The sequence below is a fragment of the Taudactylus pleione genome, unplaced genomic scaffold, assembly GCF_031769625.1.
Source record: "Taudactylus pleione unplaced genomic scaffold, aTauple2 ptg000089l, whole genome shotgun sequence".
Taxonomy (NCBI): domain Eukaryota; kingdom Metazoa; phylum Chordata; class Amphibia; order Anura; family Myobatrachidae; genus Taudactylus; species Taudactylus pleione.
The window spans coordinates 2,848,527-2,992,705 of record NW_028284491.1 but is presented as its reverse complement, the minus strand read 5'-3'; the positions used below and the strand labels follow the sequence as shown (position 1 = coordinate 2,992,705).

General features: G+C 44.2%; 2 protein-coding genes across 3 annotated transcripts; both read right to left on the bottom strand.

Moving 5' to 3' along the window:
* Positions 1 to 25,126: 25,126 nt before the first annotated feature.
* Positions 25,127 to 35,495, bottom strand: EBPL (EBP like). Its single transcript, XM_088469242.1, has 4 exons — positions 35,144 to 35,495; positions 32,251 to 32,320; positions 30,033 to 30,171; positions 25,127 to 25,556 (listed from the first exon to the last, which is right to left on the bottom strand). The coding sequence occupies exons 1-4, from the start codon at positions 35,327 to 35,329 to the stop codon at positions 25,316 to 25,318; spliced, it is 636 nt and encodes a 211-aa protein (XP_088325368.1). The 5' UTR covers positions 35,330 to 35,495; the 3' UTR covers positions 25,127 to 25,315.
* A 25,902-nt stretch (positions 35,496 to 61,397) lies between these two features.
* KPNA3 (karyopherin subunit alpha 3) lies at positions 61,398 to 129,061 on the bottom strand. 2 transcript variants are annotated; one of them, XM_088469099.1, is made up of 17 exons: positions 128,679 to 129,061; positions 101,666 to 101,710; positions 91,083 to 91,172; positions 82,281 to 82,310; positions 81,161 to 81,213; positions 80,802 to 80,897; positions 78,195 to 78,280; positions 77,932 to 78,018; positions 77,446 to 77,615; positions 75,528 to 75,572; positions 74,964 to 75,095; positions 73,180 to 73,308; positions 72,887 to 72,991; positions 72,696 to 72,767; positions 71,800 to 71,962; positions 71,363 to 71,457; positions 61,398 to 64,683 (listed from the first exon to the last, which is right to left on the bottom strand). In XM_088469099.1, the coding sequence occupies exons 1-17, from the start codon at positions 128,745 to 128,747 to the stop codon at positions 64,585 to 64,587; spliced, it is 1,566 nt and encodes a 521-aa protein (XP_088325225.1). In that variant the 5' UTR covers positions 128,748 to 129,061; the 3' UTR covers positions 61,398 to 64,584. The 2 variants fall into 2 exon arrangements, with proteins under 2 accessions (XP_088325225.1, XP_088325226.1); XM_088469100.1 differs by lacking the exon at positions 128,679 to 129,061 and adding an exon at positions 128,541 to 128,621.
* Positions 129,062 to 144,179: the final 15,118 nt, after the last annotated feature.

Below are 144,179 nucleotides of genomic sequence, written 5' to 3'. Positions count from 1 at the left end.
TGTGAGTTTTTTAAACATCGATTAAGATTATAGCTGAAAACTGTTTTTTTGGGTTTTTTTATCAGAGGAAGGTCTAAATATTTGACCTCACTCTCCAATTGTATACTGCTAATGGCTGTGTGGAACTGGAGCCATAAATGGCTATATATTATAAGTATACAGTATGTAAGAGACACCTACTGCAGAGGTGATTCTCTCTTTTTTTCACAAGGGCCAATATTGCAATTGTATTCCAGTTGGTTTTTTATATGTGTGTCTATACCTTATATTTTATTTATTTATCTGTTTATATTTTAATTGTGTCATTAAATTGTTACATTTTTAGACTAAGCGCTTATTGTCTGATAAGTTGATAATTCATCTATTAACACTGGCCTATGAATGGCATGAGACTTATGTAAATTGACGGTATATTCAGGCTTCATATACAGTCAGGTGCATAAATATTGGGACATTGACAGAATTTTCATATTTTGGGCTCTATTCACCACCACAATGGCTTTGAAATGAAACAAACAAGATGTGCTTTAACTGCAGACTTTCAGATTTAATTTGAGGGGAATTACATCCAAATCAGGTGAACGGTGTAGGAATTACAACGGTTTCTATATGTGCCTCCCACTTTTTAAGGGGCCAAAAGTAATGGGACAAACTAAACCATCCTAAATCTATCTTTCACTTTTTAATACTTTGTTGCAAATCCTTTGCAGGCAATTACAGCCTGAAGTCTGGAATGCATAGACATCACCAGACGCTGGGTTTCATCCCTGGTGATGCTCTGCCAGGCCTCTACTGCAAATGTCTTCAGTTCCTGCTTGTTCTTGGGGCATTTTACCTTCAGTTTTGTCTTCACCAAGTGAAATGCATGCTCAATCGGATTCAGGTCAGGGGATTGACTTGGCCATTGCATAACATTCCATTTTTTAGCCTTAAAAAACTCTTTGGTTGCTTTTGCAGTATGCTTCGGGTCATTGTCCATCTGCACTGTGAAGCGCCGTCCACTGAGCTCTGAAGCATTTGACTGAATATGAGCATATAATATTGCCTGAAACACTTCAGAATTCATTCTGCTGCTTTTGTCAGCAGTCACATCATCAATAAATACAAGGGAACCAGTTCCATTGGCAGCCAAACATGCCCACGCCATGACACTAACACCACTATGCTTCACTGATGAGGTGATATGTTTTGGATCATGAGCAGTTCCTGTCCTTCTCCATACTCTTCTCTTTCCATCACTCTGGTACAAGTTGATCTTTATCTCCTGTCCATAGGATGTTGTTCCAGAACTGTAATGGCTTTTCTAGATGTTGTTTGGCAAACTCTAATCTGGTCTTCCTGTTTTTGTGGCTCACCAATGGTTTACATCTTGTGGTGAACCCTCTATATTCACTCTTGTGAAGTATTTTCTTGATTGTTGACTTTGACACATATACACCTACCTCCTGGAGAGTGTTCTTGATTTGGCCAACTGTTGTGAAGGGGTTTTTCTTCAACAATAATTCTTCTGTCATCCACCACAGTTGTTTTCCGTGGTTTTCTGGGTCTTTTGGTGTTGCTGAGCTCTCCGATGCGTTGTTTCTTTTTAAGAATGTTCCAAACAGTTGATTTGGCCACACCTAATGTTTTTGCTATCTCTCTGATGTTTTTTTTTTTGATTTTTCAGCAAAATGATGGCTTGCTTCACTGATAGTGACAGCTCTTTGGATCTCATATTGAGAGTCGACAGCAACTGATTCCAAATGCAAATGTAACACCTAGAATCAACTCCAGACCTTTTACCTGCTTAATTGATAATGAAATAACAAGGGAATAGCCCACATCTGTCCATGAAATAGCTTTTGAGTTGATAGTCCCATTACTTTTGGCCCCTTAAAAAGTGGGAGGCACATATAGAAACCATTGTAATTCCTACACCGTTCACCTGATTTGGATGTAATTCCCCTCAAATTAAATCTGGAAGTCTGCAGTTAAAGCACATCTTGTTTGTTTCATTTCAAAGCCATTGTGGTGGTGAATAGAGGCCAAAATATGAAAATTCTGTCAATGTCCCAATATTTATGCACCTGACTGTATCTTTATACCAGGTGGGAATTGCAGATCAATTCACTTTTAGGAGCAGCTTTTCCAATACAATTGCATTAGATACAAATATCATACTTTGAGCTCCTGAATTTATATAATTCTAAATTATATAGAATTATTTTGTGCAGAATAGGGTTAGTTATACTTACCTTTTTAGCTGTCGGGATCTTCACCCCTGCCGAGCTTCCGCTGTCGGGATTTGAACCATGTGGCCGCCGGTATTACATACTGATTCCATATGAACACCCTGTTGTAACCTGGTTCTACCACTTTGGTCATAAATTGAGATGTGATCAAAATATGTGCTACTCAGCACCCCCTGTACTTGCATGTGCCAATTCCCAGAGCATGCGCAGTGCTAAAACAAGCTTGATATGCTCTGCAAACTGGTACGTATTCAACGCTGCATCAGCCCCTTTATGTGTTGTTTATTTGTATATTTATCTTTATTTATATTTTCAGTATTGGCACACTCTATTAAAGGGACTAACCTAGACAATGTTCTTTATTTATTTGTGCATAACTGTACAGGTGACAGTTTATATCCACTTTATGTCCAGGCTGTGTCTGAGACCTACTGTATTTTTGCCTACTCGTTTCCAGATATCCAGCCCTTTGCGGTCCAGATAACACCCTCAGTGACTTTATAGCATACCTACCCTCCATGACTTTATCTGAATTATATGTCAATAAGACTGACAGAAGTTTGCTGGGAGGAGATAAAGGGATCAAGCGGAAGAGAATTAACAAAAAATGTACTGAATGGTGAGAAATTTACTAATTTATCACCATTGTCCTATGACAAGAATAATTGTATATAATTATCTGGGAATATTTCAATTAGACATATCAAAATGAGAACATTATATGGTAAGAGTCCCTTTAACAAATTCTCCAGGTACATAGCAGCACAGTGTGTAACAGAAGTATATGTGTAATGATTGATAGCAAAGAATATTTATAGGTGTTGTTTAAATTTACAGTATCTAATTCCATCAGTACATGTTGATGTCCTGTGTCTATGAGTCATCTACCTGCAGCTTGTGTAATCACAGCGTGACAAGTCCTAGTTATTGATTCTTGTATACATTAACTACTGTATGACTATTCAGTGTGATAAGAGCATGCACAATACAACTCAAATGCACCCAACACCTACACCACGTACTGTATATGCATTCATTTTGTGACCGGAACCCATATTAATGAGACAGCAGCCTAGACATCCATGAGGAACCAATAACATCACTGAATATTCACTTAGGTGATAGGTGCTTCGTAATTGTATTGTCTACTCTCAGCTATAATAAACTCATTTGCATTATACCTTTTAAAGAATCAATTAAACCTAAATAACTAGTTAATCGGTACCATAGAGTAACATCAGCCCGTCATGCACGCGGTGAGTACTCAAGCTGCAAAGCCAATCGCAGTGGCTAAGTTATGCACGCCCGTGCAACGGCGTTCCAACAGACAGGCACACCCCCGTCACCACCCTCAAACACTGTCTGTCACTCACTCTACAATGGATTCCTATGTGTGTCCTTAACCTACAGGTCACGCATGCGCACAAGAGTCCCGACGTCCATCGGAAGGAGCCGGACAGGAGCGGAGGGATCCAAAAGGATTCCTCTTCGCAACTTGGACCTCAGTTGCGATACACAAGTGGGAACGAACGCCATCTGAACACGGCAAAAGCTCCCGCAGTCAAGCTAGGAAAATATGGTATTATTTATTTTATTTCAGCAAATTAAAGGACATGTGCCATGAAGTGACAATTATAGTCCCATTAAGCAGGGTACAGTCCCATTAAGCTGGGTACACATCTATACAATTGTTGGGCCGATCACTCAATATCGGTGATCAGTCCATTGATTGTTTAGGTGTGTACACAGGAGCGTTAGCCGGTAAACAGATTTAACCCCTCCTTCAACTATGGGATTGAGAGGTCGCATCTTCTGACTTATTCAGGTGTGGACGGAGCTGCTGTGCATAACGCAAAGTACTGGTGCTTGGTACCTTGCGCATGCGCTGGTCACGTACTGCACATGCGCAGTACAGGTCTGCGATGTAGGACATAGTACAGCATCAGACTGTCAGTGAATGATATTCTGATGCTGTTTGGGGGAGGGACACAGCCAGGATCTCCATCGGAGGACAGAAATTTCCTGGCCTCTTTGTTGTATCTTTGGCGACATGCTTACGCGTCCCATGGGTCATGCATCTGTCCAATGGTGTTGCAGATGAGCTGATGCTGCATCCCAGGACGCAGCTGAGATCACCAATGCAAGCAGGGTGATGCCTCCTGCTGCATTACCATATTAGAGCTATCGCTGCTGCTTCCATGTAAACAGCAGCGATAGCAACTTCGTCCCTTATGTGCTGTTTAATATTTTAGATGACAACCTCCCGATCCTATAGAGGAACATACACACTGAGCTATTTCTAACTCAGAATGTACTGGGTCACAGTGGGTATATACTACTTGGCTGATTGGAAGCATTTAACCCCATCAGCCGAGTGATTGCAAAGGTGTGTACCCAGATTTAGTTTTCACTGTCCCAGTACAACTTCTCTGCTCCCAGGGTCACCCCATGAGTGTATCACTCCTATGCCAGCTTTAGGGGCATCTGTATGAACTAATAAGAGTTGGTCAATGTCTGGTCTCCTTTGCACAGGTTCCTGTGATAGACAGTTTTTCACATTATCAAAAGCCTTTTGGCACACATTTTACACTGCTGTGTTTGTGGGGTCCTCTCCTGTTTTCTCAAATATGTCAGAGGGGCAGTCACAGAGCATTAGTGAAGGATAAAGCAGAGATAATATACCTAGCCAAAGCCAAATGACCTCACCAGGATGTTAGTGTTTGGTAGAGGAATTTCTGTTGTAGCTTAGTATTTTGACTGTGCCATACAAAGAACACACTAGTTTATTAGGAGTTAGGCCTTCATTCACCAGAGACCTGGCAACAGCTTGTAAACAGATGAAATGAACCTGGGAGTACATACTTGGGAGTGTGTACTGTAAGTTATGTCTTCTAAATAAGCAGCTATGTGATGGACTTTGTCAAGAAGGCCTTGGAAGTATGCTGGTAGCCATGCAACCAAACAGGCAGTATGACAAACTAGTATAGAGCAATTGTTGTGGCAAATGCTGTTTAATGCTTAAGACATATCAGCAACTAGTGTTTTGTACATTGAGGGTTAATATATACCAGGTAACTCATTCATTTTTGATAACGACAGATTCTTTCAATGGGCTGCAATCAGGGCACATGCTGCATAAAGGATATGGCCAAATAAGTGGGCAAAGTGGGGAGGTTGTCGAAGCCGGATAATTGGCTGAGACAGGATCGGTTTAAAATTAAATCTGCACGACGCCATTTGCGAATGGCAATGAGACGCCATTTGTGAATGGCAATGAGACGCCATTTTGCGACTGGCCGCCCAGCGCCATTTTAGTGAATCTCGCCCATTATAAGTACGGCGAAGCTATTATTTAGCTTCATGCGATTCCCACGCAATAGAAAAAAGTTAAAAGTCCACACCGTATAAATACAGACAGTCACTAAAACATATAAAATGATCAACCCCGCAAAACACGTACCATGGTGTTCTCCACAAACACGTAGTCGCACAACACTAACTAGCATCTTTTCCCAAAACCCCATTACTTACACACTGCACACTTACATAAAAGGTTCCCTAGCATTAAAGTGTAATATTCAAGGTTGATTCAGTATTATTAATGTTGTGAAATAAATGTAATTTGATATCTAAGGTTTAGTACATGGTAAGCAGAAGATGTTTGGTGTTGTACTGATCCACTGTGTCTTTGCAGATTTCCGGTACCATCGGTGAGAGGATAGACATGTGTCTGCAAACTATGGACCATAGAGAGTTAAACATTAAAATGTACTCTGTAATGTAACCAGCTTAGATTTATTATGCAGCGGGAAAAAGGACACAAAGGGCTGTTGGAGGCTGGATTGTGTCCATACGAACTGAGCTATTAACTATACTGTAACAGAAGAACCAGGAAGAAGAACCAATGGAATTATGCCAAACTGTTCTATTGTATTGCCTATCTCTGTAAGAGTATATATGTGGGCTCTCTAAACCTGGATGCCAGTCTGCTTGCTTTGCTGTTGACGGAGGTTTCTACTTTGATGCCGGTATCTGGGTCCAGAGCGCGTGCGTATGTAACAACTGTACCTTGGGTCTGTATAATTTACTTGCGCTAATTGTATTTAAATCACAGCGTGTAACCATCTGTTTTTATATTGAATAATAACTTTTTGTGCTTTGGAACCACACTCAAAGTCTGAAAGCATTTATTTCTTATGCGAATCATAACGCTAAATAGTGACAATTTTTAGAAAGTATAGACAGGCAGGAATCAATAAGGTCCATGAGGAAGTGTGCAGAGAAGCAAGGAATAAGAGGGGCAAATAGGCATATGGATACCTGTTATCTGAGAGATGTGGTTGTGAACCTTTAATATTAGTACAAGTCCACCACACATCTTGCCTGCCTGGAGACAACCCCTCCAAAATTGTTTTGAAATACCCAGAAAAATCGCACAGATACCACTGATAAAAGAGCTTACAAGATTCTTCTTCAATCATTGTGCAGATCAGCAATTTTGAGGGACGCTTGCGAGCCTCTTCCCACTCCTCCGGATCAAGAGTATGCCCAATGTCCTCTTCCAACATGAGCTCATGTTTAGCCCTTAGGGTGTGTGATAACATGCCAAGCTAAGGCCTCAAGAGACGGTCCCACGAAGACACAGAGATACTAGTGTAAAAGGATGGGGCACTGAATGAAATGAGTTGAGATCTCTTCTCTGAACTCTTGTGGTGCATGAATTTCAGTACTCTCCCGTCTGGCCGATCCGCTGTCCTGTCTGATGATTGGTAAGTGCATACACACTTACCAATCATCGGCCCCATGTGTCCTGATTAACGTCACAACTGTGCGGGCATTTACAGTACATGTGCCCGCCCAGTTGTGATGTCGGCCACAAAGACCTCTGCAGCAAGTGTACGGATGTGCCGATATATCTGCCTATATATGATGTCATTTACAGACATATCGCTGGTACACAGCCGCTGACGCGCCCACAATATATCGGCCTGCGATGTACAGTGCTCTCGTCGACATCACCACATAAAATACAGTCATGTGTTTGTAAAGAATTGACATTTTCTCGTTGTTTACATGTGTATGTGGAATTGGGATTGTAATACTGTGCAATATAAACAAAAAATGTAACATGTCATTTGTTTGTCAAGCATGGTATTTGCTAATGCATTGTAGCAGGCGCCTTATATATAAATGCATATACCCATGGGCGAAACTACCATAGATGCAAGGGGTGCAGCTTCTAAGGGGCCCAGAGCTTAGGGGGGCCATCTTCCTTGTCAAAGTTACATGTGTTTGTCACCATTGGGTTGTACATAGAGCATACTTGCCTACTCTCCCAAAAGTTGCGGGAGACTCCTGATTTTTTCAGGTAGCCCCCTGCAGTCCCAGCAGAGTAGGCAGATCTCCTGCATCTCGGCTGTTCCCGGAGAGTATTTGTGAAAAGTAGGTATGACATAGGGATCCTTGCAAACTTTTGATATTGGGCCTTCAAATATGTAGTTACACCCCTGCTCAGAGAGTATCAGTGTAGGACAAAATGTCACCACAAAATGGCTGCCAGTAGCTGGGCATCCTTTATATAGGGCTGTGACCTGCATTGTGACATCACAATGCATGCAGGCAGCAGCTAGAGATGGCTGTAGCTTAGATCAGCTCTAGGCCCAGATGACCTGCTTCACCACTCCGGTGAGATAATAAATGCCGGGGCTCTGGAGATTTCACTGTGAGGGCCAGATTAATAATAGGGTGGATGTAGCTACAGCTCCGGGCCTACATATAAAAATAGACCCTTGATCATGACAGCATGATGATAACAAACCACCAGCTGGCCACACAAATGGCCATAAATCATATGTACAGCTCCACAGCTTCTCACAATAAGCCTTTGAACATTTTCAGTTCCAGGCCCATTTGGCCCTTAATCCGGCTCTGGGCAGTGTAAATCAGTGCAGGGATAGGTCCGGGTCCCAGAGGTGGCCTGGGCTCCGTTGCAGCCCCATTCTCTGCACCTACTGTAGCTATGCCCTTGCCAGTGAGTGGCAGCTTGTCTGACAAAAATTGGAAGTGTGTACGGTGACACAATCCTTCAATAGATTGTTTCAGCAGATGCAGATCTGACATCTGGTGCAAAATTGGACAGGTATGGAGGCATATATTGGGTGTTGAATCTGTGTCCAGGTCTCCAGTAGGAATTTATCAACTGTCTGGCCTGGAGCTGGATCCCCAGAGGAAAGGACAAGTGTGTACCCATCTTAAGCCATGCAGCGTCATATCAGATGAATAATTTGCTTTATCCATTGTTTTTTAAATTAAAAACTGCAGATAAAATGGAGGGAGGTGTCTAAAGGGGTAATGCTGACAGGTTAAAAACTGTAATATAATCCTTACCTGAAGATTTTATTCAGATTATTTTTCTGAGGATGTTGATGTTTAGGACCTTATTAGAAGATGTAATCCAAAATCCATATCATTAGTCGTTATCCAATGTCGTTTATAAAATCAGGAACTGCTCAGAGAGTATCTATGTAGGACAAAATGTAACCACATAATGGCTGCCAGTAGCTGGGCATCCTTTATATAGGGCTGTGACCTGCATTGTGACATCACAATGCATGCAGGAAGCAGCTAGAGATGGCTGTAGCTTAGATCAGCTCTGGGCCCAGATGCTATGCAGCAGCACTCTGCGGAGAATGAAAAAGCCGGGGCTCAGGAGGGGATGGGATTAATTTACCGCCATCCATAATGCCAGCCGTCGGAATCCCGACGCTGGAAGTCTGGCCTGGTACTAAAGATAGGCGTCTAAATCCCGACGCCTATCTTTACCCAAACCCGGAAATCCCTAGGCCCAGATGACCTGCAGCAGCACTTAGGTGAGAATAGAAAAGTCGGGGCTCAGGAGATCTCAGTGTGAGGGCCAGATTAATAATAGGGTGGATGGAGCTACAGCTCCCGGGCCTCCACAGAAAAATAGACCCTTTATCATAACAGCATGATGATAACAAGCCACCAGCTGGACACACAATTGACCATAAATCATATGTAAGTATTAAAATTTAATTTTTATTTTCCTCACAAAATTATGCAATTTATTTACTTTATATATCTAGGGAGACATTAGGGCTGATAGTGTATGAGGTGTACATACCATATGGCACTGGTCACAGCCACCTAGTCCTGGTCATAGCTTCACAGCTTCTCACAATAGATAGAAACATAAATATTGAAACAGAGAATTTGATGGTAGATAAGAACCACTTGGCCCATCTAGTCTGCCCTAGATCCTTGAACATTTTCAGTCCCAGGCCCATTTGGCCCTTAATCTGGCCCTGTGCAGTGTAATCGGTGCAGATGGATGGCTGGGTCTCAGAGGCGACCTGGGCCCCATAGCAGCCCCATTCTCTGCACCTACTGTAGCTATGCCCTTGCCTGTGAGTGGCAGTTGGCCTGCCAAAGATTGGAAGAGTGTGTACAGTGATAGAATCCTTTCAGTAGATTGTTTTAGCAGATGCAGATCTGAGATCTGCTACAAAATTGGACAGATGTGTAGGCATATATTGGGTGTTGAATCTGTGTCCAGGTCTCCAGTAGGATTGTGCCAACAGTCTGCACTGGAGTTGGATCCCCGGAGGATTGGACAAGTGTGTACCCATCTTGACTCATGCAGCGTCATATCAGATGAATAATTAGCTTGATCCATTGCTTCTAAATTAAAAACTGCAGATAAAATGAAAGGAGGTGTCTAAAGGGAAGAGGGTGACAGGTTATAAATTGTTATATAGTCCTTACCTGAAGATTTAATTCAGATTATTTTTCTGAAGATGTTGCTGTTTAGGACCTTATTGGAAGATGTAATCCAAAGTCCATATAAGTAGTCGTTATCCAAAGTTGCTTAAATAAAGCAGGGACTACTTAAGAGTCTCTGAAAATGAATCTGAATAACATTTCAGGTAAGGACTATGTAACAAAGTTTAACCTGTCAGCCTTACCCCTTTAGACACCTCCCTCCATTTTATCTGCAGTTTTTAATATACCCTCAACACCCCATGACTCTGTACACCTGTTTACAACCTGGAGTTGTACCACATTTCATGTATATTGTCTGGGCATTGCTCACATGCTTTTATCACCTATATACACAAAAAAAGTCAACTTTTTCTAATGTAGCCACCAGTCTCTGCTCTACAGAAATGGTTCTCCTAAAATAGGTGTCCTCCCTTTTTATGATGGAGGTGACCAGCTGGAGAAGCTCCTGCAAGGATGGGTCATCCATATGCAGGAAACTCCTGAAGTCATCAGGATTGTTCTCCTGTACTAATGTCATATGGCAATAGATATCTCGGCACTGCAGCCAAACTTTTGTCCAGCAACTACGGTTCTTGCTTTTCTTTATTTTCTAATTGCTTGTACTGCTGTCACCACAGCAACAATACATAAGCACAAGCTTTTTTCGGTAGAAAATGGTGATGCAATGCCTCCAGTTCTCTTCCTGTATCTTTGTTTATGTGCTGTTAATCACGTCCTTTTATAGCCTATTATGCTAATTGTGTTTATAGCTAGCACTAGCGCAGCTTTAACTCTGTAGAGTGTGAATGGTGTTACAATCTTTTCTTCCGAGAATTTAGACCACAGGTTCTCACACTCAGTCCTCAGGACCTAGGGCGGTAACTAGGGTGGTGCAACCTGAGCCATGGCACAGGCACCGCAGGGCAGGGGGCGCTGTTTGGGCTGTCAGTTTTTCTGTGTATTATCATTCTCACTTGTAGCTTCCTTCTTTTATCCCCAGCATCTCCTGGGCTCCCCTATCTCTTCCCTGGCCCTTCCCCATGAGGCCATGGCCCTTTTTCAGTTGCACTATCTTCTGTCCCTATTTTACAAAGGACGGAGGGGGCGCCAATGCTCTCTCTGACAAAGGGCACCAAAAAGTCTAGTTACGACTCTGTCAGGACCCCACACAGTGCATGTTTTTCAAGTCTCTTCACACATCCAAAAGTGAAATAATTATAACCACCTGTGGATTTTTTAAAATGTGTCAGTAAGTAATGAATACACCTGTGCACCTGCTGGGTGACGTGGAAAACGTGACCTGTGTGGGGTCCTGAGGACCGAGTTTGAGAACCAGTGATTTAGACAGATGAGTTTTGGAGATTGCATGTTAGATTGTATAGGTGTGTACATACAAATTGGCACTTTGATCAGGACTTCCGAACGTAAAGTAAATCAAAAGTAAAGTCGCATTCAAAGTATAATTTTACAAGTGTGTACCCAGCTTTACACAACAATCTATCAGACAGTAGACAGACCAACAAGCAAATCAACTGAACTGCTTTTTCTGTGACTGGGACATGCCGAACGAAATTCAGCAAGGCGGGACACCCTCCGTCCGAGATATACTTTATCCTGCACAGGAACAACTGTTTCAGTCTCAAAAACACACAGAACATCGCCATTTAATTTATAGGGCTCTATTGTGCACTCTATTGTGTAAGGTTACATCGCCATCTGGAGGTTAGCAGTGAAACTGCAATATAAAAAACGAAGTGTGTAACATAACATGATATTTGAAAACATAGAAGATACCTGCAATCCTATTGACACTTGGCAGTAAGGAATCTGCAACACTTTAACCTACTTACAAGATTTCATTAATGTTGTAAGGATGTAAAAATGTACTCCTTGGGAAGGAAATTTAATTTCTCTTTTTAATGTAATAGTCTAAAGTGTGTCACAATAACCAGTAATAAACTATTCTTATATTCTTCGTACACTATTGTACATGGACAGATGTCTTTCTAAACACAAATGACACAGAATTTGTCAATGGTTAAACCAGAGTCACAAGTAGGTAAAGTAGGAACCCAGCTACCTGCTGCCAGCCTCCTTCTTGCAGCGCACGTGACCTCATGGCACCAGGTGCACTTGGGTGGATTGGGAGGTGCGGTGGGGAACCTGCTTCTTTTCAAACTATGGGGTCAATCCTATTAGGTGCAAATTGCGAGGTGCAAGGTGTGAGTTGCTATTTTCACTTCAAATTCACATAGCGAATTCATTTTGCAATCCAGTTAGCAACTCGCACTGAATCAGTCAGACTGAATTCGCAACTTTACACTTGCACCTCCCCGAGGGTGAGAGATGGAAGGAAAATCTATATTTGAAGGTTAAAAAGGATACTGTGCTGAACCCCTTGGACACGCCCCCCCCCCTAATGACTAATTAGGCATTTGGAAGTCTCCAATTAGCTTAATTAGTCCAATAATTACCTGTCATTATTTGGGGTAAAAAAAATTCCTCAAATTACCCCAAAATCAACTTTTTTGTTAGTTTAGGCACCCCAAATGTAATTACAATATATGTATTTTTTAAAACTGTTTCTTTATTGAAGCACAATAATCGTAAACATAGCTACAACAGTATAAAGATCGCACAGACACCTTTAGATCATATAATAACAGTTAAATAACTATGTCATATACAGTCCATAAGTTTCATCATCAACATATTACTGATAATTATACATAAAACAGTGTAAATATAGATAATATGAGCATGTATACATTCTGTGAACCCAGGTCCTGGACATCGTCTCATAACTCCCAATAAATTGACCTTTTGTTTTAAAGCAAAATCGGGGGGTCTCCTACACATATACGTGTTTCATACCAGAGTTCATTCTTAAAACATTTCCCTATTTGTTCTTTTAATGATTGGGACAATATCTCGATATAACTTTCCCAAGTGGCAAAAAAGGTTTCCGTAAACTTTTCTTTTTGCAGCGAGGCTTCCAGCCACTCCATTCGGAAGATATGGAAGAGTTTTCCTTGAAGCATTGTTAACGTAGGTGCTGTAGCCTGTAGCCACACTTGCAAAATGCATTTCTATGCTACTGCTGATATAATATAACTAATCATTTTTTAACTCCACTTGGTACTCTAGTTTCTGTGGGTGTGATACCAAATATTGCCCACTCAGGTGTTAATGGAAGGCAATTCACCAAATATCTATTGACATAATTTCCAACCATAACCCAAAATCCCCATATTATTGGACAGCTCCCTAGACAATGCATCTGTTCAGCATCTTGTGTTCCACATCGAAGACATTTAGAAGTTTCTAGCAGTCCCATGGCATATCTGCGACTAGGGGTGAGATATGGTCTGTGTAGCACATTTAAGAAGAATTCTGTGTAAGATGTTGATGGCACCAACTTGACCGATTGCTCATATGAGCGTAAGAATTGGTCCATGGATAAAGATGGAAAATGTACTTTCTACTCTGCCAAACCTGTGTGTTGAGTACCATAACTGAAAGGGTTGTGAAAAAACAAGTAGTGTAGCGATATTGGTTTGTTTTGGGGGTTCTCTGATATAAGAAGATTATCTAATCTATTATTATAATCATTCAGTGTTAATGTTCTAGAGAGCTTAACTATATAATGTTGGGTTTGAAGGTAAGATAAGGGCGAAGTACGAACTATTGGATACTTGTCTCCTGCTTGGATCAATGTTAAGAGCTTTCCTGAGACACTGTCTATAAATGTCGGATTGAGGAGAGTCCTTGCCTATGCCACAAAGTAAAGGGGAGTCCAGAATTCCCATGTTGAAAATTTGGGTTGTGTATAAGTGGGAGATGCAAAGAGAAATATGGGTTTAATATATATCTATGACATAGAATGTACCATATTTTTCTGGTAGTCATCAACAAAGGATTGGCTTGAATCATTTCTGGAATTTCCTCATCGTGTAAATGTAGAAAAGATATGATATTAATGTTCCCCAGAAATGCTGCTTCTAATGTTGTGTTGGCATATTGATTCTTGCTATGATCCAATCTCTTAAGTAGTGAAGATGTACAGCCTGGCTATGGATAATAATATTCAGCATATTAATACCCCCATTTGATTTATATTGTTGAAGTCTCACCATACCAATTCTTGCCCTTCCATATAAATGTGCGTATCAGTTTTTCTATTTCAGATGTGTCTTTTTTTGTTAATAGGATGGGAAGGGACTGAAGTGGGTAGAGGAGTCTTGGGAATAGGATCATCTTTACTAAATTGGCTCGACCCAAATAAGAGATGTTGAGATGTTTCCATCTCTCTATATCATTCCTAATACTATGCACAATATGTTTCATGTTCATGGTGTACAAACTATTAATGTATTTAGGTAACTGAACTCCCAAATATGTAATAGAATTAGTTGTCCATTCGATAAGGATTTCTCTAAACCAAGCCGGCCTCGCGCAACCCCTCTTTAGATAAAGCGCCTTTGATTTTTCGAAATTTACCTCGAAACCGGAGACTGATCCAATTTCCACTAATTCGCCTCATTAACTTATTAAGTATTCTCCAGAGGTTCCGAAATGAATAAGAGGACATCATCTGCAAATACTGACATTTTAACAGTCTCTGCCAATAGTATGCCACTTAAATCGTGTCCAATTTTGCTAAATTCTTCACATAGGATCTAGAGCCAAATTGAAAAGCATGGGTGAGAGTGGGCAACCTTGACTGGTGCCCTGGTAATTGTTATTCTTTCTCCCATGTGTCCATTAATTAGCAGCGAGGTAGTTGGTTGTGTGTAAAAAAATGTAATGAGCGATTGAAATATAGGTCCAAAACCCCTTCTGTCAAGAATTGCATATAGACAGGGCCATGAGAAGATATCAAAGGCCTTGGTGGCATCAAGACTCAAAAATGGGGGGGAGGAAAGGGGGGCATAGATGAGGAATTAGGTTGTAAATTGCCATTACCGCTGCTATTGCAGTACGTATACCTTTTACAGAATGCCTTCCTTTTGTAAAACCTAATTGGTGTGATGTAAGAAAAGTGGCAAAAATTTTTTGGAGGCGATCTGCCAGTATTTTGGCCAATAATTTAAAGTAAATGTTCAGCAGTGAAATTGGGCAGTATGACGACATTAAGGTTAAGTCTTTATTAGGTTTTGGGATCAAAGATGTGTATGCTTGGTTACAATTTGGGTAATAAGAGGTATTTTCTCTGATTTAGCCATAAAGAGCACATAACGATGGGACGATCTCGTGTTGTAAGATTTTATAATATTCTGCCTGAGGTCCCTGAGATTTATTGAGATGCAAGGATGATATTGCAGTGGATATTTCCGTTTCCATAATGTCACTTTCTAATTCTTCATGTTGTAAAGGTGTTAAGCATGGCAGTGCTGTTTCATCTAGTATCTTAGTCAACAAGGCAGGATCATAGGTATCCGCCGTGTATAGTTTTGTACAGTATTCCTGAAATTTTTTAGTTATGTCTGCGTTTTTAGTAAGTAGTAACTGCGTGTGAGTGTCTTTGATGGTGGTAATATAATGTCATTTTTTAAAGCTTTTTGTCACGTTTGCCAATAATGTGCCTGTCTTATTACCCCAGCTAAAGTACTTCTGTTTTATGTGATCTAGTTTTCTTTGTGCCCGGAGTTTCCTGGTTGTTCAGAACGGGGACGGCGGTAGTGAGCTGCATGCGTTGATCTGATATAATGTGAAATTGCATATATTGAACCTTATGAAATTTTCTGTCAAATCTTGAAAAAGGTTCATATTAGAACCGAAACGTCAATAAATGTTAAATGACGACAAATGACAAATTATTTACATGGCAAATGTGAACAACTTTTCGAACCTTGATGATTCAATTAAGACTCTGTTGGATTAATTAAAGACATTTTTTTTGATGTTCTGGCGAGTGCTCCTATCCAGGAGACTGGATTAAGGGCCTCATTCAGAGGCAGTCGGAGGATGCAAGCGGTCGCTCAGAAACTGGGCGGCCGCTTGCATCCTGACCGCCCGCCTCTGTTGCAGTCGTTAGGCTGTGGGTTAACACCCACAGCTCTAACGACCGCTCCGGTGATGATCGCGATGGTCAGAGACCATCGCAACCATCGGGGCTTACGACGAGACCCTAGGGTAGGGTCTCACTTGTCGTAAGCCCCGGAGAGCTTCTGGCTCTGTTTGAGCCGGAAGCTCTCCACTGACATCACTAGTGATGTCAGTGGGGCCGCCCCCATGGGAACGCCTCCGTTTGGGCTTCCACCCCCCCGGCCCGCCTTCCAAACGGGGCGAGCTGTCAATCAACATCGACAGCTCGCCCCCTTTGGATCGAGACCCACTACGACCGGCGCTGTCGGTCGTAGCGGGCCTCAGTCATGCGCATGACGGCGACGGCGCCGTCGTGCGCATGCTCTGTGGGGGGCCATCGACCCGGTCCGAGCGCATTGGCGCTAACGACCGGGTCTGAATGACCACCTAAGTGTGGATATTGATTGGATCAAAGCAATACTGATCTTGGGTAGCACCCCACTGACGAGTGTTTTTTGTTGAGAGTGCAGGATTTGCAAAGGATATATATATATACAGGGCCAGATTAACAATGGGGCAGATGGAGCTACAGCTCCAGGCCTCCACATAAAAATAGGCCCATCAACATGATTACCAGCTGCCTAACTGGTCATAAATTTTAAGTATTTAAATAGTTTTTCTAGTTTTCCCTTTAAAAAAATTATGCAATTTTTCTATTTCTATGTAGTTAGGGAGACATTGTGTCTCATAGTGTAGGGGGTGTACACACCAAGGTGACTCTGACCACACCGCACCGATCACAGCTCTTCCCCTTCTCAGTATAGGCCCTTGAACATTTTCAGCTCCAAGCCAAAGTGGGCCTTAATCCGGCCCTGTATATATATACACACACACACACACATATATATATATATATATATATATATATATACATACAGTCAGGTGCATAAATATTGGGACATTGACAGAATTTTCATATTTTGGCCTCTATTCACCACCACAATGGCTTTGAAATGAAACAAACAAGATGTGCTTTAACTGCAGACTTTCAGATTTAATTTGAGGGTAATTACATCCAAATCAATCAGGTGAACGGTGTAGGAATTACAACGGTTTCTATATGTGTCTCCCACTTTTTAAGGGGTCAAAAGTAATGGGACTATCAACTCAAAAGCTATTTCATGGACAGGTGTGGGCTATTCCCTCGTTATTTCATTATCAATTAAGCAGGTAAAAGGTCTGGAGTTGATTCTAGGTGTGACATTTACATTTGAAATCAGTTGCTGTCGACTCTCAATATGAGATCCAAAGAGCTGTCACTATCAGTGAAGCAAGCCATCATTAGGCTGAAAAATCAAAACAAACCCATCAGAGAGATAGCATTTATGGACCTGACTGTATATATATATATACTGTATATATGACACACTCCAGACCCTCTCAGACTAGGTAGAAGCAGGGGCCAGCAATGCTCTTTGTCCCCTCAGTGCCCAGTGGATGTGAACCCCACAGCTGTCTCTAAGCTAGCCTGAGTTAGCTAAACTTACCGAGAGTAAGGAAGCCCTGGCTGGCTCCTTTTTTCTTTATGCCGCAAATGTTGCTGCTACACTGCGGATGCCCGGTCCGAGTGCTGGGTTCCGGTATCATCGGCTCATGCAGAGGCAGAGCGTAAGACGTCACTTACGGCTCCAGTGTTCTCCCCAGAAATTTTTTCCAGCCGGGTGGCATCAAAAAGTAGCCAGGTGGGGGCCTTCGCAATTATGCGCGCATCGGGAAAAGGGGTATCTCCCTTACCAATACAGCCTGATAGGTCTCAGGCTGCTCCCCCACTGTCTCTCAGTCAAAAGTGCCCACTATGCAGTACCCCCTGTATTTTCCCCTTTATGCATTGCCCCTTGTAGTTTAGCTTTGCCCTTATGCAGTGCCCCCAGGCTAAAGTAGTGCGCCTATGTAGTGCCTCCAGACTGGTCCCTTATGTAGTACCCTCTGGCTGGCCCCTTATGCAGTGCCCCCAGGTTGAAATAGTGTCCCTTATGCAGTGCCCCCAGGCTGGCCCCTTATGCAGTGTCCCCAGGTTGAAATAGTGTTCCTTATGCAGTGCCCCCAGGCTGGCCCCTTATGCAGTGCCCCTGGGTTTAAATAGTGCCCCCAGACTGGTCCTGGCCCTGGTCCCAGACCCGGTCCCAGCCCAGAACTTACCTTTACTTGCTGGCCGCTCACCGCTCGCGCTCCCACTCCCATTGCCTCACGCTGACTGGATCTAACTAGATCCAGCAGGCACGCGGGTAGGCTCCTCACGTCACGGGTGACATAATGACATCACCCGCGCAGTGCATCACTGGGAACGCTTGCCTCTGAAGCGATCGGAGGCTTCTTTAGCCTCCGGTCACTTCAGAGGCCAGCGTTCCACAGCGGGGGTCAGCGGAGGAAAGTGCCGAATGGTAGGCTGTTTCTGCAGGGCGATGCGCCCGCAGAAAACATCCTGGGGAGAACACTGGGCTCTGCTCCACAAAGGTCCATGGGAGGAGTGGCCACGGCTGGGAATGTGCGGCATGCCGTCCCGCGGCCATCTTTCCTCCTCCTGTAGCCAGAATGAGCTTCTGTGCAGAAGCTCATTCTGACCGGTCACAGTCACCTGTCCGGCTGACAGGTGCGCTGCCAGGTCGGAGTATAGCTCCGATTGCGGCAGCAGTGTATGGGAGGCAGCGGCAGAGCCTTGAATGCCCCTAGGCGTCCCAGTCACCCCTAGGCATTAGCTTATTATGCCTATGCCTAGGGCCGGTTCTGCACATGTGAGTCGTGCGAGTTTTGCTAAATATGTAATTGATCTTCCATATCGCTTGTTCTCTGTTCAACAGTATCCAATCTATTGGAATGCTCTGATATCTTAGATAAGACTGTATCTAGGGAAGACTGAATTTTGTCTAGCCTTTTATCTATTTTAGGAGCAAATTGATCGAGTTTGTCCTCCATTTGTGGCAGGAACTGCTGGAATTTATCATCAATTAAAGGTTTAAGTGATTAAATTTTTCATCTATTTTAGGCATGATAGCACTCAATAGAGTAGCAGCTATGTCTGGGTTTGTGTTTATAGATTCAGCTCCACTCGAGTCACTCTGCTCAGCAGGAGGGTTCTCTATATGAGAAGAATTACAATATTTTTTTAGTTGAAAAATAATTGTTTTTATAAATTTATTTTAACATTTATCAAGGTGCCCTCAAAGTACCCTAAAATCACCCTTTTTCCTACTTTTTTTTTCATTTTTCGTTTAATTCGTTTGACATTAAACAAAAAAAGTTGTTTTTTTTTAATCATTTTCTTGATTTAAAAAAAAACACCATTTAAAAACCTACAGTACCTTCCTAATGCCCACAAACTGCCTTTTATACGGCCCTGCTAACTAAATTACCCATTTTGGGGGGTCCAGGATGGTCTCCCCACATTTTCATGTATTTCTCGTAAATCTCTTTTGGCAGTCAATTCGCACCCCTCCGCTGCGAGTAGTGCGAATAGGCATTTTTAATTGTATTGGATAATTCTCGGAAGCTTCGCTGCGAAGTGTGCAAGTTTCAAGAAACAAACTCATTACTCGCCATTCGCAGCCCTAAGTGTCGTATTCAATTTGCGGCTAAAACGGCAGTTTTTTTTTCGCCATCGGCTAAAACATTTTTTTCGCCATTGGCGAAAACGGGGGTTTTCTTCGCCATTGTCTAAATGGCAGTTTTTTTGCAAAAAAAAATAAAAAAGATTTTTGCTTTTTTTTCACCCAAAATTAGCACAGTCGTTTTTCGCCAAAGTACGCAACTTACAATTTTATTTGGGGGTAATTTATCATTAGGAGGGGTGCCCAAAGGGTTCTGAAAGAAATCCCTACATTTTTAGCCAAAAGTAGGGATTTTGCTTTTTTTCTCCTGGTCTGAGATGGAGAAAACTTTTCACCTGTTGCCGTTTCTGCTCGTTTTTTGCCGTTTTCGCTGCTAATTGAAGGCGGCCTTAAGGGGTAAATGTATCAAGCGGTGCTAAACACTTTTTTCTGTGTTTTTGGTGAAAAAAAGGGGTAACTGTGACGTGTAATTTGTGCAACTTTTTACCTTCAAATGCGTCTTATGCGCAAATCGATGGTTGTGATACACCCGCTGTCGCACACAACATATAGGCATGACACATATCATTGTAATCAGCAGAAGCTGCTTGTGCGTCCTATTTGCATCGCTTGTGAATAAGACTCATTTGAAGGTAAAAAGTCACAAGAAACTACACTCGGTGCTACCAAGTCCACGGCATGGCGCTCAAGGAAGTAAGATGTATGTGGATGACCTCTATGAGACGACGGTAAATTTCACAGAGCTCTTAGCAGAGAACACAGAGCCCTCATTCCATTCAGGATGAAGAAACAACTTGTGCTGCCAGAGTGCATCCAGTTTCCAGGGCACATATATACCATCCCACCGAGGTATTGTGTGCTTGTGGACTGCTGTGTCAGACTGGGGCATGGAAGGACCACCAGGGGAATGCAGTGGCAGGGGCCCATACTGAAGGGGTATGGCCAGCCACCACAGGAGGTGTGACCAAAGACCATTAGAGAGGACATAACCTGCAGACAACATGGATACTACAATGTGTGATCTAGGCCCCTTTATAAATATATATAGTACATACTGTTAGTTCATGCAGTATAATCTACCTTGATGACCTGTAGTGAATACACCATAGTCCAGCACACACATAAATTTGCAGTATATTATTGTTAGCGCCGATAGCAAAAGTTTTTCTGTTTTGTATACATATATGGCATTAATATTGCCATGCTGCTGGTGCCATGTATGACATGGGTAAAACTGAGTGCGGGCATATTTCTTTTCTGTTTTGTTTCAAAATTTTGCCTTGTGCTATCATGGCAGCTTTCAATTAAGGCTATAAAAAACCTAGTTGGATGTGGCTAACAGCCAGCCCCTGTATAGATGTGTCCCTCTGTATCTAGGAGGTGAGTACATTTAACTGCAATGTAATGATGTGCTAGGCATATATGCTAGTGTTAGGGACCTGCAGAAAAATGGGGTCCCTTGATGCTGGGCTGCAGGCTTAAATGCTTTGATCAAATCATGACAAAATCCCCTTTGTTTTATTTGCTGCACACACATAAATTTGCAGTATATTATTGTTAGCGTCGATAGCAAAAGTTTTCCTGTTTTGTATACATATATGCCATTAATATTGCCATGCTGCTGGTACCATGTATGATCTGGGTAAAACCGAGCGCGGGCATATTTCTTTTCAGCATGTAAATACATTGCTGTCCATTATCTGTAAAGATGGGTGGTGCATGCCCGGCATTCTGGGAAGAGCACAGCACAACACAGTCCAGATTTGTATAGTGGTGGCCGGTGGGCGCCGTCAGATCAGACGGTACCAGCGGGGTGACTGTGGCCGCAGCACCCTGGGCGATAGCCCTGCCAGCCCGCCCCTTGAGCCATCCCTGCACTTACCCATTATTGAGGTCCCGTTTGAGAGAATAGCTATGGATTTGGTGGGACCTCTAATAAAGTCTGCTAGGGTCATCAAAAATGACGCAATTTAGTCCTTGTTTAAGAGCTGTGATATGTGTATTGTGTAGTATGTAGGGTATTGGGTAGCTGGAATAGAAAATCTTGAGTTCTTTACCTATATTTTTCTTACACTAACAAAAAAAATGAAATAATAATAATCTATTGTCCTTTATTTGATGTTTGGTCCACTATACCTTATTCAGTAATTATTTGATCCACTAAGAACAAGACACTATGGCCCTCATTCAGAGGCGATCGCTCTCTCTGAATGAGGGCGGGCGCTTCTTTTTTTTTAGTGCAGCCTCCTGGTCGCAAGCTAAGCTGTGGGTTACCACCCACAGCTTAGCTAGTGACCAGGGTGATGGTCGCGATGGTCAAGACCATTGCGACCATCGGGGCTTGCGACGAAACCCTAAGGTTGGGTCTCGTCAACCGCAAGCCCCAGGGAGCTTCCTGCTCTGTTTGAGCCGGAAGCTCCCCACTGACATCACTGATAATGTCAGTGCGGCCGCCCACAAACGGCATGCGTTCCGAAAGGAACGCCTCCGTTTGTTCAGTCACCCCCCCCCCGGCCCGCCTACCAAAAGGGGCGAGCTGTCGATCAACATCGACAGCCGCCCCTTTGGTAGCGAGCCTCGGAGCGAGAGAGTTTTTCTCTCGCACCGGGGCTTGCGCACGCGCAGTGCGGCTGCTGCGCGTGCGCAGGGTTAACCATAGACCCAGTTGCGAGCGCATCAGCGCTTGCGACCGGGTCTGAATGAGACCCTATCTCTTTTAACATAAATTACTCAAGCTGGTTTTAAAACACAAGATGCGTATTTCATAATGGGCTTTTTTTTTTCTTTTTTTGAAAATCGTTTAACAAGATTTACTATACTGTGCTTTGGAGGGTGAAAACTGAAATCACTAACAATATCATGCAACTACCACGGCAACCACAGCCGCATGATGTAGTGAGCAGAGTGGTTTTGGAACACACCTCTTCTCATCCATCTTTATGTGCGTCTTAATTGAGCATGTAAATACGTTGCTGTCAAGGATGTTACTAGTGATGTGGGAGGTGTGATTAGTGTTGTGTGGGTTTGGTCTGCACATGGGGTGTATTAATGTGAAAATCTTTGAACAAAGGGAAACACCCCGTTAACACGACCATGATACAAAAAAAAAAGAATGGAACTTGGGGCCTGATACAGAGGTGTACACGTTGCCAATGTTTGCGGATCTGAGCTTTATTTTGGACATGCACCAATTTAGCAGTGAGAACTTGGGTGCAGTGGGATTGACAGACAGAGAACGTTTGTGGGAAGTAACGGTGATGGCAAGTGAAACTCAGGTGTTTTGCCACCGTTTTGGGGTGAGTCTGAGCCTGCGACTTTATCGGTGTACGCAGTTACAGTGGCTCCGGTGGCTGACTTCCAATGCAATGGAAAAAAAGACAAAAGTCCCAGCAGTGACCCCTATAAAATACAGGGATCATTTTAGTAACCGCTGTACAATACAGGGACTATTCTAGTGACCAATATGCATTGCATGGACCAATCTAATGAACAAGATATGGCATAAAAAGTATGATTAATAAATGTACTACGTAAAGTCCTAATCTATAGTATATATAAAATATATGTAAGCAGTGGCAGCTCCTTACCTGTCTGGCCGGGGGGTCTGCAGTGAACATTATCCCTCTCCTCCCTTGCCATCCCAGTGATTGACAGGTGATGTCACCAGGAAGTGGGGTTTAAGTCAGGCGGCCACGAGGGGTGTGGCCCAAATAAGGGGCGTGGCTTAATCCCAGAGCTGCTGCTAGGCTAGCAGACAGGTTGGCTTTCAGCTAATGCAGCCCTTATGAGCCAGATAGGGCTGCCGTTATAGCAGGGGAGTGGTTTGCCATGGTAAGCCCTCTCTCTGCTATTGCAGTCCTGAATAGCAGTCCTAGGAGGAGAAAACACCTCCCCGTGGGACTGTCTGTCTGGCTGTGATCAGCAGGGAGTGCTTCCAATGAGAAGTCACTACCACTGCTGCTAGCTCAGAGCCCAGATATGACCTCCCCACTCATTTAAAATGAGAGCCCAAATCTGCCCCTCTCATTCAATCATTAAGCCTTCTATCTAAACTTCACGTGGTTTAAAATTAGACCCCAGATCTGAGATCCACATCATTTATTGAAAATGAAAGCCCAGATCTGAGATTCCCCTCTTTAAAAATTAGACCCCAGACCTGCAGTAGTAAAACAAATCAATGTTTGCAGTAATAAATAAAAGGCCTGCAAAACACTGTAAATATAAGCAGGGTAATCTACCCGAGGTCCCGCTCCTGTGCTAGCACTCCAACTGGCGAGCCCACGCACTCTGTTCTCTCCTGACATGTATTACACTCCGCCTATGATGGGTGGTCCATCAAAGGAAAACCTTCTAGACACGGGTAGTAATTAAGTGCAGTGTGGACCAGACTGTGTTGCAGACACAAGCTGGCAGTGGCAGCTGCACACATATGCCTAACAGCCAGGTTACCAGCAGAAAATCTGCACAGCCTCACTGGCAGTATGAGAAACCTGTCTACTTCCCAGATATTAGGCATATGTATGCAATGAGCGCCTGTGGTCCAATGGCAAGAAGATTGTACACACACCCTATGGTCCTGTGTGACATCAAGTGCCCCGAGACACTACAGGGCGCAGGGAGGGCTAGTGAAGTCTTCCACTGGGTCGCGACCTCCATGCGAGCTTGAGCGTTGTACCAGTACGGAATGAGATAGATCCCCTTCCGTTTGTGTACGATGACGTCATCAGCCAGTGTCCAACGTCATTCCCTACCATCCAAGTGGGCATAGAGGGGGAATATATTCCTGTGGCGAGCGAAGCGAGCCACTATGCCCGCAGCGTGGCGAGTGAAGCGAGCCCACAAGGGGCTGAATTTCTTATTTTCCTGGGAAGTGTGGGCAAAAACATCCACTTCCGCCCTCACTCACGTCACTTCCAGGTACATCTACTGAAGGGGTTTTATGCTCTTCCGTACCAGTACGCCCGGTGTTTGCACCATGGGTTGGAGGGCTGGGGTGGCCCACCAGGGTGTCAGTGGTTGGAACCTCAGTCAGACAGCTGCTGGCAGGCTGCTGTAACAGGAAAAAAAAAATTCTGTCTGCAGCAGAACAGCAGATCCTGTGGGACTATTTTAATGGGAGGCCTGGGGCTGCATCTCCTTGCGCCCCATGGTTAATACAGCTCTGGATCACATGACGCTCTACTCTGGAAATAGCTTGAGTTCTCTAACATAAATGTGTTCCAGCTCATAGACTGCCAGCGGCAGCTATAGTTGTCTTACTCAAAGTAAGATTTTGCAAAGGGAAAAGTAAATTATAGATTGACATTGTCAGATTTGTGTTAAAGAGAAACAAAATGTGTGTTAGGAGAAAAAATGTCTATGTGGCAGTACACGTTTAATAAAGTTTGAGTAACTGTATAGTAAACAATATATAAACAAACATGTACATAACTCTGTTAAAGGAGAACTTCAGCCACATAAATGAATAGGCATTACAATAAATACAATTGAGGATTAGGCTTTTATTAAACTTTCTGAGCTAAATGAAAATGGTAAAAAAATATTAATTTAAGCCACTAACCACATTAAGCCTGAAGTTTCTAAAAATATAAAATTACATCATTTAACAAAAAGTTCAAACTAATGTACAGTACAACTATGAAACAATCTAAATTTTTTCAACATATCTTTTCATCGTGACTTCTTTTCAGGGTTTCTTTTGCTGACATGAAGTTTTTGAAGGCCCAGCCAGGATTGGTACATTAAGAGCCCTGGGACAACAACCCATATGCCATTGAAGAACACTAAATAAACCCACATATGTAGCCAGTTGGTGGTGTTAAGACTAGGGCTGCCAAGTAACCAGTCTGGGCAGAAGGTCATCCATCCTCCATATATTTCACATACACATAGTGTGATTTGTACAAAGTGCCTGAAACAGAAAAAAGAGAACATAATAAGAAACAAAAATGCACCGATGTGTAGAGCAAAATGGAGGATTTGTATCCATCTGAGTGTAAACATGTCTACTGCAATCATTACTGTTCACACACAGTAGAGGCTGACAATTGGCTCCTGAAGCCCATTAAATGATGATGGTGGGGCTAGCGGAAACATGGTCAAACATTGAGGTGCGTAGTGTGATCAGATTTCTGCATCTATAGGGCACATCAGCAAATTAAATTCATCACCGACTTGTTGAGGTGTACGGTGATAATGTCATTGAAACAGGTTTGGGTTTGGTGCAAGGCCTTTGATAACGGCAGGACAGATGTTCAAGATGAGCAGCGATCCGGCCGGCCAAGCACGTCCACCACAGATAACAATTTGTGCCGCACTGAAGGTCTGATTCAGGAGGGCAGATACATTTGAGTTAGTGATATTGCTGATGAACTGAACGGGATGCGATGTGATGTGCCCTTTACAGGCAGGAATCTGATCAAGAGGAGAGATACCTATTTGGCGCTATAAGGATATGATACGATTTGATAAGGTGTATATAAAATTCACTCGCTACCACTTGGAGGAGCTGACCCTCCTGAAATACGATACACAAAAGCTGGGAAAGGGTAGTGGAGCGCTGACTTTGACTGACCAGATGTATGTTTTAAGAAGATTAGTTTATATTTAAAACATATTTAATTCATATGCAAATGTTAAAAAAGCTGTAGTTGGGTGTGAATTCACAGTAAACTCAGTCAAAACATATACACACAAAAACAATTCAAAATAAATAAAAACCTATAAAATTCACAACATGTAATACAGATCAATATAACTCAGAAAAAAAATGCAGCAATTAAATTCTATCAACCAGGAGTAGTAGTGAAAAGGTCTGCTTAGTACTGTCCAGCTTAATTAGCAGTCAAAAGCAAGCAAGTCCAACAGCCAATTGGTTAGTATGCCTTCAGTTAGTAGCAGAAAGTAATGGGCAGTGTCAATGTGATATCTGGGTGCAAATGTGATCGATGACATAGCCAAAGTACTTCCCCAGTGTCTGATCAACACTAGGAGGTTCTATCTATTATATTAAGATATCACATTGACACTGTCCATTACTTTCTGCTACTAACTGAAGGCATACTAACCAATTGGCTGTTGGACTTGCTTGCTTTTGACAGCTAATTAAGCTGGACAGTACTAAGCTTAGCTTTTCACTACTAATCCTGGTTGACAGAATTTCATTACTGCATTGTTTTTCTGAATTAGATTGATCTGTATTACATGTTGTGAATTGTATAGGTTTTTATTTTTATTTATTTTGAATTGTTTTTGTGTGTATATCTTTTGACTGAGTTTACTGTGAATTCACACCCAACGACAGCTTTTTTAACAGTTGCATATGAATTAAACAGGTTTTAAATATAAACTAATCTTCTTAAAACATATATCTGGTCAGTCAAAGTCAGCGCTCCACTACCCTTTCCCAGCTTTTGAGAAATCTGATCACACTACATATATGACCATGTTTCCGCCAGTCCCATCATCTTACAACTGATGTTGGAACAGTATGACACAATTGTGGCACAGTCTAATGGCCCTGAGGGAAAGCAGTGGTCTACCATCAGGCACTGTCGCGTCTGCATTCAAACATGCCCTTGTCTCCCCCATACTAAAAAACCTACCCTTTATCCTAACACTCTCTCCAACTACCGTCCCATCTCTCTCCTCCCTTTTGCCTCCAAGCTTCTTGAGCGTGTTGTTTACAAGCGCCTTACCACCTTTCTTTCCTCTCACTCCCTCCTTGACCCTTTTCAGTTTGGCTTCCGTTCTCTCCACTCCACTGAAACTGCCCTCACTAAAGTCAGCAATGACCTCCTTGCTGCTAAATCCAAGGGCCACTACTCTCTGCTCATTCTCCTTGACCTTTCTGCTGCTTTCGATACTGTGGACCACCCTCTCCTTCTGCAAATCCTACACTCCCTTGGTCTACGTGACACTGCCCTCTCCTGGCTATCCTCCTACCTCTCTGACCGATCCTTCTCTGTCTCCTCTCATGGCTCCTCTTCTCCCCCACAGCCTCTTGCAGTAGGTGTTCCCCAAGGTTCTGTTCTTGGACCTCTCCTTTTCTCACTCTATACATCCTCAGTAAGTGAACTCATCAGCTCTTTTGACCTCCAATATCATCTCTATGCTGATGATACTCAGATCTTCCTTTCCTCCCCTGACCTCTCTCCCTCTCTCCTCACTTGTGTCTCCAACTGTCTCTCGGCCATCTCTTCCTGGATGTCCCAGCGATTTCTTAAACTTAATATGTCTAAGACTGAGCTAATCATCTTCCCTCCTCCCAGCATAACCACACTTCCCACTATTTCCTTATCAATTGATGGCACAACTATCTCCTCTAGCCCCAAAGTGCGCTGTCTTGGAGTTATCCTGGACTCCTCCCTCTCCCTCAAACCACATATCCAGAATCTCTCACAGTCCTGTCGTTTTCATCTTAAAAATATTTCCAAGATTAGACCCTTTCTTACCCAGGATGCCACTAAAACCCTCATTCACTCATTGGTTATCTCCAGATTGGACTACTGTAACCTCCTCCTATCTGGCCTCCCCAAATCCCTTCTCTCCCCTCTCCAGTCTGTCCTCAATGCTGCTGCTCGGCTCATCTTCCTCTCAAAACGCTCTGCATCTGACTTTACTCTCAAAGAAGCTCTCCACTGGCTCCCCTTCCCTTATAGAACCCAGTTTAAGGTTCTCACACTCACTTACAAAGCCCTCAGCCATTCCTCTCCCATTTACATCTCTGATCTCCTCTCCCTTCACTCTCCTGTCCGCCCTCTTCGTTCAACTAATGCACGCCGCCTCTCATGCCAATTGATTACTTCCTCCCACTCCCGTCTCCAAGATTTTGCCCGCGCTGCTCCCCACCTTTGGAACTCTCTCCCGCTTCTCATCAGACTCTCCATCTCTCTTCAATCCTTCAAACGGGCTCTCAAGACCCACTATTTCATCAAAGCCTTTCAGCTCTTATCTTAACTTGCTGCTACATACTCCTCTCTCCCTGCCTACCCCATCTGTTTCACCCCTGTCTGTATGTCCCCCCCCCCCTAGAATGTAAGCTCCGATGAGCAGGGCCCTCTACCCTCTTGTGCTTCTCCTTACTCTATATTCATCTACTTCTTACTCTCTACCAGGGCACCTAACACTTGGTTGCTTTGCACTGTTGCTTATCTGGGTGTCATGGTCGCAAATGTAGCAATGTATATTATCCATGCCCTGTGATGTATTGTATTGTATTGTACTGTAAGTCACTGTAAATCTACTTATGTACTTTGTAAGGCGCTGCGGAACACTTGTGGCGCCATATAAACGATGATAATAATAATACCTGGCCTGGAAGGAAATTAGAATGAAACAGAGAACATTACACATGTGAGAGGTCTTGTTACCTTACTTATTGAACCATCCTCGTGGTAATAACATAAATCAACAAATGTGACCAATACCTCAACGCCAGCACTAAAGATTAGGAGCAAATGTGTTCAGATAATAGCTGGATCATCAATTAGGCAACCTAGGCTCCCCCCTAGGGCCCAATGGACGCTTGAGGTCCCAGAATACACAATCCCAGTTTTATGATGTTCTTTTTTGACGAACAGAGGGGGAAAGGGGCCCAAACAGTAGGTTGCCTAGTGCTAAGTGTCATATCCCAAGCCCATCTGGTAACTTCAATATGCAGTGCAATATCTAGTCAAGTCAGGTTATGATTGAGAGCCATACAGTATTTGGTGTTAGGTATAACAAAGATAAGTCTTATCTGAGCCAAACATCATTTGCAGAACCAGAAGTACTCACTGATTGTCACACTAGGTTTTTCCCCCCTCCTCTCCCCAGTCACCATCATTACTATCAGAAAGTCTAAGATGTAATATTGCTAAGCAGTTGTGCCAGAATCCGCTGCATACAACAGCCCAGCACCGTAATAATATAAGAAATATGTTGTGAATATGTGAGTTTCCATAACTAGTTGCAAAGGAGATGAGTAGTGAGCTGGCCAAGGACATGTTCATAGGGACTTTTACTCACAATATTTCAATGGGGAACTGCAGCCTTAAGCTAAAGTATCTACTTAAAGTCATGTCATTTTTAAGACAAAAAAAAGTTTTGTTAATGCTTTCTACAATTTAATATATATTTCACATTAGCTGTAATTTATCGATTGGCTGCAAGGGGTGGAACAAAAATAACAATGCAGATATATATATATATATACACACACACACACACATACATTTCTTATACTACAGTAAAAGTAGCCATTTTGTGAGCTGACCCAGTGTGTGGGCTGAACATCACTTTAAACCGCAAAATGTCTGACTTTACCCTGTGCAGGTGACAGGTGCTATCTAAGATACATTGACAGCATTCTTTGTTCGGGTCAGTTAGTGCATTAGCTGGCACGCACCTGTAGTACTTATCCTTGACAATGGCATAAATCAACACTACAGCCAACAACCCATCTACAACCACAGTGAGGATCTCCAGAGACACAACTGTGGGGTCTGAATGGAGCCAGCGCTCATCTGCTTTTCCATATTCTTTCCCTGGGAAGTAAGCACAAAGGTCATCAAACGAAAGCAACTTATTTTACAGGCACAAGTTTGATACAGACAACATACAAGAGCAAAATTGTCTGCGACAATTAATATTTTCTCCATTTCGTGGTGCAACTGCTTTTATTGTCTATGCAATATTTCTGTGAACCTCACAAGCATGTAATCAACCCAGGTCGGCTTTTCCCTTCAAACATTAATTAACATGGAGTAACGTTTGCTCTGTATACAGGCTAAAGTATGATAAGCTGTGTTAGGCTCAGTGCTCACATAGCTGCACAGAATCTGCGGTGCTGTAAGACTGAACTCCGGTCAGCTGCTAGTTGGTATTTCAAATCAGATCCGGGGGAATATTTCCTATAGCTTGTAAAAATGAAAGTGTTACCCATAGCAACCAATCAGATCATATCTATAATTTCTCTATTGCATCCTAGAAAATGATAGATAGCTGCTGATTAGTTGCTATGGGTAACAGCACCACTTGTCTGCTTTAGAAGATTTAGTAAATATACCCCCTGATGTTCAATAGGTCTCTATGAATAAGTACAGATGAAATAATGAAACTGGGCATGACCGCAAATGGGTGTACATTTTTGACATTGAACATGGATAAATGAGGCCTACTAAACAGGCTTTAGTACTGACAGGCAATAAAATAAAAAAGCATGCACCTGTAAACCGAAACGGTCACTGGCGTTCACTTTACTTTTTGTGAATTGTGATGCTGTCTGCAGCGTCCGCGACATTGATAGGAAGGGCAAAATATATTCTACAACTATTTAGCAATGTGTCTGTGCCACTCAGAGTAATCACAGGGGGCCTATTATCAACATTTACACAACTGCATGGTGGAGGTTCTGCGCATCTGAGATGGTTGCAGTTTGCACATTTAAGTTGCCTGAGCCAATAATGAGAACGATCAAACTGTCAGAAAATCCGTGTGTGTAATTTGGGGGTAGATGCCATCTACCAGTGACGTGTGGTGAGGTCAATGGCTGGGGAGGCATACATGTATACAAACATTGTTTTTATATCAAAACTCTGGAGCATGACAGGGAGTATGATAGATGAGGGCGTGTGACAGGGAGTATGATAGGGGAGGGAGTATGACAGGGAGTACGATAGGGGAGGGAGTATGACAGGGAGTACGATAGGGGAGGGAGTATGACAGGGAGTACGATAGGGGAGGGAGTATGACAGGGAGTACGATAGGGGAGGGAGTATGACAGGGAGTACGATAGGGGAGGGAGTATGACAGGGAGTACGATAGGGGAGGTAGTATGACAGGGAGTACGATAGGGGAGGTAGTATGACAGGGAGTACGATAGAGGAGGGAGTATGACAGGGAGCATGATAGGGGAGGGAGTATGATTGGGGAGGGAGTATGACAGGGAGTACGATAGGGGAGGGAGTATGACAGGGAGTATGACAGGGAGCATGATAGGGGAGGGAGTATGACAGGGAGCATGATAGGGGAGGGAGTATGACAGGGAGCATGATAGGGGAGGGAGTATGACAGGGAGCATGATAGGGGAGGGAGTATGACAGGGAGCATGATAGGGGAGGGAGTATGACAGGGAGCATGATAGGGGAGGGAGTATGACAGGGAGCATGATAGGGGAGGGAGTATGACAGGGAGCATGATAGGGGAGGGAGTATGACAGGGAGCATGATAGGGGAGGGAGTATGACAGGGAGTATGATAGGGGAGGGAGTATGACAGGGAGTATGATAGGGGAGGGAGTATGACAGGGAGTATGATAGGGGAGGGAGTATGACAGGGAGTATGATAGGGGAGGGAGTATGACAGGGAGTATGATAGGGGAGGGAGTATGACAGGGAGTATGATAGGGGAGGGAGTATGACACGGAGTATGATAGGGGAGGGAGTATGACAGGGAGTATGATAGGGGAGGTAGTATGACAGGGAGTATGATAGGTGAGGGAGTATGACAGGGGAGGCTCTGCCTCCCCGCCTACCCTGACAGCACGTCCCCGCCATCTACGGATAAGGTAGAAGAAACATGATGTACATTTCATGTATGACATTATACAATCAGATCCATACTTACACAGTGATGCCAAAGGACCCTCAGATGTGGCCACTGTCCCCACCAGGGAAAGGTAAACAAAGGGACCCTCCTAGAATGACACAGAAGTTATGTGCATTACAAGTGCTGTATATTCTGAATATGGCCCATACTACCACCAATTGCGTGGCCTAATTGCGGAAGGCATGGCCACGCCCCCTTAGAAGAAGAAAAAACACATTTGCGGCGCTGGGGAGGGGTCGCTGTGTGCCCCTCAGCCCGACGCACAGCCAATGGGGGGCGCGATCAGCGTGATCGCTCCCTCCCTTTGGCATAGGAGACTGCTCGGGCTGCTGCTTTAGCAGCCTCGGACAGTCTCTCAGTGTAGCCCAGCACACGCTGTGCTGTGGATGGGGAGCTGTGCCAGACCCGGGTAAGTAGTACCCGCTCCCAGCCCCCCCCCATCTCTACACCCCTGTGTACGGGCGATCAGCTGATTGCCAGTACACACTTGCCGATGGACAGATAGGTGTGCAGCACAGCCAATGCGATATGTCTGTGAACGACGTTGTTCACAGACATATCGTCTGTACACACTGGCCGATGGCGGCACGATATATTGGCCGATCAATTGATCGGCCAATATATCAGCTGGTGTATACCCAGCATTAGATGCTCACTGTATCGTAAACATTTTGCAGAGTGTACGCACGTAATTCTTAGTGTGGGCACAGTGATCATTTGCTATTAATGGTTTTGTTTAATATAGTTTTTATTAATAATATTTGGATCCTGAGTTTATATTGTTTCTTCAAACATATGAATTATTTTCCATATTATTGAGAAATTGATCTATATGCGCTATTTTAGTGTTAAACGTGCTGTTTGTTGAACCGGTCAATGAAAAACATATTTTAATGTACATATGATAATAAATGTGTGTGACATTTTCTATACTAGTTCTTACTTATATTAATTGGCACAAGGGTATATTTTCTGTTGCAGAGTGTACGCACTCACAACTAATCAGTTTTGATTAGGCGGCCACTACACAGATAATCAGATAATTTGTGCAGTGTGTACAGGAACCCAATCTTTCCTTCCGATCATTAGGACAGATGAGGAGGATTGGAAGAAACAATTGCATAGTGTGTATGCGGGAATATCAGAGGTTCTCCTCGCAAGCAGGGGCGGATCTAGACAGTTGTATTAGGGGGGTGAGTTAATGATTAACTCCGCCCCCCCGTCGCGGCAACCCCCCTCCCCCCCCCTTTACTTTCACTTACCTCCGCTGCTCCGGTGATGTTCTCCTCCGGGCTTCGGTCAGCTGCTCTCCCATCCTGCACTGTGACCCAGTCAGCTGTTTAATGCAGCAGCTGACCAGGGTCACAGTGCAGAAGCCGGGAGACCAGCTGACTGGAGGGAGGACATCACCGAAGCCCCGATCTTCGGTCCCTGGTCAGAGGTTAGTTGGTTTTTTTTTAGCAGTGATCAGCGTGTGGTCTATTTAGACCACACAGCTGATCACAGGGTGTGAGGAGCCGGCTGTGATCGCTTCCTCCCCGGCTCCTGGGTCAGGTGACAGCCTGTCACTGACACATCCCCTAACTGGGAGACGCCGGGAGCTCCGATCACAGCACAGCCCAGCCATTATCATCTCTCTCCTCTGAACTTAATGATGCAGAGGAGGTGATAATGGTCGGACAAACTGATCGCCCCCCCCCCCCCCTGGATCCACCACTGCTCGCAAGGGCAAATTATGAGTTCATTGTATCTTCCTTAAAAATTGTACAGTGTATACCCAGCTTTAGTGAAATACACAGAAAGACTATTTTTAATTTTGTGCTGCAAACACTCATATAGTGCTGCATAGGTTAATGGTGCTTTTATGTTTATTCAGATCAAATATGGATTTTAGGACTTATTCCAAATAGATTTATGTAGAGGTGACCAAAGGCTAGAAGACATAAGCTGGGTACACACTTCCATGTTGGCCGCCCATACGAGCTCCCGCGGGGTCGTTCACAGCATCGACAGATCGAGCCTACATGCTGCTCAAACTGTTAATATGATGAACGACTCCATGCTTGTGGAGGTGGCTGGTGAAGCACATATATTGTGCGGTCATTCACCAGATTGTGCAGTGATAATGTAAACGGTAATAAGGTACCAGCCAATCAGCTCCTAACTGCCATGTCACAGGCTGTGTTTGAAAAATGACAGGAGCTGATTGGCTGGCACCTTATCACCATTCACTTTATCTCCGAGTCCTAACACAGCTTAGTAAATAGACCCCTGTGACAGTGTTATACTCACTAGCGCTAGTGCATCATTTGTAGGCCAGGATGCACTAAACGGAAAATGCGCTATAACCCGTTTACCGCATTTTCCGTATGCATCAATTTCCTGGCCCCGGGCTCCTATACGGAGGGTAACGCCAGCTTTTGGCGTTACCCAAAGAAGCCTATGGGCTTCTACCGCATCGCGCTGTTATGAGGAATGGGATCCCTCCCAGCATGCCCCGCGCCACTCTACACATGCGCAGATAGACTCCCGGGTCATAAACCCGGAAGTCCATGGCGCAGGGCAGATCGCAAAGGGCAGCTCTTATCGGAAGAGCTATCCTTTATGCTGCTGATTGCATATGTTAGTGCATATGCGATCAACAGGGAGGCGGTGTCCGGCGGTAAGTGTTGCGATATGTTAGTGCATCTCCAATGTATAATACTCACAGGAGCTAGTGCATCATGTGTGTAACAGTGTAATGCTCACAAGCGCTAGTGCATCATATGTAATGTGTAATACTTACAAGCGCTAGTGCATCATGTGTATAACTGTAATACTCACAAGCGCTAGTGCATCATTTGTAATGTGTAATACTCACAAGCGCTAGTGCATCATGTGTGTATGTATATACAGACTGTGTAATACTCACAAGCGTGAAGTGCACTATAGCGTCGTAGAAGAGCCAGACCAGCACCCATCTGTCAGTGCCCGAGCACCTCTTCCCCAGGCGCTGCGCCAGCACATACCCGACAGCTAGCTGTGCAACGCAGGCAGCCAGGGAGTAGACAGTGACCGAGCTCAGGACCGGGGAAGCCTCCTCTGCAGAATCTGCCATGACTGCTGCTGATCCCGGGGATTTCCTCCTCCGTCGGCGGGCAAAGCAGTCTTGAAAGTAGATGGAGGCTGGATGTTGTGCTGCTGGCCTCCTCCTCCTTGTCACACTGAGTGGCTACACGCCGTATCTCCCCATGTACAACCCACCCACAGCCACACACACTCCCCTCTGCACTAGAGTAAGGTGCAAAGACCAAACGTGTTATCACTTATATCAGATTTAAAAAAAATCTATATAAAAAACATTTTTTTGTTATTCATGACGGGAACATAGAGCTACATACAGACGTAAATATGGTTAGCTTAGGCTATGCACCCACCTACATGCAAAAATTAGGTTTTGTTTTGGGGAATGAGATCATTGAAACGTTAGGGCTTATTTGGTCTGCAGTGGCATAACTATATTGGGTGAATAATGGGTTAGGTCTAGACTATAGAGGGCTGATGGCCCTGTGACGTCACACCCATGTGACTCGGCCTGAAAGGGGGAGGGGCGGGGATGGTAACGGGGGACCAAAAGTGTCCGCTCGCCACGCTTCGGGCACGGTTGCTCGCTGTGCTCGCCACAGATAATTATTCCCCCTCTATGCCCTAGTAGATGGTAACGCAGGAGCGGTCCAGCCTCCTGCAGCGGTCACGTGGTGTCTATGTCACAGAGGTCCTTTCTCCAACTTGGAAATAGCAGCAACCGTGAATAATATACACAAGCCCTTGCCTGAGTCAAGGGGGGTCCTGCACTGAGAACGAGGCCTGACCAGGCATCTGCTGATATAATTCCAGTGATATTGGGAAATATGGCGCGCAGTACTAGTACCTTTGCTACGTTCTGCCCAGGCATCGGTTCTATTTCCTCAGGAGGAAGGGGTCCTTGCATATATTTGCAAACTGGGCCCCTCGTATTTCAAAACACATTCACACTGCATATTAGGCGGCTAAGCTCTTTAGGATACATAGGCCCGTATTCAATATGTTTCGCACCCGCAATACTTTTTCCCCCGTGTGGACTTTTCGCCTATATCGTGTGTTTTGGGTGCAGAAAGTTTTCACGCGCATCCCCGCGATTCCCCGTATTCAATATGAAAGTATGCGAAAACGGCACCCGCCGATACTTGAACAGGTGGAAAGTCCTCTCCAAAATAGGGTAATCAGCCTGGCACCCCCCAAAAGATGCACTGACATGGGGGATCACTATGGATACCCCCGATTTGGCCTGCTGAAGGTATTTGGTGTTTTTAAATGGTCTCAATATGTGCTGTTTTACGTATTTACATAAGTGGTGAAGAATAGCATTTGTGTTTTTTGGAGAAAATAACTAGTCCCTGCAAATTTTGGGTATCCGAAAATGGGGGGTAGCATATTTTAAAGTTGCTAAAGTATCATTTTAAAAAACATAAAAAATCCACCTGCCGCAAGCACCTGCAATAAAAAAAACACCTGGGGCATACTTGGGGACCCCCCTGGAGTCTATTTAGCTAGTTTTTAACTTTGTCCCCCATTCTTTTTTTTTAGACCCCAAAATGAAAGTAATATTTTGGGGTGTTCTTAAGTCTTTTTAATACATTTTTTGACACAGTTTACCTTTGGGGGACAGTCTTAAGGCTGCACGGGGGTTCCCGCAATGGTGCACCCCAAAACCCCAATTCTGCACTTTTTTCCGCCTGCTATTCATAAGCGAAACTTTTTTCGCCTATTACATTGCATTGACTTTCCGCCTAGGAGGAAAGTCTTTCAAATTGAATACAGCGATACTTTTCTGCCTGGCGAAATGACGCCATCAGCGAAACTTTTTCGCCGATCTCGGCTTTTCGCTCCAAGTTGAATACGGGCCATAGTATCAGTGTGCTAGGGTGCATGCACCTCTGAGCACCAGAAAAAGTGTCTTCAGGCCTGATTCTGAGAATTACGCAATGCTGATATTTACGCAGATTGAGCAATTGTTTGCCATTGTGCCCGTGTGTATGCTGCACTGCACATGCGCAACTATTCTAGTGTGATCACGCGTGCACAGAGGAATCACTTGCAAAGTGCATGACAGATAGCGTTTGGGGGAGGTAACAGGGGGTGGCCAGGCAAACGCAGGTGTGTCGGGACCGTTTAAACCTTGTTTCGTGGGCATGCATAAATTAGCCATTGTGATCTCCAACGCAGCATGAGAGCTCTCTGGGTGTCAGGAGAATCACAGTGTTTGAGGTAGGTCAGACTTACAAGCTGCGTGACTGTCAGATCTGCATCGATATTACCAATGTTTATGCTTCATCGGATGCATCATCGGATGTATATGAGAAGGCAGCAGTGGGCGTCCCTTATTTACATGCACATATACATGTCATCTCCAATATGTGGGGAGAACTACACAGACTCTGAAGGCTAGGTTTTCATAACATCGCACAAACATCCTCAAAGAACTCTCTACACATAGAGGGTATTCAATTTGGAGCGAAAAGTCAGAGCTTTTCGCATGCTGGACTTTTTTGCACCACATCAGAGATTTTGATGGGGATAAAGTATCGGGCGCGTCCCAGCTTATCCCCGTTTTCAATTCCAGAAGCAGCGGAATCGGGACCCGGTGGAAAGGTATGTATGGAAAAAATCAGGGAATTTTCAGGAAATCATCCAGGGACCCCTTAATGATGTCCTGACATGAGAAATCACTATGGGTACCCCCATTTTGGCTTGCGGAAGGTAAGTAGGGTTTTTAAATAGCCACGGCAGGTGCATAAATGCACCTGTGAAGAAGGGGTGAAGAATAGCACTTCGTTTTGTTTTTTTGCAAAAAACTAGTTGCATCAAATTTGTGGTACATGAAAATCGGTGCAAGCATATTTTTAAGACCCTAAAGTGAATTTTAAAATTCTTAAAAAATGCACCTGCCGCTACTACCTGCATTCTTCAAAACACCTGCCACATACATGGGGACCCCCCCTGAATCAATTTTGCTACTTTAAAACTTTGTCCCCATATTTTTTTTCTACCCTAAAATTCAAGTAAATTTTTTTTAAACTTTTTTTGGCACACATTAATTTTAGGGGACATTCCCAGGGGTGCAGGCTATTTTTTTAAGCCTGCACCCCTAAATCCCAATTTTGCACTTTTTTTCGCCACCTATTGTATGGAGAAAAGTTATCCCCGTTTTTTTAAAAAGAATTTTCGCATCGGCAAAAAGTCTTTGAAATTGATTACGGGGATAATTAAAACAGGCGAAAATGACGGCGATAACGGGTTTTCGCCTCAAATTGAATACTGCCCATAGTGTTTCCAAACACTTTTTATTGGTGCATAATAGAGATCCATCAGGTTTAAAACCAACAAGGATTGAGCCCATTGGACCCACCACTAGAGATGGAGTTAGGTTTAAGAAATTATGTCTTAGAGAAAATTTCTGGATTCATAATTTGAGGACCCTCGGTCCTGAGGGGCTCAATGAGACCATAGAAATAGATCTGTAAAAATATGGATAGAAATGATCTCTTATTGTGCTGATTAAACCTTTCAGTCACTAGCTGAAAATCTAAGATCAGATTTGTTTCTGAGTAACTTTCTTTAATTGCTCAATATTAATAATATCTATTGAAAAACATTCTTATTTCTAGTACATAACTTTATGAATTACATAATTACTGTAGGATCGATTTATAATCCTCCATTTACCACTGCTAATTTTTATATACCTTCATGACATCTAAAGTTTTAGCTGAGGAGATTATTGTATACTATCTCTGTCTGTATATATAATATACTAGTACTGAATTGATAAGCTGCATACACACACAACGATTGAGTTAATGAACGATTTTAGTAAACGATTTTCTACCTTGAAAAAGTGAACTAAAATCGTTTACTAAAGTTGTTCATTTACTATGTTCATTTAAATGTAATGAACGATTTTTATGAACTACAAATGATTTTTGCATATTAACTTAATGAAAATCGTTGAGTTGACAAGTCTGACAGAACTACAAACTACAAACGTGAACGCGCATGAACAATAATCGTTCATCGTTTGACTCAGAAAGTGAACGATTTTTACAAACGATTATCGTTAAACGATAATCGTTCAAAAAATCGTGTGTGTATGCACCTATAGACATATTAGCTTTAATTGATATACAGAATATTAGCTCAGTGATGTTGTTTTCATTTCCCTGCATTATTTTTTCTACAAATTTAATTCTTGATTAATCTAATATATATATATATAATAATTGTACGATCATTACAATTGATTAGTTTATATGCTTCCCCTGCCCCTAGACATGTAAACATTGTAAGTAATTGGATTATCTGCCTATATCTGTGAGGCAGTTATATGAAGTAGTTGTCTGGTTTCAGGAAGTGGAATCCCCTACTGAGGGGTTGTGGTCTTGGTTTTGGAAGAATTCGGGGTGAGGGGCCTGGATATGAGAACTCCTCATCCACAGATCTTGGACGTTGGGGAGACCTGGTCAATGGTGCGGAATCTAACCTGCAGGGAGGTATTCTCCAGTGACCCCTCCAAGCGGGATATGGGCTTAGCTGCACCCTACACAGAAAAAAGAAAATTGCCCCACAGCACACTGCAGATAAATCAAAAATACTTGAATCCTACATGATAATAGAAATTCAGAGGTATTGGTTTACATACATTTGCAAATATATGAATAAGCGCTGGGCCGTCGTCAAGGCTCCTCTATACCAGCGTCCCTAGCATTAAGGGGTTCACGTCCGAGAAGCAAGGCACCCCAAAAAATTCCAGCCAAGGACCATCCCCAGGGCATCACACAAAAAGGGGAAAAAAGGTGATAGTGAAGTGTTAAAGGATAGGTGTGTAAGTGTTAATGAGATGTAAAAGAATTAAAATGACATAAATAATACACAAACATATAGAAAAGTGAAAAAATATTCTATGTGAATTAAGTGGTGATGCCATGAGCAAGGTCCAGCCAGAACAATCCCGGGGGCCCCACTCCCAAACGCTCACCCCAAAATAATTATTGCTACATAATAGTAGCACCCACTCTGGGTCATATAATAACAAATTGATGTACTGCATGATAACAGTACATGTATGAGCTGAGAGCTAACTTACCTTGGAGGTACCCCAAAAAACCTCCACATGGCACTATAAGGATCAGCACCTCCTCCTAATGCTGACTCCTTTTATGCCTCCAAACTGCAAGCAAAAAATATGGTAGTTGCTCAATCAGCTTAATATACTACAGGTGCTTATAAAGGGCGGGGTTTACACTGAACACAGAAAAAAGAAAATTGCCCCCCAGCACACTGCAGATAAATCAAAAATACTTGAATCCTACATGATAATAGAAATTCAGAGGTATTGGTTTACATACATTTGCAAATATATGAATAAGCGCTGGGCCGTCGTCAAGGCTCCTCTATACCAGCGTCCCTAGCATTAAGGGGTTCACGTCCGAGAAGCAAGGCACCCCAAAAAATTCCAGCCAAGGACCATCCCCAGGGCATCACACGAAAAGGGGAAAAAAGGTGATAGTGAAGTGTTAAAGGACACACCTATCCTTTAACACTTCCCTATCACCTTTTTTCCACTTTTCTTGTGATGCCCTGGGGATGGTCCTTGGCTGGAATTTTTTGGGGTGCCTTGCTTCTCGGACGTGAACCCCTTAATGCTAGGGACGCTGGTATAGAGGAGCCTTGACGACGGCCCAGCGCTTATTCATATATTTGCAAATGTATGTAAAACAATACCTCTGAATTTCTATTATGTAGGATTCAAGTATTTTTGATTTATCTGCAGTGTGCTGGGGGGCAATTTTCTTTTTTCTGTGTTCAGTGTAAACCCCGCCCTTTACAAGCACCTGTAGTATATTAAGCTGATTGAGCAACTACCATATTTTTTGCTTGCAGTTTGGAGGCATAAAAGGAGTCAGAATTAGGAGGAGGTGCTGATCCTTATAGTGCCATGTGGAGGTTTTTTGGGGTACCTCCAAGGTAAGTTAGCTCTCAGCTCATACATGTACTGTTATCATGCAGTACATCAATTTGTTATTATATGACCCAGAGTGGGTGCTACTATTATGTAGCAATAATTATTTTGGGGTGAGCATTTGGGAGTGGGGCCCCCGGGATTGTTCTGGCTGGACCTTGCTCATGGCATCACCACTTAATTCACATAGAATATTTTTTCACTTTTCTATACGTTTGTGTATTATTTATGTCATTTTAATTCTTTTACATCTCATTAACACTTATTGATTTATCTTTACACACCTATCCTTTAACACTTCACTATCACCTTTTTCCCCTTTTCGTGTGATGCCCTGGGGATGGTCCTTGGCTGGAATTTTTTGGGGTGCCTTGCTTCTCGGACGTGAACCCCTTAATGCTAGGGACGCTGGTATAGAGGAGCCTTGACGACGGCCCAGCGCTTATTCATATATTTGCAAATGTATGTAAACCAATACCTCTGAATTTCTATTAACATGTAGGATTCAAGTATTTTTGATTTATCTGCAGTGTGCTGGGGGGCAATTTTCTTTTTTCTGTGTTCAGTGTAAACCCCGTCCTTTACAAGCACCTGTAGTATATTAAGCTGATTGAGCAACTACCATATTTTTTGCTTAGCTGCACCCTGCAGGCAGGCTGCGGTCCTTTGACCAGGTATCCAAGATCTGTGGGAATAGAGGCTCAATGGCCCAGGGGAAGTGCCTAACAAAGACACTTTTACACAAGGAGTTACACAAAAGATGCTGCTTGAAGAGCACTCCAGGAATAGTGTACTGATGCACTTTTGCACAGCTGGATGGCACTTGAGAGGTACTTGAATTAGCATTCGAGAGGTACACTGGAAATGGCACTCGAGAATACACAGGGAGTGATGCGTGGACGCCCTTTTGCACTGCGAGATGGCACACGAGGATTACACAAGGAGTGAGGTACTGACGCACTTTAGCATCAGAGGTTAACACACAAGGGATACACAGGGAAATGGCATGTGGACGCACTTTTGCCACATGGAATGGCACTGGTAATTATACACAGGCTGAGATGTAATCGCACTGTTTCAGATCGGTGGCAGGCAGCTCCGGGAGACTTACACACACTTCCAGGCAGCTGGGAGTGCCACCCGATTTTCATGAGCCGACCGTTTCGGGAGAGCAGGCAAGTATGACTTTCATCCTCTCATTTTGATATCTCTGTTAGCATGCCAATAACATGGCTAGAAAAACTGACAATGTTTTTGATGGGAAGGAAATGTAATATTGGCTCAGGAGGGCGGTATTTTTAGTAATAAGGTACGACTATAGTATTGCATAAAGATGAAGTAAAAATGAAGGTGGGGGTTTGCGTCACCATCCAGGTCAGTGCGTTCCACGGCACTACACAGAAAAACAAGCATACTGCTGCCGGCGCCGGGTAGTACTATTACTGAGTGTGCTAACTGACTGGCGGCGGTGTGTTTGTTTTAGCAGCCAATAAGAGTCAGACAGATTCTTATTGGCTGCTACACCCAGGACTCCGCCTTCCTACTGCAGTGGGTGAAGGGAGAGACGTCATGACGTCTCTCCCATAGTGCCGAGCTGGAGGAGTGGACGGCGGCGGGCGGGGATTCGGGTAAGTATAGTTTTGTGTTCTGTGTGTTTTATGTGTAAGGGACACCACTACTGGGGGCACTACTACAGTAGGCATTGCATAAGGGGCATTACTACTGGGGGCACTACATAAGAAGCACTACTACTGGGGGCCTTGAGGTATGTGGCCATGCCCACATTTTTGGCATGCACATACAGTTGGGGGGGGGGGGCGCACCATTTTCCATCTTGCCCTGGGCACCAAAGACCCTAGTTACGCCACTGGCTGTAACAGGCTGAATATTTCTAGAGCTTACAAAATGGCTGCATCTATTGTGTGTATCCACAGCTGAATGTTCAGCCAGTTAGACAAATCCTTTACTTTTCAGGTGTAATCTATTTTTATTTGTAAACACAAATTTACATGAACAGGGTTTAAGGCATAGTCTTAATAAAGAATGAAGGTAATGAAGAATGACTAATACCTCTTTCTCGCTGACCTGAAAATTTTTGTCGGTGTAAATGGATCCACCTGGGTCCAGGGACCCAAGGATCCAACTCGGGTAGTTTGCAGGGTTGATCACGGGTCATTCCTGTGTCACCCTGCAGTGTAAATGGCGCAATCCGGGTCACGATGACCCAGATCATGCCGCCTGCCGTCTGATTGGTCGGCTTCAGTGGCACTTGGAGATGACATTATCTCCAAGCGTCCACTGCAACCAGGGCCAGGCCTACCAGCATGGAGCAGCGCACACCACCCACCCACCCTGCCTCTGGGCGGCTGTGGAGTGAGGTAAGGGGGTCGAGCAGGGGGAAGGAGAAGAAGAAGCGCTGCTCACCTGCACCGGAAGAGCCAGATAAGTGCCCTGGTCGGCGCCGAGGTGTAAAAGGGGTCTGTCCCGGGTTGGAAACGTGTTCCAGATCCCGTGTCAGACCCGGGACTTTGGTATAAAAGGGGTATAAGTAATGGAGGGACAGAGGGAGATGAAGTAAAATGTGCAGAGGAGGTACAAGTAGAGCAGTCTTAGGGGTATATTTACTAAAGTGCATTTTTTTTTTAAGTGGAGTTGTTATCCATAGCAACCAATCAGATTCTACTTATAATTTTTCTAGCACCTTTTATAACAGGGGTGGGAAATAAGTGGCCCTCCAGCTATTGTTGAACTACACATCCCAGCATGCCTTAACTATCAAAATGGTGGCAGGGCATGCTGGGGATGTGTAGTTCTACAACAGCTGGGGGGCCGCTTATTACCCACCCCTATTCTAGAAGGTACTACATAAATGATAAGTACAATCTGATTGGGTGCTACGGGTAACATCTCCACTTCTAAAAACCTGCACTTTAGTAATTATACCCCTTACTCTGGGTACACACTATAAGATGGTGCGACCCAGCGATGGTGCGATGCTATGTGACGATGCATCGCACTCGCCGAACACACTGCATGGTCCGGTGTATTACGGTGTGATGTCTCGTTACATGCTGCATGTACCAGCATAGCGTCAGTCATTGCATTGTCCCATCTGCTGTGCAGGACAGCAGATGCGATGAATGACCGTTGTTATTCACGGATTGGGTGTAAATACTATACAGTGTGTACAATATATTGTTCCGATCCTCCTCTAAACAGATGTAAATATACCCCTAAATGTCAGGCGTGACCTCATCATGTCCTGAGCATGGCATATTGGCCGGTAATTGGCTTTGTTTTTTTTCAATATTTTTATAGAGATATAAGGATAAAAGCAGCAGTGAAAACACTTGATAATGTTTCAATGTATATTACTCTCCCAGAGGAAAAGTAAATGACCATATAAAACCATTTAGCACAAGTGTTAATGTTTATTATAAGACATTCAATAAAATTTGTTGCATGTCTTATAATAAATGTTAACACTTAACACTTAGTAATATGCAATAAAATCATAAAAAGACTGTCAGAGATGTAAATTTGTTTGAGACCATATAGGGAATAGGGAAACAGTGTGCTACTTATACAGTCAGGTCCATAAATATTGGGACGTTGACAGAATTTTCATATTTTGGCCTCTATTCACCACCACAATGGCTTTGAAATGAAACAAACAAGATGTGATTTAACTGCAGACTTTCAGATTTAATTTGAGGGTAATTATATCCAAATCAGGTGAACGGTGTAGGAATTACAACGGTTTCTATATGTGCCTCCCACTTTTTAAGGGGCCAAAAGTAATGGGACAAACTAAACAATCCTAAATCTAACATTCACTTTTTAATACTTTGTTGCAAATCCTTTGCAGGCAATTACAGCCTGAAGTCTGGAACGCATAGACATCACCAGACGCTGAGTTTCATCCCTGGTGATGCTCTGCCAGGCCTCTACTGCAAATGTCTTCAGTTCCTGCTTGTTCTTGGGGCATTTTCCCTTCAATTTTGTCTTCATCAAGTGAAATGCATGCTCAATCGGATTCAGGTCAGGGGATTGACTTGGCCATTGCATAACATTCCACTTTTTAGCCTTAAAAAACTCTTTGGTTGCTTTTGCAGTATGCTTCGGGTCATTGTCCATCTGCACTGTGAAGCGCCGTCCAATGAGTTCTGAAGCATTTGACTGAATATGAGCATATAATATTGCCGAAACACTTCAGAATTCATTCTGCTGCTTTTGTCAGCAGTCACATCATCAATAAATACAAGGGACCAGTTCCATTGGCAGCCATACATGCCCACGCCATGACACTACCACCACCATGCTTCACTGATGAGGTGGTATGTTTTGGATCATGAGCAGTTCCTTTCCTTCTCCATACTCTTCTCTTCCCATCACTCTGGTACAAGTTGATCTTTGTCTCATCTGCCCATAGGATGTTGTTCCAGAACTGTAATGGCTTTTTTAGATGTTGTTTGGCAAACTCTAATCTGGTCTTCCTGTTTTTGTGGCTCACCAATGGTTTGCATCTTGTGGTGAACCCTCTATATTCACTCTTGTGAACTCTTCTCTTCATTGTTGACTTTGACACATATACATCTACCTCCTGGAGAGTGTTCTTGATTTGGCCAACTGTCGTGAAGGGGTTTTTCTTCACCAGAGAAATAATGCTTTTGTCATCCACCACAGTTGTTTTCCATGGTCTTCCGCGTCTTTTGGTGTTGCTGAGCTCTCCGATGTGTTCTTTCTTTTTAAGAATGTTCCAAACAGTTGATTTGGCCACACCTAATGTTTTTGCTATCTCTCTGATGGGTTTGTTTTGATTTTTCAGCCTAATGATTGCTTGCTTCACTGATAGTGACAGCTCTTTGGATCTCATATTGAGAGTCGACAGCAACTGATTCCAAATGCAAATGTCACACTTAGAATCAACTCCAGACCTTTTACCTGCTTAAATGATAATGAAATAACGAGGGAATAGCCCACACCTGTCCATGAAATAGCTTTTGAGTTGATAGTCCCATTACTTTTGGCCTCTTAAAAAGTGGGAGGCACATATTGAAACTGTTGTAATTCCTACACCGTTCACCCGATTTGGATGTAATTACCCTCAAATTAAATCTGAAAGTCTGCAGTTAAAGCACATCTTGCTTGTTTCATTTCAAAACCATTGTGGTGGTGAATAGAGGAGAAAATCTGAAAATTCTGTCAATGTCCCAATATTTATGGACCTGACTGTAAATATTTAGGGGCAATGTTCTGTGGTAACTTGCAGGGTTCCTGTAATAAGTTTTTATTGTCAGACGGGATCCCAGAGAGAAATAGTTTGAGAACCCCTGGTCTAATGGGGCATGCACACTAGATGATAAAAGTGAACAATATGAACGATAACGATATCGTTCAACGATATATTGTTCGTTTCGTCCAGTGTGTATGCATCATCGACCAATGTGTCATTAACGATGTTTGCTGTCGTGCAAACATACAGTCCATTCTGACGATATCATCAGAAAGTGCCTGTACAGGGATGTTAACAATATAGCTCAGTGTGTACACCCATTATCTTTCTCCAATATCTTTCAATATCTTTCATCTGGTGTGTATGAGCCTTAAGGCTTATGATAAGATATTGTGTTTATGTTCTCATCAAGTTTATGCCTTGGGGAAGTAGTAACCAAAACTCCAGCTCAAGATTTGTATTTGTCTATGAAGTTAGTTTAAATATTGGGAATGGCGGTCCAAATCCCGACAACGGAAGCCCGACAGGGGTGAAGATCCTGATTGCTAATTAAGGTAAGTACCGCTAACCTAATTTCCTACCCTAACCCTCCTTTAGGGGTGCCTAACCCTAAATCCCCTCTAAGTGCCTAAATCTAACCCCCCTTCCCTGCAGCCTAAACCTAAGTCTCCCAGGGGAGTGCCTTACCCTAACCCCATCTTCCCCTAGCCTAAACCTAACCCTCCCAGGGGGGGGTGCCTAACCCTAAGTCCCCCCGGGAGCCCTAAAACCTGACCCTCCCCCCGGGCTGTCCGCGCCCGGCGTACCTTCGTACGGTATGCCGGGCGTTGGTATTTCGATGCCTGTAATTAGTACCTTGTCGGGATTAGACAGTCAGGAAGCCGGCGGTCGGCATTTAGACCGTCAGCTTCCTGACTACATCCCGTGAGAATAGCTGTGGAAATCTAGTATTAGGTGTTTTAGCAGTGACTTTATTTCCCGCCAGAGCAGGTAGACCATTGCTTTCCCTATCGGCCATTTGACTGCGCCTTATATTAGTCGTCCTGTCCCAACAGCAGCTGTAAGATGGCGGGGCTGGTGGAAACATTGAGGTGTGTATTGTTATTACCTTTTTGTGTATAAAGGGCACATCAGCAGCTGAATGTCATCGCCAATTTGTCAAGGTGTACGGTGATTACATCACAGAAACAGGTTTAGGTTTGGTGCACTGCCTTTGATAACGGTAGGACAGGTGTTCAAGATGAGCAGCAATCTGGCCAGCAAAGCTCGTCCACCACAGATGAAAATTTGGGCAGCACTGAAGGTCTGATTCAGGAGGACAGACACATGCGAGTTAGTGATACTGCTGATGAACTGAACATCTCAGTGGGTACTGTGCACAACATTGTTCATGAGCAACTAGGGTACCGAAACAACTCACAGAAGTTCATAAAACCGATAGGATCAGATTGTCTCTCATGCACTTGACGCGGTACCATGAGGGAGCGCAGTTCCTGCAGTGTATTGTCAAAGGCGCTGAAATGTGGGTGCATCATGTGACACTGGGAACAAAGCAAGCATCCATGACATGGTAACACATTGTCTCCACTTTCAAAGAATTTCAAAACAACTCCATCTGCAAAGAAAGTCATGGCGACCGTGTTTGTCGACAACAATGGCGTGCTTCTTGTTGATTTCCTCACCAAGGAAGCTACCGTGAATGCTATTGTGACACATTGAGCTGCTTGCGGAGGGCAATTAGTAAAAGAAAGACCTGGGTATGTTATTTGTTGGTACAGCAATCATCTCAATGTACAGCGATGCGTATCATGCCAATGCTTTATAACAATATTGTATAATGCCTTAAAGATTTGCCTGACAAGTTTAGGAACATATTTGGAATGAGAGAGTGACAAGCGAATTGAAGCCATAGTTGCACCAGACAGTAATACTGCTCTAGGGCAAAGTCTACATGATAATCTTAAAGATTAGGGTTGAAAGACTTTTGCACTATAGGTGGTAGGTTACTGCAACTGAGGAATTATTACATAGGTTTATTTTGGTTGTGACTAACCATAAACTGCAACCATAGCACTGAATTATTTAAAGATGCTACACTGCTATAACATTTATATTTACTCCAGTTGTTTGGCACTCTGTATAATCCAAACACTTGCTCTGGTGTCTTCTTTAATAATGAAATGTTTGGCAAATTATTTTCATACAAAAACTACAACTTCAGAGGACGCAGCTTGTCTTTTTTTGTATGAAAATTACATATACATATACAGTATATATATATATATATACTGTATATATATGTATATATAAACAAAACCTGTCAAAAGTTTTAGAACAACCCCAATTTTTCCCGTTTTATTGAACTTTACGGTTTAAGGTTTCAAAGCACAGAACGAATAAACAATCGAAGATAAATATCATAGGGTTATTTTAACAAGAATGTGATTTTAGTTTTTTGACTCACTACAGTAGTCATCTTTTGCATATTTAACCACTGAACACATTGGTGGCATTCTTTCTACAATTGAAACCAAATATTATTTGGGAAGTTCTTCCCAACACTGTTGTATGTTGCTTTGTATTCATATTTCTGTCCAGTTCATTCCAAAACAGCCCGATGGGGTTAAGTCTAGAGCAGTGTCTCCCAACCTCAGTCCTCAAGGCACACTAACAGTCTTGGTTTTCAGGTTAGCCATACTTGAGCACAGGTGACTTAATTGTACTTCCATTATTTTAAGCATATGTTCAAGAATGGATATCCTTAGATCTTGGACTATTAGTGTAGAGGTTAGGAAACACTCCATGATGCGAAGCCTACTATCATGTTTTTTTTTTTCCTTGAATGTAGCTTTGACATAGCCTGGAGATGTGCTGTGGTCATTATCCTGCTGTAGGATGAACACTTGATCAACTAGGCATAGACCAGAGTGTACAGCATGGTACTGCATAATGCTGTTTGGTCCATGTTGCCAGTCACTCTGTGCAAGGCGCCTACTCGGGTTCTTGCAAGAGAGCCTTAGGGCCTGATTCAGACCCACTCGCGAGCGGCTGTCCGCTCGCAAGTGGGTCGATGGTCTGCACTGAGCATGCGCACGACGGAGGGAGCTCCGTCGTGCGCATGCGCCAGACACGACGAGCGAAGGACTTTCCTTCGCTCGTTGTGTCCGATCAAAGGGGGCGTGCTGTCAATGTTGATTGACAGCACGCCCCCTTTGGTGGGCGTGCCGGGGGCGTTCCCACGGGAACGCCTCCCGTCAGAAGCCGGCCCACTGACATCACTAGTGATGTCAGTGGGAGTGATTTTGGCTCTGATAGAGCCAAAATCACTCCGGAGCTTGCGGTTGAAAACCTCAACCGCAGGCTCCGGCTCGCAATTTCGATGGTCGCGATGGTCACGACCATCGCGGCCATCAAAATGCACGCTCGTATAGCCTGTGGGTGGTGATCCACAGCTATACGAGCGTCCAGGAGGACGCTCCATGAAAATGGAGCCCGGCCCTCATGCAGAGCGTGCGCTCTGCTCAGAGCGTACGGCTCTGAATGAGGGCCTTAGACCATAACATTTCATTCTCCATGTTTGACAGATGGTGGCACATGCTGAGCAACCATCCTTTTGCCTAATCGGCAGCGCACGAAAACCTTGTGCGATGAACCAAAGATTTCACATGTTGATTCATTATTCCATAAGACCTTCTTCCAGTCTACAGTAGTCCAATGGCGGTGTTTCATGAACAGGTAAGCTGCTTTGAACAGCTGTTAGTTCTTAACCCTTAAGGTCTTTTTTCCAAACTCTAAAATTTTAATTTTTTTCAGTTTTTGCTAACCTAAACCTATTTATATTTTAACCTCTAGACCAGTGGTTTCCAAAATGGGTGCCTTGGGTTGGTGGTCCAGTACACATAAAATTATTTTTAGTCAGTGTGATAGGCAAAACTAGTGCTGGCTGCTGCCAATCAAAAAATATGTGGACAAAAAAAGTGGAGCCCTGTCAACCACCATGTGACTGAACCTAAGGGTGACACATATATATATATATATATATATATATATATCTATATCCACAATACCAGTGACCGGCATTCAGATTCGCAATACAGCCTGCGCGGGTGCCAATCTAATAGAGAAACTCTATATATACACTACATGGAAGGAGATGGCACTCCACGACTAATGAAAAAACTGCAGACAAGACGGTGTCTTAATAGTCAACATTTCAGAGCTCTCCGGCTCTTTTATATGATATAAGATGAGATTCATATAAAAGAGCCGGAGAGCTCTGAAACGTTGACTATTAAGACACCGTCTTGTCTGCAGTTTTTTCATTAGTCGTGGAGTGCCATCTCCTTCCATGTAGTGTGTATATATATATATATATATATATATATAAAATATAATATAGTCACGGGCAGCACTCACGTATCAGTAATATAAACCGCTCCGGTGCCCTCCGCATAGGAATCAGTTCAATCTCAAAAATACGTAGTAGATAGTCGGCAGCACTCGGATAATAATCACGTTACACAGGCAGTAATTCCAACGTTTCGATGGTTACTCACAATTTATACGAGCCGTTAGAATTTGCAGTAAGAGAAATGTGGCAGAACAAAATATTGATCGAATGATTATTAAATTTCTAAATAGAGGTTATCAGGCTGATAAGCTTTATAAAGCTAAATCGAAAGCATTATCGATGTCTAGGGAACAGCTACTGACGGGATCCAAGAGAAAAAACAACTCTAATAAAATCATGCCTTGGGTAAACCACAATAATGTGATTAGTAATGAGATTAGACAGATTACTAAAGGTGTTTGGCCAATGTTGGAGTCTGATAAAGATCTAAATTTGAAAGATAGACGTTTTATGCCCTGCTATTCACGAGGGAGAAATATCCGTGATATGGTAGTGAAGACGGATGTTACTGGATTGGGCGGTAGACTTTCAGAGCTTTTTGCCCCGAAAAATGGGATGTTTTAGATGTATCAACTGTCTAACTTGTAGATATCTCACTGTTGGGGATAGCTTCTGCCACCCTATGAGTGGAAAGAGATTTTTAATCGGACATAGAGTATCCTGCACTACAAAGTTTGTTGTATATTTAATTACATGTCCTTGTGGTAAAGGATATGTGGGGAAGACCGATAGAACCTTGAGGGAGAGAATGGCAGGACATCGATCCAGTATAAGAGCTGCCATTGCCTCGGGACAAAGTGATCAACCAGTGTCGCGTCACTTTATGCAATTGGGTCATAGTTTGGCTTCATTAAGTTATATCATCATCGATCATATCCCATCGCATTTGCGTGGTGGTGATCGATCATTAAAACTACTGAAGTGTGAATCAAGGTGGATTCATAGATTGAACACTCTGACCCCCAATGGGTTGAATGAACACCTTGGATTACATTGTTTCATGTGATTTTGAGTAATGACGGGACAGGGCGTGTTATTTTCTATACTTGCGTACATTAGATTAAATGCACTGCATTACACATGATTATGTTGGTCATCTGTTCTATAATGTAATGATATCATATGTGTTTTATGTCTACAGTCTCTGATATGTATTGCATCTGTTATGTTGTTTGTTGTTGTTTTTATTGTTGTCCTGGCAACGGGCGTGGGTCCGTGACATCATCAGTAGGTGTCCCGGTTTCCCGCGTGGTTAGCAGAGGACGCTGCACTTGGTGAAGGGGTATTTAAGGTGAGCGAGTTTTGTATTGTACTTTATCCCTGATGACGATGGAATAAACGCAACCATCGAAACGTTGGAATTACTGCCTGTGTAACGTGATTATTATCCGAGTGCCGCCGACTATCTACTACGTATATATATATATATATATATATATATATGCACAATTTACTTCATTTAAGTTTGCTGAATTTCTCAATAAGAAACTTTTGCCCCAGGGGTGCTATGGCAAAAATGCTGATACTCTAGGGTGCCGTGATTCTAAAAAGTTTCGGAACCACTGCTCTAGACATTTAGAGAACGATTCAATTGTTGCTCTGTTCGAACTACTTGCAAGAAGTAGTGTGTGCAAAGTCCATTGTTTGGGTGCCTTTTCGTATAGACACCCAGCATGGTGCGCACAAAATAATGAAATCCCCCTTAATTGTTTACAGTACCTTTGTGCCAATTACATTTATTCACTGTACTTGACTTGCTTAAATCTCAACAAAAACTGGAAAAATGGGTTTTCTCAAACTGAGCGAGAGTGAGTGTATATTTGAAACAAATGGGAAATATACTTAACCAAGGACAAATTTTTTTTTCCCTTCTACTCCTTGCATTTAAAATCATGAGCTTATCTTACGATAACTAGTTTGATATGTGTGAACTCCCTGTACATAGTGACAAAGTACAAGGTTTTGCATACACCTTAGCAGTGTCGCTTTTAAACACTGGCTAGTAAGTGGAGGATGACCTGTATCAACTTGCTTTACTTTAAATATCAGAAAAGACTTGGTCAGTCAGGGCGCTCACTGAAAGCTGTAGAGCGCTGGCATATTACTAGAAAAGTTATTCCAACATCAGAAAATATTTTTTTCAATGTCTCCCTTCTGCGTTACCGCCGCGGCTGCAGCTGATTCCTCCTGCCTCTGCCTGCTGGCTTGCAGGGATTACTCTGACCCTCAGTGGAGGCACCTCTCTTTAAGGTGCCTGTTATAAACACCCACGAATTGCGGGAAGCCGCTATCTTGGGACTTCTCCTTCAAGCTGCAGTGTGTGTGTCTGTGTAGTGGCTGCCCTGCTCCCTTCACCAGCTGAAACAGCTTCTATGGCCCCAAGGCTCCCAGATTCCACTTCTCACAAGGTTGGTGAATGAGTGCCCTCCAATTGCACTCCTCTGCAGGGTTGCCATAAACTACCATTGCTCCTACCTCCATGTCACGTCCGTGAGCTCCTCTCTCCACACACCCATGAGACCCCTGCTGCTCTTACACCTCTGATCTAGAATGCAGTGCATTCATACCACAGTCCCTTTTCTTACTACTTGCAAATTCCACCCCAGAGGATTGTCATGCCTGTTAAACGAGGCAAACTATCCACCCTCGCACCTCCTATTAGATTCATCTCTCATAAAGTGCCTGATCTGACATCTATTAGAAAGTCTCCTGTGGTGTCAACACCCTTGATTGCCGCCTCGCCTAGTTTTGTCCCTGGATCTGATCTCTCTGATGATTCTCTGCTTACGGTTCGTACATTGCACCAGATGCTCCAGGCGTTTAGGTCAGACCTCACCTCTGATTTCCAGACTTCCGTCAGACAACTCACTGGTGAAGTGGCAGATATTGGTGATAGTACAAATCATTTAGAGAACAAAATGCAGGAGCTGGTCTCCTCCCACAATGATTTTCTACTTTCCCATAATTCAGTTCTGGCAGAACTTTCCACTGTCAAAGACAAGCTTGCTGATCTGGAGGACAGGTCCAGAAGGAATAATGTTAAGATCAGAGGTGCCCGGAATCTGTATCTAATGATAATCTTTGGGATTATGCTCTGACCTGACCCTTTTCAAAAAATTATTACCTTCTGCCGGGGATCGGGTTTTGCTGATTGACTGGATTCACAGTCTTCCTAAACCCGCTCTGCCTCTTCAAGCCCTCTCCGAGACACCCTTCTACGTCTCCATTTTTATCATATTAAGGAGAATATTGCTCAGGGCTGCACGCTCGGCGGAGGGCACGAATGTCTTGGATGGCCTACAGCTCTTCCCAGACTTCTGAATTCATACAATAAATAAGTGCAGGTCCTTCCAACCCATTATGAAGGCTGTCTGGGACCATGATATACAATTTCGCTGGGGTTCCTGGTTAAGCATTTAAAACGGGATCTCATCCATGGAGGCCAGTGCTAAACTCCTGACTCAATGGAAAATGACCGTCTTGATTGCCTACGCATCTCAGGGATTCCCTCTTCAGCCTGACAGGTCCCAGGTGGTATGAAGATGTGTCTAGTTTCTCCATTTCGTTTTTTCATATTTTTCCAATTATTTGCTGGCTACGATGCAGTTGGTTTGGACTGAGTTTCTATCAGCTATCCTATTTCACTGATTCTGCTTGCTGATAGTTGGATTATCTCTCGGGATACCCTTTTCTCCTGCTCCTTCGTTCCAGCATCTCCATTTTTCTACCTTTGGTGTCGTGTTCTGTCATCCTTGGACGCAAGTATTATTCATTGTTTATTGCTGGACTTTCAATGTCTGATATATCTGGTTTACCTTAACATTTCGACTGTGGTTTTCCTGTTCTCTTTCTCTATGTTTTTATCAACACCGTATTTTGCAATGCATACATTTCCCTAATTAGTTCTAGATGTTTTTGCTTACTGTGATATTTCATCTCTTTAAGTTGTATTGAGATTTTAAGATATTGCAGTATGTTTACTTAGTACGTTGTGCTGATTTCTATGTTCTATCTTATAAATGGTCTCATGGGTAGGGAATGTATCAGCCCACCCCCCACACATTAACTATGTTGCCGTATCTTTTTCCTACGGCAACTACTGTGGCCCGATATACTGGGCCATTTGGGTTTTTTCCTTTTTATTTTTTTTTACCTTACCCGTTTTTTTTTCCTTTTATTGTGTCTGACAGATACATCTATGGCACCCCTTTTCTATCATTGTCTCATGTTATATAATGGTTAAAAAATGTTCCCTTAATGTTAAAGGGCTTAACTCCCCACATATGAGGTGGTTAGCCCTTTCCACCAACATAAAGCCGATATTGTAGCCATGCAGGAAACACATTTTTCTTCTTCTGCGCCTCCTGCTAATGGTCCATCCAAACGAAACGGTGTTGTCATTTTAGTCCATAAGAATACTCCTTTTATTTTACACCGGAAAATTGACGATAAAAGTGGTAGATTTCTCATTCTTACAGGTATTATTGAAGACACTTTGGTTACCTTGGTCTCTTTATATGCCCCAACTCCCGGTCCCTTTCCTTCGGGAAACTTTGGAGGAAATCTATAAAGATCGCCGGAGCGCACTTATCCTAATGGGCGATTTTAATTTAGTCCTTGATCCTAAAATGGATAGATCCTCTCCCCATGGTTCTCCTCCTCCTGGTATTTAGGTCTCTCTTTAGCTTTTAAGAAATTGCTATCAGAGTTCGACTTGTATGACACCTGGTGCACCTATTTTCCTGATGAAAGAGATTATACCTTTTTCTCCTCAGTCCATAATAGTTACTCTAGAATAGATCTTATTCTATGAGATAAGAGAGTCCTCCAGTATACTAAGAAGATTAACTTCTTCCCATTACATGGTCTGAGCACGCTCCTGTCTTATGGACCTGGGATATGGGTCAACATTTCCCCTCTGCATGCCCCTGGTGCTTTCCTGAACATCAATTAACTGATCCTGAGACTCTAAAGGCCTTACTGACTCCCTTACATCATATATGCAGACTAATTCTCATGAGGAAACTTCTATATTCACTTACTGGTGCGCTTTAAAAGCAGTACTCCATGGTATTTCTATCCAGAAGGGAGCCCAGCACAAGGCCCGTTCTCTAAAAATGCAGTAATTTATCAATCCTCAGGTCTTTGGAGTCTCAGAATCAAATCCGCCCAACTACGACTTTGCGTAAACCGCTCCAAGAGGTAAGACACCAGCTGCAGAAACTTTTCATGCTTCATATGAGTTTAGCCCTCACCTACGTCATAAGTTTTATACTGCTGGAAATAAAGCTACTCGTTTGATAGCGCGTAAACTTCATGGTAAGCAGACGCGTAACAGGATTAAATGTTTTATTACTACCTCAGGTAAGAAATGTCTTAATCCCCTTGATATTGCTAACTTATTTTCAGAATACTACGCTAAATTGTATAATCTACATGGGGACCCTTCCACTCCCCAACCCTCAACTAGTACCATTTCTTCATTTCTAGATAGCCTCCCTCTCCCCTCCCTTGATGCGGATAGTTTGGCTACTCTCTGGATGAAATACAGCTGGTAATTCAGCAGTTGCCAAAGGGTAATGTTCCTGACCCTGATGGCTTGGTTGATTCCTTTTATTCTGCGTTTGGTGAGGTCCTTTCCCCACTTCTATTACAGCTTTATACAGTGGCTTCTCATACTGGTTCCTTTCCAGCTGAAATGGTGGAGGCTCAAATTGTGACTATTCCAAAGCCTGGTAAGGACCCCTCTGAATGCAAGAACTATCGTCCTATTGAACTCCTCAATATGGACGTAAAAAATTATGCTAAGTTAATAGCCAATCGCTTGAATCGTTTGCTTCCGCAGCTGATACACCCTGACCAAGTGGGCTTTGTTCGGGGACATCATTATCCGGATAATACCCGCAGGGTCCTGGATTTGGTTGAATGGGTATCCTATACTAAAAGGTGCCATTTCTTCTCTTTTCCCTCGACAATGAAAAAGCCTGATGTTATCTAAGTTCAGATTCCAGGGAGACATTCTTCGTTCTATTTCTGCCCTTTATGCTGGCCCTTCCGCTCGTATCTTTAGCAACGGTTTCCTTTCATCTTCTTTCACAATTTCTAATGGCACTAGACAATGTTGCCCCCTCTCCCCATTAATATTTGTGTTAGCCATCAAACCCCTTGCCCAAACGATTCATCTGTCCTCAGCGTTCCCCCTGGGCATTCAGTTTATAATACTTCTCATAAACTATGTCTTTTTGCAGACGATGTCTTATTGATTGTAACCAGCCCGGAGACCTCATTGACTTCCCTACATACTATTCTAGATAACTATAGTGCAGCTTCATATTACAAATTAACCACCAAAACAGAAACTCTACTCTCCCAATTATGTGATTGGTTTCTGCCCCCTCATTCTAAGCCCTGGGTCAATTTGGAACATGTGCTCGTTAAAGGTTTTGTCTCCCTGACCGCCTTTGGTTGCCCAGTCAGCTCCATCCACAACCTCCACTGTTACCCACAGCTGTCCTAAGAGTTTGGGATCTTAAGCACAAAGCACATTTTGCGTTTACCCTTCCCACAAGGAATATGTCCCTCCAGGCGTTAGATCTCTGCCCCATCTGCATTTTTCCTATCTATTGGATGCGCCTAGGTATCGCGTCTCTGACAGATTTCCCTTCCCAGTCTTCCATTTTACCATTCTCTGACCTTTGTGTTAAATTGAATCTAAGTTCCTCAGCCTGATTCTATTACCTTCAACTTGAACACTGGGTTGATAGTATGTATACTGATCCTAATGTGTTTCAATCACCTCCGGATCGAGTTCTAGGCAGGTTGACTAAACCTTCTTCTTGTGGTGCCATATCTTATTGGTATTGTTTATTGTCCCTGCCCCACAGATTTGACAGATAAGTAACTAGTTCAGCTTAAATGGGAGACTGATCTCCAATATACTTTTATCCTTAAACAATGGGAATCTACTCACCTTTCTTCCTTCTCCCTCTCTAAATGCACCAATCATACTGAAATGCATGTCAAGCTTTTAAATAGATTGTACTTAACTCCCTCTAAACTTCATAAGACATGGCCTGCAACTTCAACATTTTGTTGGCGTGTCTGCCATTCTCATGGCACTATTTTCCAAGTTTTTTGGGAATGCCAGTTTAAGCCCTTTTTGGGCGGAAGTGTTTACACTTATATATGATGTATTAGGTTTTACTTTACCCCCAGACCCCTCCTACATTGGTATCCTTCCATGGTTCCTTAATCCGCCCGATATGTCCTTAGTCACATTCTAGTATCGGCTAGGGCCACTATAGCCCAACATTGGAAATCCCCTTGCCTTCCCCATTTGCAAAAGTTATTTCTAAGGGGTCTATTTACTAAGCACCACTAGACGATTAAGCGATAATGATCGTTTGATCGTTCAATCGTTTGCAAAAGTGTCTAAAACGACCAGCGATGCGCTGGTCATTTAGACATTATCATCTTTCCAACATACTGGTCAACCTGACGATATCGTCAGGTTCAGCATGTTTCTAGATGATTTGATGACCCTGCACTGAACAACTGCTTGTTCAGGGCAGGCTCATCACACGTCTGACAAACGACTGAACGATTACAATGTCATAATCGTGCAGTCGTTTCCAGATCTTGCAGTGTATACCCGCCTTTAGGAGAGAGTGAAAAGTGATAAGGTGCCAGCCAATCCGCTCCTAACTGCCATCTCACAGGCTGTTTGAAAAATGACAGTTAGGAGCTGTCTGGTACCTTATCACTTTTCACTCTGTCTCCTAACACTGCTTAGTAAATAGACCCCTAAGACTCAATTCCATTTTGAAATGGAAACTAAATAGGTTCCTTATTCTACAACCCCTTCTCCTATTATGAAGTGGCTTCCCTGGCATCTATATGTTAGAGGGTGAGGGTGCCCCCCCCTGCACATGCTACTCCTCAGACACCCTCCCCACCTTTTAATTTAAATGAAACTCTGATGGTAGATTCAAATGATTGATCAATATATTTTGATATTTTTGGATTATTTGTTTATTGGTGCCTGTGGATGATCTGTCTCCCTTTTATGTTTTCCCCTATTCTTTTTTTCTGTACCCCTATATGTTTTTACATATATTCAATAAAAAGGTCGTGAAAAAAAGAAAATTGCAGCTTTCCAAAATGCCAGTGTAACCTCTTTACATAGGGAACAGTACCACACTTTGAGAGAGAATACGGCTGGGTACGGGAGGTAGTGATGATAAAACCAGTCACTATGCCGTTGGTGGGATCCTAAACATGGGTGAAATGCTACATTAGACCCGTGCAGGGGTTATAACTTGAAACATGCCAGTAAGATGGTCACCGATTTGATCCCTGCTAAATCTCAAACCTTTATTTATTCACTACTAAATTGTCTTGAAGCTCTATGCTGCATTTGACATGGTTGACCACTCTCCCCATACAAATAGTACATTCCCTAGTCTTCAGGACAATGTCCTATCCTGGTTCTCACCCTACATATTAAGCCACACCATCTGTGTTAATTTCTCTGGATCCACATCCTCTCCATTTACACAGTTGAGTACCACCAAGCTTGTTGCAAGCAAGGCCCTTTCCTCTATCTACACTACTACTCTTCAAAACTTAATATGAATTTAATTGCAGTAGCAACTGCATATAGAGGATACTGGCTATCTATACAATTCAGAAATTAATTTAAAGCTCTTACTCTCACCTCACCTCTCCCACCTACATCTCCATCACCCTCCCACCAATTCCGGTGAACAGGTGACTGACGCCTCTCCTCTTTGATCAATAACTCTCACACCATTTTCTAAGACTGCTCCCATGTGGAACACTCGCAGTCTCCTATTCACGCAAGCATACTAGACTACACCGTGCTCCCCAGCCCCCACCCCTGACTTACTCAGTCTCCCCAGTAGCACCCACTGTCACCTCTCCACCTTAGTATTAATCCATGGCCCTCCCACCCTCCTCTCGAATCACCCCTCCTCCTATAGCTCACATAACTATACCATTACATATTTATGTAAATAATAATCAATTTACTGTAATTATCTATAGGTTTGCTGGTTACCCTTCAAATTTGTTACTAGATCTACCCTTTTTAGCATTACAAAGGTGCTGCATAACTTTGTGGTGCCCTATAAATACAAACAATAATCCTTCAGTTAGAATTGTACTTTATTCTCTATATATAAATCTGTGCCCAAAGCCTGCATCTTACATGACATTTAAAATATTTCCAGAACACAATTTGCAATTTTTTTCTGAACTCAACAACCCATTGTGAAAGTATCCGATTACCAACAAGCAGTTCCAAACGTACGTTAATTCTCCTTTCCATACTCAAAACCAGAAAAGCCCACTGATCGTAAAAACCAGCATTGGTGTAAGTGGCGGGATCACATGGCCCGTCTAAGCATATTTCACACTGCTATTTGGCCTATCCAATAGTTAGTATATGGTGCTTAACCTCATGTATCAATCTCCTGATTTGTATAAATTAATAAACTTGCAAACAGGACCCATTTGTCACTGTTAATACCCAGTCATGAAGGAGGAGCTTTAAGAAATAATGTCCTCCAGTTTACACAAACTCATGCTGCGTAGAGAGAATACTGTGACCCAGCGATGCAACACACTGCACAATCCGGCGTGACAAGAGATGCTGTACACACTGCACAATCCGGCGTGACAAGAGATGCTGTACACACTGCACAATCCGGCGTGACAAGAGATGCTGTACACACTGCACAATCCGGCGTGACAAGAGATGCTGTACACACTGCACAATCCGGCGTGACAAGAGATGCTGTACACACTGCACAATCCGGCGTGACAAGAGATGCTGTACACACTGCACAATCCGGCGTGACAAGAGATGCTGTACACACTGCACAATCCGGCGTGACAAGAGATGCTGTACACACTGCACAATCCGGCGTGACAAGAGATGCTGTACACACTGCACAATCCGGCGTGATGTTATCTTTACATGCTGCATGTAACTGCATGCGTCGTTCATTGATTCGTCCCATGGGACGATGCGTGGATCGATGGATCGGACATAAACACTATGGGATAAGTTTACTAAAGTGAGTTTTTAGAAGAGATGTTGCCCATAGCAACCATTCAGATTCTACTTTAACTAAATAGCTAGAATCTGATTGGTTGCTATGGGCAACATCTCCTTTAAAACTGACTTCTAAAAACTCTCACTTTAGTAAATTTGCCCCTATATGTGTACGATATATTGTTCCGATCTGCATCAGAAATATACATTGTATAGTGAACACCCAGTTTTAGAAACCCATGGTAAGTTTCCTGCTACCCACCACCTGTTTTTTTCCCCCCCAAAACTATACTTCTGTTTTGCTAGTTCTGACCAACCAACGAACAGACGCGATCACATCATCGTAGCTATATACAAAAGATTCATTATGCAAATCAAACACCACAAACAAAGGAATAGTATATAGTATTTGATAGCAGCTTTTTATTGGTTACAAAACCTAAGCCCATATACAAAATTAGGAACACATTTTGATGCCTCTTTTGAAATAACATTTTAGTCTATATAACAAGTTAAAAAAAAATAAAATAAAAAGAAAATTATGCATTTTTCAAACACTGTTCTGAAAAAGAAAAAGTGCAGCAATAGTCTTTGTTTTTGTAACTATCAGATGATGCAATCCCTACCAAAACTTAATAAGGTCACAAGGGAGGAAAGCTACCTAAAACACTTGGCTAGGGCTTCAAAGTGTAACGTTCACTTACTCCGTGAAGGCAGCCATTTTGTGGGCTGAAGTAACATTTAGCGACAGATTTAATTAGCTGCGAGCTCCCTTTGTAGCCCTGCACACTTCCGGGTATTACGGTAGGTAAAACAGCGCATTTCTTTTGCTTGCATGCAAAAACTAGCGGTGTTTCTTACCAGTCTCACTGCACGAGGTCCCTACCAGGTGAATATTGGACAGCACACAGAATGGCACCTACAGGTACACTTTAAAGTAGCCATGTACATTTTAAAGTTTCTATAAGCTCAAACAGGAAAGAAAATAAATAGTAAGAAATCTTTGCCAATTAAGTTTTTATTACGTAGAAACTTCTCCCTATGCAGAACTGAGGGCAAATGCAGCTTATATAGATCACCTTTGTACAAATTAGAAGGGGGGAGGGGGATATATAACCCAATAAAACAAAAATGTAACAATACAAAAATAGCATCGAGATTTCATCTTTTTATAATGTGACCGTATCAAGTTCTGCTATTAACTGTCTACCTTAAGTAAAACACCACACATTTTACTATTGTGTGAATAGGATGCAGATATGATAAGAAGCCAGCTCTAAATTCTCAGGATTGGGGGGAAGGGGGGGAAAGAAAAAAAGGCACAATGAACTTCAACTCAATTTTTTTATGTGCACAAGAGTTGAAAAAGTTTTGAGCCACCTTAAAGAGAAAGTGAATCTAAAATTTATAAAACCTATAAATAATCAGAGGCCAGACCGCTATATTAAAACAGATTCTCTAGCAAGTAAAAATCTTGCAGTTTAAACATACGCTTGTATCCGTATTGGGATACAAGACAAACCCCACCCCCCTCTTTAAAGTGGCTCCGCCTTGGCAAATATATATATTGTAATGAATGCACACTTGCTGTGTTGTTCAGGAGTGAAAGGTTTTAAAGGTAAGCTGATCCACGATTTTGGATGGCATCTCTTCTTATTATCACAGTAAACACGACCCAAGTCTGCTAACTAAAAAAAGTAGTTATAAGTTAACTATCCCCTTCACATCAAAGCGTCAGAAACATTTCACGCAATAAACTGCGTCCTAGTGTCCCTGTTACAAAGTGTTTCTAGTCACTCAGGTAATTGTAGCTCCCACCACAAAAAAAAAATAAAAATAAAATTATATATATATATATATGCATACTGGGAATTGAGTTTCTGAAAGCTACAAAGCCATTCAAATATTAAAAACACCATATCGTGGTCTGACCAGATTCGGAACATTACCATTGGCATGAACCTGGTTAAACAAATTAAATAATTTTAGCTTCCTAAACATGTCAAAATATGTGAGGTTATTCAAAGAGTACTTTACAGCCAAAAGAACAGTATTATGTCAGTACCCCCCAAAGAAGCCTAGAACACTACTGGCTAATAGCCAGAGGTGCAACGCTGCCCCCTTGATCCAGGTATATGATTAAGTTAGCCCTATATTTATTTTATTTATTTCTTTAACCACTTTATGGTTGACACATATGAAAACTGTTCTACAAGCAGCGAAGTAGAACAGAAAAGCTCCAATCAGATTCTATACTTTTACTATTGAAAAAAAATGAACAAAAGCAAATGTCTGGTTGCTGTGGGTTACCTGTGGAACAATTTGTAAAACGCCTGCTTTAATCAGGATACGTCTTTTAGGGTGTCTGTAGAACAAGCTTAGCCAACTACTGAACTACAAATCCCAGCAAGGCCCGACTGCCTGTAATTTCGCTATTGGAAAAAAAGCCACAGCTTACAAGCTCATGTATGGATAGTTCTTGTTTTGCTGCCAACCACACTCTCAAAAGCACCTTTCACAAAGTAGAAATTGACAAATTACAGTAGAACCAGAAAAGCTCCACAAGTTTGACCCCAATTAAAAAAAAAAAAAAATGAAACCACCTATAGCCACCTAAGGAAAACATAACATACCGATGTCTACGGAAAGATGAAAGCAAGGTTTCGGTTCCCCACCTACGATATTTTAGGAGATCTCGTTTGTCGCAATCTCTGTGTTAACCTAGATTTCAGGGACACTTGCTTTCAGCTTGAGACCATGTTTATAAATGATGGGTTCTAAGCTCGGGGGAAACTCCATGCATGGCTTTTGGTTACTTCAAGAACAGCAGGAAAAACATAAGTTGGAGTGGTCGGACAGGGCGCGATGTTCAATGAAACAGCAAAGCATTTTGCTCATCGATCAGTTCCATTTTCCAATCCTGACTAAGGAGGCAGTTTGGGAAATACTAAATAAGAGACATAATTACAGTTTTCTCTTAAACAGATTTTTTTTTTTTTTTGTCAATAATTCACCCAAGTTAATATATTTTATTCAGTTTTGTGAATGAAATCTTTTGGCTTGCATGGTTTTTTTTTTTCTCTCCATTAAATCTATAATTCCTCAAAATATGAAAATGTCTATGGAGGAAGATGAAGGCTCGATAGTAGACCGTACTCTTGCAGAGTCTTCCACAATGTATGCATTATCGCAAAGTCTTCATGTACAGTGCACCAGGTAAAAAAAAAAAAGAAAGCTACTTTTCCACAAGAAGCTGATATGCCATCACTATGAAATTGTTAAAACAAAACAAAAAAAGAAAAACAAACCAAGGGGTTGAATGTTGTGGCAGTCAGCACACAGTGCCAAATGGAAAGGTAAAAAATACAGCTGGGACTGTTAGAATTTCAACGAAAACCAAGCTCATGCATATGCAATTACAGTCCGTGTGAGGGTGATGTTTGGCAACTGCAAGTGACAGATACATGATTCGCTTTAGAAGCATCAATATGAAGAGGCGTGTATCTTGAATCTTTCAGGGTTTCCTCAACTGGTGGAAGTCTGGTGGTGCTATATGCTTTGGGACAGAGAAAAGCTGCACTGCAACACACTTAGAAGTTAAATTCTTTTGTCTGAAGGTTGGATGACGGCTCAAAGTTGTAGGTACCTTCCTGGGTGGCTCCAGGAATGAGGCTTTGATCTTCATCAATCTGCACATGGAAAAAAAAAGTATATATATACATTTATATATCCACTTTAATTAATATTACGGACAATAATACATTTAGTGGCAGAGACTCGCAGACATTGGAGAACATTTCTCTCACACTGTGGGAGACATCAGGTGACGTTGCCTATAGCAACCAGATTCTGTGCTTTGGAGCGGAATATAGAAAAGGAAAGGAAGCAGTTGCTTTCTATGGGCATCACTTTATTCTTGGCGCCATGAATATAACGTCTTGGGATAAATGTAATAGCCTGTGAGGTGCACGTGGAAGTGGAATTGCGCCGGATTTAAAGCAGGATATTAAGGTTGGCTTAAATTAATAAATGAGCATGTCAATGCAATGCATATACCCAACCAGCATAAACGTCCATACAAAATATACTGGAAGGTTAATTTGATTTAGATAGAACGAAAACCAGTTCTGTGTGTGGTTGTGTCTTCAAAGAGGCAGGTACTTCTGTGAATGATTAAACAGTTTATTTCTGTAAAATGCTGGTACCAGGTTGGTGATAAAGGATAATATACCCAAAAAGGAGTAGCAGTATTGTGAGATTTGACAAAAACATTACTTGCTGAATAAAATGGGTGTCACAAGATATCATGTGGCAATGATGACGAGTAATCAAGATGGCTGACTCAGCCACCGAGAACAAACATTGGTAGCTTAGGTGCGGCAAAATCTACTGAGCACCAGCACTGTGTGGAGCTGCACTTTGCCCAAGCCTGCTTTATAGAAAAGAAAAATAGCTTTGGAGGGTTATGCTCTAATATTGGGCATTGCTAGTTGAGCTACGTATCTCATATAAGCACCACTTTAGGCAAATAAGATGTTAGGGTGACTACAGCTGTTTTTAAGTTATTTATAAAAGATGCAGTGACATGTTGCTGGATTACTTTTTTCCAATATGAAAAAAATCTCTTCATCAGAGGGATGCCATTACCTCGGGGTTATGTATAGTGAGCTGTGGAGTCGGGCACTAACTAATTAAGACTGCCTCCCACCCCCTATATAACCCCTCCCCTTCCACTAGAACCTCAGTCTGTGTTTAACAAAGCCAGAGAAGGAAGAACTGAGAAAACCAACAGGTAACTAATATGAAACCAAACAAGGGAGGCATCCCAGCATCCCCCAGATGAACTCCAAGGAAGAGATTTTACGGTGAGTAAAAATCATATTTCCTTTTTCATCCATCTTGGGGATGCCATTACCTCTGGGATCTACCAAAGCAAGCCAATTTAAAGGGGAGGGAGCACCAAAAACGGCCACTTGAAGAATTTTTCGCCCAACACTGACATCCCTCGCTCCAACTGGAAGCAGTAACATTTTGTAAAACTGTGTACGGATGACCAGGTAGCTGCTCTACCGAGGCACCATGCCGCACAGCCCAAGAAGCCCCGACAGCACGAGTCGAGTGAGCCCGATTGCCGGAACCGTCACATTTGAAGACAAATATGCCTGCCTAATGGCAGAAGTGACCCATTTAGCGATGGATCTTTTAGAGACTGGCCAGCCTCTTTTTGATGCATCAATCAACACCAAAGAATCCATAGGCCTCAAAGATGGAGTGTGCTCCAAGTAAATGCGTAACGCACGTACCACATCCAACAGTGCTAAGGAAGAAGCTTCACTAGTCACTGAAGCCTGGCAAAAGGCTGGAAGGATGATACCCTGGTTAATGTGGAAAGCCGATACCACTTTCGGGAGAAAGAAAGGTTTAGTGGCCAACACCACCCTATACTCATGAAAATGAGAAGCGGATATTTACAAGACTGAGCCGCTAAAGATGTATCTCAGCCAGAACACCCAAGGTGCGATCATAGCACCCACCAGGAATGCCCGAGGATCCCGAGACAGAGTTCCGTACCTTGGAAGTTTCCTGTTGAGATGGGAAGCCATTAGATCTATGTCTGGAGACCCCCATCTGGAAACTATTTCCGCAAACACTTCCTGGTGTAATTCCCATTCCCCTGGATGCACACTGACTTAAGTCCGCCTTCCAGTTGTCCAGCCCTGGAATGTAAACTGCTGAAATAGCTGGAACCCATCTTGCTGCCCAAGAAGGAAGTGAAAAACCTCTCTCACTGCTCGCCAGCTGCGTGTGCCACTCTGCTTGTTTATATAAGCAACTGCCGTGGCATTGTCCGATTTGCACTGGTAGGCTCCTTAAGTGGGATTGAGCCTGAACCAATGCATACCGAATCGCCATTAATTCCAGTATATTGATGGAAAGAGAAGCTTCCTGGACAGACAAAAGACCCTGTAGGTGCTTGTCTAGAACCACCGCCCCCCAGCCTGTTAGGCTGGCATCTGTGGTGACAATGATCCAATTCATTACTGACAACCCTTGTTCAGATTTGCATCCTGCAGCCACCATATAAGTGACTGCTGGGTCTGCAGACATAATCTGAACATCTACCTGCTTAATCGAGGGTCTGACCCATCAATGAAGCAATTGATTTTGCAGTGGTCGTGCATGGAATCTGGTGAAAGGAACGGTTTATTTTTCCCAGTAGCTGCATAGCCCTTAGGACAGAGATATGAGGCATCTGTAAAATGATCCTTATTTTGGATTGAAGATCCTGAATCTTTGCCTGCGGAAGAAACACTCTGAGACACTGGGTGTCAAAGAGAAGACCCAAAAATATGATCCTCTGAGATGGAATTAAACTTGACTTGAGAAAATTTATGATCCAGCCGAATCTCTGGAGCATGCCTATGGTAATCTGAAGAGGTTGTTGCAATAGGGCTATTGAAGGTGCACTTAGCAGCAAATCATCCAGATAAGCTAACACATTGACCCTATCTGCCTTCCAAGTTCTAAGCCATAGAGAACGTCTGGCGGAAATGGCCAAAGCAGAAATTAGAGACGCTACGTGAATACTATCTATTAAAGCATCACCTGTATACACTGGTGGCCAAAATTGTGGACACATTTTGAAATTTGAATGCTTATAAAAACTGCTTCATTTGATATATGAATCATTGCATTGCGTGAAGTGAAAAGAAATTTAATGCTGAATTCAACACAATAAACAAAGGTCAAATATTTGCATTACAAGGGAAGTTATGCTACTTTCAGTCAGACAAAGCAGCACAGATGCGTGAGATTCAAGAAGCAGATTGTAGTAACAGCGAATACCAGCCGATCCGAATCGTCGTTCTGAGGACCAATCAGCTGTCGCTTATGAGCAGGTGCAAGGTCACGTTCGAAGGTGGAAAAGGTCAGTTTGGCTGTTTCATTTTGGTTACTGAAGTGCAATTACGGTTGGATGTTTGTGTGTATTGTTTAGTGCTATTGACGGTGTAAAAAATAAATACAACAATGTCGTCCAGGCAAAGTGGTGACTGGTCACCCAGGAAGAGATCCTGGATTGTGGCGTTACGTGAAAATGGTCTTTCGTATGCAGCAATTGCGAGAGAAGTTGGTGGGAATGTGACATCAGGAGAACGAAAGTTTTGTTTACGCTATCAGGAAACACAATCTATACAAAACAAAGAAGGAAAAGGCCGGAAAAAGTGCACAACAGCTGTTGATGATAGGAGAATAAAACTAATTTGCGTTAGGGACAGATGGATGTCATCTGCGACCATTAGCAGTGACCTGAGTGCAACTGGTGTTTTTGTCAGTGCAAGAACGGTACGGAGAAGACTAACTGAGGTTTGGCCTAAAAGGTGGGATTCCCCGAAAAAAGCCATTGCTGAATAAAAAGCAGCAGCAGGAATGAATACAGTTGCAAAAGAACACATTGCATGGACAGAAGGTCAGTGGAAACAAGTGATATGGAGTGACACAACTAAGATATCGATATTTGGTAGTGATGGGAGAAAAAAATGTGAGACGTCGCATCGGGGAAGAGGTGCATCCAGATTGCATTCAAGCGACAACAAAGAATCCTACAAGTGTTATGATCTGGGCATGTATGACAGCAGATGCTGTAGGCCACCTTTATGTCATAGATGGCACACTGAACAGTAGTAAGTACATTGACACCATCCTACAACCAAAACTTATCCCTGATAGAAGGTAGCTTTTTCCAGATAATGCCCAATTTTTTCTGGCAGAATTCAGCTCTCTGCCACACTGCACGGATGTGCAAACAGTGGTTCACGGAGAATGACATACAGGTGCTGGGATGGCCAGGAAACAGCCCAGACCTGAACCCCATAGAACTTTTGTGGTTCCGTTTGAAAAAACTGGTACATCTGAGGCGTCCATCCAATAAAAGACAATTAATTGAGGCTATAATTGTCTCATGGCACCACATAATAAAGAAGGAAGAGCTCCAAACATTGTTTGGCTCAATGACACTTCACTGTGCTGCTATCTTGAAAAATAAAGGATACCCAACAAAATACTGATAGGACAGTAACATCATAAGTACACAGGGATTTTCACCCTAAGTGTTGTTTTCACTGCATAACTTCCCTTGTAATGCAAATATTTGACCTTATTTTGTTGAATTCAGCATTAAATTTCCTTTCATTTGAATAAAGTATGAATCATTGCACTGCATGACGTGTAACAGTTTTTATAAGCATTAGAAGTTGAAAAACATTAAAATTTCAAAAAATGTTTCCACAATTTTGGCCACCACTGTAGGTCAGAGCCTCTGAAATTTGATCAGCTAAAGAATTAGCTTCAGATAATCCTGATTGATACCCAGCAATCATCTGGGCCATCCAGGAATTGATAGCCTTTATCACCCAGGCGCTGGCCAGAACAGATGCAGCGAGACTCCTGACAAAGTGAATATAGGCTTAAGTCCAGCCTCATTCTTCCTATCCATAGTAGGTGTTAGACTATGTTGTGGGGATAACAGTATTCCTGACCAACCTAGCAATAGGAGCATCCACCATGGGTGGAATTTCCCAAAGCTTGGTATCCTCTTCCGAAAAAGTATGAAGATACTTCAATTTTTTCGGAATATGGAATTAGGTTTTAACCAGGCTAAATTCTGGGAAAACAAATACGTTTCTTCTTACGTTTAAAGAAAGAAGCTGAACTAGTCATTGGAATAGCAGTTTCCTGTAAATGCAAAGTCTCCTTGACCGCATCTACCAGTATAGACACCCCTGAGTAAGAATGGGGGTCATCCTCCCAGTTTGAGGTGTCTTCCCTGTCATAATCTAATTCCCCTTCTTCCTGGAAAGAGGCGGCCGAAACCTCATCTCCAGGAAAATCCACTGAGGACTGGCCTGAATGTCTTAGTGGCTGTGGCCCCAACTGACGTTACCATTTTGTTAAGGGACGTTGCCATCTCAGCGAGACATCATCCCATATCCTGGGCCCATCTGGGCTCTACTGAAGGATCAGACAAACTAGGAGCTTGAGCACAGGGCAACATATAATTTGCCTGAGAGTAACATAATTCACCTATGGCCTCGACCATAGATCAGGCCCAATCTGGTATCACGTCCTGTTCAGCTGAACTTCCCGGTAATGAATCTCCGTGTGAACAACCAGCAGAGCGACCCTGGGTCCGTACAACCTTTTGGCAACTTTTTATCTCATTTTGTATAAGTATAAAAAGTGTTTTTTTTTTTAACCCTTGTCTGGCTTCTCCATATTTGAGAGAGAAAGACAAATCTAACACAGATAGCTACCTAAATTCCTCTGTTTGAAATAGAAAAATATGCGGCTCATAGTGATGACGTGATAGACGGGGCGCCTGCAGGTGCAGCGGTGTCGCGTCATGGGAGCACCAAGGAGTCCGAAAAGCAGGCAGCATGCTCTGTTCTGTAACACCACCAGCTGCTACCACCTGAGTAGTAACATGCCCGGCCGCTCTGCTGAAGTAGCGTGCCGGAAAGCAGTAAATACAGCAAACAAGGTTTTTACTTGAAACATGCATCAGTCTGGTATGGAGAGTCTCCCAGGGACTATGTAGTTTGGTGACTCACCCAGAGGCAGTCTTTAGAGTGGGATACAGGGTTCACACAAACCTCTATTTCTATCTAACTCCCACTCTGCTAGTGCTTGTCGTCTAACACCAGGAACAAAGCACCCAAACCAAAACAGAAAAATAAAGAAATTAAACCTAACTAAAGCTAGGACCTAGCTATTTCCTTACTCCAATGCACTAAAAACAAGACTGAGGTTCTAGTGGAAGGGGAGGGGTTATATAGGGGGTGGGAGCCAGTCTTAATTAGTGCCCGACTCCACAACTCACTATACATAACCCAGAGGTAATGGCATCCCCCAGAAGGATGAAAAAGGAATATACATTTCTGGGTTTAATCATCTTTCAGAGCGCAAATAGATAGAGTATCTTGCCCCAAGTGATTGGGATAAAAGGTCTTTTTAAATTTAGATCATCCTGCTGAATATATACTAAAATACAAAAAGAGGGATAATTCTTGTTGATCATGTCTGGGTATGAAAACATGCTAGAACAATTCTTTATTATTTTAAATACTAGTTTTCATACCCTTCTGGAACAAATCATCTGTATTTAACATAGCAGGTAAACAAACGCAAATAAGTAGTGATGGAATTAGCTGTATAGATGGAACGCTTGTCCTGTCTGTTCATGGACAGAGCTTAAATGAAAACACTCTGGAAAAACTTCCTATAAAATCTTACACATTATAAAGCCTAGAAAGCAAAGGGAAGGAAGGCGTGCTCAGCTGATAAACCACCGAGTGGATGGTATATACTTACATCGTCACCAGAGAAATACTGATCTATGATTTCAAAGGCTAGTTTGTAAATTTCTTCATTCTCATGCTGCTGCAATGCTTCTATTTTTTCCAAACCTAGAAGAGAACAGAGTGAAATGTGAAGTGTAAAACGTCTTGCACTTGGCACTGGAATGTAAGTGTTTGAGGAACAGGACCAAGTGCCCACAAATCTCAATTAGTGGTGGGACAAAAGTAAGGTGGGCATGGAGGACCCGGCTGTGTGCGGAATGGTCTCATGCCCAGAGAATATATGCCACTGCATATCCCACAAAGAAATGGATTACATACGGTCAATCTGGAGATTGACCAGGAAAGGAAATTCAATAGCTGACACGTTAATGTTTCTCTCAGATGGATCTAAACCAGGTCTTAAAAAGTGAATACATTTTGGTGACAGTTGAATAGTGAAGTTCTCACCTCCGCACTCCTCTATGATCTCTGCAATTGTGCTGGCTTCTTCCCCTGCCATGATCAGAATGTTTTTCAAGCCATCCAAGACCACCTGGACAACTTGTGAGTCTTTCACAGCCAATAAATTGCAAAAGGGTGGGATGACATTCTGCTGTACAAGATACTCCACCTATAGGAGACAAGGAGGCTGAAGTTACCATAGGATCCAGTATATTAAATATCCGCATAGCACCACTGGTTAAGAACAAAAGATTTGAGTTTAAAGGAATAAGGAGTAGACGCATCAAACCTTCTGAAGGGGGCAAGTGGAGAAGTTGCCGATAGCAACCAATCAGCTATAATTTATCAAGTACATTCCATAAAATGATAGGTAGAAGCAGATTGTTTATTAGGGGCAATTTCATCACCTGTCTTTAGAAAATTTGACACATCTCCCCCTAAGCGAGGAATACAGTTCTGCTAACACGCTGTTTCCAGGTCAATTTCAATTTACATTTTATTAAATGCAGTCACACACTTCACTGCACATTCATAGTAGGTAGTGCCGTAACAGGGCAGCAGTGCACCCCACATCCCCTGAATGCACAAAGACATACCGAGAGGGTGGGGCCACTAGCACGGGAAGTATAGCACTGCACAGAGCATCCTGAGGACTGCAGGGTGCATGCCTGGAGTGTGCAAAGGACGCTCTGGGCTGGACACCAGCAGTGATACTGGCTTCAGGGTGCCGTTCCAGGCACCCTGCTAGCTAGATGCAGGGACACTGCCAGCCACATAGCCCTGCGCAAGAGCGCCGCTCGCACATTCCTAGTTTCGGCCCTGAAAGTAGAAGATCTAAAAAGGAATGTAATATGGAAGGTAAGCTTTAATAATTTTCTGACTTTGTACATATTTGTATTTACCTGGTCTTTACGTCCACTTATTGTCAAGTTGCTGATCGCCCATGCAGCTTCTTTTTGGGTTCCAAAATCCCCCTGCAACATAAGCAGACATAGCGTATTCACATTACTGAGTGGACGGAACGGTCTAACGAGTCAGTAAATTGCTCATCACACTACAGAAGGACAGCACTTGGCTGCATTTAGAGACTCACCTTGGCCAGCTGATGTATGATCATGGGAATTAGTCCAGCATCAATAACAGCTTGAACCTGTTGCTGATTCCCAGCTGTGATATTGGATAAGAACCAAACTGCTTCCTACAAGCATCAAAGTAAATTCAAGTCAGTATTAATAATGATGTTTTTAACATTGTTCTTATAGGAAGTGTTGTCACACATAAAAAGATGTTGTTAAACTTACAGTATTTAATCAATTGTGTATTTGTTTTAATATGGACACTGAAACACGGCTGTTCATACGTACGGTTTAAAGAACAAAGAAATACCTTGTTTATTTTCTCCTTGGGATGCGTCAGTAAATTTTGAAAATGAGCGAGAACATCACAGTTTAGAACCACCTGAGTCTGCTCATCCGTGCCAGTCACGATGTTGCCCACGGCTCTTAGTGCCGCTGTCTGAAATGGAAATTAAGATAACACATTACAGAGCTGAGGTTTCCACTACAAGTGTGGCGATACAAAAAGAGGAGCCTCTCAAAGGAACAGATTTGCTATTTCTTTGGGTAGAAAAAGCCGCATGTGATTTTTGGGGACAGGCACATGCAAAAGCAGATGATTATGTAAAGGGGGGGGCACTAAAAAAATTCTAAGATGCAAGATTAACTTCTTTACAAAAAGAAAAAACAACATGAAGAACTTTTTTCTACCACAATCTTAAATTTCACACATTCACTATGAGGAAACAAAACAAAAAACAATGTCACCAAGTAAATACTTTTGCCACATGCTGACAAGGGTGGTTTTTTGCACTTGCACTTTTGATATAATAGTAATGATGTCTTCTATGTAATGTTATAAACTGTTCTATTTTTCAAAATGATATTTAATTGTATATACCATTTATTTATAAAGCACCACCAATAATTATGCAGCGCTGTATAGAGAAAAATGGTCATTCACATTAGTCCTTCGCTCATTGTAGCTTACAGTCTTCTAAAGTCTCTCAGATGGCGTAACCACTCTAAAGGCCCCTACAAACTACACAATATCTTTAACAATTTGGCCGATACAGACATATCGTTAAAATATGTGTAGTGTGTGTGCACTACATCGTGTTGTGCGCGCTCCCGTGGGTGTCGTCAGCCTTACGATCCCTCTCCTGCAGCCTCTGGCCAGTTCCTGAATCACTGAGTGCATGCTCAGAGTCAGATCCACCCAGAGAAGTATAAATGTGAGAAACGAACATCAAACTCGGAATGTAATGTTATGCAATGGAATGTTAGCACTTCCGCCTTCCCCCGAGAGTTACAGTTACTGCACAGCAGGAATATTTTCATTCAAAATTAAAATTTCCGTCATAATACAGACTGTTAATAATCTTTGCAGTTCCGCGATTATTAATACATTGGACCTTAAATGAACTACTACTCAAAGAGCTCAGTGTTTCTCAAACTCTGGGCCTGATTCAGACCTGCTCGCAAGCGGGTCGTTGGTGGTCCAATGCGCACGTGCGGCGCGCGTGAGCCCCGGAGCGAGTGCAAAAAGCACTCGCTCCGTGGCTCACTACAGCCGCCCCGGCTGTCGTTGCTGATCGACAGCTCGCCCCGTTTTGTAGGCGTGGCCGGGGGGGGTGGCTTCACGAACTGAGGCGTTCCCAAGGGAACGCCTCACCAGTGATGTCAGTGGGAGAGCTTCCGGCTCTATTCGAGCCAGAAGCTCTCTGGGGCTTGGGGCCACGAGACCCTACCACAAGGGTCTCATCGCAGGTCCGATGGTCGCGATGGTCTTGACCATCGCGACCATCATCCTGGCCACTCACAATAGCTGTGGGTGAATCAGGCCCTCTGTCCCTCATGAAACCCTAACAGTGCGTGTTTTCAAAGTATCCTAAGAAATAATTAGCACCACCTGTAGATCTATTAGGTTAGCCAATAAACACACCTGTGCTCCAGTTAGACAATTTGGAAAACATGCACTGCTAGGGTTAGATGAGGACTGGTTTTGAGAATCACTGAAATAGACAATGACCACCAGTAAGTTGAGGCTTTGGATACTTTCCCTTCGCTATATCACACATTTCATGTATGTATTTCACACCTATGATGGTTTACCTGAACTTTGACTTCCTGGTGACTCAGAAGCGGTACTAAAAACGGCACGACTCCAGAATCTATAACCATCTGTATTTGTTCATTGCCACCATCAGTTAGGTAAGACAGAGCCCATACTGTATCCACTAAAATCTAAATAAAAGAAAATAAGGATTTTATTAGATTGAAATTAACAGCATCATATAAAGTCAGTATCAGAAAAGCAATTTAAGAAACTTGGCAAACCTGCGAATGTTACACAATAATTCCCGGCTGTCACCATTTAGACAGATGCAGCAATAGTCATCTGACATGTTCAAACATTTACTATTATCATTTTATACTGCAATCTCATCCAAAGTACATTCAGCCTGACAACCCGGAGGAGAGCGAAACTTCAAAGGCAGGATGTGCGAATTGGCCGAGGCATCTGCTTCACACACCCAACACATCCTGACTGAGTCCCTAAAACTGGAATTACCCACCATGGTGTAAGCTACTCATCTGGTAACACACACGGTTTGTAATAATAATAAATCAGAATGAAGTAACTTAAATGTAGGCATGAACAAACCATATACTTACATTAATATCTGTATGATATATTAGGACACACAAAGCAGGCAAAATCTAAAGAGAAAAAAAAATGTCAGCAACAGAACATAACAATGATCTCATTTCAGTTACCTTAAACTACTATTTTGATAAAAAAAAATTATTTGTACCACTCTCCTGCAGCTCAGAGGGGTCTATTTGTGGTTTAGCCCTTTAAACTAGAGATTGTTACAAGCAGAGGTAGCATGGTGCTGTGAATTATGGGTAGAAAACATCTGCTGACAGAAGTGACATAACTACACCACAGCAGCAAATACAAAGCACATACAATTAGGTCAATATAAAACATAGCTATTTATAAATTCTCCACCTTCTAACATGGCTATTACTAATAATGGGAACAATTTAGCACTTAACAGATGAAGTAACAGCTATCATTTTAAGAAATGAGTTATTATCCTTATTTTAGTATATAGTATGGTGGCCATTTTTTTACTTTTATGATTGCATCTAGGACCCAAATATACAAGTGAATGAATGTAAAATAGACACTTCAAGTGTCCATGAGTACATACAGAACCACTGGCCACCACCTTCTTGCATAAAAAAATAAAACAAGTGCACCCACACTTCTCCCTCCTGCCTGGCCGCAGCCAGTGACTGTGGCCAGGCAGGAGGGAGAAGTGTGGGTGCAGAGGGGCGGGCAGATTGCTCTGTGACTAGCAGCTGCCAGAAGATTAGCTCCCAATAGCTTCCGGTGGGCAATCTGGCACTGCCTCATCGGACGAGACGTCGTCTGGTAAGTGGTCAAAAACACGGTTCTTCCTTCAGCATTACTTCACCTATACAAAACAGCACAGATCTACCCAAAAGTTTTCATAACATCTACACTTGAAACAGATGATTCATTTAAAATTTAGTTTAGTTTTAGTTTAGTTTAATTTTTAATGCATAAAGTATGTAGAAATAATAGGAATGCACAACAAGTCATACCATTTTTAAACGTAGACAACCTGAGGCATCAAATGAGGTCACCACTTATTTTATGTTTGCCAAGATGGAGGTAGATTTGGGAATTAAACATTCCCACATCTCTGGGGTTGCTCTACTGCCCAGGCAGCCATATCTCTGGGGTTGCTCTACTGCCTCACTATTTAAAACTTTCTGTAGTATAAGGTGTTATTGCCGGGTGCTTACAAGACAATAACTACTACGGTGCACATCCCATGAAAGAACTCAAATGAGGCGCCCCCTTGTGTGTCAATTCTAAGATGGAAGAAATTGGGCACCTTAAGTATCCTCCGCCTTCCACTCCTAATATATTTGCAGTGCAAGATGTTACGGTGATCAGACAACCAATAAGGGGCCACATAATTTGAAAGAAAGGACCCCCCCTCCCCCAAATAACTGCCCAAAATTATTGAAGCCAGGATTGTCAAGATCCTCATACATCCCCAGCCCATTGTCTGGTGGCCACACTGGTCACCAAGCAAAAACTAGGTAGGGTAGAGTAGGTAGGGCACCTTTAATGCACCCCTGTCCCATCCACTGTCTTTTACAAGGATGTGTAGAGTGGTAGAAGGTGGGGCTTAAAGACATTGCTCTCCATTGCTATGTCATTAAGCCCCGCTTACTTCTGCAACCACCAGAACTAACTGCCAGCGGAACTTGTATTTTTCACCTCTCGAGCCGTATTTATTAACACTGAAGGGGTTAACAAGCTTACACTATCTCAGTGATTTATTATAATTCATACCATAACCACAATTTAGAATTATACAGGGCAGTCCCAGCTTTTATGTCAAAAGCTGGAGATGACCTTGTAGTTTAGGGATTTGGTCCCATGATTATGGTACGGTTTACATCACATAAATTAGAATTCCAATTCTCTATCCATCCAACATCTACATGGAAGAGCAAAGGCCTCATCACTGTTCATTTTCATTACCTCCTGCACAGTCTCCATGGGTGGTGGAGGGTCCTTATTCCTGCACAGATTGACAATGACCCATGTGACGTTCCGGAGGAAGGTGATGGGGATGGAAGGATTGATGAAGGACAAGAGCGGTTTGACAACTCCAAGTGAGATGACATAATCTCTACACTGAGGACCATCACCTACAGAAATGAGAAGGGTTTCCAAAAAACCTTGTGTTAACAGCGTTGAAGGTGAAAAATAAAAAGGGCGATTTTGAAATGTAGGCATGACAATCCTTTAGTATATTTGTGTTAAAGAAATGGGTTTAAAAATTCCTATACGGACTATTTAAAACATCATAAGCAATTTTAAAATACTGTAGAACATTGTAACCAAATAGATGTTCAGTTTTATTTTTTAAACTGTACTAGAGGTGGAATAATCTGTTGGTAAGCATTACAAACTCTTTTTGCACCAGTCTTAATCTATACTTCAACTTATTCCTACAATTCTTACCAATGATATTTCCAAGTGCCCAGACTGCTTGTTCACAGACATTCTGATGCACGGAATGGAGCAGCCTTAGAAACAGTGGAACGGCATCTATATAGGGAAAAAAAAAACCAGTATAAATAAAGGACTAGTGATCATCATACAAGTTACATTGTTATACGCTTCTAACACTGGACACAAATATGCAGAACATGAAATCTACCAAACAAGTGCCAGTAAAAGAAGTATTTTGGTATAATATGAAGTAATAAGATTGCAGTACTTACTGGACTGGACCACTGCTTCAGTTTGTGCAGATGTCCCTGACGCTATATTGGTTAATGCCCAGGCAGCCTCAAACTGTAAAGATGGGCTACAAAATAAAATATGAATAATTATAGCAGAAAGGTAAACACAGTTCTTTAATATTAAGCATTACACTCCTTAAATATTAAGGGCAAATTGCACAAAAATAAACAGTATTAAAAAGGCGAAGAGCCTATGGGCCATTTATATTAAGAAAATTTCCTGGCATTTACAATTCACACTCTAAGGGGTAAAAATGGAGATGTTGCCCATAGCAACCAGATTCTACTCAACATTTAACTAGCACCTTCTAGAAGAGAATAGCTAGAATCTGACTGGTTGCTATGGGCAACATCTCCACTTCTAAAAACTCTCACTCAGTAAATAAACCCCTAATAAAGGTTGAGTCTCCCATATCCAAATATTCCGAAATACGGAATATTCCGAAATACGGAATTATTTTGGAATGACTGAAATAATGAAACCTTTGATTTTTGATGGTTCAATGTACACAAACTTTGTCTAAGGCACAAATTATTAAAAATATTGTATAAAATTACCTTCAGGATGTGTGTATAAGGTGTATATGAAACATAAATGAATTTCATTTCTGTACACAAACTTTGCTTGAGCCACAAACTTATTGAAAATATTGTATAAAATTACCTGCAGGCTGTGTGTATAAGGTGTATATAACACATAAATGCATTCTGTGTGTATATTGGGGTCCCATTCACAATATCTTTCATTATATGTAAATATTCCAAAATACGGAATATTCTGCTATCCAAAATACCCCTGGGTCCCAAGCATTTTGGATATGGGAGACTCAACCTGTAGTTTGTTACAGCTATTTTCCCCTCTCCAGTTTACATGTGAATCACTTAATTTTTTGGCAACAGGTGTAAGGACCTTCCGTTTCCTTGACATCCAGTACAGAACAGAATTTGTTGTGGGAATTCTAAACTTGTGTTTTAATTGTTTTTGGTTTGAAAACCTGGGACTGGTACTATTGCGCCCACACAAAAAATACATCAGGTCAAAAGAGAAAGAACCAACTTGTCCCCGACCCGTAGAACGGAAAGCCCATGTAAAGGGGAGAGGGGGGGACGTTCCTTAATCCTGGGAAATGCTAAAATCTCACCTAGGGTTTACTCAAAGAAAAAAGTTTACTATAAGGCACTCATGTCCACCCAAAATCAAGATAGCTGTAAGTATCATTATTAAATCTTCAATGTGATCATAATTCTTTAAAAACCTTCCTTCAATGGGGACTATTAAACAGCAAAACATAAAAACGTAAAGTAGAAAATAATTGACATAAAAGAAGAAAAGTGATTAAAATATGTTGTATTAAAATGTGTAAACTAATTGTATTATAACGGTTTAATTAATGTTCTTGCCTATAGTTATTGAGATAGGATAATTATGTGACTAATAAGGAAAATTGTTCATATCCTGAAAATTATTGGTTCTATTTCTCAAATAACTGGTATAATGGGCCTAATTCAAAATGGATGCTTTTGCACAGCAGAAAGTGCAAAAATATGCTAATGGCTGCAAGAGGCGTCTGAAGGAAAAAGATCTCGCCTGCATCTCAGATACGATGCTTGCACAGGATCAGATGAACATCGCAAACGTTAGCTGAGTAAACCTAAGCTTATTAAGCCTCCTATCAGCTTGTGAGGTCAGCAAGTCTGAGCCTGAAGCTGCAGACACTGACCTAGGCTCTCCCAGTAAAAGGGGCAGCGTTGCACCAGTTTTCTAGAAACGCAGGCAGTGCTGCCCCCTCCTCGCACCCATACGTCAGGTTGCGGCTTAGGGGGGACATTTTGTCGACGCAAGACCCGTTCCGCACATGCGCAGAATGGAACATGCGCACTCCCCAAGCCATCGGGGTTTGCGTACATCTCTAAATCAGACCCGGTGTGTTCCTTCTCAGTGATTGCTACAGTGCAGTATTCATTGCATAGAATGTTACAGCTTTCTGAGTACTAAAGCCATTTTATTAATTGTATCCAAAACATCACCTAGGGGCCAGAATTTTCAGGGGGTTTGGATCCTCAGGGCCATCTGAAGATTCTGGACCCCCACACAGTCCCTGATCTTGGGGATACAAACACATCCAGTGAGAAGACAGAACAGAGTAAGGTGAGAAGACAAGTGAAGAGAAATAAATATTACCGAGAGGCTGCAGCAACAGCTTGTGATAGCCAGGTTAGCGTAACAACTATCCTGCTTACCCAGAAGCCTAGGACAAGAGGAGGTTACATGTTCCCAGAAGGCAGAGAAGCAATACACCTCAGAGACATCAGATAAATGATGAAGCACTGAAGGTGCCCATTCCAGTTTAAAGGAAAGAGAAATAGTAAGACACTCTACTGTAGTGTATATATGCAATATTAATACCAATAACCAATTAGGGTCATAGCCATTTAAATATCCAATTATTTTTTTTAAAGTTAGCCTGTACATAAGAGATCCTGCAACAGATATTAAGCAACTATATTTTCCAGACACTGGCTAAGCATCATGGGTAATCTATAAGGAAGACAATATACAAGGATGGTAAAACATAACATACTCACTTATCATCTGCCTCTAAACATTTCACCAATATTGGCAGAATCCCAGACTTTATGAGGTCATCGATGGGTGGATTTCGGTCACTGGATAGCAACTTTCTGAAAATAAAAACAGGAACCATAAAACCATTCTAATTAGATAAACCCGGTTATACCCTGCCAACTGCATTATAGGCAGCGTTCATGGTTTAGCAAATTTCCAATAAGAAGCTGCCTTAACCCCCTAAAACCCTCACAAGCTGAGGAAAATGGCTGTATGGAGCAGCCCCCAGATACCCCCCTAGCAGAGACTGCAGCTTTAATGGCAGTGGCAAAAACTAACGCCCCATTACAATAATACACTGATACATGATGCACTTTACCTTGCTGCCTGTACAGCACTTAGTTGAGTTGTTGGATTATCACTGGTGGCATTCTAATTAAAAAGACAAATAAAAAACAAAACCAAAGAAATTAATGTAGAGGAGCGAGTTGTACACAAGAACAGTCTGTAAAAGTAGTAGATCGGGGATTCTCACATGAGAAGGGCTGGAGGCACTTTATTGCTACCTGCTAAATGTGTGTGTGCTATCATCAGAACTGACCTGTAGGATGTTGGTTTATTCCATTTATTTTACAAAAATCTGTACTGATGCAAGGAAAAACAGGCAATATCCATAATATACATAGTGCGAGCTGTCAGATACTCAGTAAATAGATTTACCAGCAGAAAATGCAGGAGAGGAGGCAAGCAGGTCCTCAGCCATTTCAAAAATATCCTGCTCTATATGTCTATTGGAAGCCCCTCTTAGGGGCATATGTAATAATAATAGCGGAACTGCCGCAATTAATAAGGTTCCATATCGCGTGGATATTTTCATTTTTAATTAAAATATCCCCGCTATGTACTACGGGAAACTTGCAGGGACAGCAGTTGCAGTAAGCGCGGTCCCCGCAAGTTATATCCCTGGCATTACGTAGAAGTTTGTGAAAGACTTCTCCTGTGGAAGCTGAATCTGCGCATGTGCACAGAGTCTGTTACTGCCACAGGCTGGAGGCCTCGGGAGAGATTGGAAGATCTATTTCCTGTGAAAAAAGCCTCCATAGGCTTATAGCAGTTTACACCTTCTGAAGACAGTCTTAACTACCAGGGCTGAGATTGTAATCCCCATTGATAATAATGCCGCAATTAATAAGCATGCTGACGGAGATCCTGCATTGTGCTATTAGTACATAGCTACAGTTCTATATCATTTTATGGAAAAAAAAACAGCTTAATTAATAGGCCCCTTAATGCTAAGTCAACCTCCCTGCCTTTACTTAGGAGAAATCTGAAGACCAGAAGACGGAACTCAGAGCAGCTAGAAAAGGCCACAACCTAGGTGTGGTGACAAGTGGTGCAATTCTTTCCCCTCCTGTGGATGCCTGCTGAACTTACACTCCATGTAATTCTATTTATTATACTTTCAAACAATTCACATACAATTACACAATGATACATACCTGTAGTATTGCTTCTAGTGTTACATTTTGCTGTAACAAGAAAAACAAAAAGCACATTTAGCAAAATATTTAACTACTTAAAAAGTCCCGATATTCCATATTTCTTCAGAATCCTATAACTCAATGCAGCACCAATTTGAAAGATAAACATAGTTGTAAATGAAGACACGTGTAATACAAAATTAAATACAGATGTGTCCTTATACCTAGCATCTAGGCGCCATATGACGCAGTCACATCACAGACAAAGCCACTCACAGTACCAGATGCTGTGACTTTTCCTGCACAGGAACTGGTAGAACACAAGTACTAATAAGGGAACATAGCAGGATGAATAGTCGCAGCTGCTGGTATTGTAACCTTTTTACTCAGCTTTGAGACTCAGTCGTACACAGATGTACAAGTACCGCAAACCCCAGTGGTCAGTGTACGGTAGCAACGTATATTTGTCGCTTCTTGTTCTAGCAGTGCGAATAAGATGCACTTTTTGAGCAAATAAGACGCTTGGCTATTTGGCATGACTTGAGCCACGGTGTAGCTGAACATAGATATAAAAGCCATTATCCTTAATAACTATAATAGACATTCAGGTGCTGAATTGCCATAAACTTCCCAGGATTTCTACTGATGGCCTAACCAGGCCGCTAATGTCTTCTTGCTGCTGATGGCTGGCCCATGCCCAGACACCTTAACTATTTTATGCTGATCAGTCTTCACCAACTGCACCCCTCATGCCCATGCAAGGTAAAGGTGCTGATCTACTGCCAGACCATCAGTCCAATAGTATAGCTGGGGCAATACATGCTAAACCTGCCTGGCACTCTCACAAGCCATGTGTGCTGAGCTCCTATGAATGCTCATATGTACTAGTCTGATGAGTGAGGGAGCCCACTTATTTGTGGATTTTTTTTTTCTGTCCACTTAATATAGAAAAAAGCCCATAAAATATTGTCTTAAAGGATTAAAGGTATCATCATTAATAAATACATTGTTAGGGGTGAGTGGCTTGGCGACAGTCTACTCAGCCAGCAAAGACTTTCTTAACCGGGGCTCCCTCACCCCCATGTCACCTACCCTGGCTGCCCTAGGCCCAAACACCAGCCCAGCAACCATCCAGTCCTTTTCTGCACTGCCTGGGGCTGCCCGCAGGCACAGTCTACTTTGTGGCCTACCCACCCAGTGATCCCTTGAGCCTCCACTCAGTGTTCAGCTGCCTGAACTCCCTGCTGACGCCCATCTCTGTTCAGTACCGGCTCCGTGGGGGGCTGCGGCCTGGTCTTCGTGTCGTGGTTAATGATTCGGGGAGATCAATATGCAGTGTGCCGCTGCTTCCTGTGACCGCTGGGCAGCTGTGAGCAGTTTTCCACTGACGACGAGTGTCTCTCCTAGGACGCGCTTCCCTCTGCATCTCTGATCGGTGTTTCTCTGCCAACTCTAATGCTCCCGTCATACTCCTGCTTGGAGAGCTGCTGCTCTTGCTACGGACACCAGTCCATCTACCCTGAGGAAGTTTCAGTAGTACTGTGTTTCTCCCTGTGTCCCTTGATATTTAGCTGGACACTAAAAGCTGTCTGAGTTCTATACAAACTCCTATTCTCCTAGCAATCTGAAGCTTTGCTGCCATCTAGTGTCCATAAACCAGACAGTGGCTTGTTTTCAACATACTTGTTCCCTCCTGGATGACTTATCTACAAGACTCTCTCTTTGCCAGTTCCCTCATGGCTTCCTTCCCTAGATCACCTCATATGTCATCCTGCTACTCCACCATGATCTTCTCATTCCTTTACTGGTTCTCCTATAGCCGCCTGAGTTAGACCTAAAGGACATCTTTACTCAACCGTACATGAGTTTTTTCAATCCGCTCATTCCAGGTCTGATCCTGACCCCAAGTATTTCACCCCTCCACCTACTGATACTCCGGATCCCTCATCTCTGGACACACTGGAGTCCCACCCATCCTCCAGTGTCAGGAGTGAACTTTCTTATATTAAAACGCCCCCGACCAAACAAGATATGCAGGACACTGCTCGACTCGAGCTTGCAGCCATTCAGGGTGACCTTTCCTCAGCTTTCTGACACTACTACTTCCCTGGAGTAGGGAAAAGAAACCTCTGATGGTTTTTCATGGAGTTTAGAGATGTTGTCTTCTCACAAGCTGCTGAGATACACCTCCTTAAAAATGGATGGATGATCTTGACAATAGGTTACCTAAACAATGTTTCGTATTTGTTGTATTCTGGAAGACATTCCTCAGTCCGGTCTGATTGATGTCCTGACAAAGATTTTTAATGAAATCCTTGGCCACAATCCCAATGATCCGATAATCATTGACAGAGCTCACAGATTACATTTTGTGGCCTATTTCACCTAAAACATGAGATTGCTTGAAAAGTGCATCAGCTGGATGATGTGGACTTCAAAAGGAGAGAAGATTTTCCAGGACCTCTCTTGGCATACACTGCAGCTCCGTAGGGCTCTGAAACCACTAATGGATGAGCTATGCAAACACAAATTGACATTTCCTTGGGGCTTCCCCTACAATCTCCAAGTTACAGAAATGGGAAGACTGTCATAGTGCACTCGCCTTCTGACTTAAGCGGGCCACACACTAGACCAACTTTCATTCAACTAGTTGGCTGGTTGGAATGAACATCTGGTAACGTATTGGAGTAAATGATGATCAACAATTTGCTCCTAAATGCCAGAAAACAGATGGAAATGGTCGTTCAGACAAGTTTGTTAAATGTTTGATCTAAACAATTTGTTCAAACAACAGTTTTTGTCCAATTTCAAGCTTTTGGGAGCAAATTGCTAATTGTCATTTGCTTCCATACCTTACCAGATTTTCATTCCAACCAATCAACTAGTTGGATGGTTGGATGTAAGTTGTTCTAGTGTGTGGCCAGCTTTAGACTCCTTTGGCTCCTCTCCGAATCTGGGAAAAGTGGACCTCCCAGACTGGAAAGACCCCTCTCTCCCTCGACTTGTCTCAGAGAAGGAGCCCTGGCATTTTGTTCAGAGAACAAAGATAAAATTGAGAGGTTCCACAGATCCTTCTACCTGTGATGTCACCTAAGCTCTTCCGAGACTCTGAGTCTACCATGGTCTTGTTGTTATGCTTGCCATTTGTTCTCGCTCTTTTCCTATTTCCGTTTTGTTCTTCCTCGCTCTCCTATTCTCTCTTTTTCCCCTCCCCTTTTCTCTGTTGCTCTTTCCTTCCCTCTTATTTTCTGTTTCTATTTTCACTTGGTGAGGTCTTAAGAGCGAAGACTTGACATTCACACCTGCTCAACAGAGTGTTACGGTTGAGACTGTTTGCCTACTTCTTTAGTCATGTTATTGGCGGTGTCCTGCTTTTCCTCTGTTTTATACAGTCTCCAGTTCTGGTAACGAAGAGGACTGTATCATGTTTCTGTCATGTTATGTTGCTCAGGCTCAGTGTTTAGCTAATTTCTTGGGCCCAATTTAGTACCATGCCACTACTCTAGTTTTGGGCCCCTGCTTATGCTTTAAATAGGTTTATATGTATATCCAGTTGGTTTCGGTTAGATTGTTGATACTTTACCTTATGCTGTTATTCCTATAGGTCACTGCTGGTGCTTGACCCCCATTGTCACCGTACCAATTATTCCATCCTCTGAAGTTCTTTTTGTTTTTTCTGTCTTCCAGATACTTTTTTTCCCAGGCTGTTTCTTGACATATTGTTGCTGTTCTGGTCTTCTCTGTCGCTTTCCTTTCCCTAGTTACCTGCTAACCCCCTTCCTTCCTTCCTATGCGACCCGCCTAACACCCACAGTAGTTTTGGATGCCCTGTCCTACCTATCTAAAACCTTCCTTCTAATTTCTTCCATGTCTCAGAACCCTGACTCCATAAAGATAATTAATGCCCGAGGCCTGAATATCCATGAGAAACGCTCTAAAGTCCTTAGATCCCTATGGGCAGACATTGTCCTCCTTCAGGAAACCCATTCCCATCATGGCCCTCACTCCCCTTCTCTCTGTGACCATTATTACCATACCATTTTTTTTTTTAGAACACCACAGAGGGTGTCTCAATCCTTTTCTCTAGGCACCTTCCCATTTTAGACATTGTTGGGCATAGGATGGATGTGGGTAGGGTTCTTTTAGTGACATGTACTATTTTCAATCAATGCTTACATTCCTTAATGTTTATACCTCTAAGCCGGCGTTCTACAGTGACGTCCTGCACAAAGCGGAGTTGCTGTTCGAGTGCATTGCTGCGTTTGGCAACTAAACTCTAGATCTTTCCGTTGATACCTTTATTGTGGCCCCTTGCCATAGCGACAAACTATATTGCAAGGCAAGATGTACCTTCCATGAGTTCCACCTGGCCGACATCTGGCGCTTGTTACACCAATTAGGATGTGACTGCACGTTTTATTCCAACGTACTTACCAAGTACTCTAGGATAGATTACATCTTCATCTATTTGGTGATTAGAACAGGTCATCTCCTCTTCCCAGTCAGGTAAAAGACCAGACCTCGCCGGTTTTACTTTCTCATACTATAAAACATTCCGTGAAAAGTTGGCTCCTCTTACTTCAGTCCTTTAAATACCACCACTGACACGACAATTTTCTAAACAATCCCTTGAAGTCCATGTAAAGACCCCTCCCTTTATCCGAGCTACAGGCCCATTTCACTTTTGAATGTACTCTTAAAGTTCTATGGCTCGCTCATGGCCACTCACTTATTATCACTTTCCCCCAAATTGATCCATTGCAATCAAGTAAAATTTGCCCAGAATTGCAAAGTTCGGACCACCACCACTAAGATGATACAGACTTAAATTTACGCCTCCCGGGAGTCTACACCGGCCATGCTCCTGTCTACCAATGCCAAAAAGGCCTTTTACAGGATTTACTGGTGTTTTATGGAGGGTGGTCGTAGACACATGGGCTTGAGCCTTCGGAGGATTCCGGCGTCGTATGAATCCACCTAGACTATGGTTACATTTAACGGTACCTTGTCAAATCCCTTCCCCATTTATAATGGTACACAACAGGGTTGTCCGTTATCGCCTTTGATTTTTATCTTATGTATGGAGGTCTTTGCCAGATCCATTAGTTCTAACCCACATATCACTGGCACTCAGCCTGGTTCAAATTAATATTGCTCACCGATGACCTACTGGCGACTATAACTAAGCCAGTCACATCCCTCCCACAATTTAATTCCAGGTTTGGCACCTTTTCAAGTTTTTAAATGGATTTTTCAAAATGTGTGGCTATGAACATATCTTCCCCTACCTTCACCATTAAGGGCTTACAAGAGGTATTCCCATTTGCTTGGCACCCTTCTCACATAAAATACTTAGGAGTCCATCTTTTGCCCTTTTCATATTATTTACCCTTACTCAGCTCTTCACTCATTTATCCAAATGGCAGCCTAAAATTTTCTTGTGGTTGGAAAACTGAATATTGGAAAATTAACCTGCTACCCAGACTACTTTACTTATTACACACCCTGCCTATACAAATCCTGATCTCCTGGTTCTACTCGATACAATCCATAATATGATTGTTTGCTTTGGTGGAGAAAACAGCCACGTCTTAGACATGACCTTCTTTCCTGACGTTTACGTCGGTAATCTCCAGCTGCCTTGTATTAAGACCTATCACCATGGTAATGCTCTCATTAGAGTCCAGGACTGCACAAGATCCAAATACTCTAAATAATGAGTTACCATTGAGGGACACTTCATATCAGATAGCCCCCTGGCTTTAACTACCTTCCCCACACCCCTCTCGTAGTCATGACATAACCGCCAGTCTCTCCTCTTGGCAATCACTTTGTCGTCTCCCCTACGACTCTTCTGACTTTGGTCCGCTGACATCTTTCTTGGCAAACCCAGACTACCTCCTCCAGGTTTGGATTTGTCACAATTTAGGTTGTGGGCAGAGAGAGGCATCTTCAGGCTCGACCAGTTGGTGTTCTCGTCAAGGGTCTGTTAGTTCTGAGATTGTGACAAATGGGCTGTTCCTCACTCTGACTTTTGGAAATCTTTACAAATCAGACATTATCTACCCTCTAACAGGCTTTCCCTTACAGAGAGAAAACTTACCCCCTTTGAGAAACTGTCTCCCTTTTAGCACTCACATTATTTCCTCTTTACTCACTCCTCATAGACAGCAGACATGTCACTCATGTCCTCTCATCACACCTTTCTGGAATGAGGTTCTCTATACCTCAAGACAGATACTGGGTGGTGATATCCCTGTAGACCCAGGCTTTTTGGCACCTTGCTCACTCAAAGCTCCCTGTGGCCACATATATAGAAATTGCTCTTATGGCACCTCAGTAATGCGGCCAGAGCGGCTATTCCTATTCTTTGGAGGTCCCCCTGCCGTCTGACCCGTAGGGACTGGTTTCAGAGGATTAAGTACTTTTTGTCCATGGAAGATATTAGTCTTTCTGCGGCAGATACATTTACTGAGTATTGTGGGACTTTGTTTGAGTGGTTGGAATACAAAGCTTCAGATAGTTATATGCATCACATGTCCTCCCTGTCTCTTTCCTGCTGCCCTGAGTTCCCTTAACCCTGGTGGCTTCTGGTCACTTTCCAGTTACCCCTCACCGTTCATATCTTTGCAGTAAGAGTAGCTCTGTCTTCTTTATTTCCTGTCCTTCCCTTGCCCTTTTTCTCTTTCCCTTTGATATAGTCCCTACCCTTTCTGTTGCTTTCTTCTTCTTCTGTATATATTTTTCTCTCAGTCTTTATATTATGTTGACATTGTATTTCATTAATTGTGTGGCCTTTATTTGTCTTAATGTTGTTGATCTCCCTGTTACTCCATTATGTTCCTCCTACATTTAAGAGACCCATGTGTACTCCTTTTGATAAGGGAATACTGACAAAAGGTATAAACAAATAAAAACAATTTAACAAAAAAAATAAATAAAACACCACATTGCTATTTGCCACACTTCAGACCAAACATATTAGCCTGCGGGAATTGGATAGTGCAAAGGGATCATCGATTTATTTGACAAATGTAATGCAATGTTTTATTATTTTGGTGCCAAACCAAATCCTGCAGGCTATTCAATTTGGCTCTTCATGTCCAGAGTAAATTAAATATCAAGTTGAAATTTAAATATGTAAAAACTGCCAATGCTTTGTGAGATTAAAACCTTTGATGTATGCCAAGTATGAGGATGCATAAGAAAACTTAAGTAATAATGGAAAATGAGCAGTGCACAGATATATCGGTTACAAAATAAATGCTAAAGGTGATCTCCAGGCATAAAATAAATACTTCCACTTTTTTGTTTACCCATAATGGGATATTACTTTGGGATCAAAGCAGAGTAAGTACTACACCAATTAGCATGGTAGATCTTGTGTGAAATTGCTCTACACATGCCCAGAAAAGTGCGACTCTGCAGACTTGTGGAATTCTTATGCCAGCCTGCGCCTAGATAGCAGGGGTCAGGGAAGGGAAGGGGCATTCTAATGTAGACTGAATATACTAATGGTGTGTTTGTGCAAGATGCAGACAGGACGCATCCCTCAAGGATGAATGATGAAAAAGGAAGGAATTAAGAAAGATTGAGGGAAAAGGACTGATCCACTGTATAAGAAAGAACAGAAGACAAGCGGTTGAAGCACAGAGAACAAGGCAGCAGGATTCAGGGCCTCAGCCAGGTAGCTGTGTAGATATGTAACATGGATAAGCTCTATACTATACAAGAGTCGGACAGTGGGATTGCTCCCCAGTCCATAAATAGCTTAGTGTTAAACTTGAATAAGTGTTCAAAAACAAAACACGTTTACATTATCAGATCTCGTGTCAGCATTTTGCAACTTAGATTAAAGCATACATTTGTCAGTGGCTACATCCAATTTGTGGGTTGGATATTAATGAGAATATAGCTTATCTAATAATAGGAATCATCGACATTACAGAGGAAGTTGTGCCAATCGGTGGGGAAGCTACAGTAGAAGCTGAGCTGACCCCCAAGCTCTCCCCTCACTGTGAATAGATGCCGTGCGCATGGCATCTATTCACCGACTGTGAATGCTAAACAGCAACTTTTCCCACCCGAAGGACACTGCGGCTCGTGGGTGGGGACGGCTGAGGGCAGGCTGTTTCAGCGGAGAGCCAACATAAGTACAGGGTGCATTTTGTCATTTTAAGATCAGGCAGCACCCTGCTAAAAACAGCCTAGCGGGCACACTACTATGTGCGCAGGGGGCACTTTGCTGCAGATGATCAGTGGGAATTGTCATCCTCAGTTTCTACAGTATATGAAGAGTCCCACATGCCCTCCGCAGCGAAGGGTTTAATCTGACTGTGCTCCAGCCAATCAGATAGTGCTGTGTCCATTCAGCCAAGCTGACTGTGGATGCAGGAAAAGTCCTAGGGACAGAAAAATATATACATTTTGATGGGATCTAGAAACTGAAGGAGAACCCCAAACATTTTAAATTATGGGTTTTGGCGACCTTCAAAATTATGAACTTGGTGCAGTCTCTGCATACATAAAACAGAGTTTAAATGATTGAAGTTAATATTCTAAACAGCATAACACCAAAGGTTATGGTGGGACGGTCATTAACAATTGAGCATAGAAGCACAAATCAAGGAAAAAGAAAGTGCGTGCAAGTACCGCTGGTATAGCAACATTAAACAGGAGGTTACAGTGTACTCGCATCACATGGGAGCATGATAAATATAACATGGAAGCAGAGGACTTTAGTGAAGAAAATATTTCAAAGAATTCCTCAGACTAATCAGTATATATAAACACACACATGCAATCTGCATTAACGCTTACCGATTTGAAATCTCCATCAACGTCAGAGTCCTCTAGACTTTCTTCTTGTGGAACGTTTCTCTTTTTCAACAGGTGCTCATCTCTTTTGTTCTGAAAGAAAAAGGAGAATCACTTACTCTATAGAAATCTCCATGAAATCAGCTAGTGTGACACCGTTACTACACACGCTGCAATAAATGGCATGTAAAACGTATGTAGGATTCAACGAATCTCAGTTCAGACGTCAACAGTGTGTTCAGTACTGAGGTCTATATCGGCAAATTTCAAAACTGTGGGATGACTTAAGAAAAAAACAAACAAACAACAACATACTGTACATACATATATACATTATATATATATATATATATATATATATATATATATATATATATATATATAGTGTTCCCTCTAGCTCCGGCGGAAGGCAGGGCCTTCGGCGCGCGCCTCCGAGAAGGGGGCGTGGCCATCAGAAAAGGGGGCGTGTCTATAAGACGCGTCCCCTTTTCGTCACTCTTGGGGGCGTGCCCGGCACTTACGGACACGCCGGGCAGCCCCCAAGCCCTGCAGACAGGGAAATAGATGCCGGGCGCATGCGCCCGGCGTCTATTCTCCGACGGTGACCGGGTCACCGCATGTTTCTCCACCCGCGGGACACTGCGTCCCGCGGGTGAGAACGGCTCCCGCAGGCTGTGAGGGCAGGGCGCTTTTAGCCCTCCTCCTGGAGGGCAGGGTGCTTTTTGCCCTCCAGAAGGAGGGCAGGGCGCCGCGCCCCGCTAAAACAGCCTAGCGGGAACGCTATATATATATATATATATATATTGTGACACAGTTAGGTTAGGGGGTTCCTCTCCTGGGTAGAGGACTCCTTCCTTTCACACACAGCAGCTGGGAAACAGTACGCCAGACTGGATGCAAGTACAAGCTGGTCGGCGCCAGTCTTTATTGTACAATATCAGAAACAACATAAAGAAAACAAACATAAATCCTAGCCCTGTCGGGGCACTAACTTCACAGGTAGTTCCCTCACTACCAGAACCTGGCAGGGCCTAATGCCCTCACCAGCAACAAAAGCACAGCACAACACTCACGGATAAGTTTTCAAGTGTGTCTGAGCAAACTCCCTGTCTGCTCTCCCAGGTGAGACAATCAGCCCTAAACACACTAGGCTTATATTGGCCACTCTCAGGTGGAAACCCTAACAAGCCTGTTACCAGGCTAAGAGAACCAAAACCTGGAGTGGCCGTGGGTGGAGCCCTCCCTCTCCTCTCACCCACAACCCCCAGGTCCCAAACCGGCTTTTCAAAAAGCCGAGACTCAAGCCTGCTACACTGCAGACTTTCTCCTGGGGGTTTAGAACACATAAGACAGGAATCTGGGACAAATGTACCTGCCACAGACCACTTTACCAATGATCCTATCACATATCCCCCCCCTTTGTTTCGACCTGTGGGGCGGAACAACTGAAGCCCCCAAACAATGAACGCGTGACAACGCGTCAGCATTGGCCAGCTGGCTTCCTGGCCTGTGTTCCACTGAAAATTTAAAAGTTTGTAACGTCAAGAACCATCTCGTAATTCTTGCATTACTGTCCTTATTTTCGGACATCCACTTCAAAGGGGCATGGTCAGTGATCAATTTGAACTTTCTTCCAACCAAGTAGTACCTGAGAGCCTCTAACGCCCATTTTATGGCCAACGCCTCCTTCTCCACTGTGGCATAGTTTCTCTCATGTACATTCAACTTTCTGCTAAGATAGAAAATAGGGTGTTCCTCACCCTCCTTGTTCTGGGACAGGACCGCTCCTATACCTACTTCTGATGCATCGGTTTGTACTATGAATTCCCTTTCAAAATTAGGAGTCACCAGGACTGGTTGGGAACACAACGCTACTTTCAACTCCTGAAAAGCTTTCTCTGCCTCAGGACTCCATTTTACCATGACTTTTTGTTTGCCTTTGGTCAGGTCAGTCAGTGGGACTGCCATGGTGGCAAAGTTGGGTATAAACCTCCTGTAGTACCACGTAATTCCCAAGAAGGCTCTCACCTGCTTCTTATTCAGAGGCCGTGGCCAGTTTTGTATGGCATCAACTTTATTGAGCTGAGGCTTTATCAGGCCTCTGCCAATGGTGTATCCCAGATATTTTACTTCCAGAAGTGAGCAAAGTCTCTCCCCAATATTGCATCGTACACCAGACCATGCACCAAACCCACAGAAACTATAGCAGAGCCACATGGTGTCTCGATGTTCACCTCGGCCGTAACATAATATCGAGTATCCCCATGTATGCAGGTCACACCAACAGTTTTCCCTGTATGCCTCAAGGGGTTCACCAGCTCAGCTTTTATAAGTGTCACCAAGCTACCAGAGTCTAACAGTGCCTCTACTCGGTTGCCATCTACAGTGAGTATACACATGTGCTTATCAGTCTCAGCCTGCCGGTCAGCCGTACAGGCTGTCTGTGCAAAGAAAGACCCCCTGCGGTAGACATGAGCAGTATCACATTGCATAGGTTCAGTTGTAAGTGAACAATTAGCGGCAATATGGCCGAAGCCACCACATCGGTAACACTGAGTCATATTAATGTCTAGTCATTTACGGGGCAAGAACCTTCCTGGCCTGGCAGGCCTGTCTCCAGGTTCTACACCCTCAGTCTTAGGTACATTCCACCGCCCAGCACCCTTCTCCCCTGGAACAGTTTTACCAGTGTCTGTGGGAGTTCGCCGGTGCGCCATCGGGGCTCGGTGGGGCATACTCATCAGCTCCTCAGCCGCCACGTACCTCTCCACCAGCTCGACCAACTGGTCTGCGTACTTAGGGTCTGCATGGCTCACCCACTTGCGCAGAGTCACAGGTAATGATCGCAGGTACCGGTCCATCACGACCCTTTCCACGATCTGTGGTCCCGTCAGCGTCTCGGGCTGTAGCCATTTTGAGGACAGATGGACGAGGTCATGCATCTGTGAACGTGGAGGCTTGTCCCTATGGAACTCCCAGCGGTGGACCCGTTGGGCACGAACAAAGGTGGTGACTCCCAAGCGAGTTAGGATCTCCTGTTTTAGTTTTTTATAGTCCTTGGCATCAGCCAGGCATAAGTCGAAATATGCTTTTTGTTGCTCCCCAGACAAAAAAAGGTGCCACCAGACTTGCCCACTGCTCCTTGGGTCAACTCTCCCTTTCGGCCGTTCTTTCAAATGTGGCGAGATAGGCCTCCACATAATCGCCCGTAGTCATCTTTTGGAGGAAGTGACTGGCTCGTACGGAGTGAGTGGGGGTGGGAGGACCAGTATTAACATCGCTGGGTCGGACGACCAGGTGCTGTATCACCTCTTTTATGGCCTGGCTGTTTTCCTCAATGGAGACCTGTTGAAGTCTGTTAGTCTCCTGCTGAGCTGCTGTAGCTTCCTGCTGAGCCCTGGTAGATTCCTGCTGAGCTGCTGTAGCTTGGAGCAAGGCCTTAGTAATGTCATCCATTTTGTCCTGGGGTGTAGGTTGGAAGCTGAACCTTGCCTCTCTGAGCATTGGCTGACGCCTCCTCTATGGGACTCCAAGGACACAGTGTTATTTCCATACTCACAAATTGGGTGTCTGTCCCTTTAATTTTTAAATGGAAAGTTTTCCTCTTGCTGCAACTTCAGTGTGTGTGGTTGCCCGCATTCTCCACCATATTGTGACACAGTTAGGTTAGGGGGTCCCTCTCCTGGGTAGAGGACTCCTTCCTTTCACACACAGAAGCTGGGAAACAGTACGCCAGACTGGATGCAAGTACAAGCTGGTTGGCGCCAGTCTTTATTGTACAATATCAGAAACAACATAAAGAAAACAAACATAAATCCTAGCCCTGTCGGGGCACTAACTTCACAGGTAGTTCCCTCACTACCAGAACCTGGCAGGGCCTAATGCCCTCACCAGCAACAAAAGCACAGCACAACACTCACGGATAGGTTTTCAAGTGTGTCTGAGCAAACTCCCTGTCTGCTCTCCCAGGTGAGACAATCAGCCCTAAACACACTAGGCTTATATTGGCCACTCTCAGGTGGAAACCCTAACAAGCCTGTTACCAGGCTAAGAGAACCAAAACCTGGAGTGGCCGTGGGTGGAGCCCTCCCTCTTCTCTCACCCACAACCCCCAGGTCCCAAACCGGCTTTTCAAAAAGCCGAGACTCAAGCCTGCTACACTGCAGACTTTCTCCTGGGGCAGTGTTTCCCAATCTCGGTCCTCAAGGCACACTAACAGTCCTGGTTTTAGAGATATCCATGCTAATCACAGATGTTAAATCAAATAACTGAGGTACTAATTAAGACACCTGAGCTCAACTATGGCTATCCTTAAAACCTGGACTGTTAGTGTGCCTTGAGGACCGTGGTTGGGAACCTCTGTCCTGGGGGTTTAGAACACATAAGACAGGAATCTGGGACAAATGTACCTGCCACAGACCACTTTACCAATGATCCTATCACAATATATATATGTATATATGTATGTACAGTATGTTGTTATATATATATATATATATATATATATATATATATATATATACACACACACACACACACACACACACACACACACATACAAACAGACACATATATATATTAGAATGTAAGCTCCTATGAGCAGGGCCCTCTACCCTCTTGTGCTTCTTCTTACTCAACTTTCATCTACTTCTTACTCTCTACCAGGGCACCTAACACTTGGTTGCTTTGCATTGCTGCTTACCTGGGTGTTCTGGTCGCGAATGTAGCAATGTATGTTATCCATGTCCTGTATTGTACTGTACTGCAAATCAACCTATTTGTTTATGTACTTTGTAAGGCGTTGTGGAACACTTGTGGCGCCATATAAATAAACGAGAGAGAGAGAGATATATATATATCTCTATCTAGATCAGGGGTCGGGAACCTTTTTTATCCCGAGGGCCATTTTTACATATATAATATTCGCGGGCCTGGTGCAGGCCATGGCCCCTCTGTGTGACATCACACAGGGGCGGGACCACAATCACCGGTGATTAGAGCAATGCCCGGAGCATCCTGAGGATGATCTGGGGAGCTGTAAAGGCAGCGGTGTGACCGTCTGAAGCATCCTAAGGACGCTCCAGTCAGCACTGCTGCATAGATTCTGGCTGCAGTGTGCCATTCTAAGCACCCTGCTATCCAGATGAGGCTATCAGAAAAAAAGCTCCAAAAGTCAGACCAAATGATTCCGAGGGCCTTATACGGCACCCGGGCAGGAGGTTCCCCATCACTAATCTAGATGGACAAATGTATTTGGCCACACCTGTTAACTATTGAATTGAGGAGTTTCAATCAGACCCTTTGCCACAGGTGTATTAAATCAAGCACCTAGCCATTCAGTCTCCATTTGCAAACATTTGTGATACAAAATGGGTAGTTCAAGAGCAGTACTGTGAGACGGTTCGTGAAATTTTATCCCTGCTGGATATTCCATAGTCAACTGTAAAGGTGTGTACACACTGGGCGATATTTTGGACGATGGAATCTTCGTTATCATTCAGTCGTCCAAAATAGCGTTAATTTTTTGCGCAAAAACGATGAACGATATTGACCAGCGATGCGCGCTCCCACTGGTCGTTTGTCTTTGTCGTTCATTGCCTGACGACACTGAGCACACCCCTGCCCGGGACACACTAGAAGATGTTGCTCATGGAGCAAATCGTCCAGTGTGTACGCGTGTCCAGTGTGATATTATTAGATAGTGGAAGCGTTTAGGAACAGCAGCAACTCAGCCCCGAAGCGAAAGACCACGTAAAATCACACAGAGTGGGGTCAACGATTGCTATGGCGCATGGTGCGTTAAAGTCGCCAACGCTCTGCTGATTGCATAGCTGAAGAGTTCCAAACTTCCACTGGCATTAATGTAAGCACGAAAACTGCAGCAGGAGCTTCATGGAATGGGTTTCCATGGCCGAGCAGCTGCATGCAAGATCACATCACCAAGTCCAATGCCGAGCAGCGTAAAGCACACAGACACTGGACTGTGGAGCAGTGGAAACGTGTTCTGTGGAGTGACGAATCACGCTTCTCTGGCAGTCAAATGACAGAGAATGGGTTTGCTGGATCCCGGGAGACCGTTACTTGCCTGACTGCATTGTGCCAACTGTGAAGTTTGGTGGAGGAGGGATAATGGTATGGGGCTGTTTTTCAGGGTTTGGGCTAGGCCCCTTACCTCCAGGAAAGGGGCAATCTTAATGCATCAGCATACCAAGACATTTTGGACAATGCTATGCTTTCAACTTTGTGGAAACACCCTTTTCTATTCCAACATGACTGTGCCCCTGTGCACAAAGCAAGGACTATAAAGATATAGGCCTGATTCAGCACATATATATGCCTGATTGAGCACGCACGGCTGCGTTCGCACTTACCCACTAGCTGCAATAATATGCTAATGAATGCAATCGCACGGCAACTGCAGCACTACACCAAGACAACCATCACTGTATAAAGCCGCCCACTTCCCATGACATGCATTTGCAAGTCAGCAGGAAAAAATAATAAAAAATAAATAATAATCGGTAACATCGGAACTATTCGCACTGTTGTGGTTGACCTGACCCTACCTCACACACTGCTAAACTTCCTGTCGCCATTTAGACCACCTGCCAGTGTATACAGTCGCAGGGGCTTAATTATGCACGCACCTGTAAAGGCATTTAAACGAACAGGCACGCCTGCGTTCCTTCGACCTCCCCTCTTCTCCACCCACCGTGATTGGAATGCGTGCTCACTGCGATCGCAGTGGCTGGTTCGTGCACTTCATACACATGCACAGATCACAAACATCAACCAGCTGCGTGTGAACGCAGCCGTGCTATTCAACCTGAATAGTTTGAGGAGTTCAGTGTGGATGAACTTGACTGGCCCGCACAGAGCCCTGACCTCAACCCCATCAAGCACCTTTGGGATGAACTGGAACAGAGATTGTGAGCCAGGCCTTCTCATCCAACATAAGTGGGTGACCTCATAAATGCACTACAGAATGAATGAGCCCAAATTCTCACAGATACACACCAAAATCTTGTGGAAAGCCTTCCAAGAAAAGTGGAAGCTATTATAGCTGCAAAAGGGGGACCAACTCCATATCCAAGTATACAGTGCCTTGCAAAAGTATTAACCCCCCCTGACTTTTTAATCTGAATTTTGTGTGATGGATCTGCACAAAATAGTCTAATTTGGTGAAGTGAAATGAGAAAAATAATATATCTAAAAAGAATCTTTATAAATAAAATTCTGAAAATTGTCATGTGCATATGTAATCACCCCCTTTGCTATGAAGCCCCTCAAAAGTTCTGGTGCAACCAATTACCTTCAGAAGTCACATATTTAGTGAAATGAAGTCCACCTGTGAGAAATCTAAGTGTTACATGATCTGTCAGTATAAACACACCTTTTCTGAAAGGCCCCAGAGGCTGCAACACCACTTAGCAAGAGGCATCACACCATGAAGACCAAGGAGCTCTCCAAACAAGTCAGGGACAAAGTTGTTGAGAAGTACAATTCTGGGTTGGGTTATAAAAAAATATCCAAATCTTTGATGATCCCCAGGAGCACCATCAAATCCATCATCATCATCAAATGGAAAGAACATGGTACCACAACAAACCTGCCAAGAGAGGGCCGCCCACCAAAACTCACAAACCGGGCAAGGAGGGCATTAATCAGAGAGGCAGCACAGAGACTAAAGGTAACCCTGAAGGAGCTTCAGAGTTCCACAGCAGAGACTGGTATATCTGTGCATGTGACCACAATAAGCAGTACACTCCATAGAGCTGGGCTTTATCGAAGAGTGGCCTGAAAAAAGCCATTACTTAGTGATAAAAATAAGAAGACACGATTTGAGTTTGCCAAAAAGCATGTGTGCGACTCCCCAAATGTATGAAGGAAGGTGCTCTGGTCAGATGAAACTAAAATTGAACTTTTCGGCCACCAAGGAAAACGCTATATCTGGCGCAAACCCAACACATCCCCCATCACCCCAAGAACACCATCTCCACAGTGAAACATGGTGGTGGTAGCATCATGCTGTGGGGATGTTTTTCAGCAGCAGGGACTGGGAAACTGATTCGAGTCGAGGGACAGATGGATGGTGCTAAATACAGGGATGTTCTTGAGCAAAACCTGTTTCAGTCTGCCTGTGATTTGAGACTTGGGCGGAGGTTGGGCGGAGGTTCCCCTTCCAGCAGGACAATGACCCGAAGCATACTGCTAAAGCAACACTCGAGTGGTTTAAGGGGAAACATTTAAATGTGTTGGAATGGCCTAGTCAAAGCCCAGACCTCAATCCAATTGAGAATCTTTGATCAGACTTGAAGATTGCTGTTCACAAGCAGAAACCATCCAACATGAATGAGCTGGAGCATGTTCTGTGAATGAAATGATGCACACATTCAAACAATCCATTGTAATTCCAGGTTGTGAGGCAACAAAACATGAAAAATGCAAAGGGGTGTGACTACTTTAGCAAGGCATTGTATGTGTCAATGTCACTACAGTCCCTGTTGGTGTAATGGATGGATATAGATATATATACTGTATGTATATATATATATATATATATATATATATATGAGTGACAGAGACGTAGATCTACACACACATCTTCAGAATATCACAGCTAATAGGGTGTACCTCATAGTACAAACCAAACAAATTGACTATATAGAGCCTTAACGTAATCCCATGTAATGGAAATAAATGCACTCAGAGTTGGAATACAGATATGATCCTTTTTCCAGCCAAAATATCTAAAATACAGCATGTCAAAGAGGTAGTGAAATCACATCTTCACTTAACAGCAGCACATAATACACTGCCTCCCCAGGCCCATTTACTTCTCAATCATTGGTGGATTAATTATTGCTCTACACAATACATGAGGGGCCGGGAGGCAGTGTATCATATGCTGCTGTTATGTGAAGTTGTGATTTTACTACATCTGACATGCTGTATTTTAGATGTTTTGCCTGGAAATATTAATGATCCGAATTATCGGCAGTGGCAATAGGCGACAGTTTACTTGGCTAGCTACACGGGTATGCCTCTGGCATAATAAATGTGCATATCTGTCATCCAAATCTGGTGAATTCACTTGTTTCCATTATGGTATATATACTTATATGGAATCGGTATGAAGTACCGACGGCTGAATAGCTGCCGGTTCTCACACCGACGCCGGAAGCCCAGCAGGAGGACATCCCGACAGGGGTACGTAAGCGCCCTAACCCTCCCCTCTCCCCCCACTAACCCTCCCTTTGTGGTGCCTAACCCTAACTTCCCTGGAGGGGGGAGAGGGGGGGCTAACCCTAACCCTCCCCCCCAGTGGTGTCAAACCTAACCCTAACTTCCCCATCCCCTAGCCTAACCCTAAGCCCCCCGGGGGTCCCGACGGCCGGCAATTCAGGCGGCGGTAAATTAACTGCATCCCATATATATTATATAGCAACCACTTACCAACTTTTCAGTTTTTAAGGAAAACAACAAACACAAAAGCAAATACACAAATCCATAAACAAACTGAAGGACAGATGTCTGCCAAGTAATACCGTGGTCAAATAAAGCGAGAGGCCTACTTATTAAACTCACTTTATACATGTTTGGTAATATATATATAATAATATAAACCCTGCTAACTGAATCGGCCATCAAAGGTAATTAAGGTAAAAATGTACATATTAAAAAAATATAAAGTTAACTTGCATGTAAAAGTATATCCCTATATATTACATGGACTACAAAATGTATATAAACAAAAGTACTCAAGTTACACCCAGTTTCTATCCACCTCTAATATTTGACATTGTAAAAACTTGCTTAATTATTAACACAGAAAACTTGGGGGGAAAGGGGGGGGGGGGGATACCACCCCCCCATAAAAAATAAGAAACTTGACACAAATCTGGTCGAAGTGATGGAACAACTGATGGCAAGCCTTGTATACAGTTGATTAAATTCATTTTTAGTAAAAATATGACCTTTCCCCTATACGATATTTGGCATGATTCAACGCCGGCCGCATGGATGGCGTTTCAAATCCCAGCAACGTCACAGAGGAGGAAATCCTGATCGTCCTAAAGGTAAGTATAAACTAATCTAATTCTACCCCCTAACCCTAACGTCCCCCCCCGAGTGCCTAACACTAACCCCCCTTTCCCCGCCGCCTAAACCCATGTCCCCCAGGGGGGTGCCTAACCCTAACCCTCCCTCCCCCTAGCCTAACCCTAACCTCCGGGGTGGGGGGGGGGTGCCTCTAACCCTAAGTCCCCCCCGGGAGCCCCTAATCTAACACTCCCCCCCCCCTGTGGCTGTCCGCGCCCGGCATAACTTCAATCAGGATGCCGGGCGTCTGTAAAATGACAGGTGTCTAGATTTAGACGCCTGTCATTTAACCCTCGCCGGGATTAAGTAGTTGGGAAGCCGGCTGTCGACATTGCGACGGCCGGCTTCCTAAACATATACCCCCCCTATACTACCCCCTATACTACTATAATTCTTGAGACACATCCAGCCTATATGCGGGGAACACAGTTGTGTCCTAATACACAGGTTAGGTATATGCCCTCTCAAAAATAACTAAGAATTACCTTTCGGAGCTCGATGGTCAATTCATTTCTGTGTCTTCTCATAGTCTAGAAAGAGATAAATCAAATATTAAATCTTTGAAATAACATTGCTGTGCAGTACTGTATTATGGTAGCTGCTCATTTATAGCTTAGTATAAGATGTATATGAATCATAAATGCATGCTGTGTTTAGATTTGGGCCCTATTCCTAAGACATTTCAATATGGTATGCAAATATTCCAATATCCAAAATACTCCTGGACCCAAGCATATTGGATATGGGAGACTCAACCTGTAGCACTAAAGCAAAAAGTGTTAATGAGTAGAAAGAACCATGAGAGCTTAACAGATCCCGCACAGTTTAATAAAAAAAAAGTGAAAAATATTTTAAAAACTACATATGCTTTTAAACTATTACCATATATATATATATATATATTTTTATTATACCTAGACAGGGACACATTTTGTGTTGCACCCTCATCTTAAAATGCAAATGCTGTTACCCCCACAAGTTAAATGGTGCAACTCCACTTGTCTCACATAGAATCTCTGCAGATGTGGCACAGCCATTTAAATTAACATCACAAAATGTGTTATTTGTTCTGATGTGGCTCAGGTGCTTTTGACCAAATTGGCCCTGTAAGATGTAGGAAACTAGACTGTACACTTATCGGTACAGGGAATGATCGGCCCCCATTGAAATGTAGGTTGACCGTAAAATGCATGGCTTAAGGTGCCTACACACATAGCGATGTGCTCACAATCCAACTATGTGTACGATTTCCCCCTGAACTCTCCCCGGGAAGCTCCCTTGCAGTCGTGGGCACGATTTGGTCTGAAAAAGCTGCCAATTTGACACAAGAGCCATCGTGCCTCCTAACCTATCCAGTGCATCGTGACTTGAGAATGTCAGATCTGCCCTACAGCACGGCAGATCTGAAGATGCGATGTGCGACCTGCGGGGATGCGCATCGCATCGTGATCTCACGATTTGGGCATATTTTACACGATCTGTCGTTCCAACCCATCGGAATTGAGGGTGCTGGTGGTATATGTTATAGAGCAGTGGTTCTCAAACTCGGTCCTCAGGACCCCACAGGTCACATTTTCCAGGTCACCTAGCAGGAGTACAGGTGTATTCATTACTCACTGACATATTATAAAAGATTCACAGGTGGAGCGAATTACTTCACTTGTGATTCTGTGAGGAGACCTGTAAAACATGCATTGTTTGGGGTCCTGAGAACAGAGTTTGAGAACCTGTGGCATAGAGTAAGAAAAGCCCATAAGGCATGTCACTTCATGATTGTCAGCTACTATTAAGCTTATTTTTCTTGGATGTACTGTTTCTTTAAGGTGAACTTACATTCCATTCAGTCAGATGTCCAATGAGACATAGATGACATTTAAAGAAGCAAGAATAGCTTTCGTTCACAGAATGATCATACCACTTCATGCTGACTATGCTGGGTCATAAATGTATTCCTAAAGTAAGCCTGTGGCTCTTAAGACGTGGAAACGCAACATGGCTGCATTGCAGGGGAGTTTAAATAGGAAATGAGCACCTTATTACGAGACCTGGGCGTCACATGGGCTGATCAGCTCCTTATGGCACGGGGCCTGGGAAGCGGCTGCATAGGTCAGGGTCAGTATGTTGGATAATAAAGAACTACCCACAAAAATATTTAGTTGTGAAGGAATTTAGTGCAATCCGCTGTGGATGTATTTCCTGTTTGTGTATATACACTGTGTATTTATAGTTACTTATATTCAAAAGGCATTTGTTTGCCCTCTAAAACATCAAATTAGTTTACATTGATTTGTACACAGTACATTAAAACACCTCTGAACATTAACCATACCCAAAGGTTAAATATAGTGGTTCTCTGAACTTCCAAAAGCTACAAAAATCAGAACAGAAATGTCTCAGCCCATTAGAGAGCACTAGCTTGGTTAAAAAGACAGTTAATGCTAAACATCAAGCATTAATGACCACACAACAATGTAGACCTGTGAAAACTGGTGCAGATGTGTAAAAAGATGCTATAATAATAATTAAAGAAATCAATATTATATACCTAGCAAGGTCTACAACTTGAAAAGGATAAAGATCATTTGAAAGGACCACTTGCATTGTTAAACTTTAATAGATTAAGCATAAAACAATTTATAGCTATACTGAAAAGTCACATCTCTGTAGGGCCTTTAGTGCTAGTAAAACTGCATACAAGAAAAGCAAAGGCATTGAATTAGTATTTTAGTAGAGTCCATAAACTATTCTAAAGCTGGGTACACACTAGACTGGCGTTCCTGCTAGGCTGTTTTAGCCACGACCTGTCAGTTTTCAAAAGGGCAGAATGTGCCCTGCCCTTACACCGGCAACCCACTAAAACAACCTCCTGGTTCCGTCTCCACCCGTGAGGGGCACAGTGTCCCATGGAGGGCAAAAATTGCGGTGCAGCGCTCACTGCTGGTGAAAAGATGCTGTGCGCACGTCATCTATTTACAGTGAGGTAAGAGCTTGGGGCCAGCCCAACATGTCTGCGGCCTGCGCTGCGCCGGGCCCTGAATGAACACTACTAGACAACAGGTCGACCAATCCCGCAGATCTGAGCGACAAATCGGGTACATCGCCTAGTGTGTACCCATTATATGCACACTTCCGCGGGTCGCTAGCGGCATCGCCCGTCGGCCCTGACTGATTTATGTACTTGCCGCATGCCGGGTTCCATCGCTGGCGATGTCGTGCTGGGTACACATCATCTAATGTGTACCCCCGAAGCTTTATAGTGTTTAGATGTTGAAACACATGAATAGAACAGGCAGGCTCTGAAAAACACTCCCGCAATGGGACGCAAGAAAAAAAACACCAACGGGTTGTATAACACTAGACAAAACGACTCTCTCAGATCAGTTTACATGCAGTGTAAGGGGGCAATTAAATTATTAGCGTTGGCGGCTCGGCTTACCTTGATAAAGCTCTTTAGCGAAACGCCACATCGGTCTGCGACGCACCCTACCACTCACTATGATCTAATCTAAATGTGATTTCTCCGATGATTCCTAACAAAACCCGAGTGTGTCGATCAATAACTGTATGAGAAGAACGGAGATTAGAACTCACGTTATACAACTGATTTGCATATATGTTTCCCATAAGTACTTTCATGGGGATCAAGACCCATCCTGTATAACATCAGCGTTATCTTCAGAATAATAAGCTTAATATCTGATTGTTAACAATTTGGGATAAATGGAATAATACAGGAGGGATACTAAACAACTGATATATACACACATATAGGATTATTGGTTGTGATTGCCATAATTATGTAAGCAATTGCAGAGCACTACCTACCAATTAACTATACTCATCTGTGTAAAAACAGGTTCTAAATGGTCTGGTGAAAACCTAAACACCCACTTATAGTTACTAATTATAATGAATGGGATGTGTGTGTTTGGTGAGATAAATTACGGCAATAATAAATCCTTTTTTGCTAATCAGAGTTTATCAATCAGTTATTCAGGCACATATAGCACTTTGGAGATATCCTGATTGGAGGGATATACATTATCCCTGAATAAAATAAGATTAAATACACTAGGATAAATGCTATATAAATATATAATAGCCTTGATTAAACATATGATTATGTGGAAGAGTAGGGGCGTTGCATATATTTTAATTCACTGATTTCTTTACTTTTTCATTTTAATTTTCACTGTTCAGTTGGTCTGAAATTATTAAACAATAATAAAAGTAATATTTTAGATATCTATTCTGAGTGCACCACTCTAGGCATTTCTTTTCTCTGTTTTTTCTAGCGTTGGCGGCTGTCAGCGATGGGTGCCCGATGAAGAAATTCAATTGTTGCTCCGTTAGGGCATTTATTGTAATAAAGGCAATAAAACAGGTCTCTTCCTATCAATCTCTTGGTCAAGTTACTATAAGGGCACAATTCTGTGCACTGTGTGGTGCAGTGTGAACTAGGGCACATCTAGGGTGTATAACATTAACAAAGGCACTACTGTGGGGAATAAAATGAACAACTGCTGTAGAGAGGCATCTCTGTAGAAGCATTGGGACGGGGGCCACTTCAGAATTTTACTATGAGCCCAACAAAGTTCTAGCTACACCCCTGAGCACAGATAACCAGTGGTAGAATTTGGTCATGTTCACACCTAGCAATAACTATGTATTCCATAATTAGGGTTACACAGATCACTGTCAGGTCTATAAATAGATTTTTGTATCAATTTTCCTCTATGTACTAACGTCAAAGTTACTTTAATGACTTAGACAGACATTGGCCAAATTAGCTCAGTGAGATCACAACAAAATAAATCTTTGTGGCATTGAGTACACAACTTTCATTCAGTTTCTTTTAATGCCTACCATATACAGCAATGAGAAAGCAGAAAACGCAGGCTGCATATTTTTAATCTTTGTAAGGAAGTCACATTTTGATACTTACACCGCAATGCAACAAAACCAATAAGTATGTACTGTCAATGTATTGTCCAGTGTAAATGGGGATAGCAATCCGTGTATTATCGTGTAGAGTAATTGATTCTAGTGTTTTATTCAACACTGTTGCATGGTGGTTAGCATTGCTGCTTCACAGAAATAGCGCCATGGGTTAAATTCCCACCTGGGCCCTATTGGTGTGGATGGGTGTGGTATATTAAAGTCGAAATTCAGAATCGGTATATCGAAAATGTGATTTTGCATACATTTTTCATCTTACCCTAACATAGGGTGTTGACCGGTGTGGAATTTGTATGTTTTCCCCATGTTTGAGTGGGTTTCCTTCCACATTCTGAAAGACACACTGGTAGTTTAATTCTGATTAAACAAAGTGTGTCCATTTTAATTGGGTATATGGATTGTATGCAGAGGTGGATTAAGGCTTTAGGGGGCCCGGGGCACTTAAGACAGGGGGGCCCTAGAGTCTAAAATTAAAATAATTTGTCATCAATCACTAGAGAGAGAATTACAGTACAATTCGGTGGTAAATATTAATATTAGATATAGCATATAGGTATCCTGTAGAAAGGAAAAAGCTTCACTCCACAGACTTTTAAAATAGTTAAAATCTGTTTAAATAGTTACCGATATTTCAAGACTTCTATGGGTCTTTTCCTCAGGGTACATCGGTATTTACACTAATTTAAAAGTATGTGGAGTGATGCTTCTTTCTTTCTACAGGATACTGTACCTATTTTATTGTACTAAAGTAGGAGTGCACTCCGGCATACAGTTTCTTTTCCAGAGTGCCAAACTTCACGTGTAAAAATAAACGTGACTTACCGATAACCTACATCTCCAACTCATTTAGCCAACTGAAGCCATGTCACTTTTGTCGCATCATAGGCATTGTATAACACAGCGCGGTTGCTGCATGCTGAAGAGCGATGCCTTCCACCCGCGGCACGCAAACCCCTGCGCACATGACCCATTGGTGTTAACCAATGGGCGCTTCAAAAGAGTGATGATAAATACACAATCTCGGTATAGAAACAGTGATAAGCACTCAAAAAAACCTGTATAATCCAGGCAGATATCTCAGACTATCTCGTCCAGGGGGTAAAATAATATAGGGACTTGGCCATAGGGACTCACAACCCCTTCTCCAATTATTGTGTTAAAGTACAAGCATATCACTTCTAGCTATATCAGATATATTATATACTGTATATATATATATATATATATATATATATATATATATATATATATATATATATATACACACATACACACACATATATATATATACATACACGCACACACAATATATATATATATATATATATATATAAATATATATATATATATCTGTACACACACATACACATGCAAAGCTATAGGACACAGTGCCTTTAATTAATTACATTTTATTTGGTAAGAAAGAAAAAAAAATGTTCAATACTGCCTTACTTTTTTCCACAGCCGCTCTCAGCTGCACCGCAGCATGTTCCACCCTCTCTGTCCCCATATGGAAGGAGCTGGATCCCCGACCGTAAATGTACCCCACTGACGTCACCGATACAAAAATGGAAGGGGTTTTATACTCTACCCTCTCCATATGCGGCTTTGTGTGTGGCGTGCCCGGCGCCCGCCCCCTCCTTCAATGTCCCGGCCTCTTCCCTGCAGCCTGCGCGCCATGTAGTCACTGAGAGCCGCAGGCTGCAGCTTGTCATCTCATTGGTCCACCGCCGGCCCAGCAACTCAGCACTGCTCTGCGGCTCCGGTGGGGACTGTTATGAATGTCTTAGACAGCGGCTGCTACAGCACTGGCTGCGCCTGCGCTGTGGATCGCGGGAACCGGTGTGATCAGTGGTGGGTGGCAGGGGGCCCTCTCCGAGAGGGGGGCCCGGGGGTACATGCCCCCCCCTTAATCCGGCCCTGATTGTATGCTCCACAGACAAGAACATATGCAAATATTCTCTGCAAATTCTCATATTAAGCACAGATTAATATGTAGGAGCTACAGCAGGTGCATAAATATTGGGACATTGACTGAATTTTCATATTTTGGCCTCTATTCACCACCACAATGGCTTTGAAATGAAACAAACAAGATGTGATTTAACCGCAGACTTTCAGATTTAATTTGAGGGTAATCACATCCAAATCAGGTGAACGGTGTAGGAATTACAACGGTTTCTATATGTGCCTCCCACTTTTTAAGGGGCCAAAAGTAATGGGACAAATTAAACAATCCTAAATCTATCTTTCACTTTTTAATACTTTGTTGCAAATCCTTTGCAGGCAATTACAGCCTGAAGTCTGGAACGCATAGACATCACCAGACGCTGGGTTTAATCCCTGGTGATGCTCTGCCAGGCCTCTACTGCAAATGTCTTCAATTCCTGCTTGTTCTTGGGGCATTTTACCTTCAGTTTTGTCTTCATCAAGTGAAATGCATGCTCAATAGGATTCAGGTCAGGGGATTGACTTGGCCATTGCATAACATTCCAATTTTTAGCCTTAAAAAACTCTTTGGTTGCTTTTGAAGTATGCTTTGGGTCATTGTCCATCTGCACTGTGAAGCGCCGTCCAATGAGTTCTGAAGCATTTGACTGAATATGAGCATATAATATTGCCCGAAACACTTCAGAATTCATTCTGCTGCTTTTGTCAGCAGTCACATCAATAAATACAAGGGAACCAGTTCCATTGGAAGCCATACATGCCCACGCCATGACACTACCACCACCATGCTTCACTGATGAGGTGATATGTTTTGGATCATGAGCAGTTACTTTCCTTCTCCATCCTCTTCTCTTCCCATCACTCTGGTCCAAGTTGATCTTTGTCTCATCTGTCCATAGGATGTTGTTCTAGAACTGTAATGGCTTTTTTAGATGTTGTTTGTCAAACTCTAATCTGGTCTTCCTGTTTTTGTGGCTTACCAATGGTTTACATCTTGTGGTGAACACTCTCTATTCACTCTTGTGAAGTCTTCTCTTCATTGTTGACTTTGACACATATACACCTACCTCCTGGAGAGTGTTCTTGATTTGGCCAACTGGTGTGAAGGGGTTTTTCTTTACCAGGGAAACAGTTCTTCTGTCATCCAACACAGTTGTTTTCCGTGGTCTTCCGGGTCTTTTGGTGTTGCTGAGCTCTCCGATGCGATCTTTCTTTTTAAGAATGTTCCAAACAGTTGATTTGGCCACACCTAATGTTTTTGCTATCTCTCTGATGGGTTTGTTTTGATTTTTCAGCCTAATGATGACTTAATTCACTGATAGTGACAGCTCTTTGGATCTCATATTGAGAGTCGACAGCAACTGATTCCAAATGCAAATGTCACACCTAGAATCAACTCCAGACCTTTTACTGCTTAATTGATAATGAAATAACGAGGGAATAGCCCACACCTGTCCATGAAATAACTTTTGAGTTGATAGTCTCATTACTTTTAGCCCCTTAAAAAGTGGGAGGCACATATAGAAACCGTTGTAATTCCTACACCGTTCACCTGATTTGGATGTAATTACCCTCAAATTAAATCTGAAAGTCTGCAGTTAAAGCACATCTTGTTTGTTTCATTTCAAAGTCATTGTGGTGGTGAATACAGGCCAAAATATGAAAATTCTGTCAATGTCCCAATATTTATGCACCTGACTGTATATAATATGAGATATGGTAAGAACTTACCCTTGTTATCTCTATTTCTACGAAGTCCATAGGGTTCCACAGGATACCTTGGGGTATAGGTGTGACGTCAGTCGCAGGGCACCAAAGAGTTAAGCTTTCAGCCTCCCAGGATGCACTAGGTCCCCCTCCTATACCCCGCCCCCGGGCCAAGGCACCTCAGTTAGTTACCAAGCCATAGGCCGGAGGAGAAGGAAGAGAGAGAACAAAGATCTGGACACATACAAGAATCACATTCTCACCAGAGGGAGACGGAAAACCGGTGACCAGAGCAAAGCCCATCTGCAGCACAGGTGCGACAGGGCGGGAGTCCTGTGGAACCCTATGGACTTCGTAGAAATAGAGATAACAAGGGTAAGTTCTTACCATATCTCATATTTTCTACTTCAGGGTCCATAGGGTATCCACAGGATACCTTGGGGATGTCCCAAAGCAGTATCCTTTAAGGGTGGGGACGCTCCTGTGCAGAAAGGAGAATCCGCCGCCCGAAGGAAGCATCCTGAGAGGCGAAGGTGTCAAACCTGTAACACCTCACGAAGGTATGGACAGAGGACCACGTAGCGGCCTTGCAGATCTGGACTGCAGAGGCACCACGTCGAGCTGCCCACGAAGGACCCACAGACCTAGTGGAATGAGCCTTCAGAGAAGGAAGAACCGGTAGGCCTTCATGAAGATAAGCTTCAGAAATAGCCATACGGATCCAGGCTGCCAAAGTTTGCTTTGAAGCAGGCCAACCCTTCTTACGGAAGCCATAGAGGACAAACAATGCGTCCGACTTCCCAAACGAAGAAGTGCGGTCAACATAAGTCCTTAAGGCCCGCACAACATCCAAAGAGGCCTCACTCACGGAAAGACTAGGTGAGTTAAAGGCCGGAACAACGATTTCCCCGTTAACATGAAACTGGGAAACAACTTTGGGAAGAAACTCGGGCCGAGTGCGGAGCACTGCCCTGTTCCCATGAAAAACCAAGAAAGGGGGTCTACAAGAAAGAGCCCCTAACTCAGAAACATGTCTGGCCGAAGCAATCGCCAGAAGAAAAACAGTCTTAGCTGTTAGCCATTTAAGATCCACTGAGCCCAGTGGTTCAAACGGCGGTCCTTGGAGAGCCCTCAGGACCACAGCCAAATCCCAAGGCGCCACAGGTAGAACAAAGGGCGGCTGAATGCGGACAACACCTTGCATAAAGGTGCGCACATCCGGGATTGTAGCAATCCTACGGTGAAACCAGACAGATAGGGCCGAAACCTGTACCTTCAAAGAAGCCAGGCGAAGCCCATGATCTAGTCCCGCTTGCAGGAAGGCGAGAATCCGAGACAGACGAAACTCCCGCGGTGCATAACCTATCGGCCGACACCACTGGAAAAACGTATGCCACACGCGATGGTATATCCTCGCGGAAGACGGTTTCCGAGCTCGCAACATGGTACACACCACAGAGCTGGAAAACCCCCGGGACCTCAGCATGGCCGTCTCAACAGCCACGCCGTCAAAGACAGCCACGTCAGGTCCGGGTGAAGACAAGGGCCCTGAGACAGAAGGTCCGGTCGTAGCGGCAACAGCAGAGGACTGTCCACGGATAGACCCTGTAGGTCTGAGAACCAGTGCCGTCTGGGCCACGCGGGAGCTATCAACAGGAGCGTCCCTCCTTCCTGTTTGAATTTCCGGATTACCCGTGGAAGGGAGACCGGAGGGAACAGGTATGCGAACCGGAACGTCCACCGGACGGACAGAGCATCCACCAGAGACGCCCCTTCGTCTCTTGTGCGAGACCCGTACAGCGGCAACTTGTTGTTGTGCCTGGACGCCATGAGGTCGATCTCTGGAAGACCCCACCTGTCCACCAGCAGTTGAAAAACGTCCGGGTGCAGGGACCATTCCCCCGGATGAACGTCCTGGCGACTTAGAAAGTCTGCCTCTTAATTGAGCACTCCCGAGATGAAGACCGCTGATATGGCCGGAAGATTGCGCTCCGCCCAAACCAGGATCCGAGAGACCTCTACGAGAGCCGCCCGACTGCGGGTTCCTCCTTGCCTGTTTATGTAGGCCACGGTGGTAGCGTTGTCCGACTGGACCTGCACCGGGTGACCCTGGAGAAACCGATGTGCCTGCTGGAGAGCATTGAAGACTGCACGGAGTTCCAAGATATTTATGGGAAGCTCCGCTTCTGTCGGCGTCCACCTGCCCTGGAACAAGTGTGGACCCGAAACCGCTCCCCAGCCCCGAAGACTGGCGTCCGTTGTCAACAGGATCCAATACGAGACCCAGAACTGACGTCCCTTGTTGAGGTGGGTCGTCTGTAACCACCAAGCAAGGGACAGGCGAACCTCCGGGGTGAGCACAATCATCTGGGACTTCAGAGACTGAGGCAGCCCGTTCCACTTGGACAGAATCAGGTGCTGCAGAGCTCTGGAGTGAAACTGGGCGTATTCCACCATGTCGAACACTGACACCATGGAGCCCAGTAACCTCATCGCCGAGTGTAGGAACACCCGGCGGCTGTGCAGACAACTGCACACCCTTGACTGTAAAGCAGAGATCTTGTCCTCCGTCACAAAGATCCTTTGCTGTCCCGAGTCCAATAAGGCTCCAAGATGCAGACTCCTCCGAGACGGGATTAGAGTGGACTTCTGCCAGTTGATTAGCCAGCCGTGCCGTTGCAGCAGTGCAATGGTCAGGTCCAAGTGGCGTAACAGGAGCTCTGGAGATCCTGCTACCAATAACAGGTCGTCCAAGTACGGCAACATGCGAACTCCCTGCAGCCGCAGAGAAGCCGCCATGACCGCCATCACCTTGGTGAAAACACGTGGTGCTGTCGCCAGGCCAAAAGGGAACGCCCGAAACTGGAAGTGGTCGCTGCGGATTGCAAACCTGAGGAACTGTTGATGGCGCAAAAGAATAGGGACATGCAGGTAAGCATCCTGTATGTCCAATGACACCATGTAGTCCCCAGGTTCCAGCGCCAGAATGATGGACCGTAGGGTCTCCATCCGAAACTTCGGAACCAGCAAAGACTTGTTGAGTGCTTTGAGGTTGAGAATCGGACGATACGACCCATTGGGTTTCTGTACCAAAAAAAAAAAAAATTTGAATAGAAACCCTGGCCCCTCTGGGACAATGGAACAGGCACTATAACTCCAGCCTGGAGCATAGTGTGCAATACCTTCCGCAGTTCCATAGCCTTGTTCCGGTCTGATGGTAGACCCGTGGTGAAGAATCGAGCCGGGGGTCTGTGCCGGAAGGAGAGGGCGTACCCGTGGGAGACCACTTCCAGAACCCAAAGGGAGGCCCGGACCGTCAGGCCGCAGGCTTGTCATCTGGCTTGGGGGCCGGACGTCTGGTACTCCATGCCTGTTTCCGGGGCTTGACCGATTTCTTAGGGCCAGCCTGTCGAGGAAACGACTGTGGTTTGGGCCTGCCCTGGGCCCTAGATGACCGAAAGGACGATGGTCCAGAACCAGAAGGAGCAGCGGCCGACGGGAGACAAGCAGATTTGGCTGCCGCCAGCGTGGCCACAATCTTATCCAGATCCGGACTGAAGAGAACTTCTCCGGTAAATGGCAACGCTTCCAGACCTTTCTTGGAATCTGCGTCCGCCTTCCAGGATCGCAGCCACAAGGTGCGACGAGCAGCTACCGCTGCTGAAGAAATTCTAGACACCAGAGTACTAATGTCTAGAGCCGCCTTGTTGATGTAGGTGGCCGAATCACGGAGATTGCCAATCAACTCCGCCTGTTCGGCCGGACAGTCGGATTCAAAAGAAGCCTCTAATGAATCCGCCCAGCGCTCCATCGCTCTGGCAACCCAGCAAATGGCCATAGCCGGCCGTGCTGCCCCCCCTGCAAGGGAATAAGCGGACTTCAGGCAGATTTCCACCTTGCGGTCCGTAGCATCCTTAAGGGAGGACATGGATGGCATCGGCAATGTGGCACTACGGACAAGACGGGTCACGTGAGAATCCACCTGTGGAGGGGATTCCCACTTAGCAAAATAATTATCCGCGAACGGATAAGCCACCGCCAGGCGTCTCTGCGGCTGGTATCTTTTGCCAGGTTGTTTCCACGCCTCCTCTAAATGGTCCACCAACTGACCCGAAAGAGGAAAGACTGTGGCATCGCCCTTCACATCTTTGAAAAAGGCATACTTAGATTTAGCCGCTGGGGGAACTTCGTCCTCAATCACCAAGGCTGTGCGGACCGCCCGAATAAGTCCAGGAATATATACTTTGGACTTAGCATCAGCGTCCTTAGTATGGAGAGGTTCCTGATCGTAAGGATCCAGAATCTCCCCATCATCCGACGTCCCTTCGTCATCCTCATAAGGAGCGGACAGGGACGCCACCGGCCTTTTATGAGGCCGCATCACAGACTCCCCTTGCAACACATCCGACAAGTGCTGTACAGAACTCGTCAGGGAGTTAACCCACGCTGGCTCCTGAGAACCCGGGAGCGGGGAAATAGGGAGACTGTGGGGTACCACCAATTGTCGTGGGAACCCCTGCATGGGTGACGACACCACAGACTGCTGGGACAAACCCATCGGAGTAAACGCGGGCTGCGGAGCTAACTGGCCCACTAAAGCTGTTAACGCCTGAGCGAAACAAGCCCAGGGCGGCTCCTGTACCGGTGCTGTAACCGTAATAGGCCGCGCCATGGACAAACACTGCCGGCAAAGGCCCTCCGCGCTACCCTCCCCCTCCGCTAACGGTACTTTGCACGTGGTACACTGTAGCCGAAGGGGAAAATCACTTTCAGACATGATGGCACCACGTATGTGACCTCTCTCACCAATTAAGTATTAAATAGGCGAGAGACCACCCTGCAGCACCGCACTGCAAGGGCTTTAGCAGAAAGAACAGGGACAGTAATAAAGCTGACAGTTTTGAGAAGATAAAGTTACAGGCAGCAGCGCTAGCACAGTCACATACAATGCAGAGAAATAACAATTCCTGCACTAACAGCGCTGATCACTCAACTACACAGACACAGGGCCTGGTAGGACACAGCGCTGCATACACAGACCTGAGCCACAGCGGAGGAGAGGTATGCGGGGGGACCCAGACCACGATTCTTCCTTCCAGGCTTCCAGCAGCATTCACCATGCGTTGCAGAGAAGATGGCCGCCGAGGAGCAGAGAGAAGCTGGCCTGGGGGAGGAGCGCTGACACAGGACCAGTCAGCACAGTGCAGAGAGGGCTGTGTGCAGCGGGGGAGGCGCCGGCTGTGAGACAGGGAAAGCGCGCTCCCCTGGCATGCATTTAACCCATGGGACGCAGCAGCGCTACCGCTCTGCTGCGGTCCGCTGTCCCAGGGGGTAGTGGAAGCGCAGGTTGGTCGCCTGGCTCCACGCTGCAGCCAGTCCCCAGGGAGCCCCCTGCCTGGGGACTTAGGACCATGTGATCAGCGGGGACCCACCGCGGGACCCCGCTGCTTACCTCTGTCCCCCTTGAATCCGGCCATGGTCCGGAGCATCTGGGGTCACCGCTAGCTGTGACCCCAGACGCCCACCAGCATCCCCGGATCAGTACCGGCGTTCTGGTACCGGCGGGTGTAGGGAAGACAGCATGGACGTCAGGACTGACTGTCCATGCTGTTCATCCAGATGTGCAGCCACAGCTGCATGAAGAAAAAGCTTCAGGGGCTCTTCTAGCCCCCACTCCAACAGGTGCACCCGACTCCGGCCGGGCACCAAACTAAACTGAGGTGCCTTGGCCCGGGGGCGGGGTATAGGAGGGGGACCTAGTGCATCCTGGGAGGCTGAAAGCTTAACTCTTTGGTGCCCTGCGACTGACGTCACACCTATACCCCAAGGTATCCTGTGGATACCCTATGGACCCTGAAGTAGAAAAAGGAAACCATAACTAATTATAATGTTAAACCATTATATCATACCAACAAGCATACAGATGTTGTCCTTATACATCTAGCCACCTTGCAGCTTAAAACAGCCCTTCTAGATGCGCCATGCCGTGGCATGAGTTAGTAGCGCAGAGCGTCTTTCCGTCAAATGAGTCTTATTCACACAGCAATGTGAACAGAACGCACAAGCAGCTTCTGCTGATTAAAATGATACGCAGCATGCCTATGTTCTCTGTGCGGGTGCAAAGCATGCGGATACACCGGCAGAACATAGGCATGCCGCATATCATTTTAATCAGCAGAAGCTGCTAATGCATTCTATTTGCATCATTGTGCGAATAAGACGAATTTGACAAGTCACATGGAAAGACGCCTGGCGCTACAGAGTCACACGGATCTCCCGCGTTACGTGTAGTGCGACTTATAGCACACGGAGGATAGATGTATGTGGACACATCTGTATTTTCAAAAATAATATGCTAAAATATCCAGAGTCGGCGCCGGCAAAATTCTGCGTCTGATCCGGATAGGAACTTTGTTCCAACTCCGGGTCAGACCCGGAATTTAGGTGGAAAAGGGGTATAAGAGAGGGACAAAACTTAATTCAGCCTGGCTTGCAACATAAGGTTGTCCACGGCAACCACAGGATGCCCTAGTAAAGGCAGCTAGTAGAACACGTAAGGAGTTAATTTACAAAACTATTTTTGTTTAGATGAAAGTGTACATAGGTCTTAAAAGAGGTCACACAATAGAACCTACAGGGGAAACAAAGTATTAATGCACACAACAGACGCCAGTCAGCAGGCCTGGAATATGAATACAAAAAACAGCTGAAAGAAATCTGTATACAGCATAGATACTAGGGGTGTGTGGTTGATCCCCACCCTTCTATAAAATGAACCACCAATAAACTGAGGCCACAGTGCATACTTGTTTACTTATGCCTTGTCTTTGGGTATAATTTTATTCTATTTTTGCTTTTTTTTCCCAAGGAAAATCTTTAGTAAAGATAACCAGTAAATTTACTTTAGCTAATGGAGACCTTAGATACGCTGAAGTATACTGAGCTAATTAGATTTGGCTCTTTACGGAAGTATTGTAATCTGGGACATTAGATAATTGCCTATGTAAATTTGGAAGGTGCAATTTGCTGGTGTCAGCAGAATGAAAGAATGGAACAGGGCAGGAAGCAAAAGGAATAACATGAACAGAGGGCAGGGCTACACAGAGGGAGAAGAACAGGAGACGACTGGTCTGTTTGGCTGCAATACAAAGGACTTTACCAATTTATTTCTAAAATAGGAAGCAATGATACAAAAACTAGGTTTTTCTAAACCTTTCCAGAGAAACGTGTAAGAATGTCACTATTGTGCATCAGTTCCTAGTGAAGTTATAGGCTGTGTTCTCACAAATGTGGCTTCAGCTCAGAAAACTCAGGCCCCTTCTGTGTGCAAGATAAATCTTCACTTAACAAGGAAATGGACAGGATCAGTCAAAGGGCAAATACCCATGAGTAAGTGTTGTGAAAAACATGGGAGGGATGTAATAGGTACTAATATAAATAGTGACAGCATAAAACATACAAGTTACATCAGCAAATACTGTATTTACTGCATTTTATTACTTTGTAACAGCAATGCAAACAGTTATGTGGCAGTGTCTGTCTGGTAAGGGAGCTTATTGGGACCACACAATTAACCAGCTAAGGGGATGTGTGCATAGTGGTGGGGTTTCTTCCACGTACATAAGTGTTTGTTAGGTGCTTTATTATACTCATTTACAGTTGTGTTTATTCCTCATGTATACCCAATGTTGGACAGATAAATAGCACATTATGGGCATGATACAGAGCAAAGCAAAAAAAAAAAAGGAGCAAGTTTGCACCCTGGCAAAAACATATTGCACTGCAGGCGGAGCAGATTTAAAACGCGCAGCGAGATTTACATTGTGCCCAAACTCAAATGTAGTTTGCAGTGTAAAACTAAAGAGGTCTAAAAGTGGTGGGCTACATACAAAAGCAGAAAGTGCATGCAAAAAATGTAATGCATCTTACATTGTAATATGGCTAGTCCAGGTGCAAAGTTACTTTTATTTATTTATTTTTGCTTTGCTCCCAACTGTGTATTTTAGGTCTGTCCATCAAGGAAAGGACAAAATGGGCAGGCTGCTTTTTTATGTGGACAAAATATGGCAGAAATACAAGCCTGATGTAATAATTAAAAATGTAAATAAAGACAAAATAGTTAATCTTTTGAAAAACTATGTATTAAACCCCCCCCAATCAATGAGAATTCAAAAGTGGGTAGCGCTAATAAGGGGATGTAGTTAGCAGACCGGCGGATGGCATGCTGCCAGTCTGAAAACCAGATGGTGGAAAGCCCGACACGGGACTTAAGAAAGGCTGTTTCACAGGGGCGCCGCATTCTGCCCTATTTCTAAAGGGCAGAAAGCACCCTGCTTATGTGCCCGGCATCCATTCGCGCTTGGGGGCTGCCCGGCACCCATTAAGTGCCGGGCGTGCCCCCAAGAGTGACGGAAAGGGGACATGTTATAAAGACAAGCTTCCTTTTCAGACGCGCGCCTTTCTCTAGGTCCGACACCCTGCTGGCGCCGGACCTAGAGTGAACACTATAATCTATTTTGCTGGGTCACTAATTCTCCCACCTGCATCCACAGACGACAACCCTCAAAGCATGAATTATTGGGGGTACCTGAGGGTTGGAGTGGAGAGCCACTATTCGAATAATTTAATGAACTAACAATATAATGCCTACATTCCAACAAGTCAGGAAGACTGGCGGGCCACAAAACTAGCAAACAAAACTGGCTGGGAAAACTGCTGTAAATCTTAGTCAAATACAAGTATGAGGTTTTAATGAATCCTATATATCCAAGCATTAAAGTTGTGTATCCACTACACGAGAGTGGAATGACTGCACCATTACAACATTGTAATCGTGCAATCGTTCATCATCCTGTGCAGTGGAGAATGTGCCCACACTGAACAAGATGTCACTCAGTGCAGGCACTCCCTCCCTCATCGCCCGAACATGCACAACCAGTCCATATCGACAGGTTGGCCTGCATGTCATAAACGACCAGCGGGAGCGCGCATCACTGGTCGTTTGCGACATTTTAATGCACGATATATGAATGATTAATGAGCGATTGAACAATAACGATGTCGTAATCCGTCAATTGCTCATTTTAATCGCCTAGTGGATACGTACCTTTTGTGGCTCCCAAGAACCGAAAAATTGTTATTGAAACATACATGCATAACAGGTCACGCATGATCGCATGCAGGCGCGGATAATGTAAACAAATAAAGGCTGCAGGTGTACTTCGGGGATCAGTCTTTAACCAGAGTAACGCCGGATATCCCAGCTAGTATAAAATATACTGCTTTTTATATACATATATCGGTTTTCTTAAAAATTATTTAATTCAATTTGCCACAGAAAACCTTCACCACCACTATTCTCCCCTCTCTCATGTAGATTAGAATTAGTGCTGTTGTTGGTATCAAATGGTCTACTTTTCTAGTGCAATTCAAAAAATAAAAGGAATCCAATTGGTACAATTACCTATAGAACAGTAAGGGGGGGAATTCAATTGGTTTTTTTGGGCGTCTTATCTAATGGGTGTCTCTTAGAGCAATTAAATAGTTTCTCCGATAGACGCCCATTAGTGTTTAAAGTGCCCAGAAGCACCAGGTTTAGACGCTCAAAATGGCTAAATTCCTAACTTTGGCGCCCAAACGACGGACTTCGCACACATTTTCTCGCACCTCAGGAGGCTGCGAGAAAAACAATTGTGTCTGCCGCAGCTAATGGGAGTCTATCAGACAAACAAATTAAATGATCTGATAAATGCCAAAAACAAACAACTGAATTCCCTCCTTTATGTTCCCCCATTATGATTAACCAAGCATGACATATGCACAGCAAGACATAACAACTGACATTACACAGCAGTGACCGATATATACTAGTATGAAACATACAAACAGCACCCAGCATTTAACATTACAGAGTCACAGTGTGTGTCGTTTCCATACTTTGCACCTGAAGCCATCAGACCTGAAAAGTTTATGGTTTTTCAGAACCCTAAAGTCAAAGAGGTTCACTGGCTGTGGTTTGTACTCTGGAACCCCAGTGTTCGTGTGCTCTTGTACTGGGACACCAAAAAGTTGGTTAACAATATTTCACACTAACAGTTATGGTACCCAAAAAATAAATAAATAAAAAAAATTCTAGTGCTGCAGATGGAGTCCCCAATCCACAGATGGCACAAAAGCAAACATTTACCCTGCACGCTCAAGTCACATTAAACATAAGAGGACCAAGCTTCTGGCTGGCACAATTTCGTTGTGTGGTCATGTACACAACTGCAAAGGATGGGGCCTGCAAGAACAGGCACGAGATAAAAGTAGGACATGAAGAAACAACTAAAAGTTAAAAAATGATGTCGATTTACAGATTACATGATCTGCCTGGGAAGCAATACTTTCATTTCCACCAGATACTAAAATGCGTTTAATCAAACGAAAATACTAAATTAATGTAATTTAACAGTATACGCACACAAACTTATATGGGTAGTGGACTGAGGAGACGGACTGAACACTATCACAGCTGGTAAGTAGCAACTCATCAGGTATTCCCCCCCATCCGGCATCTCGCTTACTGTTAGGCGGGCACTGGATAGGAGTGGGGTAGGCTTGAATACTCCAGTGCACGGTAGGTCGAGGTAGAGTGGGCAGCCAGCATTCTCCTTCTGGCAAGGGCAGCTCAGAGCATTGAGCTGCACTGTGACGCAGGCAATAAGTCACACAGAGCTGATGAGCTTTCTATATGAAACATCAGTGCAGCGCGACTTTCGGCCGTGTCACAGTTCCAGGCGGCAGGGAAATATTGCCGGGTGGAACCAGAAACATAGCGCGGGGAAAACGCTAATTGCAATTAATAGGATTTTTCCATCTACCAGTTCACATCAATTTCAAGGAGCATGTGCATTTAGGAAACAAACAGAAATTGACTTCTACAATTGAATACAAAAAACTGTGAAGGAATTCAGCTTTCCCAAATATTCTCGTGGGACAACATTTTGCAATGAGGAGTAAATCAAATCTAAAAGCCAGCAGTAACTTTTACAGGAACCAGGGAGGATTAGAAAAGGGCAACATAACTTAGTATAAACAGTATACAGTCCTACTGCATACAATGCAAGCCCATAAGACAGGACAGTATGGTTTACACTGGGGTGGCTGCATCTCATCCCCATGGAATCCCGGCTGCCGCATGGCCGGTAGTTCGATTCCCGGCAGCCCGACAGATCAGCAGAGCCCGGCAGCGGAAGCCCGACAGCGCTGGAAATCCCGATCATCCCTAATGTAAGTATAAACTAACCTAACCCCCTAACCCCCCTTAGGGGTCCCTAACCCTAACCTCCTCCCCAAGTGCCCAACACTAATCCCTCATGTAAGTGCCTAACCCCTCCCCCTCCCCACTGCCTAAACCTAAGTCCCTCCCAGGGTGGGGTGCCTAACCCCAAGTCCCCCCCGGGTGCTCTAAATCTAACCACCACCATCCCCCGCGCACGGCTGTCCGCTCGCAGCGCCCGGCATTCCTTCGATAGGGATGCCGGGCGCCGGTCTCCTGGCGTCGGGTAAATGACAGGCGTCTAGATATAGATATAGACGCCGGTCATTTATCCCACGCCGGGATAAAGCAGCCGGGAAGCCGGCTGTCGGTATTAAGGCAGCTGGTTTCCCGACTGCATACCCCTGTGCTAACACATAGTAGACTTGCAACTGCATTGCTTCTCACGACGTTTCTAGTATTCAAATAGTGCCACAGCATTATGCAGTGCTAGTCAGACACTACTTCGATAATGAATGTGCGCCCAGTGTTGCAATTCAATTGTTTATCACGGTCTTCACACCAAATTAAAATGCAGTTGGTGTTTCACACCCAATTAGACCAGATTTAGGCTAAACCCATCTAAAGTCATGGTTAGGGCACCCAAACTGCTGTTCAGGTGCCCTAACCACAGGTTTATCGCACGTTTTTTACTCGCACCCTCCGGGGCCGGCGTTTATCGCGGAGCACCAATTGAATTGCTCCGTCGGACACGCAAAACAAATAGCCATCTTAAAAATAATTGAATTGCCCCACTGTCTCATCAATGCCCAGCCCAAACCCCTTGACCTAGAAAAATGAAAATTCAGGGAGTATATTCCTTCCATGACCTAAGCACCCACTAAGCAGGGATTTTTTGACTCCTAAGGAGGTAATAAGGGGTAAAATGTTTCCTCTCGACCGAGGTCATTGGGTGACAAAGCAACATGGCCCAAGTTCTGCGGGACTGTAAGCTCATTGTCTGGGACGAGGGTACCATGGCAGACAAGGGTTTTTTTGAGGCACTGAGTAGAACCCTCAAAGACGGGCAACGATACAGTGATGGGGGGGGGGGGGGGGTGTTCACTCTGCCAGTAGAATCGAGAAGAACTCAAGCTGGCGAAGTTAAGGCATGTGTCAATGTGTTATATCTGTGGCTCATGTGGAAATTCATTCTCTGGAATGACATGAGGGTCCACCAGAAGGGCGGTGTCTCCGCTGGACAATTTTCCGAACTCTTACTCAAAATAGGGGGTGGAGAGTATCCAGAGTCCAAAGGAAGGGTGACCATGCCTGCAAGCCTAGGCACAGCCAGGATATTCCGATATTCCAAAAAAAGTCCATAGACTGGTTGTGCGAACGTTCCATTTTGAGCCCCAAGAATGACACTGCTACCATCATTAATGACATTCTACTTCAGTCATTCGAAGGGGCAGAAAAGGAGTACAGGTCTGTGGACTCAGTAGTGTAAATGGATGACACGGTCCACTACCCCGTGGAGTTAGTAAACGCCCCCAACCCTCCTGGCCTCCCAGCCCACAAGCTTCTCTTCAAAGTGGGGGAGTGATGTTGCTGTGGAACCTCAGCTCGCACAAACTCTGCAATGGCACCAGGCTGATAGTAAAGGCCCTCCACAGGAACGTCGATGCTACAGTGTTTACCGGCGGTGCTCGGGGGAAGTGGATGTTCACACCACTCATACTATCAGAGTACCCCTTTGAGTTCAAGAGGCTGCAGTTCTCCCTCAAGGTCTGCCTTACAGTGACCATCAACAAGTCCCAGGGGCAGTTGCTGAAGGTGGCAGGAATTGATTGAGGGAGGACTGCTTCTCACATGGACAGTTCTACATGGCCTGATCCAGAGTGAGCTCACCCAGTAACCTGGTGACCCTAGAACCTGAGGAGAGAACCACCATAGTCTTATAACTCACCTTCAATTCATTCATATTTAAAAAAAAATAAAAAAAATTTAAATGGATACTACCACGCTCCTTTACCCCAGAGGCATAAAATGAACTAAGCATATACATTACGTTAAAATGAGATGATGGAATTAGTAAATATCGAGGCCTGCCTGGGTGAAACCGGGCACATCAGCTAGTATTTATATATAAACGTATGAGACTCCGCTACAAGCTGATGTTATGCTACATTTTTTTTGCCCACCCTATTTCAAATTGAAAGGAATTGTTGCAGATGACAACCACGCTGTAGTAGTTTAAATAATAAACAAAATAATAAACCCCTGCACCCTAATTGAGCACTTGGCAGGCGGATTTGGAAATATTCTGTAGTTGGGGAACAATTTAGCATTTATGGATAAAAATATCAACCAGCTGAAACATGCGCAGCTCCACTACCCACATAAATAATATAAAGATAAGAGTACTGTCAAGTTTGAGGAAGTGATGTCTGTTAGTAAATACAGTCAGGATTTCTGTCCAATGGGGCATGTGCAATAGGGCAGACATCGCAAGTATTCCTTTGCAACTCTGGGGTGCGAGGAAAAACCTGCAATGCCAGTGGGTGCAATGTTCCGTTCTGGAATGGCACATCACGTCCATCGTGCGCAACTAAACCCCAATTGGAGTGCAATCAGTGAATGGTACATTAAATAATTCCCAAATGTCACTTTATTAAACTTATACTTACTGATGAAGTTCTACAAACTCTTTTAGCCTGGAGGATTGCATAAGGAGCACTATCTAGCATTTTCTAAAAAACTGCGCACCAGATTTACAGATGACTGGGAACTGTGACTGAACCAGTGAAAGGACCTGCCATTGCAGAATAGGCTCCAAAACTTGGTGCACTATGCTTAACTGGTTTAATTTCTCTTACACTTTTTTGGTTATATTAATGTTAGTAATAAATATACCACACCATGGGTTGTGATTCAGTAGTCAGGAATATGTTGCTGAACATACTGCAACGTTTGGCTGTGCACATTTCAGTGCAAGAACATGGTTGCTCACGGAATCTTGAACCCTGCATCTGTTATTCATTATTGGTCCTAAATCAGGGTTACATCTTTATCCAAGAACACTGACACGAGAAGACAATAAAAAGGGGGTGGTATTACCGCCGGACAAATCCCGACAGCGGCTGCCCGGAAAGGGTGAAAATCCCGATCGTCCTAAGGTAAGAATCGCTAACCTAATTCCCTACCCTAACCCTCCCTTAGTAGTGCCTAACACTAAGCTCCCCCCCAGTGCCTAAACCTAACTCCCCCTTCCCCACTGCCTAAACCTAAGTTCCCTGGGGCAGTGCCTAACCCCTCCCCCCCACCCCCTCCCCTAGCCTAACCCTAAACCTCAGTCCCCCCGGAAGCCCTAAACCTAACCTTCCCCTCCGCCCCGGCTAGCCTTCGTTCGGTATGCCGAGCGTCGGTCTTCTGGCGTCTGGTTAATGGGCTCGATTCTATTCAGCGCGATGTAAATAGCTACGGGAGTGAGCTCCCGGAGCTATTCAATACACCGCGCTGACAAGTCTGACTAATGATTTCTTCTCTCATCCCTCCGGGGATGAGAGAAGAAATCCGACAAAAGTCCCGGCGCGAGGCTGTTTTCTGCCCTTAGCGCCGGGAAAACAGCCTCGCGCCGGGAAGTTAGGTCGGGGAATGCCCGTTATCACGCCTAAAAACCCTGTTTAAGGCGCGATAACGAGCCTTCCCCGACCTAACAGCGCGATGAATTGAATAGCTCCGGGAGCTATCTCCCGGCGCTATTTATATCGCGCTGAATTAAATCGTGCCCAATGAGTACCACGTTGGGATTAGAGTGTCTGGAAGCCGGCGGTCGGCATTTAGACCGTCGGGCTTCCGGACTACATCCCAATAAAACAGGCAAGTTCTCATTCACTTGCCCATTGGTACACAGGTACTTACACGATATATTACTGCACTAGAATGTGCCTTTTCTTCCATTATCCACATTCTACCTTTAGATGGGTGCACTGGGCGCGACATGCATGAAAAGTAATGAACACCTGCCGGCACAAAGCAATTGAATATTGCCCTGTCTAATGTGACGGGAGATCGCTGCACAAAAACAACTGAATTGCCCCCAATTAAACTGCTTTGTGTAGGTCCACTGTCTACAAGAGCAAAGCACATCTGTCAGCTATTCTTTTCACGGCAATGGGCAATACCGGAAAAATACTGACAGCGGCATCCCGATGATCGGTAACCCTCCCCCTAACCATTCCTTCTTGTAGCCTAACCCAAAACCTCCCCGTTAGGTTTAGGCACTAAGTCTACCCCCTTCGTACTTAAACATAACCCTCCCCCCTGAGTGCCTAACCCTAACCCCCACCACCAGTGGAGCCTAATCCTAAACACCCAGGACTGCCTAATCCCCCCCCCCCCCTCCCCTACGGGGCCCTAACCTACCCCCCAAAAGATCCTAACGCTATCCTAACTATGCACCTTAAACCTAATCCTCCCCCCTGCAGCTAACACGCCCCCTGACGTCTGTCTGTATTCCGGCATCTGGATTAAGATAGGTGTCGGTATTTCGACACCTATCTTAAGTCCCGTGTTGGGCTTCCACCGTCGGGGTTTTGACGACAAAAAAAAAAAAGAAAAGAGTCATCCACACACAAAAACAATATAAATTATGTAAGTTAAAAAATAGCTGGAAAAAGAAATACATGTAATAAAAAAGCGAATACAATTAAATTACAAGAACAATATTGCCTCAACTAGAATATAAACCTACCACAACTAATGTCTCCAGAGAGAATATTTTATACATGGAATAGAGAATATTAGTATTCACACTAGTCCATGCAGGGCACCTGTTGGAAAAGGGCACTTCAGCGCCTGAAAAGGGGCGAGGATTCACAGAAAGAGGTTACGACCTTAAGATGCACCCCCTTTTTATCACTCAGGTAGATGCTGGGCTGCCCCCAAGCTTTCCCCACGTGTGAATAGATACCGTGCGCATATTCACTCGCTGGTGAATGTTTCACCAGAACTTGGGGACGGCTGTTTCAGTGGAACGCCACCATAAGGACAGGGCGCGTTATAGCGCTTTCAAAACAGGCAGGGTGCGTTGCCTAGCGGGAACACTAAATATACTATAATACCAACTATAACACTGCTAATAAAGTGGCTAATTTGTTTTTAATTTAAAGAAAACATTTTAATTCAGTTACTGTAAGCGAAGTATGTTATATGAAATTTTATTAATAAAACTTCAAAAATATATTGAACATGACAGGCACATAGCAAGAACCCAATGCTAACAGCAATAGCAGAAGCTCTACACAGTGACAAAACGTAAGCCACCAGCGTGTTTTGAATAGTGACAACACAATGCATAAATACAGTATTACCTCGGCACATGTAATACATAGATCTATATAGCCTAAGAAGATCAGCATGCAAATCTGAAATTAGGAGATGTGCATCCTGGCTGACACATAAGTGGAGTCTCCCTGTCTGGGCTGTGTAACCTTTATAGCTGGACTCCGTGTGACTCCAGTATGTAAAAGCATTGGAAATAAGGAGTCAGGATCAGGTGGAGGGGCTGCATTCCCTATACTGTAGTACTGCCATCTAAGGGAGGATGGATTCGTAGGCACGTCCAAAAATTCACCTTTATCATCTGTGATGGACCTGCATTGCAGAACAATGACTGCCTCTAGGACAGTGGTCACCAACCTTAATTGGGGTGTGAGCTACTTGAGACAAATTAAACCTGAAGAGCTAAAAATTATAGAAGAACAAAAAAATCTGGCTAATAACCGAACAATAAAGTTAATGTAATGAAAAAAAATGTTTCATAGAAAACAACAATGAATTTCATTAATACAGTGATATCGTTGCAATTTGTAAATAAGGTTTAAGAACAGGCACATTTCACTGTTAATTATGGGCTCCAAGGAGGTAAGTGCAGTAGAGGAGCAAAAGATATAGGCAGGGATGCTGTGTGATTTTCCGGGAGGGCTGGGCAGGAGTCGCCCAGTAGTAGGCGCCATCGGTGGAACCACGGGGAAGCAAGTCCGGTGATCGTAGCGGCTCTGGCAAGCACTTGACTCGGTTCCCTGTGGCTCCACCCATTGTGGAGAAGCCACAGGGAAGCATGCATCAGAGGTCACTTCCACCTAGTGGGCTCCTAGCTGACTTGCCAGTACTGCATCTAGGTAAGTTACCCTCCTAGTTGGCACTGCAGCTAGGTGTTACCAAAATGAAGACTGCAAGCTACTAGTAGCTCGCAAGCTATGGGTTATAGACCACTGTTCTAGGACATATTTTCCAGCATATGAAATACATATGAAAGTGATGGTTTGTCACACTCGAGTATGTAACATGTTACAGATGATCATTCATAGTATGCCTATAAAAATAATTGCTGTCACCATCCAAGCAGCTGTCCCTACACCCCAAATGTGTTTACCACCCATACAACCCACTATTCTTTAATCACAACAGAGGACACCACTCCTCAGAAAATGGGAGGGAAATCTCAGTAGTACACCCCATTGAGCTGCCATTCACTTGATCCATTGTGGTACAGCAATGTTGGTACAGAAAATTACAGCCTCTTCCTAAAATCCAACATGATTACATCCTGACCCCATTAACTATGATATCCATCAGTACAACACATCCACCCGGGTTTTTGGGTGACAGCCCACTCACATCTCTACCCCTAGGCATACCATTCTCTAATCACAACCTGGCCCCACCCCCTGGTGACACCCAACTCTCATGCACACCTGAGCCCCCCAAGTGACACCCTTCTCATTCTCAACTGGACCCAAATTCCAGTGACACTCCTGTCAGATCCCCAACTGGATCCCCCCACCTTTGACACCACTCTCATCGCTTCCTGGGTCCCAATGACACCATTCTCATCCCCCTCCTAGACCCTAGTGACACCACACTCATCCCATCCTAAACATTAATGACACCACACATCCCCTTCTGGGCCCAAATGACACCACTCATCCTTACCTGGGCCCCGATGACACACTGCTGATCCCAACCTTGGCCCTGGTGTCAACCCACTAACCCCATCCAGCCTGAGCCCTGATGACACCACTCTCATCCCCTCCTGGGACTTGAAAGCACCACTCATCCTCTCCTAAACCCTGGTGACACCACACTGATCCCATCCCGGGCCCCAATTACACCATTCTCATCCCCTCCCGGGCCTTAACACCACTCTTCTCCCCTCCTAAACCCTGGTGACACCACGCTCATCTCCTCCTGGGCACAAATGACACCACTCATCCCCTCCTGGGCCCCGGTGACACCACGCTCATCCCCTCCTGGACCTAAATGACACCACTCATCCCCTCCTGGGCCCCGGTGATACTATGCTGATCCCCTCCTAGGTCCCGGCACATGACTGATGTTCGAAGCATCACTCTAATCCCAGCATGAGCTCCGGGGCAAGGCTCTAATCTCCGGCACAATAATCTGATCCGACCTATGCCCCGGTATAAAGCTGCGGTTACCGGCAGAACAGAGCGATGCCCGCCGGCGCCCCGGTACAGCACTTATATCACAGCGGCCACCATGTTGGAGACTGGAAGCGATAGCACAGAGGGGGGGGGAGGCTGCCGCAGAGGAAAGCCCGTCTCCATCACACCCACCTCTACATCTCTCCCCTTGTTCTTGAAGCTCTTGATGCGGTGATTCTCCAGGCCGGCGCTCTCCGCCATGGCGGCTGTCTCTGTCTCGCTTTCCCCGTTACCGGCTGCGACACCACAACGACCGCGCGAGCCGCCGCACTCCCCCGCCCTGCGCGCGCTCGCCACGAGGAGGAGGAGCTGGGGCGGGGCCACTGACGTCTCGGGGGGTAATGATGAGAAGGAAGCGGCGCCGCGTTCCAGCACTTGTTTCCTCACCTCTACTCTGACACCCGGCTGACTGAGTGACTCTGTGGGGCCGCTGCCGCCTGATTATTATGTGTCATGGGGGATTTATTAAACGGAGATATTCGAACAGGCTGCGGTACCGTCGGCACCTGCACGTCCCTGTCACTGCTGCGGTCACTATGGGGATGAGCCGGAGACAGCTACTCTGAATAGCAGTATATAGACAGAAGAATGCTTATTGTAAACGTTTAATAAAGTTATTCTGGAAGGAAAAAAAAAACCAACGGCATCCTGGCGACATTCCTTTGTGACGTCTCACATGACGTGCGGTCAGGGAACGCTTCAGACAGCCTCAACCAGTGGGCGGCGATGGATGCAAGGCCTGCCCACTCTAGTGCTATTTATTGGCCCCGCCTATGCTATTGGTCCCGCCCTCTAGTGTGAGCTCCTGGCTCCGCCCATTAGGGTAACCCCATGACTGTTCCAAGAACAGGGCGGTAATTTTATATATAGTGAGAGAGACTAGTAACCTTGGCAGGTGGCCAGAGAGATACAGAAGTTAATACTATGCCTGTTTATTCTCGATGCGCTGCTTCCTGGACAGTCATTTCTTTCATTAGTCTGTTATGTTAATAGAATATTTATTGAGAATTCTGAAGGGACAATTCTTTTTTCAATAAAAAAATGGTGCCAGTACTCAGAAGTGTGCAACAAATTTACCTACCTTTGAAAAAGCATTTCAGGAAAATTGTGAAAGCAACACCCATGAGCCTGGTGCTGTAGAGGGTGTGTACTGCTTCTGTCTGAACTGTGGGCCTGATTCAGAGCCGGACGCTCTGACCAGAGTGCTCGCTTTGAATCAGGGCCCTCCTACCTAAAAATGGAGCGGCCTCCTGGCCGCTCGCATAGCTGTGGGTGACCACCCACAGCTTATGCGAGCGGCCAAAAAGATGGTCGCGATGGTCAAGACCATCGCGACCATCGGGCTCTATCAGAGCCAAAAGCACGAGTGCGCATGCACACTAGGGCACCATCGACCCGCTTGCGAGCTCTCAGCGCTCGCAAGCGGGTCTGAATCAGGCCCTGTGTCATGAAATAGACTAATACCCCTTTTCCACCAAAATTCCGGGTATGACCCGGAGTTGGAACAGGGTTCCTATCCGGATCAGACCCAGAATTTTGCCAGCGCCGACTCGGAATATTCCCGAGTCGGCGCTGCTCACACCGGAATCGGGTCTGCACAGACCCGGCTTTTCCGGCGTGTAAGTGGTCGCTTGGAGATGACATCATCTCCAAGCGCCACTGAGTGCGCTGTTCTCACAGCAGGGTTTAACACGGGCATAGCCCGTGAAACCCTGCTGTGAGAACAGCGCACTCACTCGACCTGGCGATCCATCCCACTCCCCTTTTACACCAGGGAGCTGCCCGGGTTAACCCTTCAATAACCTGGGTTTTAGCTCCGATGTAAAAGGGGTATTATGGTGCGAACACACGGTACGACGGGGGAGGTTCAGATAACGATCGTTATCTGATCATCCAACACATGCTGCAAGCCCCGCTATAACGACCTGCGATACCTGGTCGGGATCGACCAGGTATGCCTGCTTTCACGGACTACCGACGATGGTCGATAACGATCATATGTGGTCGCACATCGACCATCGTTTGGTCGTTTGCAGTTCCAGAAGCTGTCAGATTTAAACAATAACAATAGGATCGTTATCGTACAAATCTGACATCTTATCTGACCGCGTGTACACACCATTAGAATGATCCACATCCTTGGTCACACAGCCACTCATGTAGTCATCCATGTGCTGGAGAGCGGGAGCCATTTTCTTGTAGCACACATCCTCCTTTTTATGCTTCCCTGTAGTCTTGCGCACAGCCCAGTCTCAGGGCGCATGTTGGGCTTTTTTTCAGGAAGTCAGGTAATCTTACTACGATTTCATGGAATCTCCATGACATTTAGAGGGGTATTCAATATGAAACGTTAACTTCACTGTCGAAGTTAACGTTTCATATCAGAGTTTTTTCCTGCGTTAAAGGTATGGTGCGCGCTCCCGCTTATCCCCGTATTCAATATAAAATTAACGAAAACGGGAAACTCCGAAGTTGGATATGCGTAAAGTTACAATTATTTTAAGGAAAAATTCGTAAGACCCCCCTAAAGTTGTAAAAACATGGGGGAACACTATGGGTACCCCCGTTTTAGCCTTTAATTGAAAGTCGGGGATTTAAATAGCCGCAGCAGGTGTTTTTTTCCCGACATTGAAGAAGTGATGCAGAAGAGCACTTATGTTATTTTTTTCGTTCTTTTAAGTGGTCCCATCAAATTTGGGGTACATGAAAATGGGTACTAGCATATTTTGATGTCCCTAAAGTAAGTTTTAAAAAATTCTTCATTTGTGCACCTGCCGCTATAATTCTATTCTTCAAAACACCTGCCGCATACTTGCAGAATAGCCCTGAACCTATTTCCCTATTGTTAAACAATTTTTTCCCTTTTTTTTTTTACCCCAATTTTTAAATTAATTTTTTGGGGTGTCCCTATTTTTTTGTTACACTTTTTTTGACACAGTTCTTTTTTTAAATGTCAGTCCCAGGGGTGCAGGCTATTTTTTTTAAGCCTGCACCCCTAAACCCCAATTCTGCACTTTTTTTCGACACCTATTCAATGGTGAAAAGTTATCCCCGTTTTTTATCAAAGACTTTTCAAAACTGCGATAAGTCTTTGAAATTGAATACGGTGTAAAAGTAAAACCTGCGTTAATGATGTCATACCTCCGTAATTAACGCAAAAACGATGTTATCGCACCCATATTGAATACCCCTGTTAGTCGGCAAGTACAGTATGGTGTGCAGATGCTTTTTTTTATTTAAAATAATTTCTGAAATAATTTCACTGATTTGTTTTTGGAAGAATTAAAATGAGATAAAAAAAAAAGGTGCTGTACTGCATATCCCCGAATACCACAACAAAAAAAGCACTGTGAAGGGCTAATGTAATATTGAGTGGAATTATTTCATATAAATTAAGCAAGAAAATCAATAAAGGCAGTGATTTAGCAATAATACCTCTAATTATCATGAGCTGGAGAATCAGCACTGTGATACACACTGGATTATAGGAAAGCAGGTAATAAATGTAGGGAAAGGAAAGGAAGGAAAGTATCTGCACACTAGTAATTGGAAAGTTAAGCCTCTATGGGCCTGATTCAGACCCACTCGCGAGCGGCTGTCCGCTCGCAAGTGGGTCGATGTTATGCACTGAGCATGCGCACGACGGAGGGAGCTCCGTCGTGCGCATGCGCCAGACGCGACGAGCAAAGGAAAGTCCTTCGCTCGTTGTGTCCGATCAAAGGGGGCGTGCTGTCAATGTTGATTGACAGCACGCCCCCTTTGGTGGGCGTGCCGGGGGCGTGCCTCCCTGACGGGGGCGTTCCCACGGGAACGCCTCCCGTCAGAAGCCGGCCCACTGACATCACTAGTGATGTCAGTGGGAGTGATTTTGGCTCTGATAGAGCCAAAATCACTCCGGAGCTTGCGGTTGAAAACCTCAACCGCAGGCTCCGGCTCGCAATTTCGATGGTCGCGATGGTCTCGACCATCGCGGCCATCATAATGCACGCTCGTATAGCCTATGGGTGGTGACCCACAGCTATACGAGCGTCCAGGAGGACGCTCCATGAAAATGGAGCCCGGCCCTCATTCAGAGCGTGCGCTCTGCTCAGAGCGTACGGCTCTGAATGAGGGCCTATATCATCAAAGCTAAATACTTCATAAATAGCGGGGATGCAGCCCTAGTAAACCAGATTAGATCATACAATTGGGGGAAAAAAGGGAAAGGAGTTATTTTGGTGGGCGCACAAAAAAATGAGTAGTAAATAAAATATAACTTTTATTATTTATTCAATTAAAATATATCCCAATTTGTGGGAGATATACAGTGAATTAAAATTTGTTATTTAGTCAAGACAAACATGTATTATAAAATGGTAGGTCCACTAATGAATTGTTAGTAATAAAGGGTAATTATATACCTATTGGAATTAGGAGTATATTTATTAATAGATGCTGAAAGTATTCAGGCAGTAGACATGATAATATAACATTCTATTAGTGTCAGAAATTTGACTGTTACTGGCTGGTGTTGCCTGGTTATCTCAGTAATATATTTTTAACTCCAATCCACTGTAAATATTGTATATAAATAGCGGCTGGAAATTAAATCTGTGTCAATGGGGTGCCAGTTATTGTAGGAAATATGTTATTCACACACCTTAAATAAAAATATAATTAAAAATACAATTACTCAATCTTTTTGTGCTCCCACCAAAACAACTCTTTTCCCTTTTTTCTCCCAATTGTAGGAAAGCAGGTAAGTAAGATTTTCATGTGTAACTTACTTCAGGGACAGCACTTCCACTTGGCGAACTTAGGGCCTAATTCAGAACTGCTCGCAAGCGGCTCGATGTTTGGGCCCTGAGCAAGCGCGAGCCCCGTCGAGTGACTGAGCTTCAGTCGCTGCGGGGCTCGCTACAAGACGGGTCGGCTATCGATGGTGAGTGACAGCTTGCCCCGTTTTGTAGGCGGGTAGGGGGGGTGGCTGCACAAACGCAGGCGTTCCCTTAAGATGGCAGTAGTGGACTTCCTGTTCTATTAGAGCAGGGAGTCCACTATTGCTTGCGGCAGCCGAGACCCTACCCCAGGGTCTTGTCGCAAGCCCGATGGTCGCGATAATCGCAACGGTCTCCAGCCCGCTCGCACAAGATGTGGGTCGACACCCACAGCTTTGCGAGCGGCCTGGAGAAAAAAAAACGCCCACAGACCCTGCGAGCTGCCTGTGACAGCGAGTGGGTCTGACTCAGGGCCTTAGTCCTAGGGTGCCAGGGTAGGGATGGGACATAGAGGGCTTAACATCAATGTTACCATTAATGTCATTTAAAAAAAAACCTTGGAGAAGGGTCTGTCTATGCTCACAAGTCCAGTTTTGTCTTTGGAAAAAAAAAAACTCTTGGTAAAAAACATTGCTGGCAAAAAATCATTTACCTCCCAGGATCAATGAAAAAAAAAATAAAACAGTGCACATCATGCTCAAAGCATAGACTTGTAATGCCCATCCCTATGCCAAGAGCATAGGCATATTAAGCACTAGCGAGGCCTGTGTGCAGCAGGCCCACCACCATGAAGTACCTGTTTGACTCCCTATGCTTCTTCTGCTGCGTTATCTTTCTGGTGATAAAGTCGGAAAGATGGCACATGCGCAGAAGAGAGCAAAGACTTTGGTACTGTGTCACAGTCTTTGCGAGCTGATGTATTTGTGAATACATCACTGGAAAGGTGGTGCCACAGGAGAAGCAGAGGGAGCAGAACCACCGTGCAGGAGGCACAGTAGTCGATTGTGGGTGTAGGGGGGCCACAGACACCCTCAAACCATGATAGATGCAGAACTGCCCAGGTGGTGAGGGGCACCAAAGACACTGAACGCGTGACACAATGTAAACGATTCATTGCTGTTATTGTCACAACAGTGCCCACACACTAAGGGCATGATTCAGAGATGTACGCTAACCTGATAATTAGTGCACATCTCTAATGTTTGGGAGTTTGTGCTTGCGCAGGACCCCCGTCCTGCGCATGTGCAGAACAGGTCCGGCGATCTCGCACACACAGGGCCTGATTCAGAGGCGGACGCTCTGAACGAGCGCTCGTTCTGAATCAAGGCGTTTTCTTTTTTTGTTCGGCCTCCTAGCCGCTCGCATAGCTGTGGGTGACCACCCACAGCTATTGCGAGCGGCTAGGTTGATGGTCGCGATGGTCAAGACCATCGCAACCGTCAGGCTTGCGACGAGACCCTTGTGGTAGGGTCTCGTGTCCACAAGCCCCAGAGAGCTTCTGGCTCTAATAGAGCCGGCTCCGTCGTGAGCATGTCCAGTGGGCAAACATCGACCCGGTCGCGAGCGCTCAGCGCTCGCGACTGGGTCTGAATCAGGCCCACAGTTCCCCCAAGCCTCTGCCTGATTGACAGGCAGAAGCGTTTGGGGGGCAGTGCGGTGGTGGGGACAGCCAGAAATGGCTGCGCCCTCGGTCACAGCTCAGGAATCGTAGATGCTAACAGGAGGCGTCTCTTCTCTTCAGCAGCATTAGTATTGCAGCATCGGGTCCCGCCGTTAACTATGTCGGTACACACAAATTATTCATCTGATATAAGGCTGCATGATTTAAGATGGGTACACATTTGTCCAATCCTCTGGGAATCCTACTCCAGACCATGCTGTTGACACAGGGCCTGATGCAAACCCGCTCACAAGTGGGTCGATCTCCGGGCAGTGCGCATGTGCGGCGTGCACACTGCGCGTGCGCGAGCCCCGTAGCAAGTGAATTTTCACTCGCTGCGGGACTCACTACAAGACGGGGCGGCTGTCGATTGTGATTGACAGCTCGCCCCATTTTGTAGGCGTGCAGGGGGGGGTGGCTGGACAAACGGAGGCGTTCCTGAAGGAATGCCTGCCGTTTGTGGACGGCCCTACTGACATCACCCGTGATGTCAGTAGTGAGCTTCCTGCTCTATTAGAGCAGGAAGTTCACTGGGGCTTGCGGTGGACAAGACCCTACCACAAGGGTCTCGTCGCAAGCCCGATGGTCGCGACCATCGCCTGGCCGCACGCTAAAGCTGTGGATGGTCACCCACAGCTTAGCGAGCGGCCTGGAGGCCGGCCAAAAAAAAAAAAAAACCAGGCCGCCCTGATTCAGAGCGAGCGCTCCACAAAGAGTGTCCGGCTCTGAATCAGGGCCACAATCCTGGAGAACTGTATGCAGATTCAACACCCAATATCTGCCTCCACACCTGTCCAATTCTGCATCTGCTAAAAAAATCAACTGAAAAGATTGTGGGCCTGATTCAGAGCCGCTCGTAAGCCCAACTGCGCATGCGCACGGATCGTTATACGCATGTGCGAACCAGTCAGTGCGGTCGAAATTCATGTGCTCGCAAAATAGCGAATGCCTGATAATTTGAGTGACAGAAAGAGGCGTATGTGGGTGGTAACGGGGGAAGGTGCTTGAAAACGGGGAGTGGAGATCCGAACGCAGGCGTGCTTAAAGGTCAAAACGGGCGTTTTATGGGTGTGCATAATAAAACAGCAGCGTCATTGACCACGTCACTGGGTTATTTTATAGTCAGAACTGCTCGCAAAATTGTGGTAGGAAAAACCAACCCCAAGAATAGCGAACAGTTCATACCCTGGTCGATGTACTCAATTAATCTAATAAATAGCGGACATGACGTAGGATGCGAGCGGCCAGGGGGCGTATTTTTTCAAAAAACGACCGCAAGTTTGGTTCGCTCGTTCAGACCTAGAGGCGTGAACAGACCGCAAAGAGCGAACGGTTGATTTGAATAGCCACCCCTATTTTCTGGACGAGCGAGCGCTAATTGCGTCCGGCTCTGAATCAGGCCCTTTGTCACCATACATACTCTTCCGAACTTTGGCAGACCAGCAGCCACTTACAGACAAGGGCGTAGCTACAATAGGGAGTACATTTACTTAAGGTGCGTACACACTAGGCGATCAGGAAAGACAGTACGATTACGACATCGTAATTGTACCGTTGTTCCTGATCCCCTGTAATGTCTGCACTGAACGATCAGTCGTTCAGTGCAGGCACTGTCCATCATTCCTGAACATGACCAATCTGTCGTTATCGTCAGATTGTGCTGCATGTTCAGGCGATGGACAATGTTGGAAACGACCAGCGGGAGTGCGCATCGCTGGTCGTTTCCGACATAAAAGTGCACGATTTGTGCACGATTACTGAGCGACTGCACATTGTCGTAATCGTGCAGTTGCTCAGTAATATCGACCAGTGTGTACGTACCATAAGAGTCTTGTTGGTCCCGATTTGCATTCTCAAGTGAAAATATTAACTTTTTTGCAAATCGGGAATTTACTATTATTAAACTCGGTGGATTTGTGTTAGTTTTGGTGTTGAAATCGGGTGGAAAAAAAACAGGCGTTTTTGATCGAGTTGAAAAACGGGACCAAATCGAATCTTGGTAAATTTACCCCTAGGTGCAGAGAATTGATCTGCAACGGGGCCCAGGCCGTCTTTGGGGCCCGGACCTATTCCTGCACTGATTTACACTGCCATGTCATGAGCCCCGGCTTTTCTTGTGCTGCTGCTGCATGGCATCTGGGCATAGAGCTGATCCAAGCTCTAGCTGCTGCCTGCATGCATTGTGATGTCATAATGCAGGTCACAGTCCTATATAAAGGATGCACAGCTACTGGCAGCCATTTTCTAGTGACATTTTGTTCTACACTGATAATCTCTGTGCAGTTCCTGCTTTATTTAAGTGACTTTGGATATAAACTACTGATATGGACTTTGGATTACATCTTTCAATAAGGCAATAAGGTCCTGACCAGCAACATCTTCCGAAAAAAAATCTAAATACAATCTTCAGGTAAGTACTATATAACAAATTTTGGCCTGTCACCCTCTCCCTCCATTTTATCTGCAGTTTTTAATTTAGAAACAATGGATAAAGCAAATTATTCATCTGATATGACGCTGCATGCCTTAAGATACCCATACACACTTGCCCATTCCTCCAGGGATCCAACTCCTGACCAGCCTGTTGACACAATCCTACTGGAGACCTGGACGCAGATTCAACACCCAATATATGCCTACACACCTCTCCAATTTTGCAGCAGATCTCAGATTTGCATCTGCTAAAAAAATCTGAAAATATTGTGTCACCCTACACACTCTTCTAATCTTTGGCAGACCAGCTGCCACTCACAGGCAATGGCATAGTTACAACAGGTGCAGAGAATGGGACTGCCAGGAGGCCCAGACTGTCTCTGGGACCCGGACCTCTCCCTGCTGCGAGTTACACTGTCATCTCCTGAGCCCTGGCTTTTCTATTCTCACCAGAGTGCTACTGCATGGCATCTGGGCTCAGAGCTGAACAAAGTTTTAGGGGTCAATTCAGGAAAAGTATGTAATGGCCCCTATGTACCACCTAATGGTTAAAAACACCTGTATCTTGGACAAGGGAGTTGGGCCCCCTAAGCTCTGGGCCCCATAGCAGCTGCACCCCTTGCACGCCCATGCTGGTGGGGATCGAGATGCTGAGATGACCTCAATTAAAACAGCTTCTTCTGGTTTATACAGTCACAGGAAACACAACTACTTCCAATAAATATTCCCTACTTTTAGTGCTATCTTGATAGAGATGTATTAAGAAAAGAGCCTTTCAGCATGGGAGAGCTTGTAATTTATACTACTAAATATATGTGTCATTTCATGTGCAATATATATATATCTCTATATGTCTCTCTCTCTCTCTCTATATATATATGAGTGCTCGAAGTGTGCCGGTATGCAACGGTATAACATACTAGCACTTCGTTCAAGCACTCATTTTTTTTTTTATAGCTTCAGCTTCCACAGACTGTAGGAGGGCAGAGGTGTGGTTTGAGTGCTAAGCGGAGAAAGATGTTGCGCACTCCAGAGCCCTGCTGTGCTGCCCGCACGCCTTCCCCAGGTGTTAACATGCGGAGCCCTGAGCTATGCTGGCCCACCCCCGGCAATGGTGACTTGCAGAGACCTGCTGTGCCGCCCAGCCTATCAATTTCGATGCTCCGGTTCCCCGCTGTTCCGCCAGCTTGCCCCCGGCAATACTAGGGCAGGATGTAGGTGCTGGAGGGAGACAGGGCTTGAGGGCAGGATGGTAGTTCTGGAGGTTAGACAGGGCATGAGGACAGTATAGTGGCACTGGAGGGAGACAGGGCATGAGGGCAGGATGGTGGCACTGGAAGAAGATGGCATGAGAGCAGGATGGAAGTGCTGTAGGTTAGACAGGACATGAGGGCAGTATGGTTGCACTGGAGGGAGACAGGGCATGAGGGCAGGATGGAAATGCTGGAGGGAGACAGGGCATGAGAGCAGGATGATGGCACTGGAGGGAGACGGCATGAGGGCAGGATGGTGGCACTGGAGACAGAGCATGAGAGCAGGATGGTGGCAATGGAAGGAGATGGCATGAGAGCAGGATGGAGGTGCTGTAGGTTAGACAGGGCATGAGGGCAGTATGGTGCACTTGAGGGAGATAGGGCCGGTGCTGGAGGGATACTGGGCTTGAGGGCAGGATGGTGGTGTTGGAGGTTAGACAGGGCATGAGGGCAGGATGGTGGCACTTGAGGGAGATAGGGCAGGATGGAGGTGCTGGAGGGTGACAGGGCATGAAGGCAGGATGGAGGTGCTGGAGGGAGACAGGGCATGAGAGCAGGATGGTGGCACTGGAGGGAGACAGGGCATGAGGGCAGGATGGTGACACTGGATGGAAAGCATGAGGGCAAGATGGTGGTGCTGGATGGAGACAGGGCATGAGGACAGGATGGAGGAACTTAAGGGAGACAGGGCAGGATGGTGGCACTTGATGGAAACAGGGAATGAGGGTTGGATGATGGTGCTGGATGGAGACAAGGCATGAGGGCAGGATGGAGGAGCTATAGGGAGACAGGGCATGAGGGCAGGAGGGTGGCACTGGAAGGAGACAGGGCAGGATGGTGGCATTGGAGGGACACAGGGCAGGATGATGGTATATAGGCATCTTCCGGACCATGTGATAGCCTACATGAATATTGAATACCGGCTGAAGACCCTATCTGCCCAAGAAGGATCATTTTTACCAGAGGTTCCCCGTTGCAGAAAAAACACCATATTATAGATTAGATGTATTTGTAATGGAATGGAGAAGAATGCTTCCAGAGTAACAAGAAATGGGCTGTTTGTCAGCTGACACGCCCCTTGTGACGCATACCACACCTATTTTTCCCGCGCGCCTTCGGTGCACACTGATATTTCCGCTTTCATGTTCTTACTACTTGCACCGCTGCCTCCACTTCAAAATTTTCCATACTCCCACTTCAAAATTACCACTTCGACCACTGTGTGTGTATATATTAGGGGTGTGCACCGGCCACTTTTCGTGTTTTGTGTTTTGGTTTTGGATCTTTCTTCGTGTTTTGGATCTGGATTGGTTTTGCCAAAACCACCCTTCCGTGTTTTGGGTTCTGGGTTTTGTGTTTTGGATCTGTATTTTTTTGAAAAAAAGCATAAAAACAGCTAAAATCACAGAATTTGTGGGTTTTTCTGCTCCTATGCTATTATTAACCTCAATAACCTTAATTTCCACTCATTTCCAGTCTATTCTGAACACCTCACACTAGTGTTTTTATGTCCAAAAGGTTGCACCGAGGTAGCTGGATGACTATGCTAAGAGATACGAGTGGGCGGCACAAACACGTGGTCCATCTAGGAGTGGCACTGCAGTGGCAGACAGGATGGCAGTTTGAAAAACTAGGCCAAAAACTTAACATAATGCAAAGAAAAAAAAGAGGTGCAAGATGGAATTGTCCTTGGGCCCTCCCACCCACCCTTATGTTGTATAAACAGGACATGCACACTTTAACAAACCAAACATTTCAGCGCCAGGGTCTGCCACACGACTGTGGCTGAAATGATTGGTTCGTTTGGGCCCCCACAAAACAAGCTGGCAATTAATGTGTCCCTGCACAAACTGGCTCTACGGAGGCAAGATGTCGTCCTCATCCTCCTCATCCACCGATTCCTCACCCTCTTCAGTGTTGTGTACATCCTCATCCTCACAGAGTATTAATTCGTCCCCGCTGGAATCCACAACCACAGGTCCCTCTGTACGTTCTGGAGGCTGGTCTCCCTGGAAGAGTTGATAATTCATTTTATGAACATCATCTTCTCCACATTTTGTGGAAGCAACCTCCTACGCCTTTCGCTGACAAGGTTCCCGGCTGCACTAAACACTCTTTCGGAGTACACACTGGAGGGGGGGCAACTCAGGTAAAATAGAGCCAGTTTGTACAGGGACCTCCAAATTGCTTCTTTTTCCTGCCAGTACAGGTACGGACTGTCTGACATGCCTACTTGGATGTTGTCACCGATGTAATCCTTTAACAGACAGACGCACGCTTGTCGCTGCTGCTTTGAGGATGCAAGTGCGGCTACAGCCCACACAATTCACAAAGACAGAAAAAAGAAGAAGAATATTTTTATTGTTTGTGTAGCACACTTTGAGGGTGTCACCACCCTTTAACAGACAGACGCACGCTTGTCGCTGCTGCTTTGAGGACAGTATCATATGCAGTGACAGTAGACTTGTCAGAAATTGTTGGCACGTCCTTCAGTCCGGACCAGATGTCCAAACCAGCCCTTGACTTATGACACAGGCGCACGCTTGGCGCTGCTACTATGTTGATGCACGTGTGGCTACATCGCACACAAGTCACAAACACATTAAAAAAATAGTTTTTTATTTTTTGGAGCACTTTGAGGGTTACACCACCCTTTAACAGACAGACGCACGCTTGTCGCTGCTGCTTTGAGGATGCAGGTGCGACTACAGCCCACACATTTCACAAAGACAGAAAAAAAAAGAACAATATTTTTATTGTTTGTGTAGCACACTTTGAGGGTGTCACCACCCTTTAACAGACAGACGCACGCTTGTCGCTGCTGCTTTAAGGATGCAGGTGCGGCTACAGCCCACACATTTCACAAAGACAGAAAAAAAAAGAAGAATATTGTTATTGTTTGTGGAGCGCACATTGAGGGTTACACCACCCTTTAACATCCTTTTGTCGCTGCTGCTTTGAGGATGCAGGTGGAATCTAGACGGAATTTGGAACCGGGGACACACTACCTCCATCAATTGTCTAAATCCCACTGCACCAATGGCGGATACCGGACGCACGTCTAACACCAACATAGCAGTCAAGGCCTCAGTTATACGTTTTGCTTCAGGATGACTGCTGTCGTACTTCATCCTCATCGCTAGGGACTGTTGGAGGGTCAATTGTTTAGTAAAAGTAGTGATGTTCCTACTTCCTCTCTGGGATTATGAACAACTCCCAGCAGCAGCAACAGCACTAGGAGGAAGTGGTTCTTGATCTTTCCCTATTTTATTTTTATCGGAGAAAGTTTGGTCCTCCATTTATGTTATATTGATATATACGTGCGGATAAAGCGCACACAAACACAGAAAATATTTTTTTATTTTTGCAGGAGAGTAGTGCACTTTGTGGGTTACACCACCCTTTAAGAAATGAGCCAGCCGGCTCTTTACTTATGGGACACAGGCGCACGCTTGGTGCTGCTCCTTTGTTGATGCACGTGCAGCCACAGCGCACACAATTCACAAACACAGAAAATATATATTTTTTGGGTTTGGACTGGAGTGTACTTTGGGGGTTACAGCACCCTTTAACGGTCAAGCCAGCTGGCCCTTTACTTATGACACAGGCGCACGCTTGGCACTACTTTGTTGATGCACGTGCGGCTACTGCGCACACAATTCACAAACACAGAAAATAATTGTTTTTTTGGTTTGGACTGGAGTGTACTTTGGGGGTTACAGCACCCTTTAACGGTCAAGCCAGCCGGCCCTTTACTTATGACACAGGCGCACGCTTGGCACTACTTTGTTGATGCACATGCGGCTACTGCGCACACAATTCACAAACACAGAAAATATATATTTGTTTGGTTTGGAGTGTACTTTGGGGGTTACAGCACCCTTTAACGGTCAAGCCAGCCGGCCCTTTACTTATGACACAGGCGCTCGCTTGGCACTACTTTGTTGATGCACGTGCGGCTACTGCGCACACAATTCACAAACACACAAAAAATATTATTTTTTTAGCACTTGGGGGGAGCACCCCTGATGGACAGAGCACCCCCTGGACAACACTACAGCACCCCTTTAGGACTGGGACACTGCACAGGACTTTGGAGTGGACACAGCCCCTATGGAGAACTGACTGCACAACACAGTCCAGCCAGCCCCTATTAACAACAGCAGCACAGCACAACACAGCCAGCCCCTATGGACTTTGAAGTAGTGGACAACAGCAGCACAGCGCAGCACAGCACAACACTACTCTGCACTACACTACACAGCCCAGCCAGCCCTAACTCCCACCCTCCCTCTTCACTGTCCACAGCCGAGTGAGAAAATGGCGCCGACGCGGGTACCTTATATAGGATCCAAAACCTGCGAGACTCGGAAGGCGGGATGATGACGTTTTGCCCCGATTTCAGATCCGAGTCAGGCGGGAAAAGTCGAGCCTGACTCGGATCTGCCTCGGATCGGGGGGGCTCGAATTTCAGAAATCCGAACCCGCTCACCCCTAGTATATATATATATATATATATATATATATATATATACACACACACATATACATATATACACACAAGCAGGACCAGAAAGAATGAGAATACACTCAAACAGTCTAAGAAGCAGGCGGCACTCCAGTAGAAAAAAGAAATTGTATTGATCAAACTAGTATCAACATGTTAAACGCATATGGCGACGTTTCAAGGCCCTTGGGCCTTTTCATCAGGACACGAAAAAAGCAACAAACAAACAATGAGGTCCTACCTTATATAAAGAAGGAAGAAATGCTGAAAAGGTCTCTCACCCAGCCAGGAGCCATGAGACTGGAGCGTCAACCGGAAGTGGGGAACACACCTGACATCACCCTGTGCTGGGGTTGCCCAGCAACCTGTGACGCGGCGTCTGTCGGGACCTCTGGAATGTGATACACGCCGAAGGCCACCTGATCAGAACGTCAGCCGCAAGTGAGGGAATCCCGCAGCCACTGGTCGTTACTGTGGTTGCCCAGCAACCAACGCTACAACTCCAGACAGGCCTGTCTGGCTGGGAGACCCTATAGACATAAAGCAAAAAGCAGAAAATATGTTAAATGTGTTCCTGTAGTTCTACATTTGGTCCAGATAGCTTTATTATAAATATGATTATACGATGCTTTACTTATTTGTCACATTATCGCTACAGTTGTATATATATATACTCAGTGCTGTTCCCAGTATGTTTATTTGGTATATAACTCGGCAGTAACTTTATGTTTTGATATATATTTTTCTCATTTAAGTTTTGGTTATTTTTTGATGTCACTATTAGTATGGTTTATTTTATGGTCACAGTTTAGTTTAGGTCTGTTTCACACGTGGGTTTCTACTTTTTCTTTTGCTTTTCTTTTCTAATTTTCTGCTTTTTGCTTTATGTCTATAGGGTCTCCCAGCCAGACAGGCCTGTCTGGAGTTGTAGCGTTGGTTGCTGGGCAACCACAGTAACGACCAGTGGCTGCGGGATTCCCTCACTTGCGGCTGACGTTCTGATCAGGTGGCCTTCGGCGTGTA

Bases quoted from the DNA above. Each gene is read 5' to 3' on its own strand.
- EBPL (XM_088469242.1), bottom strand. From the start codon at position 35,329: ATGGCAGATTCTGCAGAGGAGGCTTCCCCGGTCCTGAGCTCGGTCACT. The intron at 30,172-32,250 runs GTAAGTATGGAT...CTTACTTCCCAG, and splicing joins GGGTCCTTTGGCATCACTGT to GGAAAGAATATGGAAAAGCA. The intron at 25,557-30,032 runs GTGCGTGCCAGC...TTTCTGTTTCAG, and splicing joins GTCAAGGATAAGTACTACAG to GCACTTTGTACAAATCACAC.
- KPNA3 (XM_088469099.1), bottom strand. From the start codon at position 128,747: ATGGCGGAGAGCGCCGGCCTGGAGAATCACCGCATCAAGAGCTTCAAG. The intron at 80,898-81,160 runs GTAAAGTGCATC...TTTTATTTTCAG, and splicing joins AGTGCTGTACAGGCAGCAAG to AAAGTTGCTATCCAGTGACC. The intron at 64,684-71,362 runs GTAAGTATATAC...TTCCATGTGCAG, and splicing joins AGTATTTCTCTGGTGACGAT to ATTGATGAAGATCAAAGCCT.